Below are 120,027 nucleotides of genomic sequence, written 5' to 3'. Positions count from 1 at the left end.
ATATTGCTTGCGACTAGAGCCGTAAAATACGGTATAGTCCTTAAGCTTAGCATCCTTCTTTTAGACTAGTAGTAAGGAAGGCTGTTAGGCCCAAAGAGGCTACACGTAATTGGCAAGTAATTAGGCCGAGTAAAGCTAGGGTCTTAGTGCCTTAGGCAGGGCTTAGCACTTAGCAATAGGCTAACTGGCCTACCTTCCTCCCTCTCCTCCTAGTTCCTTATCGAATACTACTCGTACCTACTACTACCCTATCTACCTACTAATATACCCTTCTTATACAGTATTCGATCTACCCTTTAAGGGTAGTAGCTAGATAGTCCCTATTTTAAGCTTTTAGCGGTATAGCCCCGAAAACCGTTAATCTAACTATATTACGCCCGAAGAACGGGACCTATACGTACTATTCTATCGAAACAACCGTACTAATTATCAAGCAAGGCCTTCTATACGGCCTATTATACTAAGTCAATCGCACTAAGCCGATACCTACTAATTCCGCTATATCCGCATCTTAGGGGCCTATAATACATTATTAGTGTTACCCCTTACAATAGCCGGCTTATTACGAAGCAATAACAACCGCGGCGCCGCTAGTAGCGCTAGCAACGACAACGCTAGCGGTATAGTGCCTGCTAAAGTGCCTCCTGCTAAAGTGCCTACTAAAGTGCCTCCTACTAAGGTGCCTACTAAAGAGCCTACTAGAGGGCCTACTAGAGAACCTATAATCGAAGGGGATAACCTATCGTTGCCTATTAACGACATTCTTAGCAATATTATTAACCGTCGATATAGCTAACTAGCCTTTAGCCCCTAGCTAGTAGCGAGACTTTAAGAAGCTACCTAAAATAGGCTCGCTACTTTACGTTAGGAATAGCAGCTAAAGGATAACCTCCTCGAGCTTCGCCGCCTTTAGGAAGACCCTACTACTACTAAACTAACAGTAGGGCCTTCCTTACTATTAGTCTAAAAGAAGGATGCTAAACTTAAGGACTGTACCGTATTTAACGGCTCTAGTCGCAAGCAGTACAATAATTATATACGCGATTGTAAGCTTAACTAGCGGAATGTACCGAGGGCCCTTCTAGACGACTATTTACTAGTCGTCTATGCGATGCAGTATATTAATAGCGACCTAAAACGTACCTAGGATAACTATTTTAATTCCCTCGATAATTAGACCGCTATTTAGTAGCAAACCTACAAAACTATTATACTAGACACCCTTAGAAACCCTATACTAAGGCAACAATATACTTAGGACCTATATCTTCGAGCTAAACAAAAGACTAATTAATCGGCTCGCTTATTCGAGGCCTATTTAAAGACTCTCGAGGACGACCTTCCGGCTAAGACTAATTCTATATAGATCTCGGAAATACGCCTAAAACTTAGATAGGAACTTATCCTCGAATTGGACCGTCGCCGTATATTCGAACAAGCCAACCTAATACGCATTCAATTTATAGTCGAAGTAGAAACAGCCGAACGAGCTATCTAGCTCTAATAACGACTAGAATCGAGGATCCGACTAGCTAGTACTAACCGTAGCAACTGTAGCCGCGGAGGAAACTAAGGTTCCTACTATAACAACAATGCTAATAATAGGAACAGTAACGACCGTAGAAGAGGCCGTAGCCGGCGGCTATATAGAGGAGGCCGCGATAGGGGCCGTAGAAGGGGCTCGTATCCCTATAATACTAACCGCTCTACTAACAATAACAATAGCTACGGCAGTCTACTAACCGGATTAAAGTGCTTTAATTGTAATAGTACTAGCTATCTACTAGGCTAATGCGACAAACCTAAGGACTAGGCCCGAATTAATTATACTTCCGCTAAATACCGAAAGCACCTCTCGGCGGCTAATGCTACCCCTATAGGCTAACCTTCGAAAAAAGAGTAAGCGCCGCACTAACTGTTAGCCTTATACGGCGTAAGACTATCGACATTGTACTAGCTATTATACGTACCTGTCTTATATCTAGGCACGATACTAACTATAAGGCAAAGGTTATACTAGACCCCGGAAATTCAGTTAGCGCCCTTATTAACTATCGCTTAGCTAAGCAATTAGACCTCCGACAATTGCCTAGGACTAACATACTAGTCCTTGCTTGGTTTAATAACGCTCGGCACTTAACCTATAGGGCCTACTATGTTCTTATAGTTCTAAAAGACGACCTCGGAAATGAACGCCTACTAAAATTTACTACCTACGCGGTAGATATAGACAGCCTCCTATCCGATATTGTTATTAGCAACCCTGTTCTTAAGTACTATGCTATAGTTATAGACTTAGGCAGTTAACAATAGCGATTTAGAATCGCTAGGAAAGAGGACATTAAACACATTAATGTTAGCGAGTGCCCTAATAATATTAGGGTCCTATTTATTAGCAACCTAACCCTAGCTAATCCGACGGCCGACCTACTCGGTAGTAATAACGATAAACTAGTACCCCCTAATAGCATAGATTCTAAACAACTTAAGCGTATACTAGAACCTATTCGAGAGACCTATATTAATGTGTTTAAACACTACTTAGCATCGACATTGCCTATATTTAAAGAGACGGATTATAAGATTAATATTATAGAGGGCAAGGAGGTTCCTTTTAGCCCCCTCTATAACCTTAGTAAGCGAGAGCTTGCTATGTTGCGTAAGTACCTAGAGGAAAACCTAGCTAATAGTCGTATTCGGTATAGTAATAGTCCTACTAGTATACCTATCCTATTCGTACTAAAGAAGGATAGTAGCCTGCGCCTATATGTTAATTACTATAGACTTAATGCTGTTACTATTAAAGACCGCTATCTACTTCCGCTTATTAACGAGACCCTCGATCGCCTTTCTAGCGCTTACTACTATACTATATTAGATATTAAGGATGTATACTATCGCATCCGCATCCGTAAGGGTAATAAATAGAAAACAGCCTTCCGTACCCGCTATAGCTATTTCGAGTATTTAGTTATACTATTTGGGCTAGCGAACGCCCTTGTAATATTCTAGTCCTATATTAATCGGGCCCTATTAGGCCTATTAGACTACCTCTGTATAGTTTACCTAGATAATATCCTAGTCTATATCTATTTACCTAACATTGTAGAGCACTAGGCTATAGTACGCAAAGTCCTCGACCGCCTACGGGCCTATAGCCTATATTACAAGCCTTCTAAATGCACCTTTACTGCTAAAGAGGTATCCTTCCTTAGCTTCCTCGTATTAACCGAGGGTGTTAAGGCTGACCCTAACCGGATTAAAACAATTACTAAATAGCCTGTTCCTACGTCTATTAAGGAGCTTTAATTATTCCTAGGTTTTACTAACTTCTACCGTCGGTTTATTAAGAGTTATTCGAGGCATATAATGCTACTAACTAAGCTTACCAAAACCAAGGCCAATCTATCTAGAGAGTTTAGATAGACTAACAAGACATAAGCCGCTTTTAACGGTCTAAAGCAACGCTTTACTAAAGTCCCCTTATTGCACTATTTCGTACTAAGTAAGTAGATCCAAATTGAGACTAACGCTTTACAGTTCGCTATATCGGCTATTATATCCTAGCAATCAGATAATAACTATTACTAGCACCCGATTGCCTTCTTCTCGCGGAAGATAATTAATGCTAAGCGTCGCTACGAGACCTACGAGCAAGAGCTCCTAGCTATTATCGAGGCCTTTAAGTATTAGAGGCACTATCTCGATAGTGCATAGCATACTATTTAGGTCTATATAGACTATAACAACCTCCGTAGCATTACTAAGGTTACTAGGGTTATAGGTCGATAGGCTAGATAGGCCGTCTACCTCGCCGGGTTTGATTTTAATATATTATATCGGCTAGGCGTAAGCAACCCTACTAATAGCCTATCGAGACGACCTAATTACGATAGCGAGACCTAATATATTAATTCTTTGTTTCTAACCCTGTAGTATAAGATTGCTATAGCCCGTATTATTAATAAGCAAGCGTAGGATAAGCGGACTTCCGGACCCCGCGGCGGTAACAAATACTATAGCGGAGTTGTCGTTCTTCTAGTATACGTTAAAAGAAAGGACGTAGATCGCTCGAGCTATAATAACTCGATTAAGGACATTGCTATCTATAGTAATAGTCTATATAGCGATAGTACTATAGAAGAGGTTGCAGTAGTTCCGGCTACTAGTGCTATTAGATGTATATAATACGTACCTCGTTCGATAGCGAGGGTGCTATTAAATAACCTTACAAATAGGGATAGTTAATCGTTTATAGATAAGCTATTGCGTGCTTAGCAGAGGGACGCCTTTGCTATCGAGCGCATTAATAAGCTTATAAGTAGACGGGCGACTCGATCTAGTAAGAGTAACAACAATTAGTCGATCGACGATAAAGGTTACTTAAAGTTCAAGGGTAGATACTATATCCCCGCTAAACAATCGATTAGACAAGAGCTTTTAAAGAGGCACTATAATAGTAAACTCGCTAGTTACTATAGTATAGAGAGGTCGTACGAGTTACTATCGCGTATATACTACTAGCTAAATAGTAAGCGGTATATAAAGGAGTATATACAGACCTGTATAGTATACTAGCGAGTTAAAGCACTAAAGCACTTACTATTTGGCGAGTTGTCTTTACTTCCTATTCCTAGGAAGCTATTTGCTAAGCTTATAATAGACTTTATTATAGGCCTTCCGCCTACTAAGCGTAGGAGTAGCAAGGATGTATATAATGCTATCCTTGTTATAGTAGATCGATTTACTAAAGGCGCTCGATATATCCCGGCGCGCAAGGATTAGACTACTATTAATATAGTAGAGGCGCTATAGACCGATATCTTCTGCACCTATTAGGGAACTCCTAAGGGGATCGTGTCCGATCGTAGATCGATACTAATATCTCACTATTAGAGCGAGATTTGCTTGCAGCTAAGACTAAAGTATCGGCTATTAATAGCCTTCTATCTATAGACTAACGGTTAAACAGAGAGGTAGAATGCTACCCTATAGCAGTACCTACGTAGCTATATTAATAAGAACCCCGAGGATTAGGTTAACCTCCTATAGCCTATAGAATTCGTATACAATAACAGCGTATACTTATCTACTAAAGTTTCACTATATATAGCTATAATAGGCTAAAACGCTGCCCTACTATAAGATCCGTTTACCTCGCTCGAGGCCGAGCGTAAGGAAAGGGAAGCGCGTTAAGTACTAGAAACACTAGCGGCAATAGAACGTATCTAAAAGATACGAGAAATCTATACTAAGATAGCTAAGAAGCTAATAAGGGCTTAAGAGTACTAAAAGACCTACTACGATAAGCGCTATATACTAATAACCTTTAAACAAGGCGACATAGTTATGCTAAGCACTAAGAACCTCCGTATCCGCAAACACCTATTACCTAATAGCAAAACAAGGCCTAAGCTCGCACTAAGATATATTAGCCTATTCCGCATTCGAGAGGCTAAGGGCATATAGGCCTATTAGTTGTAGCTTCTACCTTATTATACTATCTATAACACCTTCTATATATCCCTCCTTAAGCCGTACTATCTACGCGAAGGGGATAAAGCACCTGCTAAATCCGAGGACATACTAGCTAATAGCGAAGAGCTATAGTCTATAGAACGTATCCTAAAGCATCGGACTAGACAAGGCAAGAAGGAGTACCTCCTAAAATAGCAAGGCTATTTACCTAAATAGGACTCGTAGGAGGCTAAAGATTCCTTTAAGGATATAGCTAAGTTGTTAGATAAGTATTAGACTAGTATAAAGAACAAGAAGAAGGCTAAGGGCCTATAATGTCGCCTAGGAATAATACTACCCCCGGGGTACTATTAGCTAACTAATTAGAGACAAGCAATTGTTAGCAACAAAGGACAATAAGACTATACTAGGCGCGCTACGACGCGTTAACCAATTGCCTACTCTTTTAAGGACTCTACCTCTTTACTAACGCGCCCTATAGGTCCCCCTTTTATTCCCTTATCCTATCGAGGCCTCGAGGCCTAGGCAATCGGTAAGGACGGCGCAGCCGGCGCGGCTATATTAGTAACAGTATTGCGGAGTGTATTGCTGTTTAAGAAAGGAAGGATACAGCTATATTAGTAACGGTGTTGCCGAGTTGTTATTAGTTAAAGAAGGAAATTAGAAGAAGGTAAAGTTAGCGCTAAGACGACTAGCACCGCTATTATTAATATTACCTACTATTGCCGCTATACTTGCGAAGACAACCTTACCTATACTGCGGCCTAAGGCCGGAGGCGCGCTATACTAACTAAGTTAAAAGAATAGCTGTATTAAAGGTTTAATTAAAACTTTAATTAAAACTTTAAGCCGCTTAAAAGATTAAGCGATTAATAGACTAACTAAGGGCAAAAACTATAGAGCTAAGCTAGCCGGGGTCGATCTTGCGGACAATAGGTTACTCCTCGATCTTTCTAACCCTTTAAGCGAGGCGAACCTTAACTACTATACTTATAATAGCCTTTACCTATAGAAACTAGACGAGCTGTGTTTTTTCTAAAAAGATAAGATAAGATTAACAATTAAAGGCTACCGAACCTAACTAATTAGGGCTAGTGAAACTACGAACAATAATAGCCCTTGTAATAATAAGAGCAAACCCTCGAAAGCGGACAACCCTCGGAAGCAGACATAGCTAGGTCTTTTAGAGTAGACGTAAAGAACTCGGAACGATATTACTTAGAACGGAGGCAGTACTATAATACCTCGTACGCCTACCTATTATAGCAGGGAAGGCGCGCTCGTATTATAATTAGTCGATAGTCCTTAATTCTCGTAGTTATATATTACTTTATTATATGCAAGGATAGCGCGGTTAGAGTTAGATATTGTATTAGAAGTGAGGTTTAATATAGTTATATAATTAGGTAGTTATACGTTCAATTTAGCGCGGACTAAGCGGCTTATTAGACTTGCTAAGTTAGTAGCAATAGAGGTCGAGATTAGAACATAGACAGGCTACGAGGGCGCGGCCTTTAGAAGGGAAGCGTATATTAGGGCTAAAGAGGCTACATGTAATTGGCATGTAATTAGGCCGAGTGAAGCTAGGGTCTTAGTGCCTTAGGCAGGGCTTAGTACTTAGTAATAGGCTAACTTACCTGCCTTCCTCCCTCTCCTCCTAGTTCCTTATCGAATACTACTCGTACCTACTACTACCCTATCTACCTACTAATATACCCTTCTTACAAAGGCCCTACTACTAGTTTAGTTATCGGGGCTTCCTAAAGGCGGCGAAGTTCGAGGAGGTCGTCCTTTAGCTATTGCTCTTAGCGTAGGGTAGTAAGCCTGTTTTAAGTAGCTTCTTAAAGTCTCCCTAATAGTTAAGAGCTAAAGGCTAGTTAGCTATATCGTCGATTAACAATGTTCTTAAGAATGTCGTTAATAGGCAATTCTAGATTATTACCTAGAATTATAGGTTCTTCTTTAGTAGGCCCTCTAGTAGGCTCTTTAGCAGGCACTTTAGCAGGAACTATACTACTAGCGTTGTTATTGCTAGTGCTACTAGCGGCGCCGCGGTTGTTGTTGCTTCGTAATAAGCCGGCTATTACAATAAGGGGTAATACCGATAATGTATTATAGGCCCCTAAGATACGGATATAGCGGAATTAGTAGATATTGGCTTAGTGCGATTAATTTAGTATAATAGGCCGTATAGAAGGCCTTACTTAATAATTAGTACGGTTGTTTTAATAGAATAGTACGTATAGGTCCCGTTCTTCGGGCGTAATATAGTTAAATCGATAGTTTTCGTAGCTATACCGCTAAAAGCTTGAAATAAGGACTATCTAGCTACTACCCTTAAAGGGTAGATCGAATACTGTATAAGAAGGGTTATATTAGCAGGTAGATAGGGTAGTAGTAGGTATAAGTAGTATTCGATAGAGAACTAGGAGGAGAAGGAGGAAGGTAGGCTAGTTAGCCTAACGCTAAGCGCTAAGCCCTACCTAAGGTACTAAGACCCTAGCTTTACTCGGCCTAATTACATACTAGTTACGTATAGCCTCTTTAGCCCTAACATTATTACTATTCCTATTGTTAGTATTATTGTTCTAGTAGGAACCTTAGTTTCCTCCGTAGATACTACGGTTACCGCGGTTAGTACTAGCTAGTCGGATCCTCGATTCTAGTCGCTATTAGAGCTAAATAGCCTGTTCGGCTGTTTCTACTTCGACTATAAATTAAATGCGCGTTAGATTAGCCTATTCGAACATACGGCGGCGGTCTAATTTAAGGACTAATTCCTATCGCAATTTAGGGCGTATTTCGGAAATCTAGATAGAGTCGGTCTTAGCTAGCAAATCGTCCTCGAGGGTCTTTAAATAGGCCTTAAATAAGCGAGCCGATTAATTAGTCTTTTGTTTAGCTCGAAGGTATTAGTCCTAAGCGTATTGTTGCCTTAGTATAGGGTTTCTAAGGGTGTCTAGTATAATAGTCTTATAGTCTTGCTACTAAATAGCGGTCTAATTAGTAAGGGAGTCGAAATAGTTATCCTAGGTGCGTTTTAGGTCTCTATTAATGTATTATATAGCATAGACGACTAACGAGTAATCGTCCGGAAGAGCCCTAGGTACGTTTCGCTAGTTAAGCTTATAGTTACTAATATAGTCGTTATATTGCTTTCGGCTAGAGCTATTAAATATAGTATAGTCCTTAAGTTTAGCATCCTTCTTTTAGACTAAAACGGATAGTAAGGAAGGCCCTACTATCGGCTTAGTATTAGTTGTTAGGGCCTCCTAAAGGCGGCAAAGCTCGAGGAGGTTATCTTTTAGCTACTACTCTTAATATAGGATAGTAAGCCTGTTTTAAGTAGCTTCTTAAAGTCTCCCTACTAGTTAGGGGCTAAAGGCTAGTTAGCTATATCGACGGTTAACAATGTTGTTAAGTATATCGTTAATAGGCAACTCTAGGTCGTTACCTAGAACTATAGGTTCTTCGGTAGGCCTAGTAGTAGGCTCTTTAGTAGGAGGCACTTTAGCAGGTACTTCGGTAGGCACTATGCTACTAGTGTTGTTATTGCTAGCGCTACTAGCGGCGCCGCGGTTATTATTGTTGTTGCTTCGTAATAAGCCGGCTATTATAATAAGGGGTAGGACTAATAATATATTATAACCCCTTATAGTACGGATATAGCGGAATTAGTAGGTATCGGTCTAATGTGCTTAACTTAGTGTAATAGGCCGTATAGAAGGCCTTACTTAATAATTAGTACGGTTGTTTTAGTAGAATAGTACGTATAGGTCCCGTTCTTCGAGCGTAATATAGTTAAATCGATAGTTTTCGTAGCTATACCGCTAAAAGCTTAAAATAAGGACTATCTAGCTGCTACCCTTAAAAGGTAGATCGAATACTATATAAGAAGGGTTATATTAGTAGGTAGATAGGGTAGTAGTAGGTATAGGTAGTATTCGATAAGGAGCTAGAAGGAGAGAGAGGAAGGTAGGCAAGTTAGCCTATTACGGTAGGTACGGAACGCTAGGCCTATATATACTTCCGTAGGACCGTAGATACTCTTACTAATACTATACCTTTATAGACCTACTAATCGTCCCTCGTATAACAATTAGTAGCTTCGCTTTAGTTAGATCTAGATCCGTTCGAATAGTACCCAAGTACTAGACGAACGGGCACCTTAAAAAGCAAAAAACCCTACCGCCGCCGCTTAACGCGACTGCGAGGTCCCGTACTAGCGGTATCGACCTACCTACCTAACTATAATAACTACCTACGCTCGATACCGATACGATTACGACAGTCCTCTAAATTCCGTATATTATCTTCCGTATATATATAGCTATATACCGACGGCGCCCTATAGCCCTCTAATTACTAGACTAGGCGGCCCGCCTTCCTTATCTAGGTTTGTTTACTCGATACTAGCACCTACCGAAGCGGGCACTAGTCGAGGCAAGAGCCTGCTAGTGTAAGTACCCTAATAGTTTCCCGACTCTTATCTAGTTCTTTAACTCTATACTTATCCGACACTTATAAGATTATCGAGCCTGCGCTTATTTTATACAAATATACTAGCTTCTATATGCCCTAATTTAGACGCCTACTCGTTAAACATCGCTTTTTGCTTTAAGGAATTCTTAGCTAACGCCGGTTACGCTAAGTTAGTATACTAGAAGCAGAGAGACCCGTTAAAAGCAGTCGTTACGACAATTACTACTTATTATTAGCCCCTAGAAGAATATATACCGCGAAAACTCTTAGACGCTAGAGGTAGTACTACCCTTAGTTTCCCCTAGGATTAGGTAGTTAACCGCTCTTTAGTTATAGTAGTAGCGAAGACGCTAATTATACTCTATAACGAACTTACTATTTTAGACTCGATAGAACCTAACGACTTAGCGGCTCCTACTCTAGAACTAGTACCGCCGTTACTAGATATAGTAGTGCCTATACGCACAAGTCCGGATACTAGCCTATAGCTACGTCGCCGTCGGACTATTTCCGCAGCTAGTATACGACGAGTTACGTATATACGTTATAGGCCCTTACCGATTGTATTTCCCCTAGGCCTACGAGAACTTAGTGCCTTAGAGCTATTAGTTCCGAGTAGTCCTAATTTGTCTTTACCGGTTTCTATCGACTCTAAGTAGTAGGGTCCTAAATAGTAAGGTCCGGAGTAACAGAGCCCTAAGCCCGAATAGTAAGAGCTTTTAGCCCCGAACAATCCGGAGTCCCTTTTATTAGGTACTAAGCTTTACTAATAAGGTACTTAGTAGCAAGAGCTTTAGTAGCAGAGACCTAAACTAGAATATTAACGTCCTAAGACGTAGTAGTAAGGACCCCGATAATAAGAGCCGTTAATCCTACCCGCTTCTACTAAAGATATAGCCGATATATCCTAAGAGATAGACCTAGAGTTCTAGTATACGGACTTAGTATACGTAGAGCCTAGCGTAGAGCGTAATCCGCCCCCTCGCTAGTAGCGCTATAATCCGAGCGAAGCCGGATGTTTCTAGGCCGTAGTTAGAGTGTTCGAGGAGCTTGCGACGAGGATACGGAAACGGAGGTCTAGAAACATTAGGCGAGCGGCGGATAACAGTCAGACTTGCCTTCCTGTATTTAAATTCAATAAGAAGGTGCCTTCCGCATTGTAGTATAGTGTATATAGTACGTGCACCGTCGGGGGTTTAATCTAAAGAACCGCTACTACAAACTCAACCTAGGCCTCTTATTAGTAGAAATTAAAAAGAAGTATTAGCCTTAGGCTCAAAACACGTGCCCTTTATATCACCTTCTAACAATAATAACAAAGGACATTGCGCGTTAACAATGGTACGACAGCGCCGCTTCCGTATACGCGTATAACAATAACTAGTCCGCAAACGAGTCCGCAATTGCGTATATACGATAAGACTAGTCGCGTACGATACAACGACCGAAGAACGCAGAAAGCGAAACTACCGCCTATAAGCAGCGTAAACGGTTAGGAACAGTTTTAAAGATCGAACAGCTATATACCGCTTATAGTTGCGATCGCTTATAACAAGCCCTTTTAGCCTAACTTGCGCAGAGGGTACTAATAGCCGATAGTAACAAGCCTATTTAGTACGAGTTGCGTAGAGGGTACTAATTGCGTATCTATATGTGTTAAAGGCAAGGCCTAACTGTTATCCGCCGCTCGCCTCCGGCTTCGCTCGGCTATCCTAACCTATACCGCGGGTCTACGGATACTTTATAGGTTAGTCGACGCTTTCCTAGGCAGAGAGGCTAGGCGTCTAGTCGCAGACCGCTAGCGTATACGCAATACTAGCGCGGGACTATCCTCCTAAAACTAGCGAAACGGTAAGCAGCTAGCTTACGACAATCCCTAGCCCTAACGTCTACGAGAGGGCGCGCTACGTAAAGTCCCGGTACGTAAGAACTAGAACGCCGCTAGCGCTAACGCGGCCGCTAAAGACGCTAACGGCGAAATCCTAAATGCCGCTAATCTAGCCGTCCTACGTAACGAGATACGCTAGCTATTTAGACAATATTGGCTAGTAACCGGCCCTATACCTATAGGCTAGTTTTGAGCCTATATAAGAGGCCTCCTTCTGCATTGTAGATAGAGCATCAACCTCGTATAGCACATTGTTTATATTACACTTCTACAATGCCTATATTGCAAGGCTCTAGTTATCAGCCTAAGCGACAGTCTCGCTATCCTATCTTGCTAAACATAGCTGCCCGTATTGCTATAGGTTATATTACCCTTAGTAGCCTGTACTATTGCTATAAGTAGTAGTAGTAGTGTTAGTTTCTGTCCTTTAATAACTATTAAATTAACAAGTTATATAGACCTAATAGCTTAGAGATAAGATCTAGGACGAGATCGACTAATTATACTAGAGTATCCCTTCGAGCTTAGTATAAGATAGGCTAGACACTAGAAGAGCTAAGCGCCTCGCGCGTATAGGTTTAAATAAATAGGTTCCTTATAAACAAGTTCTATTAGCCCTACTACCTAACCCGGTCGAAGCCTAGCCTTATTACTTACGCCGTAATATATAACGTAACGCCGAGGCTAGGTAGCTTATCTCTGTCCCTAAGCCTGCTAAGTTCTTTAAGGTTGGCGGTACTTATAAAAACTGTCCTTCTAAGGAGTCTGCTCGTCTCGGATAAGATGTAGTTAAGCTCGCAGCTAGCGAGGGTGCTAGTTACCTACGTATCAAGGTCTGTCTTATATCTAAGGATGAAACTAGCTACTCTACTGTTATCGAAGGCATGTATTAGCCCGAGGTCTTTGCGAACTAGGTTAAGAAGCTCAAGGCTCGTAGCCTAGTCCCGCTAAGCAAGATCGGTAAGCTTACTAACAAGCACCTTACCGACGACGACCTCGACTATATATTCGATAGTTAGCCTAATAGTAAGGGGCGTAAGGCGGAGTAGATCCTTAACCCTCTAAAGGAGTGCGAAGTCTCTATTTAGATGCTATACCTACTATATAGTAATCTAAAGACTAAGAGCAACCGTATATTAATTAACCTAGGCTACTCTCGCGTTATCGACGGCACTAAGATTAAGGGTTACGATAACTTAACCGTCGCCGAGGTTGCTAAGGCGTACCGCAATCTAACCGCCCTTCTAGGTTCGAATACCTTCGTACCGTTCCCCTTCCCTACTACTATCTTAGTCGAAGGCCTTAGTTGCATCTCCGACGCCCTAGTTAGTAGGATTCCTTAGTTAAGTTACGTTATTTAGAACGAAGTTGAACAGATCCTCTAGCTTAATAACGAGGGACTTAAGGAATATCTATACGATTAGGAGAATGCTACGAAGGAAAAGGCTACTAACCTCCTCGTTAATTAAGCTTTCTACGAGGGATAGTACTTCGGTGCTAATAGCTTTAACGTATACGGAGGAGATTTCGAGAACCGACTAGCAGATGAGGTTATTACTAGTAAGGATTACGGCGCGTTGAAGCAATAGTAGGTTAGTATAGTGTTGCTTAGGAAGTTGTTTTTGCATAATTATAGTATCTAGAATTAATGCTACCCCGGGGGTGTTATTGCGGAGTTCTGAAAATAGCCTTAGCTAAGAACGCTAAGGATGTATATATGTTTGTTTTAAGCGCGCAATGTAAAGCGTATCTAGTTAGATACGAAGAAAGGGAGGGATATTAGCTAGTAACCGGCCCTACACCTATAGGCTAGTTTCAAGCCTATATAAGAGGCCTCCTTCTATATTATAGATAGAGCATTAACCTCGTATAGCACATTGTTTATATCACACTTCTACAATGCCTATATTGTAGGGCTCTAGTCATTAGCCTAAGCGACAGTCTCGCTATCCTATCTTGCTAAACATAGCTGCCCGTATTGCTATAGGTTATATTACCCTCGGTAGCCTGTACTATTGCTACAAGTGGTAGTAGTAGTGTTAGTTTCCGTCCTTTAACAACTATTAAATTAACAAGTTATATAGACCTAATAGCTTAGAGATAAGATCTAGGACGAGATCGACTAATTATACTAGAGTATCCCTTCGAGCTTAGTATAAGATAGGCTAGACACTAGAAGAGCTAAGCGCCTCGCGCGTATAGGTTTAAATAAATAGGTTCCTTATAAACAAGTTCTATTAGCCCTACTACCTAACCCGGTCGAAGCCTAGCCTTATTACTTACGCCGTAATATATAACGTAACGCCGAGGCTAGGTAACGCCGCTATAGCTAAGGCGGTACTAGAGGGCCTCTAAGCCCGAGCCTAGGTAATTCTAGTACCTAGGGCAGGAACTTTAGCCTCCGAGGTTACCGCTTTAACCCGCACTATATCGATAACTTCTAGTTTAGCCGCTTACCCTATTTTAGCCCGTAGCGTTCCTAGCGTTTAAAGAGGTTCGATCCGACGGATATCGGATACTTCTACCCCGACGCCCTATATATAGACTTAGATAGCTAGGACATCTATACGTACGGTAATAAGGTTATATTTACCTTAGTACACCTATTCTTAGACGTAGCTTGCGATTATACGGCAGTTAATTACGCCCGCATAGTATATACCTAGCTTACGAAGTGCCTCTATAGGGCCGTATAGCAATAGTTTATTTACGAGCTTATAAGTAATAATCGTAATATAATCCGCGGAGGAGAAGGCATCGAGCGCTAGTATAAAGCCCTAAGGGACAAGTTTAGTAGATCTATTATCGAGGCCTAGGATAAGCTATACGCCGAATCTTATATAGTATAGGATATACGTAACCGTAAAGCACCCTAGTAGTTTATTATAAACTGTATCCGCTATGCCCGCGAGGTAGGACTCGAGACAGACCCTAATAGACCGTACGCTCTTCTCTACTAGGCATAGTTACGATTCGAACCCCGCCTATAAAACAAGCTCGATAAGCCTTTACTAAGTAATACGATTTATACTTTTACGCAAGCCGTAGAAGACAAGTATAAAGCATAGTGCCGTAGGTATATATAGTCCGATAGCTACGGTATAGTACGAGGCTGCAATAGGTATAACGGTAAGTTACAATACCGAAACGCTCGTAATAGCGACCGGTACGCCGATTCTTCGGGCGTATATCGCGATACCTTAGGTCGCGGTTACGCTAGTAGGTTCGACGATCGGTACGCTATAGTAGTACGCAGATATCGCGACAATTTAGGTCGCAGTTACGCCGGCGGCTACGGCAATAAGCGCCCTAGAGATAGTAGCTATACTAATTAAAACTAGTATTAGCGCCGAGATTAAGGAAACGATAGGCAAGCTCTAGCGAGTAAGGGACGCTAAAAAGAGTACGCTTCTAACCGTAATAGTCGAGTAGAGCTACGTAATAATAATTAGAGCTACGAAGTACGCGGTAGTAATCGGAATACTAATCGTAGACGACGATAAGATAGAGGTACGCGAAACGATATACGCGACGCCTAGGATTAGTAAGAACGCGGCCGCTAAGGCAATAAGGCCCCGCGCAACTATTACGCTAATAAGTAGGTACTAGAGCCTCTAGTCGAAGAGCCTATATCTACCCTATAGCCGCGTTTACACTTACGCCTACGATCTAGCTTACGCTACTCGGCGAGGCTAGTAAGCCTATACTCCGTACCGGCGTACTTTAACGACTAGGTAGACATCTACTATAGATTAGACGATATAGATAATAACGCCTCTTTATAGGACTCCGTCTTAGTATACTATAGCGAAGTTCCGCTACTATCGCCTTTTTCTTTATATATCGGTAAGTACCTTCTCCCGGCTATAGAACCCTTCGCTACGATACGGCCTTTAAAGTTCTTATACTTAAATTATAGCGCGAAATTCGATAGTAATAATCTCTTATAGGACTATAGGCGTACTAAGTACGCTATAGAGCTAACGCCTAAGAAGGATAGCGTAGAGGAGGACGCTAGGCTTATTAAGTCCGCTATATTGCTAAAGGTTAAGGGGGGCTACGCGTTTCGAGGCTATTATTATCTACGTATAGTCGTACGCCTATAGAAAGACAGTACGGAATACGCAGTTTGCCTAGACATAGGCGCTACTATATTACTTATCGATAAGGCCTTCCTACGCTAGACGCGCCTAGATATCGAACGTAAGCGTCTAGTAGCTCTACTAAAGGTTAAAGGCGTAGGATTAACGGACATTAGTAAGTACGTAGATCTCGATTTTTAGGTACTAGGAATCGTTAAGAGCTCTAAGGTTATCGCCTATATGCGTTACGAGGTATACGTCGTTAAGGAGCTTAGCGCTAAGTTCCTTATAGCGATAGACATTATCGGCCCGGAGGGTATTAAGATTAATATACTATACTATACGGCAACGATTAATTCCTATAAAAAAGCGAAGATTCCCCTACTAGTAGGCCGTAAAGATTAGGTTAAGTTCCGTACGGTTATATACTCTAGCGATAAGAACGTCGTTCTAGTACTATAGACGGTAACTTCGGTACCTATCTAGTTTAGAATAGACCTTCCTATAGATCGAGACGTAGCCTTCTACCCGTAAAACTAGGAACTTAAGAATAAGGCCCTAACTATCTACGCCGCCGTTATAGACGCCGTAGTAAATTTCGTATAGGTCCGTAACGATACGGATTAACTATAGACTCTACTACGATATACGAAGATAGGGTACGTACGCGAGTGCGACTACTACGGCTACTACTATATCGTACCCGAAGATTACGCCGCAGCCGGCCTTCTACTACTAGACCTACCGAACCCTATAAAGGAGACGTAGCTTTTTAATAGCGTAACGGCCTACGGTACCGAGGATTAGGTATAACTTATCGAGGCCGTAGTAAAGAAGCACGAAGAGCTATAGAAAGACAAGGGCACTACTATAGATATTCCTAAATCTAACTATCTAGAAGTTACGCTAAAACTAGGCTACGAGAACGACAAAGTCCCTATAGTAGCGTACCTACTCTACGCCCCTAATAAAGAAGTCGTAAACAAGACGTTCGACCCTCTATATATATAAGGAAAGATATCCTTTACGACTAAGCCTACTTAATTTAGGTTCCTAGTCTTCGTAGTCTAGAAAACGACGATAGTAGATAGCAAACTAGTCCGTAAAGGACGCGCGGTCGTAGATATTAGAGGCCTAAATAAGATTATAGTTAAGGATTCTTACCCGCTACTTAGATAGGAGGACATTATTAAGGTACTACGTAGCTCTACCTATATTACAATAGTAGACGCCGTAGCATTTTTCTACTAGTAGGCCGTAGCCGAGAAGGACTATAGCAAATTCGCAATTAATAGCTACCGCGGCTAAGAATAGATATACGTAGCTATTATAGGTTTCTCTAATAGCGTATAATACGTCTAGCGCTAGCTTAACAAGATCCTTAAGCGCTATAAGTCCTATTGTCGCGCTTATATCGACGATATCGTTATCTATTCCCGTACCTTCGAAAAGCACCTATAGTATCTAGACGCCGTTTTTAAGTGCTTAGTAGACAAGAATATAAGCATCGCACCGTATAAGTTATTCCTCGTATATCTATCTACGAAGCTTTTAGGTTAACGAGTATTAGGACTAGGATATACTACTTATAAGGAGAAGGTCTAGGCTATTCTAGACTTGAAATTCTCTACTACGCTAAAGGATATCGAATTTTACTTAGGGCTTACTAGATAGTAACGCTAGTATATTCTATACTACTCTACGATTACGATACTATTCGAGAACCGTAAGAAGGAGCTCTTACGCTTTAGCCTAGCTAATAAGGGGAACAAGCGAAAGCGCTATATAGCTAGGACCCTAGCCTTCGACGTAGATAAGGCACTAGAAACCGAGTATAAGGCCTTTAATATCCTAAGACAGATATACCGCGATATTAAGTTCTCCTATTACGCGGACCCTAATCGCCCTATATATATCGACCTAGATACCTACGTAGGAGGATTCGCGGTAGTAGTATATTACGTTAAGGGTAACCCGGAGCCGACTATCGAGAATAGCAAGGCCGTACGCTTCCCGGCGGATAAGGTATAGGTTATTATATACCTTAGTAAAGCCCTTACGGACGTAGAGAAGCGGTACCTAGCTACCGAGCTCGAGGTCGGCGGACTAGTCTAGACGGCACGCAAGGCACGGATAATCCTATAGGCCGTACGTAAGCTAGTATATATATTTTCCGACTATATAGCGGCCCTAGGTATTACTATAGTAGCGAGCCTAGCAACAAGTTAATAACTACGTCTATAGATAAGCTTAACCTCCGTCTAGTATAGGCTAGTTAGTACCTCTCTTAGTACCCTAAGCTTAAGGTATACTACCGCCTAGGACGCCTTTATAGGATACCGGACGCCCTAAGCAGGCTCGTAGCGGATCTTAACCGAGCGGCAGATTAAGTATATAATATACTAGATCCCCTAGTATACGACGATCCGGCCTCCGCGAATAATATAATCGACGTATACTATATATACCTATACGAAAGCGAGGGTGCGATTTGTTTTTACGCTACTATAATCGACGAGTACTCCGGCCGAACGTATACCTCTAACGAGCCTATAGTTTTCTACTCCGTACTCGTAGAACTCGCTACTAAATTTAAGGACGACTTAAAGGCGGGATATACTAAGGACCCCTATTAGTCCGTAATCCTAGCTTAGCTAAACGTAGTAGAAGAACGCCGCCTACGAGCCGCCGCTAAGAGGACCTTAGACGCTAACGATAACCCTAATTATAAGGAAGCGGACATTATAGGCGAGGCTAAGTCGAGCCTATTAGGACTTTGTTTTTTCTTACGCGACGACCTTATCTATTTTAAGGACGATACCGACGGTAGAGAGAGGCTATATATCCCCCGCTCCCTATATAAGGAAGTCTTCTAAATAGCCTATAATTACTATTACTACGTAGGGTATTACCGTACTTACGCTCGCCTATACGCTAGTTTCTATATACGCTAGCTTAGGCGCGAGGTCTCTAAGTATATCGCTTATTGCTCTAAATGTATCCTAAACTAGATACTACGCTATCCTCTATACGGCGAATTGTAGCTAATTAAATGCTAACCTATTCCGTAGTACGCTATTATAGCGGACTAGGTTTACGGCCTACTACCCGATAAGGATAGCTATAATAGGTTCCTTATAGAGACGTATAAGTACTCTAAGCGCGTTATACTACGTAAGTGCAAATTAACGTAGACAGCGTAGCAGTATAGTAGCGATTAGATCTAAGGCTATATCGAAATAGAGCGCAACCTTCCGGCTATTATAATCGGCGACTAGGACCCTATTTAGCTTAGTAACTTTATAAAAGCAGCCTTTAAAAAGTTAGGTACGAGGTTCTTCGTAACGACGGCGTACTATCCTTAGTCGGACGGCTAGTCTAAGCAAACTAATTAGACTGTAGAAATCGCACTACGATTCTTTACCTCTAATTATCTAGACGCTAATTAGACGGACGCACTTCCGTATATCTAGGCCGAGCTTAATAACGCTAGAAATGCCTCGACTAGAGAGGTACCTAATATTATAATTTAAGGATTTAAGACTAACTTAGACGCGCTAAACCCCCTTACCGAGCTCCCTACTAAGGACTACTTAGTATTAAGATAGGAGGTACGCGATTAGGCCGCGGATTCTCTCGCGTAGGTAGTAGCAATAATAAAGGACCGGTACGACCGCAAGCATCGCCCTATTTCCTTTAAGACTAGCTAGAAGGTACTACTTAAGTTATATAAGGGATACCGCCTACTAGAGAACCCTAATCGCAAGCTCTCTACGTAGCGTACTAGACCTTTTAAGGTAGTACGCCCGGTCGGCAACCTCGCGTATAAGCTCGATCTCCCTCTAGTAATACGTATCTACCCTATAATCTTAGTTTCGTAGTTAGAACCTTACCCCGAGGGCCGTAATCCGTACAATAGAGAGATACCTAAGCCTAGCCTAGTAGATAAAGTACCCTTCGACGACGACTACCTATACCTAAAGGCGCCCTATTATAAGATCGAGAAACTCCTCGGACGTAGAGTCTCTAGAGACAAGACGTAATATCTAGTTAAGTAGCGTAGCTACGGTTACGTATATAACGTTTAGTACGATATTAACGACCTCCGCGACTTAGCGGAACTCGTCTAGGAATATAACTGCCTCTACCTATAATAAGCGTTATAATAGCAAGCGTTACGTTAGTAGGCGGTACGTTAGCAAGCGCTATAATAATAGATACCGGTAGCGCCGTCCCTAGGCGCGCCGTAGTCGATAGTAGGAGAGCTATAGGCTCGGCCTTCTTAGAGGCCTAGCTTACGTAACTCCTAACGAATAAGCTTATAGAAGGTTAACTAAGTAGTGCTATACGTAATAATAGGCATCTTTACCGCAGCACGTTACGTTATAGTATTATTGTCTATAATTAAATTGTACCCTACTCTACCTTATTTTAAAATATACCCTACTTTACTCTATTTTAAAACGCATATAGTTTACTTTATTGTCCTCCCTCTATTGTCGCTCTAAAGCGCGCGGCGACGCGTCTTATTATTATTATTAACGTAGGACGCGTCCTATTATCGGACGGGCTATACTATATATATAAATAGCGTAGCGCAAGCGAGGTAAAGTTTGCGTTATAACAACGTAGAACGCCCTAGCAACGCCGGCAGTCTTTAGTTACTACGTATACGTAATATACTAAATTCTCTCCGCTCCGCTTAATACTATTTCTATTATCCTTACTAAGTATATACCGCCTCGACTACTAGCTTAGACGACAATATCTATTACTAAAATAGAGCGTAGCGAGCGCTACTATCCGCTAGCGGGCGAGCGCGGCCCTCCTATATAATAGTAATACGCCTATAAAGAAGACGAGCTCTTAGAACTAAGCTAGTAGTAGCTACCTTAGCGTCGCAAGGTTAGCGGCCTACTATTTACCTTAGTACTACTACAAATCGAGTACTACGAGGACTATACTAGCTCGCCTAAATATATCGCGTAGGCGAACCTTAACAAAATCCCTTATAATAAGGTCCCGGTAGAGTTATACCGCGAGCTCGACCGGCCGCTACTAGAAAACATTAGTAACTTCGTTAACGCTATAGTATAGGTACGAATCTATTGTACGCTAGTACCGTACCTACTATTGCGTAAAAGAACTATACGGGTAAACCCTATTACCTTCGAAGACTTCTTCCTAAAGCACTACGGCTCCGATAGGGTATATATTATACGAATTCGCTTAATCGACCTCTCCGAACTTAGCTACCTACCCCTACTACTACTCGACCCTAAAGCTAATCTAAAGGACTGCAATACCTTACGCTATATCGCTATCTTATTATAGTAGGGCGCTAGCATTAACGGCTACGAAATAGGTAATTACGCTAGCTAGGCTACGTTTTTTAGCCTACCGCAGTTCTATTAGTTTCTAGACGCTAAGCTAGATATCGCTTAGGACGGCTAGCGATACCGCGTTATCGTCCCTAATCCCTAGTACGCTAAATTGTTTTACGATCTAGTAGAGATCCCGAACTAAGTCCGTAACTATAATATTTACTACGCGATTCGGACGCTCGCTAAACTCGACCTTACTCTAACGTCTTATAAGGAGAACGGTATACCCTTCGTAGTACCCTATACCTAGACCGCCTTTTAACTTATAAGCGCCTTAGCTAGCTATAGCTTCGTAAAGAACGCCCTAGATAAGCTATACGAGATCCTTACTAGTATACTAGGCTAGGACGAGACCGAGCTAAACCTTATATCTATATATATATAGATTATATAGATTATAGTACGTATAGTAGATAGACTAGAAGACGAAACGCTAGAGTAGCGCGACGAGCGCCTTAGTTAGACTACTAATTGCTATAACTTGCTAGGCTAGTTCGAGAAGGAATAAAACGTTACCGTAGAGGCGATAGTCTAGTAGTAGACAGCCGCGATATACGTAAAGGTATAGGAGAAGATTATCGCACTTGAGCCCGTCGACCTGATTGCGTCTAATAGCACTAATTTACTAGACGCCTACTCTAAGCAATACGCCGCCTCTACGCGATTTTAGACGGAATACCGTTACTAGAAAGAGCGTACCGTAACTATAGTACTCGGTTCTACTAAGATTGTTAAGATAGTTAAGCCTAACACTCTATAGACAGATTACCACAATAATTAAGGATAGGTATAGGGCGATAAGGACCTTCCTTAGCGTCTCGGAGAAGCTACAAATTAATACTAACATACCTCGGACGCCGTATTAGTACGCGACGCTACCGCGCTTAACGCCGATACTAGCGCCGCAGAGTTAGCTACTAAGCGCCCTAAGGGAAAGGCGGCCCTATACTCTAAGGGAATACCTACGCGCCTATTAGCCCGGTATAAGAAGGACCTTAAGGACTCTAACGACGCGACGTATTAGGATACTATTATAGTAGAAGAGTAGGACCTAAGAAAGGTAATCGTAGGTAAAAAGTAGGACGTAGAAAAGATAGACATCGATAGCGAGAACGTAACGGAGAAAGAAGAGTAGGAACTAGGAAAAGTAATTATAGGTAAAAAGTAGGACGTAGAGAAGATAGATATTAATAGCGAGAACGTAACGGAGAAAGAGTAGTACGAAGAATAGAAAGAAAAGGCTATAGGAAAAGATATTACTATAGGTAACGCTAGAACTAAAGACGATAAGGGCCCCGCTCCTCTAGATAAGGAGAATAAGGACGAACTTTAGGGTAAGGCTATAGACGCTATCCTTATCTGCGCCGACGCCCCGATAACTATACGCTAGGTCGTAGACGCCGTTTAGTTAGCCTTCCCGAACCTCTACGCTACTAAGAGCGTAGAAGATACCGAGGAATTCCTTAACGCCGATAGTACCGACGTCGACTTAGATTCGGACTTAATCCGCTATTCGACTTTAATCTGCGAATAAGACGCTAACGGTATATACGTCTATAAGCTTAGTACCTCTAGCTATAAGGCTATACTCTTACGTAATACGGAGCCCGCCTTTAGTGCTATATACGGATATAATATTACCGTATACCTAGTAGAGAGCTCTACTACTAGGGGCTCCTCTCGAGATAAGGTAGCACCTCTATAGTAATACTATACTAAGTAATAGAAAGATAAGACGCAGCCGACTACGCTAGGCAAGGTAAAGCAGAACGGCTCTAACGAGTAGAATAGCTTAGATAGAGACAATAACGATAATAACCTACCTAAGCCTCGTCGTAAGCGCCTCCCCTTAGTATCCCTAGATATCGGCTAGGAGGTACGCGAGGCAGTTACGGCTTTAGGCGCGCGTTAGCGTACAGTAAGCTACGCCTTTATAGCGGTATTAGTAGCAATTATTAACGCCGCTCGTAAGGACGAGTTAGCCGTAGACCGTCTTATTTAGGTTAACGATACGGTACGCTAAACCTATACCGTCTTAAACCTAGTATAAGAACTTAACTTTACGAGACGTATATATAAGGACGATACTATATAGTAGCGATACGAGGACATCCTAGTAGAATATACCGAAGCTCCTATAGGCTCTAACCTACGCGGCTCGCTTATAGCAATGTTTTATCGCGTATAGACTATAAATAAGGGCAATATAGAAGAAGGTACTTCCCTACCTTTCCTCGGATAGAACGCTACGCCGTAGCTATTACGCGAGGTAACGCCCGACGTAGGACCTAGAGACGCTAGCCTATCTTACTAATAAGAGGACGACGAGATTCTAGAAGAGGTACCTATAGATATCGACGCTTAGGAAGAGGCCCTAACCCGAGTTATAAACATTAAAGTCCTAGTCCTATTATTAGCTACGACCGCTACGCTAACGAGCGCCTAAATCGCTACTCTAATAAGCGTACGTATGCCGATAGACAAGAAGGTTCGTCGAGGCGCTACTAATATAGTAAAGGACGGAAACCAATACTACTACTACTACCTATAGTAATAGTATAGGCTACCGAGGGTAACACGACCTATAGCAATATAGGCAGCTATGTTTAGCATAATAGGATAACAAGACGGTTGCTTAGGCTAATAACTAGAGCCCTGTAATATAGGCATTGTAGAAGTGTAATATAAACAATATACTATACGAGGTTAGTGCTCTATCTACAATATAGAAGGAGGCCTCTTATATAGGCTCAAAACTTAGCCTAGGTGTATAGGGCCGGTTACTAGCTAATATCCCTCCCTTTCTTCGTGTCTAACTAGACACGCTTTATATTGTGCGCTCAAAACAAACAGTTATATAGTAACCTTAGGCATCTTAGCTAAGGCTATTTTTAGAACTCCGTAATAACACCCCCGGGGTAGCATTGTTCCTAGATTCTATTAATATACAAAAACAACTTCCTAAGCATCCAATCTACTACGCTAACTTACTACTGCTTTAATGTACCGTAATCCTTACTAGCAATAACCTTATTAGCTAGTTAATTCTCCTAAACTCCTCCGTAGGTATTAAAGCTGTTAGCGCTAAAGTACTCTACCTCGAAGTAAGCTTTATTAACGAGGAGGTTAGCAGCCTTGTCCTATGTAGCCTTCTCCTACTCGCGTAGATAGTCCTTAAGCTCCTCCTTACTTAACTAGAGGACTTGTTTAACTTCGTTCTAAACAACGTGACTTAACTAAGGAATTCTGCCGACTAGGGTATTAGAAATGCAACTAAGGCCTTCGACTAAGATAGCGGCAGGGAAGGCGAACGGTACGAAGGTGTTAGAACCTAGAAGGGCGGTTAGATTGCGGTGCGCCTTAGCAACCTTAGCGACGGTTAAGTTGTCGTAGCCCTTAATCTTAGTGCCGTCGATAATACGAGAGTAGCCTAGGTCGATTAATATACGGTCGCTCTTAGGCTTTAGGTTACTATACGGAAGGTATAGTATCTAAATAGAGACTTCGCATTCCTTTAGAGGGTTAAGGATCTACTAAGCTGCCTCGCCTTCGTTAGGCTAACTATCGAATATATAGCCGAGGTCGTCGTTAGTAAGGTACTTGTTAGTAAGCTTACTAATCTTGTTTAGTAGAACTAGGCTACGGGCATTAAGCTTCTTAACCTAGTTCTCGAAGACCTCTAGTTCGTATATACCCTCGACGATAGTTAAATAGGCGGTCTTATCTTTAGATATAAGAGAAACCTTAATACGCAGATAGCTAGCACCCTTACTAGCTACGAGCTTAACTATATCTTATCCGAGACGAGAAGCCTCCTTAGTAGGGCAGTTCTTATAACCGCTATTACCTACCCTAAAGTACTTAGTAGGCTTAGGGACGGAGATAAGCTCGTATACGTAATTAGGTCGAAGGGCAACGGCTAAGAGCTACAAGGCGGGATGCTAACGGACGATTTAGTTACTTACTTTATAGGTTTAAAGGGTATTGCGGCCTTCCTACTTAGACTTAGGCAGTTTACGTATATACTAAAAGAACATGCGAAACTCCTCCTATATTAGGTCGACGATAAGAGGAAGGTGCGTACTACGAGGCGACTATATCTAACCGAAGACTCGAGGGAAGATAGCATTGCTAGTCTAACGAAAGCGGTCGAAGGAGGTGCCTTATCCGAGAATGCTAGTAATCAACTTATAGCGACGCTTAGTTAGTATAAGATCGCGAGTAATAGTGCTAGTAGGGTTGAATACGTAGAGTCCTAGGGAGGTCGGGGCGGTAGCAGGACGTCTAGGAAACTAGTTAGTATAACTAGTCTTAAGGGCAGTAAAGGCATCCTAATTAGCAACCTCGCGACTAATCTTTAATAGGCGACCGACGAGGACACTCGCCTTAGCACTAGTATAGAGACTATAGACCTTAGTAGCCTTCTTAATATAGTTAGCATATATAGTAAACCGCTCTTTACCTAGCTTGCTAAGGTCGTCGAGCTATTAATAGATAGACAGGGCGGTAGGAGCTTTACCTATATCGGCTTTAGGAACTATATCGATGTTAGTAATAAGGTGCGTAATAGAGTCGCCCTTATAAGAACTATAGATGTTCTTAGTTAATAGGATCGGCGAGAGGCCTCTATTTCTACGCTCGCTAAAGGAGCCTTCGGAGGAGACATTCTCTAGTAGTGCATCTAGTATATTAACATCCGAGTTACTATAGTTAGTACTATAGTTAGTACTATAGTCGGTACTAGAAGGAGCGCTATACTTCTTAGTAGCCTTGCGGAGGGCCTAGCGAGTATACAATACCTTCTTACGCGCTACTTCGGCCTTAGCGCGCTCGTCTTAAACTTCTTAAAGGACCTTACGGTTACGGGTCGAGCGACGATCTTTAGCCTACATTTCTATAGCGAGCGCAAGACTAGTAGCTATATCGGCCTCGGTTTCTAGGCGAAGAGCCTTACGTTTAAGGACATTAACAATAGGAGCCTCTTAACCTTTAACAATAAAGCCTATACTATTAATACGACAGCCCTTCTCTTTTAGTAGATCCTTAGTTGTCTATACGTTAAGATCGACCTAGACAATCGCATCGTAGTGCTTCTTCTAGTAGGCTATCGTAAAGTCGTTAAGCGTAAAGGACAAGTTAAGTAACTGCTTGCCTACCTTCTTACTAGCGGTAGATACGCGATAGATTATAGTACGGGAAAGATACTCGGCGCCTTAACGACGGACCTTGTACTTGTTAACGAACGAAGAGACCTGCTTAGTACGCTCTTACCTACTATAGGCGAAGTTAATAAGGCTCTTAGGAAGACTGCTTAGTCCTCCCTAGTATTCGAAGGCCTAGTTAAGGGTCTTAAAGCGTAAGCGAATCTAGGTACCGGCTATCTCGAGGCTATAGACGATAGGAAAGGCTTATTCGATATCTATATCGTTAAGAACCTCGCGCTTAAAGATACGCTTACCGATAGACTAACGCAAGTTGTTTATACTATACGCAACTAAGATAGTAGCCTTCTTAATGTTCCTATTAATAACGCGTAGTAGGGTACGAGCGTTCTAGATCTTCTCTTAAGGGTCTTTAAGGGCGGTAACGATCTAGAAGCAGTGCTCGAGGCTGGTTGTAGTAGCTAAGGCGCTATCGGATAGGGCTTCGATCGGAACTAGGGCAGCTAGGCTTAGGTTAATAGGGGTAGGTAGGTCGTTGCTACTGCTAGCGCCTAGCGGATTCGGGGCGCCGGAAGACATAGTCGACCGAAGTAGGTTGTAAACGAGTTTGCAAGTGTGTTCGTTGCTTAACAATAATAATTAAAGGGTTTAGATAGAAGGGGGGGGTAGTTAGGCGGTAGCGAGTTAGTTAGTAATCGAGTAGAAGAAGGAGCTTAGGAAGCTCGCTTTAAATATAGTACGAAGGTAACGTAGTCCGTATATTCCGCGCTAGTAAAGCAAACGGATAACGGCTATATATAAAAGTAAAGCTGTATACGAGACCTCTTTATTATTAGGGCAGGCTAAAGTTTAACAATCGATCTAGCTAATTGCTAGTAGCGACTACGCGCCTTTATTAACCTTTAGCTATCGTAGATTCTCGCGCACTCGAAATATAACTAGTTAGTTCGAGTCCTTAGTAGAAATCTATAGTAGTAAAGCTAGCGGGACTAATAACACCCCCGGGGTAGTATTAGCTTTTCTCTAGAGATGCTCGGTAACGAGGAGTAAGTCGCCTAGGCCTAGCGTAGCTAATTCGTTAGTACGTTAGCCTATAGCACTGCCGTTATAGATATAGCATCACCTTTCATATTAGCAAGCACGTAAAGGTAGTCTATACGTTTACCTTCTTTCCTCTTCTAAACACTAAGCTTAATAGCCTAAGGTCCCTATTCTTAGAGGCTATAGGCCTAGGTTGCTATATCTATCTAAGAGCTAGGAAGGGAGAGGGATCCTCCCTTTCTTAGTGTCCTACGTAACTAGTGCTAATTATAGTAGGAACATCCTCTAGTAGAGTACCTTGTTATCGTTGTTACTTAAGGGTAGTCGCTAGAGTCTAGGAATCTAGAGGGAAGTAGTCCTAGAAGGGTAAAGGGTTAGGTTCGGCTATTTTCCTAATGCTACCCCCGGGGTATTATTAGGAAAACACGCCTTGTATAGTTCTATCTAAGGAAACAAGAGCAAAGGAATAAAGTTATAGCAACATCTCGAAGGCTAAAGAGCAAAACAATAGACAAAGTAAAGCAAAAGAGGGCAACAACTATAAGCATTAATACCGTAGGAACAAGCAGTAAGGACTAAAGCTACAGGGCGGCACTGCATTAATAGCGCGGAGAAGGCAAGGAAAACAACGTAGTAGAGGTAGGGAAAGACAAGCAATTATTCAGTCTCGGGATCTAGCTATAATTCTAGGCGGTCTTCGTCGCTAGACTAGTCGAGTTCCTCCTTAGAGTTAGAGTTAGATAGCTAGAAGTCCGGTTTACTATCGGAACTAATATCGGAAATGCTCTACGCGTAATTAATACGTATATAACCCTCCCTTTGTTTATAAGTTATTCCTAATAGCTTACTAAGACGTATCTAGGGGTGCGTATAGTTGTTAGGTAGAATAGGATCTATAATCGCGGTAGGATCCTCCTCTCGATAGGCATCTAAGGTCGGTAGAGGGTCTATAGAGGCATTAACTTCCTCCTCGGTCGGGGGAGGGCGGGCAGGCTCTCTTAATTCGACGATCTTCTTTAGGTTAGCTCGGGGGTGCGAGTGCTTTAAGGTAGCACTATTAAGTTCCTAAAGTCGGTACGTAGAACTATCGTAAAGGACCCCCTATACTCTATAAGGCCCTTTCTATTTAAAGGCTAGCTTATAGGAGTAACTATACTCTAACTCGGACCGGTATAGGAGAACTATATCGCTAACCTTTAGAGGCTCCTAATTAATAGTATTATAGTTATTAAAATACTGCTTAGCCTCTTTACGAAGGCGCCGTTATTAAGCAAGTCCCTCCTAAGAAGTAGTAGTTATATCCTTAAGAGCCTTAGCGCGTAGGGTAAGGAGATCCGCTCTAGTACGAACAGACCCCTAATCGTAAACGCTATGCGTGCGATAGGACAACTTAATAGGAAGAACGGCGTCCCTCCTAATTATAAGCTCTACTAGCGTAAGTCTAGTCGTATCGATAATAGTAGTTCGATCTACCTAGAGAAGGGCTAGAACGCGGGTAGAGATAGGAACGGACCTATCCCCTCTATTAGTTATCTTAGACAGGGCATCAATTAAAGACCGATAGCTACGCTTAACAATAGCATTCGACTAGGGATAGTACGGGGAGATACGAACGTTCTTCGCCCTATACGAAACAAGTAGCGCTTAAACTTCTTTAGCTATATTGTTCGTAGCGTTATCTAAGATAATCTCGTAAGGTGTTCCCTAGCGGCAAAACAGATCCTTAAATAGGAAGGTAGCTATATTACGAGCATTAATAGCGCCGTAGCCCTTATAGAAATAATAGGCCTCCGGCTATCGAGAAAGACCTTCTCGAATAATATATAAGCTGTTATTGCGACTAAGATAGACCCTATCGCTATACTATCGCTCTCCGACTAATTAGGTAGTAGGAATACGCAGCTCTCCTAGCCGACGGTAGCTATTCCTAAAATTGCACTTAGGACAGCTCTTATAGTAGCGAGAGACATTAGCCTATACGCTATCCTACTAGTACCGCCGACGAAGGATATCGAAAGTGCCCTCCGCCGCCCGGTAGCCGAGCTTATCGTAAACGGAACGAAGGATCTCTTATCGGGCCGCTAGGTCGTTAATAATACGCTAGAGAGGTACATTAACTATCGCTTGTCGCTAAAGGATTCGATCTTTAACTAGGAATCGGCGAGAATAGCGAATAACCCGACGGTATTAACTCTTTAATAGGCTAGGCGCTTTCTTCGTATAGGTTAGGAAGTAGGCGATGTAATAGGAGTCGTCGGAGTAGACCCTATTAAGGACATTATCCCTCTCTAGTTTATCTACCTTATCTTTAGCCTAGTCGTTATCGTTAGTAGTAGGGCTCCCGTCGGGCTAGTTACTAGGTTAGTCGCTAGGTTAGTTATCGGTAGCAGGCCTAGTAATCGCTAGTATAGCATTAATATAGAAGGTAGCGAAGAAAGTGCGGTTAATTACTATATCGATATCCTCTTCTTCTATTATCTCGGCGATATCCTCTTCTATAGCGGGCCTTCTAGAAAGGCTATCCGGTCTAGTATACTTCTTACTAGGAACGTAGAAGACGTCGAAATTAAACAAATAGATCTAGGCAACCTACCGAGCTATCGCAGAGTTTAGTAGGTCGGAGGCTATACGGTTAAGCTAATAGACTAGCGTCTAAGCATCGATTTCTAAGCGAAAGAACATACTAAAGAGCTATAGTCGGAACTTCTTTAGAGCCTTATAGACTCTAAGGCATTCTCGCTTACTAGTATCGTATCGGGCCTCGATCGGTTTCTATAGTCCGGAGTCGTACCTAATAGGATAACGTAAGGATAGCTCCTTACGGTTATACTGCATTAGTATCTCGCTATAGCCTTCCCCGCTCGAGTCGATAGCAACAATTATCAAACCCGCACCCTCTAAGTAGTTAATAGATGTTAGTATAGGTACGCTAACGAGCGCCTTAGTTACCGTATCCTTAGCCGCTTAGTAAACGGAGGTCTATTCGAAATTAGCATTCTTCTTAAGCAAGGCGTATAAGGGCTTGTATACTAATACAAAGTTCTCGACCTAGATACGGAAGTAGGAGACTACTCTAAGCTAGGTTCGGACATCCTTCTAATAGGTAGGATTTAGCTAGGACACTATCTTTAGGACCCGTGCATTATTAGGATAGCGGCCGGTCTTATTAGTTATAAACCCGACAATGTTTATTCGTTTGTATAGGAGCTAAAGCTTCTCCTTATACACCGTTAGGTTAGCTCGCTCTAGGTCGCAGAGGACACTATCGAGGTTCTAAATGTGTTCGAGAAAGAACCTACGGATGCTAGGCTCTACTTCCTTATTATCGTACCTAGTTTTAGGGCCCTTAATGCCGATGTCGTCGAGGAAAGGCATCGCTATATAGGAGATATAAGCCGCGAGGACTTACTTTATAATGCGAACGAACTAGGCTACGGAGTTAGTTGCCCCTTAGGGAAGGGTTGTTTGTTTATATAGCCTAAGAGGTGTCTCGAAACTAGTAAGGTCGCGGCTATTAGGATAGAGAGGGATCTAGTCGTAGCCCGAGAAAACATTAACTAGTAAGGCTACAATACAGTTAGCAAAAGCTTCCGAGAACCTATTAGTCTCCGGAGGGAGGTTAGCATCTCTAATCGTAACTGCGTTAAACTTTTGTATAGCGTTAATTAGACGGTACTTCTTTAGTTCCCTAGGAGCTGTTTTCTTTTAAACTAGGAAGTATAGATTACGATACGAGGCATAGGAAGGCTTAAGTGTGCTAGCCTTTATACGCTATCGTATTATGTCCTTAACTATACCTCGTAGGCTTAGGTTCAACTTAAAACCTAGGTAGGCCTAAGGCTTATATTCGATCGTTCGGATCCTCTACGGAGGGGTAACCTCCGGATTTATCCTACCTAGGTAAGTGAAGTTATATACTAATACGGCCTCGCGATTATATAGAAGCTCGTATAGCAAATCTAGTTTACGATCCGAAAGCTCGATACTAGGTTTGATTTTCGCAAGCCTCTCCTCTATTAGCCTTAACCCCCTAGGGATAGTAGAAAACTTTTTAGTAATATACTTCTAATCGTACGGACTATCCCTAGGTAGTAGTGTCGCCTCCTAATTAAGGCACTTTTGTCGCTAGTTAGGATTTCCGCTAGGATTAGACCTATCGGTAATATATACGCTGCCTTTTACGGGCTTAATCTTGTTAGCTACCCTCTTATATAGGGTATATATACTAATCGATTGTCGAACCCGAGCTCGCTCTCTTTGTCGCTAGGCTTAGAGATTAGCGTAACAAAACAGCGCGTAAACTTCTTTAGAAGTTTCCTTAAGTCGATAGGTATATAGCTAGTAGTCCTAATTTATAACGCCGGCGAAAACGTTAGATTCGTAATAACACCCCCGGGGTAGCATTAGACTCGCGTTCTAATTAGTTAGTTCGGGTAGACCCGCCTCCGGTAGTAATGCCTCCGGCGACGACGTATAAGATAGCATTATTACCTTAACTTGTATAGCAGGTATAGGTAGTCGTTGTATTATGCTCGCTATCGCTTCGAGCACTCGTCTTCTTAGTATAGAACCTAGAAACTTGCCTTAACGTACGGATCGGCGCACTTCTAGAAATGACCTATTTAAGCTATACTAACTTATAGCGTAGATTGCCGGTCTTACAACCGCGCCGTAGCGTTTCCCGAAGACCGTCTAGAAGTAGTAAGGATATCCTCGTAGGACTTGTAGCTAGTATTACCGATATAACTAGTAAATACGACTCGGTTGCCCTTCTAGTTAGTAATAGTTCCCTCCTAGGAACTATCGTCGTAGTTACGCTAGATACCTCGAGTTATACGAGACTATAGTCGACCTAGAATAATTAGCGTGTTTAGGTCGGCGGCAATCTAGAAGGTAAAGGAAAAGCATATACCGAAGGCGTCTACTATAACATTGTAGCAAGCACCTACTAGCGCAACCTCCCTATTTACTCCCTATATACCGAGGGAAATGTTTCTGTTTATTAGTAGCATAAGTTGTTTAGTCTAACGCTTACTTATAATAAGTAACTCTGAACTATTATTAAGTATTGCTAGCATCTGTTAACTATAGCTCCCGATAGTAACTTAAATATAGATAGCGGGAACGACGGCGAAGGAACGGGTAACTGCGGAAAGGTCTATATTATTAGGGATAGAATAAAGTTCCTTAGGTCGAGGAGGTCCTACTCGACCGATTTGTTAGCTAGTAAACCGGACAGCCTTAATAGAGACTAAAACTAGAGTAGGGTCGGGATTATTACTATCCCCTCGGCCTATCTCCTTAACTCCCTCTTCGTTAGTATTATCGATAGTATCTTAGTTCTCGTAGGTTACCGATTCGCCTTCTACTAACTCTTAGGCATCTGAAAATTTAGGAAGGAACTATAGGGAAGAGACGTCGATATAGTCTTCTCGTCCTTGTTTCCTTCGGAGGGCAGCGAGGTCTTTTATAAAGGTAGTATCGTTAGGGATTCGGCTCTAGAACAGGTTAGTAGGCAAACTGTATGCTAATAGCTCTCCTATAGACATATTAGACTTAAGGTCCAGGAACTATAAAGCCTAGAAGAGAGCGTTTGCCTTTGTGTCTAAGGAGTTAGCTAGGCTAGTACTATACTTTTTTATATACCTATTAAAGCGAAAGCTCTTTAGGTCGGATAACTTCCGTTTGTAGGCAGGTAGGTTAGCTAGGCCTAGGGTACTACTAATGTCGGTAGTAACATCCTCTATATCGACCTCTAGAGTCTCTAGGACGACTAGGCCTTCTATAGGTAGGGTACTAGGGGCGGTGCTAGGTGCGGTGCTAGATCGGGCAGCGCGGTCTATAGCTATCTAGAGAGTCTTAGTTTTAGCGGTTAACTCTCGCTATTACTTAGCCTTATCGGCCGCCTTGTTCTTTAGTACCCTAGTAGAGGCTGCTGCACTAGGGCGAGTAGGGTTCTAAGGGCTCTTACCCTTGCTTTAGGACTAGGTCTAAGACCGTATAGCAGCGTAGACATCTATACCATTCTTAGTAACCGCGTAAACATTAGTAACTGCGTCCGGATCCTAAGAAACAAAGTTAACTTTAATAGGCTTAGTAGTTCCGTTACTGCTTCGCTCCTTAACCTGTTTTGCCCTAACCTTCTAAGTTTCTCGTTTAGCAATAGCGGCGAGGGTACTATTCCTAGTATCCTTAAACTCGATCCTACCGCTACACTTCTTTTCCAGAAGGGTCTTTAGCTAAGGCAGCTTCGGGGCTCTCCGATCCCATTCGAAATCAATCTTGTCGCCGGTGTCTATATAGCAGAATCGGCTATTTACTTGCATAACAAGCTTCCTCTTAAGAAGCTCTTTCTAGATAGGGTAGGACGATTAGACATGTTTAAACCCGCTACACATCTAGCACTTACCATCCAAGTTAGAACAGATCTTCTATATAGCGTAGACATCTACTAAAGGGGCTTTAGGGCAGTTAGGATCTAAAACCTAGTAGACTAGCGGTATATCGCCTAGTATAGTAGCATTAATAACCTCCCTAACTCGCCACAATGCTTTCGTATTCAGGTTTAGCTAAGCTAGGGATTTAGCTAAGTCCGTAACGTCTTAAGAGTGCTTAGTGGTGGTAGGAGTTACGGTCTTGGGACTACTTTGCGATTTAGGAAGGAACTTAGGTCCCTTGTTTCCTAAGGCTTCTTTCCTAACCTACGCTAGGTTATTCCGGTCTTCGCCGTAGGTAAACTTCCTCGTGTCGGCTGTACTGTTAATATCGGCCTTGATACATACTAGGACCTCTTTATATCTCCTAAAACTCTTAGGATCGGACTCGCTAAGCTTGCAGCGACGGAAGATACGCTAAGCTATAGGCTATAGCAACCCCTAGAGGAGCAGCCTCGTTCTCTAAGAGTTTTCGAGGTTACTCTATTTAATGCCGTCCGCTAACTCGACAAACTCGCGGACATACCCCTTTAGGTCGTTATCCTTAGTGCGCCTTACTAAGTAGAGGGACTCGAGCTACGTACGACTGCCTTTAATGCGACGGCTATCGCGCTCCCGATATTCCCTTATAAAGGCTACCTTAAAGGTCTCCTAGTTAGTATTAGACTTGTCGTCCTTTTCTAGGTAGCTAACTAGGGTTTTAAGGGTTCGGTAAAGCTTAGAGGAGGTAGTCCTCGTAAAGGACCGAATCTTGTACTAGTCGGACTCTCTATCGAGCTCGTAATTAACTAAGCCTTCCTTAAAGCGCTTAATATGTGCTGTAGCGTTCTACCCTTCGAATAAAGGGTTTGTAGTACTTCCTAGCTCTAGCGGGCGACGCTTGTTTTAACGGAGAAGTTTAGTTTACTTCTCTATTATCTTTATAATAACATTATAGAGCGCCTCTAGCGTAGAAGGCGTAGGAGGCTTACTTATATTAACTAGTCGCCGCCTGATTTCTTCGTTAATAGGATTAGGGGCGGTTTCGGATTTAGAGGATTCCGCTAATTCTTAATACTCGTTCTCGCTAGAGCTAGAACTTATTCGACTGTTATAAAATAGTTAAAATGAAATGCTATATTGAAATGAAATGCTATATAAAAGTGTTTTTAGTGTGTTTGGTTTGTTTGGTTTGTTGTAATATTACTACGCGAGAGAATAGTCTGTTAGGCTGTTTCTCCTAGTATTACCCCTAGGGTAGCATTAGGATTTAGCCTCCTAGGGGTCGCCTAACTACCTCTAGGAGCTTAGTTTAGTATTGTTAGACGAAAGCCGCTCGGAGGGAGAGACTACAATCTCTATTTATACCTAGATCCTAGAAACTAGCTCGTATCTCCTTTAGCTAGGCAGGGGGCGGTAGCCTTCTTTTTTTTTTTAGTAGAAGGCTAAGCACTATCTAAGCGAGGCTGCGAATCTAGGAACGCCCTACCCGATTAATAGGGGACTCCCCGGCTATCCGACCTGCAAGCCGTATTTGCTATTAATTAATAGTCTTAGTAAACCAAGCAAGGCCGATAGGTAATTAGTCTATCTCCTCCTTAGGCGGGGCTTATCTCGAGTAAGCGGTACTAAATAGGTCTTCGACCCGGAGCCGAGTCCTTAGAAGCTAGCTATAGCTATAGACTAGGCCCTAAGCTATAACAGTCCTAAGGGTTTGCAGCTTTTCGGGGTTAAAGCGATACCCTCGTTAAGAGGTTTCTCTACTTGTCGTAATAGCCCCTTAAGATACTTCGGTATCGTCCGTATCGTAGGCTCTTATCGTGCCCTCGCTTCGGTTATAGCTATTCGTGCCTAGAGACCACCTTTAACATACCCGAACCTATTAGATATAAAGAGATAGCCCTACCTTCGGCTCTAATAAAGGACGGAAACTAATACTACTACTACTACCTATAGTAATAGTATAGGCTACCGAGGGTAATACGACCTATAGCAATATAGGCAGCCATGTTTAGCATAATAGGATAACAAGACGGTTGCTTAGGCTAATAACTAGAGCCCTGCAATATAGGCATTATAGAAGTGTAATATAAACAATGTGCTATACGAGGTTAGTGCTCTATCTACAATGCAGAAGGAGGCCTCTTATATAGGCTTAAAACTCAGCCTAGGTATGTAGGGCCGGTTACTAGCCAATAATAGATAAGGACAATTACCTATAGCGCTCCGGAATATAGTACTCCGATATAGAGCAATAGCTTAAGTCTAGCTACTAGGCTAATACTATAGTGCTAATCTATAATATACTAGGCTTTATTACGATCGATTATATACTACCTATAGGTATACGACTCTTAGACCTTAAGCTTAGTAATATATTCTAAATAATCGACGACGCTACGATCTCGATAAAGGACCTTAGTACCTAGTATACCTACTTAGTAGAGGCGTACGGCTTCCCGCGTACTAAACGTAAGCCGATCGGCCCTCTATATCTATACTATACGGCAAATACGGACAGCAAGCACAAAATCGCCCTAATCTATAGCTAATATATCCTTATAGGTAGCGTAGTTTTCCGCCGCAAGGTAGTATACTAAGTCTAGGCTACCTCTGTCGATAATGCCCTAGATTAGGCGATAATCTCGTAGGTTCTACTAGATATCCTAGGCGAGATAGAGCCGCTAATAGCTATACGCGACTAGTAGAAGCGTTAGAAGAAATACTGCGAGGATCTAGTATACCTACTCTACGGCAAGTAGCTAAGAGCTATCTCGGCCGGATAGCTAACCTTTAAGGAGGACTAGGTAGAGTAGGCTATAGAAATTAATATCGTCGCGGTACCGGACTACGTCTTAGAGAATATAAAAGCAGCCCTTAATCGTAAGGCAGACGCCGGTACTATAGACGTAGCGCTCGACTACTTCCTTCGAATAGCGTACCTATAGTTACAAATAGGCTATATACTATACGAGGATCGAGACTAGACGCTAAGAACGGGCTATAAGAAGAGTGCGACGCTACGCCTAAACGACCTCCTATATAACTATAATAAGGAGGATAGCAATCCTATCTCCCTCTATCGAGGACTAGGACCGAAAGGTATCGCTAGACGATATAGAGCGCTTATACCCTAATAGCAAGCCGATCCGTATCTATATATTCTAGACGAGCTCGCTATAGTAGTAAAAGCTATAACCTACGCTAGTACCGTAGTAGTAGACGAGCCCGGCTAGCCTCTATAGAAGACTCGCGCTACACTAGCGTAGGCACTAGTACCGTAGCTACCGACGCTAGGCCTATCCCGACGTAAGTCTAAGTACGCGGCAGTACCTAAGGACAAGCTCGCCCTGCCTATAAAGCTACCTACTCTATAGGTGCTACTAACAACCAAGATAAAGGCGCCTATATCTCTATTACTAAAGATTCCTATATAGCTAATAGGCACGCGCTAAGCTAAGGCTAGCCTAGCTAAGACCGCGGGTACGCGTACGTCTAAGCGTAAGGCGGCCGATAGCGACTCGTTTATAAAGAAAAAGATACGCAAATTACAGAGCTTTACGGAGGGCAAGGCTACTAAGGCTAAGGCTACTAGCTCTAAGATAGAACTAGAATTAGTTAACTCCGACAAGTAAGACTAAACTAGTAGACGCCGATATAATACGAGCGCTAGATTTAGACTAAACAAGGGAGATAGAGATACCCTAATATATATAAAAAGGTATAAGCTATACGAGATACATTAGGCGAGGAAAACGGAATTCTAAGAGGAGTACGGGCACGGCTGTCTTAGTACGCTAGCTTTCGTTCTATCGGATAGGGGTACTATTACGGTAGGTACAGAACGCCGGGCCTATATATACTTCCGTAGGACCGTAGATACTCTTACTAATACTATACCTTTATAGACCTGCTAATCGTCCCTCGTATAACATAGCCTATTACTAAGCGCTAAGCCCTGCCTAAGGCATTAAGACCCTAGCTTTACTCGAGTCCGGTTATATACTAATTACGTATAACCTCTTTAGTCCTAATACCTAAACGGCGGAAAGATTACTAAAACTACTAATATATATAGCTAAGCTTGTAAGGAGTTACATAATAGCAATTATAGTAATTAAGAACATTAATCTTTTTTATTTTATATTACCTTAGTCTATTATATAATATAGAAGAAATTTTTACTTATAGTTTAGCTAGTACTAGTTATTTTATATTAACCTTTTATCTAAGCTTTATAGTAGTATTAGGTGCAATTGTAATAGCATTTAGTAAACATAGTTTGAAATTTTTATCTTTATTCGTAGTAAGAGGCTGTCTATTAGTTTTATTACTATTACTAGTATTAATTAAATTTATATTATATCTTGCAATAAATGTATTACTAGGTCTAAGATTAGTAGTAAATATACTTTTAGGTTACATGTTACTTAATATACTTAGCGGTTTTACGTAATATAATTACTTTAGGATTTATATTTTTATTTTTAGCTTTTTTTCCTCTTGTATTTATTATAGCCTTTTCTAGATTATAATTAGGTATCGCTTTTATAATTAAGTCTTTATAGTAATATTATTCCTATATTAAAGATGGATTATATCTATATTAAAGATAGGTTATATATACATTAAAGATAGGTTATATATATATTAAAGTTTATAAAAAAAATTATTATTGTTTTTATAATACCTTAGAATAAACGTTATATATCGTTTTATAAGGTAAAAAATAATAGCATTATATTAATAGTTTATTGCTAAGTAAATAAATAATAAATTAAACAAACTTACCGAGTAGTCATTCACCGACCAGTAGCCGGAACTTCCCATATCGGCACACTTGCCGCAACCTATCCTTCTTGAGTGGGGAAGCACTCGGGAGCTCCACACCCGCATACCGACTAGATCTATCTACTGACCATCAAAGATCTAGTCGAAGAGCTGCAACCAAAACATGCTGTCCATAAATTAGGCTCCTCATCATAGCATCTTCTGCACTTCGACCCTCTCCCACAATTCTAATAATGGCCGTTCTCGGACGCCTGGCCAACAAAGTAGCAATCATAACAGGCGCCGCCTCAGGCATTGGCCGAGCCACAGCATTCGCCTACCACAAAGAAGGCGCAAAAGTAATCTGTGCCGACATTCGAGAAACAACACGCTACACCGGCAGCAAAGAAGAAGAAAACGGCACAACACATGCCCGAATCCAAGACTTAGGCGGCGAAGCCTTCTTCCACCACGTCGACGTAACCAACCCAGAATCCGTCGAAACCCTCATCAAAACCGCAGCCTCCAAATACGGTCGTCTCGACATCATGGTCAATCACGCGGGTGTATCTCTCGAAGCGAAGAATTTCCGACCTGTATGGGACATCGAACAGGATGTATGGGAAGGGACTCAAGCGGTGAATTCGACGGGAGTATTTCTCGGGACGAAATTCGCGGTGAGGCAGATGTTGAGGCAGGAAGCGTTTGCGAGTGGTGATAGGGGTTGGGTGATTAACACTTCTTCGATCCTGGGGTTTGTGGGGGCGGAGCATACGGCGGCGTATTGTGCGTCGAAAGGAGCGGTTTTGAATTTTACGAGGGCGGCGGCGGTGGATTGTGCGCCATTTAGGATTCATGTTAATGGGATTGCTCCCGGGTATACGCAGAGTGCTATGACGGGGCCGCTGTGGGAGGATGAGGGGGCGAAGGCGAAGTTGCTGGGGAAGCATCCGTTCAGAGGACTTGGGCAGCCGGAGGATATTGCTAAGGCTTGTGTGTTCCTTGCGAGTGAAGATGCGCAGTGGGTGACTGGTCATACCTTGCCTGTGGAAGGGGGATACTTGGCTCAATAGTCACGTTGTTGCATGGTCGTTGAATTCTGTACAGATTAGCACGTATATACACAAAATCTAGGACTCACGAGTATCTTCGATCAAAGCTTCGGCTTTCCTGCAGTCTCTTTCTTGACTCTGTCTTTCAGCACCCGTCTCAATATCTTGCCACTTGCGCTCTTGGGAATTTCATCGATAAATCTGATCCCGCCACGCAGCCTTTTATGGTTCGCAACCTTGTCTGCCACCCACTGCACAATCTCATCTGCGTCCTTCTGAGCATCCGCATTTGGAACACCGGTCTCTGCATCGCCAGCATTTTTGCCTTTTTTGGCATGAACAATATACGCTCGAGGGACTTCGGTATGGTTCTCTTTGTCCTCGACACCGATGACTGCCACATCATTGACGAGTGGATGATCCATGAGTTTGCCCTCGAGCTCTGCTGGCGCAACTTGGAATCCCTTGTATTTGATCAGCTCTTTCACTCGATCTGTGATGTAAAAGTTGTGTTTCTCGTCCTGAAATTTCGAAGGTCAGCGTACGTCTCAGAAATCGTGGTGCTCTCAAGTTACTGCCTCTTACCTGAAATCCAACATCGCCTGTCTTGAACCATCTCATGCCATCGATCGTCTGCAAAGCCTCCTTTGAAGCTTCTTCGTTCTTCCAATAGCCTTGGAACACGTTTGGTCCGGCCATCCACAGTTCTCCCACCTTTCCAGGTCCGAGTTCTTGGCCGTCGGGATCGACGTATCGAGCATGCATATTTGGGAATATCTTGCCAACGCTCCCGACGGACGAGTACCACTCATCCCATGGCTGGGTATGCGTCATCGGACTGGTCTCGCTCAACCCATATGCTTGGTTGATCTTGATCTTGTACTTTTTGTGTACAGTGTCAACCAGCTCTCGAGTGAGCGGAGCTGCGCCAGAAGTGATCATCTTCAGCGAGCTGAGGTCGTAATTAGATACTGTCTCATCTCGAGCCAGACGGACGATGACCGGAGGTGCCACATAGATGAAAGTGATTTTATGCTTCTGAATCGTCTCGAGGAATAGCTGGAGATCGAATCCCGGCATTACCACAAGTTCGATGCCGCGATGCAGCGATTGATGAATCAGCCCCGTGAGTCCATAGATGTGGAAGAAGGGCAAGACCGCAAGTATTTTGTCCTGGCCAGATGAATACCATTTTCCCATCGCGCCATGGATCTGGCTCAGGTCAGACACTATATTCCTGTGGCTGAGCATTACACCCTTCGGAAGCCCTGTCGTTCCTGAGGAATAACAAAGGAAAGCAAGGTCTTTACTAGGGTCTTTTGCCTTTCTGCGTCGATACCGCAAAGCGCCAGATGTCTTACGGATGTTGGTCCAGTGCTTGAAGCGGTGAGTATCATCCTTTGCTTCACCTAGCAGCAAGATACGATCTGTAGGGATCCCAGCCTTCTCGGCGGCCTTTTGAGCTGCCGGAAGGAATGCCTTGGTGGTTACAATCGCCTTACTACCTGAGTTCTTCAACTGGAACGCCAGCTCGTCAGGAGAGTAGCCAGGATTTGCTGGAGAGACAATGCCACCAGCGAAGTAGAGGCCGAAAACTATAGGGCCGACATCGATGTCATTCGGAGCATAAATATTCAGCACATCTCCTCGTTGCCAGTCCCATAAGTTACAGAGTCCCTCGCCAAATGCTGTCGCCGCTGCTTTGACTTCGCCGAATGTGTATTTGCGATCCGAATTGCAGGATCGGAATATCACTACTCGTCGTCAGCAAGAGTTCGGAATGGGAATACGCTGTCTCAACCTTGGTCGTCCGAAAAGTCACGATCCTTTCGCTCAAAGATGAATGCCCACAGGTCGACATTTGGGATCTCTATGTCTGGGAAGGACGACTTTGTCGGCATTGCTGAAAGAGCCCTGGTGAGAGCGACTTGATATCCTCGCAGGTCCTCGGGGTCTCTCGTGAAGATACCAAAATGTCAGTGAGTGAATGAACCAGTCTTGATGACCTTATATCTGAACTATGATGCACTATACAGGATGGCACAATGCCCGAGAGATGTCCTTGAAGACTCCGTCGCCGCTAGAATATGATGCGATCTGGACCAGCCACTTCAGGCGTATTAGCCGAGGAGAGATGGATGGATCATGTGATTCCATTGGCTTTCACGATCACGACCAAATATATAGACTTTCTTGGCTCACAAACAGACCTCATTCTGAATACACACACCTTGACTTCACCTTCGTTGTGCCCAAAACACCTTCTTCTTGGGTCTAACAAAGATTTCAAAAGAAAATCATCTACAAGTCGTGCGTCAAGCAGCAGTCATCGGCCTTTGGAGCAGGCCAGCGACGGTGACTGGCGCTTGCAATTGCCGCCTGAACCAAAGCAGCTTTCTGCCGACCATAATGCATCGCTCTGCGTCGGCTCATCTTCGCGGAGTCCTCACGTATACTTGCAATTTCTTGATCCTGGAACAGCTCAGATTCGACAGTAGAAGATCTACAGACTCAAGCGTGCTGGCCGAGCGGTTTTGCCAGCGTTTCGGTCTTGTGATTTTAATGAGAACGACGTGTCCGGCGTAGGCAATGCTAAGCGCTCTTTTCGATGTAGAACAACCCACAGTTCTCCATCTTCGTCTCCAGCGTACACATGGATGCCATGTGGGACCCCCAGACCGAGCATCATCCACTCCGGAGATCGCATATATATCGGATGGCCCTGAGGAAATGGTGCTACTGGTTTGTGCGAGAGGTGCTGTTCATGCTCGGCGGCCCTTGCTGAAAGATGCCTCTGTCAGGACGACTCCTCAACTGGGCCATCACGGCCGTGGCGGGCTCTGGGTTCCTACTGTTCGGATACGACCAAGGGGTGATGTCTGGATTGCTCACAGGCACAGCATTCATAAAACAATTTCCCGAGATCGACACCACTGATACCGGCAACGGCAGCTCCTCTTTACAAGGCACTGTGGTCGCCATCTACGAGATTGGATGTTTCTTCGGCAGTATCTTCTGCCTCTTCGCAGGCGAACGACTGGGCCGCAGGAAATGTATATGGCTTGGCTGTATCGTCTTGAGCATAGGCGCGGCGCTGCAAGCCTCTGCGTATGGGATCCCGCAGATGATTGTGGGACGAATCGTGGCGGGGCTTGGGAACGGCATCAACACGAGCACTATACGTAGGTTTGCGAGATTGAGGTTCGAATGCTGGAGCTAACAATTCTTGAAGCTGTGTGGCATTCTGAACTTATGAAGGCCGAGAAGCGAGGGAAAGGACTTTCAATCGAGTTAGCCATCAACATCTTCGGAGTCATGACGGCATACTGGGTCGATTACGGGATGAGCTTTGTGGACAATGAAGCCCAGTTTCGATTCCCACTCGCCTTACAGATTCTATTTGCAGTCGTAACTTTCACTGGTCTGCTTTTCTTGCCAGAGTCGCCGAGGTGGCTCATCGCACACGACCGATTCGAAGAAGCTAGAGACGTGCTCTCTCGAATTCGAATCAAGTCCGATGCTGAAGACAGCGCAAGTGCTGATCTGGCGCAAATACACCATGCCATCGAGGAGGAACGAGCCGCTGCAGCCGGCAGCAACTTCCGAGCTCTGATCAAGGACGGCGGGCAGCGGTTTCGCTATCGCACACTGCTTGGTATTGGTGGACAGTTCATGCAGCAGCTGAGTGGCATCAATCTGATCACGTACTACGCTCCTGTGATCTTCCAGCAGTCTGTTGGCCTCTCACACTCCTTGTCACTGCTCCTGGCCGGGTTCAATGGAGTGGCCTACTTCTTCTCCTCCCTACCACCAATCTGGATTCTGGATCGACTTGGGCGCCGCAAGCTCATGCTATTCGCATGTGCAGGACAAGCATGCTGTAGAAGTAAGAGTATATAAGACGAGTATTAGGTTATATAGTAATATAATAGCCTCTATTCGTAATACTAGAATAATCCTAAAGTTTCTTCGCCATAGGACTTCTCGCAATTCCATGGCTATTACCTGCTGAGTACGCTCCTCTAGCGATCAGAACGAAAGCCGCGAGTCTTGCCAGCGCAAGTAACTGGATCTTCACTTTTCTGGTCGTGGAAATCACTCCGGTCAGCATCTCTTCGATCGGGTACAAGACCTATATCTACTTCGCCATTTTCAATGCTTTGTTTCTGCCGCTGATATATTTTTTCTATCCCGAGACCAGAAATTTGAGCCTTGAGCAGATTGATCGGCTCTTTACTGGACCCAAGGTTCTCATGCATATACGAGAAGCCGGCAGTGTAGACGAGGTCGTACTTGGGAAGGCTGCGATACAGCAGGAAGATGTGAAGGATGCTGCAGTTGACCGAGTCGATCGCGTTTGATGTGGTCTGCGCTGCTTTACTAAGTCGTGTTATATCTGGAGGCCTCAAACGTACACATGGCCAAGAGAAGTCCTGCAAATATATTCAAGCGACCAGCACTGTTGAGGTTGGGTACATGCCCAGAGCTGGCGGCCTGTTGGCAAAGACTCAAAGAGATAGCCTGGTCTATTCTTATAGCAAGATCAGACTCCTGCCTCTATGTCGGCAGTTGAATCATGTGAAGACGCCGAGACTTGATTATACGCAATCACCTTTGACGCGACACTTCATGACAAAGTTGTGGATACACGCCTTGTGGGTAGAACTAAGTGGCTCCAATCCGGCGAACGCCGACAACGATTGAACTCCACCTTGAAAGCAGTGTTCCGGAATCCGCAAACTCTTCAGCAACAAAAACCTGCAATGACTTGTCTGCCGCATTATCATCCTGGCTCCAATAATAACGCCTCTCCTTATATACTGGAAACACATCAAGCTTGGATTTTCCTCACTTGCACTAGGCACGGGCCGCCCCGGGACTCCAGTTTTATGGCTCAAGCAGGAAGTTGTGGAGATCGCAGCACGTGCTAGTTCGATGGCCCCAAACGCCGGGGCCATGTTCGCTTGGAGAACACTCGGTTTTTGTACCTGAGTCCGATCCAATGCTCCGGGCACTATGCCGTGTTCCTGCATTGAATCTTCACTTACCCAGAACTCCCACATGTTCGACCGGCGTTGTGCCGTTTTGGGAATCCACGAGGCTAATGGATAGGTGGGTCGAAATACTTCTCGGCCTTGAAGGAGGAAAGTGGTTTGTTTTTACAGGAGCACCCTGGTCATCTATGGAGATGAGAGTCAACGTTTCTTGTCTTTGGTCGTTTAGTTCTACTCCTCCTTCTCTTTTACAACTAAACAGACAGGATGGATGTAACATCGAGATAGCCTCACGAGGTTTAAAAAAGGCAGTCTCTCGAAACGATATCCTCTCGGGTCAAGAGGAGGCATCCTGTACCTTGCCTGGGCATCGATAGGCAGTCCGATCGAACCCCGAACTTCCGCCATTTCACATCGCTCCTCTCGACATGACAACTCTGGAAAGCAGAGCAACGCTCGGTGTAGCCATCACCTTCTTCATTCTATCATGGATATCTGTCGGATTGAGGGTCCTAGTGCGAGCCGGCATGCTGCGGAACTTTGGCGCAGATGACTGGACAATGTTAGCGACACAGCTCCTCTTCAGCGCATACCTCACCGCCCAGTTGATAGGGGTGGCATATGGAACAGGACAACACCTGGAAGACCTGATCCCATGGCGAGCCGAGAGGGCATTGAAGGCGTGGTATTTCTGCGAGATCTTCTACGTCTGCTCGACGTCCTTCCTCAAGGTATCCATCGGCCTGTTCTTGTTACGGGTTGCGACGAATAAAATTCATATCTGGATTGTGAGGATGATCATGATACTAGCGGCGGTGTTTGGCTTCGCTTTCTTATTCGTGGTCATCTTCCAGTGCTGGCCTATCAGTGATTGGTGGAGCCTGGATCCTACCCAGAAGCATTGTATCAAGCCGGATATCGTCATTGGCCTGACTTATGGTGTGTCTGGGTTGAATGTCATTGCGGACTGGACTCTAGGGATTCTTCCTGCCTTCATCGTCAAGGACCTACAAATGTCAGTCAGGCAGAAGCGACTCGTTGCGATCATTCTTTCCTTCGCGGCAGTGGGATCTACAGCTACGATTGTGAGACTGCCATATGTTGGCAGTTTGGCGCAAAGTTTCGATGGCTCCGAGGGAGATTTCCTTTGTAGGTCTCGAATGATACCAGTCTGGACCTGTGGACTTCTTTGCTGACCGTCCCTCACAGATACTACTGTCGGTGTCGCCATCTGGACCACAGTTGAGATAGGAGTCGGTATAACAGCAGGCTGCATGGCCACACTGCGGCCGCTGATCCGCATGGCTTTTGAAAGATTGGGCCTCAGCAGCAGCAGTGGAGTCCGCAAGTCTACCGGCTTCCGTGTACCCCAATACTCCAGAGGTCGTGCAACACCCCTCGACGAATTCGTGATTGTCTCGCCAAAGCATGGCAAGACAGTAACGACAATCACCGGCAATTTCGACGGAGAGGAGAGGGCGAGCAGCGACAGCCAAGAAGGATTGTCGAGGCCGCAAATACCAAGTAACATAACGAAGCACTTCGTCGTAGAGTATGATGATGCAAAGCCGGATCATGAGTATGAACAGGGCTTTACATCGCTGCCGAAGCGAAGCTGACAAGCGGCTTCTGTATGAATCAGAGTATATTGCCAGACAGCGCCTGGTTGCACATCCGGCTCTTCTGTCCTGTTCCTTTTTTTTATCTTCTACGTTCCTCGTCTCTTGCAGTATTTTGGGTGTTCCATGCTATGCCTCGGACTCTTCATCCGGTATTGTAGCCGTATCCTAATCCGGTCCCGTAATGGAGGACAGTCGCCCTGATATGCTACCGTAGCTTGTACTCGTTCGCCGGAACATCGATGGTAAGAATTGGCAACGGCAGTGGTGAATGAAGTGTGCTTCATTCGATGGTTGAAACCCTGAACCTGCCAAGGCTCCAATCTCCTCTCCTCTCCTTCGGGTTCCTTGGGCTTGCTCTACCATACACACTCAAGTATCATACCATAGCGAGTGAAAGCCGCACATCGTACATCATGTCACAGCAGGCGATGCCGTGCTTCAAGCTATGATCGAGGTTCAAGCTTCTGTCGCGGCTACCTGCTTTGACCTCGGTCACACTCGCTAATACGTTCAATTCACAATACTGCCACCCAGTCCACGAAGCTCTTATCGCGAATTGCCTGGTCGAGGAGAGATGATGAGGAGATGAAGATGCCTTGGCGATCTTGCAACACGACCCTTCGACCGTCCTTCCATTCGTCTTTTCATGTTTCTTTGGATGAGGAGGAAGCATAGTCTCGCAGGAACCGCGAGCTCAGAAATGGACTAAGAGTTGGAACCTCCGTATACAGCTGCGCTTGGGGTACAAGATGAGATATATGGGTCCGTATCCTTGCGCAAAGCCTGCAGCTGTCTCGCCAGCTGAAAGACGGAACAACTGGAAACTAGCTGATCATGGCTGGGAAGGTTGTCGGAGCAGCTGTGCATTCCGCACCGGTGTTTATGAACAACGAGAAAAGGAAGTGATCAGTCTCATAGCGTAGGCAAAAGAGGAAGATATCGTGCTTGTCCATATCTGGTAGGCCATTAAAACATGTTGACATGCAGTAGTACTTTATCGAATGCTACCCACCTCTCAAGCAGGTCGCGGCCCTAGCACAGGATGCCGAACAAAGCGTCGTAGTCTCGAGAGATCTTGCAGGAGTCCAATCCGCATGTCGACAACACAGCATCGCCATTGTGCTCGGGCTTTCTGAGCGAGTCGCTGACGGCCACACTCTGTTCAACTCACAGGTCTACATCTCTGCTAATGGTGCTATCATCGGTGTTCATCGCAAGCTGCAACCGACCTTCGTCGAGCGCGTTGTTTGGGCACAAGGCGGTGGCCTTGATGAAAAATCATGCCCTCGCTGTACAGGTGTTCGTCCTCTGCACAAGCAATTCAGTTGATGACACACGTCTGGAACTAACAACCTTGGTCCCCAAGACATGGTCAAGCAAGGCGGCGGTTCCACCGAGATCATCTATCCCTTCTACATTTAACTGGCTGGACCTCATACCGGAGCAGAAGAGAAGCTTGTGACGGCGGAGATTGATCTGAATCAATTGGGTATGGAGAAGGGATGAATCGATTCGTCTGGCCATTACAAGCGACTTGAAGTCGTCTAAGTTTCCATCAATGGCGACCCGTCCTGGGCAGACGACGTACGCAGTGCAAGTTGGCCCACTACTGTTAAACGCAATGAGGACTCATGAGTCCTAGCAATGATCGGACCGAGCGCCGGAATACCTCGGCTAAGGTGGCATTGTTCTTTCTTCAATCAAAGAGTGCTCATTGACAAGGCCTTTGTACTTCAGGTGTGTCTGTCTGTAGCGAATGTACGATGGCAAAGACCTCGAAGTCCCCCGAATTGAAGCGTAGCCTTTTCGACACCACGATAGAAGATCCGTTGCTTCGTGTTCAAAGCTACTTGAATGGCTATAGACAAGACAAAACATACAATGTGAGAGATCGCCCGTCAGTCTCGGCTCTGATGTGACATGAAATACTGATCTTCTATCGCAGGGACCGGATCGGCTAATTTTCCAGCACATCAAAGTCGTCTCTGCCAAGCGAAGTCAAGCAGACACAGAGGGCATGGAGGCGTACGTCGTCTTTGAGATGAAAGTCTTCCCAGAAATATGCAACGGGATGGGTAACATGCACGGAGGAGCTGTCGCCATGCTTGTCGACAACACAACGACTGCAGCAGCGTGCCCGGTAGCAGAGGATGGTTTCTGGGATTTCGGCGGCGTCTCAAGAACTTTGCAAGTGACATACCTACGACCTATGCCCATGGGAAGGACATTTGTGATTGAGAACATGGTCCGTAATGTTGGTAGAAGTCTTGGTAGGTAATTTGGACTGCTAGTCTGACGAGATACTTGAGCTGACCGTGTTGTAGCAGCAATACAATGCATCATCCGGGACAAAGAAAGTGGTAAGATCGTTGCGCTTGGAGAACACGGAAAGGCTGCTCTTGAACCGCAGGTGAAGAGGAAGAGATCAGGACTGCTATGAAGACACCTTCTGGTTCTGCGAGCCTGCGCGGCATGCCATTTGCTCATCGAATCGACAAAGGCGCCAAGACGAGTAGTAAGCTGAAAGAAATCGAAGCGGAGGCAAGCAGTATCTCGGCCGATAGACAACCCATCGTATGTCCACCTCCGTGTTGACAATGCTCACCTCGACGTCTACCTGGTTCTATTTCCTGGATACCACCGGCCGCAATGGAGACCAAAGGCCGTAGATTACCAAGCTTCAATCGTGTCGAAACGATAGTGGACAGACGCCGCGAACCTATTTAACCAGGTTGATCTGCTCTGCAATCCAAGAAACCAAATCCCCAAAAGTAAACAGCCTGCAGCATGTCTACCTATTTGATTACAGGCACATCACGAGGCATTGGCCTCGAGCTCGTCAAGCAATTGATCGACCTGCCGTCGACACAAGTCGCCAACGTCTTTGCAGTGACCAGGTCCGATCCAAGCGAAGGACTCCAACAGCTTATCGACAAATCCGAAGGTCGCATCGTCAACGTCGTGATCGACGACATCTCCAAGGAAGCAAGCGTTGCGAAAGGAGTAGCAGAGCTCCAGCGACATGGAGCTAACTCAATCGATGTATTAGTCAACAATGCAGGAATCATGCCCATCACACCTAGCATAAGGAATATGAGCGGCGACCATCTGCGAGATGTATTGAATGTCAATCTTGTCAGCGCTCACGTCATGACCCTAGCGTTTTTCCCACTGCTGCAGAAAGGCCGAGAGAAAAAGGTCATCAATATGTAAGTGCTGGAAATTCAATCACATACTGATGTTGCCGACTGAGCGTTTCCTGCAGATCGACGACGATGGGATCCATTTCTATGACCCGAGACTACTCGTTTGCTCCTACACATGCATATAAGATCGCCAAGGCCGGTATGAACATGCTGAATGCTCAGTGGGCGATCGAGTTTGAGAAGGAAGGCTCTACGTTCCTCGCAGTATCTCCCGGTGTCAGTGTCTTCTCTTGACGTAAAGTTATAATGTCTCGCTGATTTGATTGCAGTGGCTGCAAACCGACTTGGGCTCACAGAATGCGGATTTACCGGTAAGCACTGGCGTAGAGAGTGTCAAACAAATCATTCTCAACAGTACGCCCGCGCAAAATGGTAAATTCGTTATAATCAAGGTGCCTGGATGGGAGGATGCCGACGGACCCAATAAGTACCATAGCGGCGAAAGTCCATAGTAGTTGCTTCGCTTTTCTCGATCAAGACAGACGCACAGTGCACAGCACGTCAGGAAAGAGTGTTAGGCTACGCAGACTGACAGTTGGTAAAGCTCGTATAAGAATAATATTTGTGTCATCTCCAAGCCTCTTGGCAGTCCAAAACTTGCTTCAACGCTTCTACTTCCCCAGTTATACATATATATAACAAACTCTCCAGGATCATGCTGGACCAGGATGTTATTCTGAGGAGAGATGACTTCACACTGGTAGAACTACCACGTCCCAAATACAACTGCTCATGCTGATGACACCGGAGACTGTGCAGTGTGTAAATCAACATGAGAGCAATTTCACTGCTTCTAGTTGCGCAGGCCGCAATCAGTGCCGCAAAAACCCAAGCCTCAGACGCAACCGACGTGGGACTTCATGTGATCTGGTCATACCCTGGTCCCAACGTCCCCCAAGAATTGACAGATGCTGTCAAAGCCGGCAAAGTTGGGGGTGTGATATTCTACGACGAAAACATCAAAAACGCCCAAGACTTTCCTGGCCAAGTCAAAGCCCTCCAAGAAGCTTATCAGGAATCATCCGCATATCAAGGCTTCCCACTTCTCATGGTAACCGATCAAGAAGGAGGCACAGTCAATCGCTTTCCCGGAGGACCCGACTCAGCCAAAACCGTCGGACAGGCCAGCGATCCTGCTGCAGCGGGCACGAAAGCAGGCGCTACCGTCGCCAGGATATTCGCAGCAAACAACATCAATGGTGATCTGGCTCCTGTGCTAGATGTTAGCCGTAAGGCCGGAGACTTCACGGATCGAGAGCAGCGTTCATTCGGATCGAATCCCGGCCTCGTCGCAAAGGCAGCAGGACCTTGGATCGCAGCTCTTCAATCAGCGGGATATCCTGCGACAGCGAAGCATTTCCCTGGACTAGGGACAGCAGCCGCAGATGCGAATACCGACTTGAAGCCTGTCACTCTTACCGTCTCCGCGGAAGAGCTGCGAAGAGTCGATATGAAGCCGTACGAGACTGCGATTGCGAATAATGTCTCTATGGTCATGACTTCGTGGGCGATATATCCGGCACTGGATGACGAGAACCCGGCTGGATTGAGTCGAACTATCGTTCAGCAGGAATTGCGTCTAAGACTTCGATTCCAAGGCGTCACCATCACTGATGCATTAGAGGCGGGAAGTCTCAAAGCATTCGGAAACACTGGAGAGCTTGCAGTGAAAGCTACTCAAGCTGGTATGGACATCCTTTTAGCGAGCGTTCGTGATGTGAAGCAAGGAAACGAGACATACAGTGCTGTTCTCGACGCTTTGTCGAAAGGCGAAATTGATCGAGGAGATTTCAGAGAAGCTACCGAGAGAATTGTTCGAATGCGAAGCTCGCTGAAGAATTAACGCTAAACATTCAACGAAGCCTTCTCCGGCCTGTGTACATGTATATAAAATATTATTACATCAACGTCTGCTGGTCATCAGCAACCTCCTAAGGTTGTCTCTTCTCCTCCATCTGTGCATAACACCGCTCACGAAGTCATATCGTGGAACTTCGAAGTGCTCTCATCAAGTGGGAGGATGCTTCCGTCGACTGGTACAATTCTCTTGTTCAATGCCTCACGCTTCCACGCCCAGACTCTGGTCATGAGGGAGGGTTGCTTCTTCCACAGGCACTTTCCGGATGCTGTAGGGCAACCTGGGTCTCGCTTGACGTCGACAGGAAGACCGTTCGTGCCTTCGAGAAGCTCATCCAAGATCTCAGTCTCGTCCCTCTTAAGGATAGTCGGAAGTCCGTTCTCGCCTTCGAGAAGCTTATCCAAGATCTCAGTCTCGTCCCTCTTAAGACCGGCAGGAAGGCCGTTCTTATTTTCGAGAAGTTCCTCCACGATCTTAGTCTCGTCCCTCTTAAGACCAGCAGTAAGGCCGTTCTCGCCTTCGAGAAGCTCTGTTACGACTTCAGGGGTGACATCTCTCTTGAGGCCAGCAGGGAGACCATTCTTAGTCTCAAGAATCTCATTCACAACATCTGGTGTAATGTCTCTCTTGAGGCCAGCAGGAAGTCCGTCCGTTTCCCCCAGAAGTTCTGCCACGACATCGGGCGTGATGTCCCTCTTGAGGCCAGCAGGGAGGCCATTCTTCGCCTCGAGAAGCTCGGACACAACATCTGGTGTGAGCTCCCTCTTCAAACCAGCAGGAAGGCCGTCCGTTTCACCAAGAATTTCCGTCAGGACATCGGGCGTGACTTCCCGCTTCAAACCAGCAGGAAGACCAAGATCATTCTTCGTCTCTAGAAGCTCTGATACAGCCTCAGGTGTGAGCGCCCTCTTCAAACCAACAGGAATACCATCCGTTTCCCCTAGAATTTCCGTCAGGACATCGGGCGTAACTTCCCGCTTCAAACCAGCAGGAAGACCAAGACCATTCTTCGTCTCCAGAAGCTCGGACACAATCTCAGTTGTATCACGTTGACCGAGTGTCTTGGTTTGAGTAAGACTTTCCGGAATGCTCTCAAGCGCTTGGATCGATACCGGATCTTCGTAGATCGGTAGGGCAATAACAGTGGCTGACAATGCCAGAATGGTACTGGCGGAGAATCGCATGGTTGCGAAAGCGGATCGAAATTCAGACCCAAGAAACGAGTGGACGGTACAAGCCAAGAAGTCGACTTTGAATCTGGTTCATCGTTAACTTCGGTCCCGATAGAATTCACAACAGAAGGACAGTATTACCGTTTGATGAAAAGCGAAGATAGGGCTGAATAATGAATGAACGAACGGACGAGAAGAACAACTTCTACAAGCAGGAACGCAAAGGATGAAGGATTCCTACGACAGGAGACATCCTCTTATAAGCAGATCCCATCCTGCCCTGCTAGCCTTTCTGTCGCGTAAACATCGCGTGCATGTCATTAATTGCAGCTTCATCACCAAATGCTCCCAAAAGCATCGACCGTTGGAGAGTCAGAGTAGGCTTTTTATCAGATCTTATTCGAAACAAGCCGTAGGGTCGTGCAACGGTCAAGCCGCACTTGTATAATAAGCCCGAAGCTGTAAATGACATAAGCTTTGAGATGCGGTTTTGGGCGTGGTGTTGTGGATCAGTCAGCACTGCTAAGTGCCAAGAGCTAATTTCCCAGTGATATATGTGGTATCTAGCGTAGATAGAACTTGATCCCTTCTTCTCTATACAATTCTATAGTTAATTAATCAATGACTTGTTCTGCTTAGCTTAATTATAATAGGTTATAAGCCCGGCGCATACGCTTACCTATCCTAACTAATATAGACGAATTGTTATTACAGAGATACTAGTTTAAAGCTAATTCTACTAGCTGCAGATCAAGTAGTATCTCTAGAGTTAATAACCGAAATAGGGCTACCCTATACTTAGTATTAAATTAGATCCAACTAATAATTAGTACCTATAAGCTAAGCGAGCTAAGAAAGAGCTTAGTAGTATAGCTAATAACAAAGAATCCGTAAAAAGCATTAAGGAAAATCGTATCCTTACGAGGACGACCAACTTTTTATTATAGAGACAGATCCTTTAGAAAGAGCTACTAAAGGAGAAAGTGCATAGATATGTACTTTATAACTTGAAATAGGCAAAGCTATACTACAAACCTCTCCGAATTGACTACGATAACGATCCGGATTTTAATAAAGCCCTTAGAGAGTTTATAGAGAAGGATAGCATTGCTATAGGCATTCTAGTTAAGATAATCTTACTAGATCTAAGACCTAATTTTAGGAGCATAATTACGCAGAAGACTGCTAAGGACTACTACGAGACTATAGCAGCTATATACTAACCAATTATTATAGTAGATATCTATAATACCCTAAAGGATTTTAGAACAGTTACTCTTAAGCAAGTAATATCCGACAGTACCCTTAAGTACTATAAAGACTTCTAAGTATAGGTGCAGAAGTATAAAACAGCTACTAAGCAGTTTAAAAGAGTATACGGGGTTAAGCCTAAGGATATTAAAATCCTAGATATAATAATTAGGATGCTCTTTATCAATAGTCTTTAGCACTATAAATAGCTTAGAAGCTAGAGGCACAATAACAAACTAGAAGGGACTAGCTAGACTCTCGAAGCAATAATTACATCCCTTAGGAAGGAAAAGCCTCTAAGGTTATAGAACTAGCAATAAGGCAAAGCCTTTACAGTTGTCTCTAACATTAAGGTTAGGGATAATAATAAGCAGTGTTAGTACTGCAAGCACAAGCATACTAATGCAAAGTGCTAGAAACAACATCCTAATAGAAAGCTATCTAAGGATAAGGATAAGTTAAAGAAGAAGTCAAAAGATAAGGACAAGTCCAAATCAAAGGATAAGGATAAATCTAAGTCTAGGAACAAGGCTGCAGCTGCTAGAAAAGATGATAGTAGCGATAATAATAACGAGTATAAATCAGATTCTAACTCGGAAGGCTAGGCTTTAGGGGCATACGTTACACTAACCCTAGCCTAAGCATCCTTTAATTAAAGCCTAACTCCTATTGTATTAGCATCCCCTGCAAACTAGGACAAAGCAATCAAAATCTAGGACACTAGCACATTATACTACATGTTTAACAACAAGGACTAGTTCTATAACCTTAGATCCCTTAAATCACCTACTAAGTTTAGCCTTGCTTTAGGCAAGGGAAGCTATAGAATAATTGGGGATATTTACCTTAAATTCCTTTAGAAAGGCAAAACTATAAAGATAGTGCTTAGAGAAGTGTTGTATTTACCTAACTCTAATATAAATCTAATCTTAGCAGAGAGGATCTATAGTAAAACTAGATACTTCCTATATAGGCTAACTATAACTATCTAAAGAAAGGATGGCAAGGTTATTAGAGAGGCAAAGATTAATAATGTTGTAACAGTTCTAAAGCATGTTAGGATTGTTCCTCCTAAAAGCTAGCTAGCTATTATACTAGCAGTTGCCTAACCGAAGGCAGATACTATTAGAGTGCATTAGAGACTTAGCTATATTAGAAGTGAGATACTAAATGCAACTAAAGCCTACTAAGACTATCTTAGCATTAACTATATTAATACCACCGAATTGGGGCACTATAAAGCCTATAAGCTTGTAAGGTCTTAGAGGATAGTCTTAAGGATTGTAAGAAGGACTCTAGTTCAAGCTCTAGATGAAATCTGTATTAATGTTGTTAGACTAGTTATACCTCCAGACATCTATAGGAACCGCTACTTGTACCTACTAACTTATGCAAAGATAAGGCACAGATAGGATAACGAGACCCTAGACCTAAAAAATGGTCCCGCTCTTATTGAAAAGTAGATAAGCTTATAGGCCAATCAATTTGGCAAAAGACTAAAGATCTAGTTCTTAGACAATAGGGGCTAGTTTAACAACAAGCACCTTTAAAAGGCTACTGAAATTAAGGGGTATAGGTAGGATTTCTCAAGCCCCTATATACCTAAACAAAATAGCATTGCAGAGTTATTAAATAAGACTATCCTAGTAAAGGCTAGGGCTATGCTCATTAATGCAGGTTTACTATAAGAGCTATAGAGCTATACTATTAAGCACTCTATACACTTGACTAATAGGCTAGCTAACCTAATAACTAAGGAGGTTCCTCTAGTCTATCTTAAAAGGGATCTGAAGCAAGGGGGAACTCTAGTAGATCTATCTAGGGTTAGGAGATTTAGTTACAAGGCATATAAGCACATTAGCAAAGAAGAGAGGCTAAGAGGTGCAAAGTTCATATTAAGAGCTCTAATCTACTAGAGCATTGGATTCTAGAGTAACTCCTCGATAAACTACTTCCTCTAGCGGCCTTAGTTCAACTATAGTAAAGGACTATAGTAGTATAAAATCAAATTCTCCTATTATGTTACCTTTAATAAAGATTAGACCTACGGGGATAAAGGTAGAAAGGTGAATCTAGCCCCTCCCTATATTTAAGTTATTAAATACTCTTAGTTAGGAATTGACCCTAGTAGATCTAGAGTGGCTTTAGGATTCCTACCTAATGTTGAGCAAGCCTAGAGTAGCTAGTAGGTAGTTAGTAGACCTGTTCCTTCTAGAAGTAGTAAAGAGCCGTTTCAAGCACCTTCGGGGGAGCTAGTACCTTCGGGGGAGCCAATACCTTTAGGGGAAACACCTCTTTAGGGGGAGCAGATTCTGTTAGGTCTAGAGAATCTAGAAAGCCTAGTCGAAGAGACCCGGGAGCTATAGGCCCCTAATAACCAATACTAGCCTAAGAATGCTAAGGATAAGGATACGCCGATAATATACTAACTAAACCAGTTGGTAGGTTAGAAAAGGCCGAGAGCCGCCTTACTACTAGCAGCTTAGGAAGTTGCAATCAGGCTAGTCGTGTACTAGCTAAACTAGCTAGTAGGGCAGAAAAGGCTAAGAAGTGCCTTACTACTAGCAGCTCTAGGAGCTGCAACAAAGCTAAGGTACTTAGACCTTGCAGATACACCCCCTATAATATCCTCGAGGGGTAGGTAGATAAGGAGACCTAACTATAGCAATATAGCTAGGGTCCTAAATGCTGCTCTTAAGAGATTCCTAAAGAAGAAGGCTAAGAAGCTAGGGGAGGGTAAGCTATCTACACTTTATAAAGCACTAAATAGCATAGATGCTAAGCTTTAGAGGGAAGCTATTACTAAAGAACTTAGGTCCTTAGATAAAACAGGTACCCTTAAATAGATCTCTGCTAAAGAACTTCTAAAAAGCAGAAAACTAATATTAAGCAAATAGGTCTAGAAGATTAAGCGCTTACCTAATAGTTCTACTAAGAAGTTCAAGGCGAGATATATAGCTAAGGGGTTTACTTAGAGGAAAGGTATTGACTTTGAAGAAACCTTTACTCTAACCCTAAGAGCTATAATAAGCAGGTTCTACTTAGGACTTTCAGCCACTTTTAGCTAGGTTAAATGTCAAGTAGATATTAAGGCTACATTTCTAGAACTAGACATTAACAGACCCAACTATATAAACGCACCTAAGGGGTTACATTTGATTAGAAAAGACCTAGAGGAATTTCTATATATAATTGTATAGAAAGGCTTATATAGCATAAAGTAGTCAGCTGCTTTGTAGTACTACGATGCTAAAGCTACACTTAAGACCCTTAGTTTATATAAAACCAAGAGCGATGCCTGCCTCTTTATTAGAGAAGGGATTATAGTTATCCTTTATGTTAATGACTTTTAGATCTTTAGTAAGACTTAAGCTAGGATTGACAAGCTAATTGAAGGACTTAGGAAAACCTATACTATTAAGGTTGTCTAGACAAACCTCTTCCTAGGACTATATATTATTGAAGACAGTACAAGTCTTAGAATCTCCTAGAAGCACTACTCTCTAGAGAAGCTAAGAAAGCATAGTCTTAACTAATGCAAGGGTATAAAGTACCTACTTAAGAAACTCCTAACTGCTTTCGAGCTAGACTATAAGAAGGAGAACTATAAACTCTTTAATTAGATGATTAGGGAGCTATAGTATCTTTCTAACTAGACAAGACCTAATATTACTTATGCTGTTAACTACCTAGCTAGATTCCTACAAAACCCTAGACTAGAGTATATTGTAGTAGTAAGATATGTTTAGAAATATATTATAGGAACAGTTAACAAGTCCCTAGTGTTTAAGAAGAGCAAGTCTAGCAAGGTTGATATTGAGAGCTACCTTAAGGTCTACTTAGATTCTAACTTTGCTAGTAACCTAAAGACCTCGAGGTCTATATTAGGATTCCTACTCCTTATAGTAGGAGGACTAGTTCTCTAGAGATCCTAGCTTTAGAAAGAAGTTGTCTACTCTAGTACTAAAGCTGAGTATATAGCACTAACTAAAGCTATAAGGGAGCTAAAGTAGCTAAGGAACCTCTCTAAGGAAATTAGTAGCTTTACTAGGTTCAAGTTTGACTGTATTAAAATCAACTGCGACAACTAGTTAACTATCTACCTTATAAAGAATTATACTAACTCTAGCAGATTAAGGCATGTTTCTCTAAGGAACTATTACTATAGGGAATAGTATAATAAAGGGAGGATTGATGTTTAGTACATTCCTACTAATCTCTAAATAGCAGACTAGCTTACTAAGCCTAAGTCAAACAACCCTATCCTCTAGGATCTAGACTAGTAAAGGGCAAACTCTAAAGTCACTTATTTTATTCTTATTTGTTACTAGAACAGGAAGTTAAACTTAATACACTTATTTTCATTTTATTACTCTCTATAGACTAACTACTCTTCTAGTTATCTACCGGGGCATCTCGGTATCTAGAGCAATCTTTTAGCTCTTAGTATAATATCTTAAAGCAGAAACAAATATCGAAACTAGATTGGCCTAATCTATAAGGACTAGAATCTCCTTAATGCTACAAATCTCAAATTATATATTAGAAGTTTTGTCTAAAGGATCTCTAACCTTCTAAGAATACTCCTGTCTCTTTAAGGACTGCCTATTTCCTCGTTAGAATTACCCTTTTCTTTATCCTAACGATTAGATAGCCTACTCTAAGAAGAGTAACGATCGGACAGTCTACTCTAAGAGGAGCTAGACGGGGCTAGTATAGCCGATTTAGAAGAAAGCCGAGAGTTTAGATTGCGACTACGACTAGCTATCGTAGCAGCTACGTAGACTCCTGCCTGCTAAGCTAACGTATTCGCAATCGCCTAAGCGCCTTCCGGAGTATTCTAATTGATCCTAGAAGGAATCGGGATATGTAGGCGACGCTAATTACTGCCTGCTATACTGCCTAGGTTACGAGGCGGTAGCCTAATAGGACCTAGAAGACCTGCCTAGCGGTTAGTGCTCGAACGAGGGCGCGATATATAGCCTGCAACCTAGTTAGTTTTTCCTAATTAAGGTCTCAAGTTAAACCTAACTTACTCGACTTGTTACAATAACTATAATAGTTCGGGCTAGCATAATTGGTATAGGTACCCTTAAGGAACTTGCTCCTATTAACGGTTAGAGTAATACACTCCTTGTATACGCCCTTACCCTCCTAATAGGGCTTATACCTATCATTTCCCTAATGAATAGTGCGACTAGAAGCAGCATATACGAGTATAGCCGGAAGATAGTTAACGTTAGATCTAGAGGCTAGGTTGAACTTCTTATCCGCCCTACGCATTATAGCTACGATAGTTAGGTATAAGGGAGAGTTGCTGCCCTTTTACTTAAGGGTACGTACGAAGATAATAACGTCGGTATTGCGTAGCTATAGAGGCATTTCGTCAAACTTCGAGTTAGCTAGAGCGGTTAGGATCTTCTATAGGAGCGCGACGGTAATCTCAATCTCCTTTAAGACTGCTCTCTGTTAGTATAGGAAGGCGTATCTAATTAGTAAAAGCCTTACTGTTGTCAATTAGCTACTACTTATTATAGCGACTAGGTAACTTCTTGTTCGGATTATCTCCTCCGCTACTACTACCTATACTAGTAGCTAGGCTACCTAGACTAGACTAAGTTGCTATAGCTATAATAGTACCTCTAATTGGAATTAGGTTAAGTTAAGCTGTATTAGAAAGTGTTAGTTGTATATTAGTTAGTAGAAAGAAGAAGTTCAAGTTTAAACAGAAAGCGCACTTCTTAAATATAGACTACTAGGCTTAGGGTCTAAGCAGTAAGCGTACGGCAAGTACGACTTTACCTTTATTTTAATATATATAAAAGGACTAGACTAATTAGCGAGCTAGGAGAAGCAACCCTAGGTTACTTAGATCGTTATATGCAAGTTACTTATATCTAATAAGTTACAAGGTAGTTACACTTCAACTAACAACGCGTATAGCAGCTAAGTAAGGGAAATGGCCTTTTATTCTAACAGATTCTGCCTAAGGGGGAGTGTTGTAGATCAGTTAGCACTGCTAAGTGCTAAGAGCTAATTTCCTAGTAATATATATAGCATCTGGCGCAGATAGAACTTGATCCCTTCTTCTCTATACAATTCTATAGTCAATCAATCAATGACTTGTTCTGCTTAGCTCAATCACAACACGTGGAGATCATTCTTCTTCTGACTAGAACATTGAAGCTTGTTCTGTGCTTATAATATCGACCTAGAAGCTCAAAGACACAGTCGGTAGAAGTCGTGAGGGACCATGATGAGAGAGAATGCCTTCTCGTGCAGTAGCTTTATTAGGTAGAGAGCTGCGAGAAACCCAGATCCAAAATAATAGGAGATGTCTTGAATCCTTCCAGCCATCAAAGGATTCGATTCACGAACGATGAAGATCTTCGGATAACTATACTTCAAACTTCACCCTCTTTGCAGATCATCTATATTTCGGGCGGATCAATAATATCGGCACCGGCAGAAGAAGCCCTCGTCACAACACGAAACCACATCATCACATTTCACATAATGATCCTTCTTATCGGCACATCTCGGTGGGCGTATGCCACCGACATCATGATTGATCCATCCAGCCAAGCCAAGCATTCCTTCCATCTGCAGGAGAAGAAGGAGAGAGGAGAACGTCGACTTCTCAATTGAACTCACCATGAAGCAACGGGCCTCCAGAAGACGAGAAAAAAAGACGAGACAATGAAGTGGTCTCAAGCAAAGACGATTGATACCGACAACCTAGAACAAGAAAAAGAAGAATCAGACCAACTCCTCAATGGACCCAAGTGGTCGAAAGCCGAAACGATGAACATCATCAGCAAGCTAGAAAAAGAAGAACAAGAAAAAGAAAAAGAAGACGAAGAATCAGACCAACTCCTCCTCAACGGCCCCCCAAAACAAAACCAAACTCCCAAAATCAACAAACTCACCCTCACAATCTACACCCTCCTCCTCTCCATCATACTAACCCAAACCCTCCTCCTCCTCCATCTCCACACCACCCGCCCCCCCTCAAAAACCATCTTCGGCCTCCCCACCGCCCGAACCATCCCCCGCCCCTCCGGCCTCCAAAACAAATACTGGCCAACCTCCCCCTCAGGAAACCTCACCACCTCCAACCTCGCCTGGGAAAAGATAAACCCGGGCCACGGCGCGATCCTCGTCACCCCATCCTTCAAAACCACCCACCACCTCCCGGAAACAATCCGCCACCCGTACGTACCCGAAATGTACGCCTACGCCTTGGAAGCGTACCATATGATACACTGCATCCGGGTCTTACGGAAAGATTACCTCCTCCTGTACGAGAATAAAGTTCCTGCGAAACCGTTGGAGCATGCGATGCATTGTTTTGATGCGCTGAGGCAGAGTGTTATGTGTCAGGCGAGTGATGAGGTGCTTGGGATTACGGGACGGGGACATACGGGAGGGGTGAGTCAGATGAGGTGGTGTAGGGATTGGGATGCTTTGAGGGAGATGGCGACGGGGAGGTCGGCTTGTTATTGGGATGAGGAGTTGCCGGCTGAGAAAGAGGGGGAGAGGTGGAGGATGTGTGATGGGGGGGTGGATGGGTTGCCGGTGGGGGGGATTTTGGAGTGAATCGTAGAGAGAGAGGGTTGGATGGATGTAATGAATGGATGAGAGCCATGTGTAAGTGGAGATGTATATGCTTCGGTTCTGGAAATGAAATGTCTCTGCCGTTCGTTGTTCTTGGGATGATTTTTGGGGGCTCTAGATCTTCGCAAATGGCTTCTGGTTCCTCGAGAACCTCGCGCACCCAAGCAATATGGCACCGACTATGAGCATTGCACCGGCAAAGGCAGATAATGCAAGATAACCCTTCTCTACGAGCTCGCCTGCGATTGGGGTTCCAAAGAGCGCAGTCAGCGATACTGAAGCCATCGCAAGACCGACGGCAGCACCTCTAGTCTGTTCGTCGGCAACAATAGTAGCACACGCGAGCTGGAGACTCATAATCGCACCGGATGTAAAACCATAGGCGATGGACCATACAACCAGACCTGCGATGCTAGTAGCCTTGGTCCAGCAGAAGACGACAATGGCAGAAAAGAAGGCCGAGCAAGTCAAGATGTTGAAGTGGCCATACTTGTCCGCGAAAATCCCGGGCATGATTCGTCCGAATAAAGAAGCGCCGTTTAGGATGGATACGAGGTAGAAGGCCAGGTTTTCGGAGAGTCCTAGATGGGTGGCGTAAACGGAGACGTAGAATAAGGGCGCGAAGAAGCCGAAATATGCTGTGGCGAGGCCCAGACACATGAAGATAAAAGCTGGCTGTTTCATCTTGGAGTAGTCCTTCTTCTTTGACTTGGGCTTGTCTTCGATGTTGCGCTCCTTGTTTGCTTCAGCATCGTGATCGCCTTGGGTCTTCTTTGGCGTTCGGAGGCACAGTAGTGCTAGGGCCAGTAGTGGAATAAGAACGAAGCCTACGATCCGCATCGACCAGCCGAAGCCAATGCCATCATGATTGAGCAGCTGGTCAAGCGCGACTGGCCAGAGTATGCCACCCAATGAAGAGCCTCCAATCGAGACGCCCTGAGCCAGACCGCGATTCTGGATGAAGTACTGAGGTACTACGGTGGAGGTGGAGATGGCGATAAACGACATGCCGATGGGTAAGAGGACTCCTTGAGCTAGGAAGAATTGATAGTATTCTCTGCAAAGCGAAACCATGAAGATGGCAAACACCTCAACAATTGAACCACACAGGATGGGGATCGTGGGACCAAAGCGATCGGCTATCATTCCCGCAGGCGCAGCAGCTCCGAAGAGCATAAAAGTCGAGAAAGACCCAATCCATGAGATTTGAAAGTTTGAGTATGTCGGCAAGTAGTGTGCAGTGTAGTACTGCTGAAAGACACCATATGCGTTCAAGAAGCCGACAGTACAGAAGTATGCTAAAGCACTTCCAGCTAAGGCGAGAATAGAGCGCATGCTGTTACACGGGTCAGCACGGTATCTTCTTGAAGCGAGAACATGAAGCATCATCTTACTGCCATTCTGAGAGAGTCGGTCCAGATTCGTTGTCTCGTTGCTCTGCCTGCTTGCCCCGACTCGAGGCCTCTGAAGCTGCCGGTATAGAGACGTCATTCTCGGCCTTGTCGTTTATTGCGATGCTTGAGGCCTTGCTCATGGTGATTTGACGCTCTGCGATACAGAATTGGCATTGAGGATAGCAGGCTATGAAGTAGACTCTGCTGTGGCCGGACGCTCCATGGCCTCACCCACACGTCCGCGGACGGTCCGGAGGGTCCATGGAGGTTCCGATGCATCATGCAAAGCTCTCGCACGAGCGCTCAAGCTGGATCCAGTATGGTTTGGAAGCGAGCCCGTGTCAGAATGCACCTACCCGACTCGCATATCAAGGTCGCTAAGAAGCGCATCCCATTCCCGAGGATTTAACATGGGTCCACTGTCCATTAAATCCTGCCACATTCCATCGAATTCGAACTCGCCATTGATATCTTGCATGGCAGGCATGGATGAAGCGGGCTCATAACCACTTGTTCCATTTATAGGCTGACCTGGTCCGCCAGCGGTCTGCACGACTGACTCGTTGCTCGACAACTTCACATGATGCTTGCGGAGAATTGCCATTAGTGAGTCATAAAAGCGATTTCCCATCTGCGAAGTATGCCTTGAGTCTTCCATTACTTTCAAGGCGTACTTGACTTCTTCGATTTGGGCTTGATCGTCCTCACGATTGACGCAAAGATTCATGACCAGGACCGCTGTCGCATAGAAAATGTGTTGAAGGATGCCGCCCAAACGGAGAGCTCTGGCACCGTCAAAAGTCGGCTCATCCTCCATTACGCGCCTTCTTGCTTCGAAGACTGCTCGTGCTGCTTGTAGTCCCACCCTGTGGGAAAACTCGAAGCGTGGATTATGCTTTGCCCGGACCAGGAACGGGAGGTGCAACTTGCATCTTCTCGTGTTGATCATGAGATTGGCCATGACCGACTGCATAGAGATCTGTGGGGTGTACATGCTTCCATATTCGCGGTGAAGTTGATGCGTCGGAATGTCGAGGCGCAAGAACCGTGGGAGCTCATTGAGTTGTCGTTCGAATTTGGCATCGAGCGTGGCTACAATGGTGTAGTCTATCGTCTCGGGCTCCAAAACGTGAAAGGAGGACCATAGAGCATCTGCTACCTCACGACAAGTCATCCCAAGCTTGATCCGCTGATGGTAATATGACATGACCGTGGGTTCCTCAAGACCTCGAGAGAACTCTGCGCCTTTCGTGTTGAGATCGTCTGGATTCAAATTCCGAGGCAGCTTGACGCTCATATGGTTCGGGCTGATGCAGTACATGCCTTCTTGTGGGCCAGAAATGAAGGACATGAACCAGTCAGTGCAAGTTAAATGCCACCAGCATTTTCTTCGAACCTCGATGTCGATGAGATCTGCCTGCGTCGCTGTTGGTTGGGAGGTCCCTGGAGCGTCTGTCTTGTGCAAGCCCAGGTCTCGGGCCACTGTGATCGCGGTGGCAAGCATCAGTCTCACCCTTGGTGTTAAGCCTTCCATATGATAGTATATAAACATGAGGATAATGCAGCCCTGTACACCCTCGAGTGTGCTGGTGATCGTAGACAGTCGCATCTGCTCTGTAGCGTAGAGACTCTGCTTGGCCCAGACCTTGGAGGCTTTCAGAGCTGTTTGCTGGTCGCTGAATAATGACTGTCCAGATGATGATCCGACATTCCAGTAGAATCCAACACTCGCGCAAATGCCAAGAATCAAAGTGAGCGCTCCGGGATCAAGCTCATGTCCGGCTTTGATTTTTCTGTAAGTATGCTCGATGCATGATCGAGCGCTATCGATGTGCATAATATGTTGCATGGCATCAAGATGCTCGGCATAAGCGTCCAGGAAAGCCAAGGCGACATCATACGTTGGTACAATAATTGTCCTTCGGTGTGACGTGGAGTTCTCCGATGACAGTGCCTGATCAACAGACTGCGGGCTGACGATGACTCTCTCCGTAAATTCAGGCAACACGGTGTCAGCTCGGGCACCCATTGTCTCCAGCCATGCGGAGTCCTCATCTAACACTTCAGCTTCAGTCTGAGCTCTCGGAGGCGTGGTCTTGGAAGGGGCATGGTTCTGATCCATAGGCGAGGTGATCGAGGGAGTGCGCGGGTGCTGATATGGATGGCCATGTCCAAATACAGCTTGTTCCAGTCGGTGGAGACGTGCCTTCATTGATTGATTTTCTGCTCGAATGTCACTGTCGTCTACGATGATCGTCCTGCCTGCTGAAAGAGGTCGTTCGCCTTTGAACTCGCAAGCAACCCTGCGGCTCTGGCAGTTGGAACATGGTCTCTGGCGATCGCACTTCAGCTTCTTCTGCCGGCATAGCAAACATGACACCGGATCTTGTCGAGGGCGGCTCGGCCGGTCTTGTGTCCTTGTCGCAGGCATTGCCGCGGATGATTCAGTATATGCATTTCACCCAGAAACCAGTGTGCGAATGATGCTCCTGCATGCATCGGATATGTTGCTGAACCGCCTCAGTTGTGGTGTTGACAGATATGAGTATATCAACCTAAACAGGGTGTCGATCGCGCCGCCACGGCGGCTAGGTTTGCAAGGCCGCTTAACCACTTCTATGGTTGTTTCTATAGTTGTTTATAGGTTATATATGGACCGCTAAGAGGTCCAACTTCGAGCCAATTTAAAGCCTTATAATCGTATATTATAGGCCTATAAATAAGGAAGCTAAACTAGACCTTATCTAGAGGCTATATCTACCTCTTATTTATCGACCTATTCTATCTCTTCCTCGTAGTTATATATCGCGCTTATTTCGACCTTACTATCGCTAAATTCTACGCTCTTTATTATATATAAGCCTTTATACGCTAAATATCTATTGCCTAAGGATATAGAGTTATTGCTTAGTAAGCTAGAAGTTAAGCGGCCGGTACGTATATCTTATAAACTATAATAATCTCGTACTAAGCGTATTATTATTATTATAGTTTAAGAGCCCGTTTCTACTAAATCTATACGATCGAAGGCGCCTATTTTTCTATCCTACTAGTAGTAATAAGGGTATTCGAATAGAAGGCTTCGAATACGACAAATACCGCTATTTCGTATCGAACGTAAAGTGCTATAGGAATCGGTAGAACTACCTATCGAGTAATAGCTATAGGCGACTACTAGTATATCGACGACTTAGCTTCGAGTATCGTATCTATAAGCGCTATATAGACTATTAGCGCGCGGAAATAGCTCTAGAAGTCGTTATAACTACTAAGAGGCCTTAGCGGAAGCGTATAGTATATACGAAGCCTTATTTCGACTATTACGCTATACGCGAAGTTAACTATTATCGAGGTCTACGAGAAGTAACTAAAAGCCGATTTTAGCGAGTTTCTCGATAGCTATATACTACTACGTAGTCTACCTAATAGTTTAACGGTCGGAAGACCGGCTTACGTAATACCTTTGCCGCTAAAGAAGTACTATTCGTATAGTCTTAAGTTTGCCGATAGTCTAGTAGTTAATAACAGTATAAAGGCCGTATAGAAAGAGATACTCGATTTTCGAGCTAGTAAGTAGATTCTTAGTATCTTATATACCTTATATTAACCTATTTCTAGGCTTAACGTTAGTCGCTTAGTTAGTAGAAGAAATAAGACGACCTAAACAAAAGTAGGTATAGTACTGCGCTAGCGCCGTAGTAATTACTTAAGACCGCGTTAGTAACGCGAATCGAGAAGTCCTTTATCGATTAAGTAATAAGCAAAGAGATAGTACTAAAATAGGGGTTATAGCCTAACTTTAGTAGATATACGACTACTTAAGCGCTAAATTTAGTAGTAGACGAGGCCTCGTATAAATAAATTATAATTAAGTCTCGTAGACTTAATAGAAAGCTCTATAGAGGCCTTATTTAGGCTTCTAACTAGCAACTTCGAGCCCTTCGTAACTATAGGTCTTTGTTTCTATTAGACTCGACCTACTATACGAATAAGCTTAAATAGCCTCTATCGATATTCTACGTCTATAATAACTACCTTAAATAGCTTCTAGCGGTAGCTTACTTCCTTCTATAATACGAATAGATATACCTAATTAAGATAGTAATCTTAACTTTTCGAGAAATAGCTTAATCCGACTAGAATAAGAAGGTTGGCGAATACGATAGATATAGGAAGTACTTCTGCGTTAACGACGGCTATTCTAGTAAAGCTTAAAATTAAGACTATTTAAACTAGACTAAACAGTCTTCTTAGATACCGCTATAGTCGATTACTAACGACTTAGCAAGTAAGTAACTTAGTATAATTCAAGCCCTTATAGATTATAGTATTATTTAGCGACTCTACTAACGCTATCTTATTAGGATCCTTAAGAAGCACTTTAAGCGCTTTCTTACTACCTTTAAGGCTATAACTAACGCATTATTTATTATAAGAGACTAAGAAGAATGCTAGTAGTTTATTAAGACTATATAGAGCGACCTACTAAGCTATTGAAGGACGGAAACCAAAACCACTACTACTACTAGCAGTAATGGTATAGGCCACCGAGGGTAACATAACCTATAGCAATATAGGCAGCCATGTTTAGCATAATAGGATGATAAGACGGTTGCTTAGGTTGATGACTAGAGCCCTACAACATAGGCATTATAAAAGTATAATATAAACAATGTACTGTACGAGGTTAGTGCTCTCTCTATAATGTAGAAGGAGGCCTCTTATATAGGCTTAAAACTCAGCCTAGGTGTGTAGGGCCGGTTACTAGCTAATATCCCTCCCTTTCTTCGTATCTAACTAGACATGCTTCATATTGCGCGCTTAAAACAAACAGTTATACAGTAACCTTAGGCATCTTAGCTAAGGCTATCTTTCAGAGACTCCGCAATAATACCCCTAAGGTAGCATTGTTCCTAAATTCCATTAATATACAAAAACAACTTCCTAAGTATCTAATCTACTACGCTAACTTACTGCTGCTTCAATACACCGTAATCCTTACTAGTAATAACCTCATCTGCTAGTCGGCTCTCGAAATCTCCTCCGCATACGTTGAAGCTATTAGTACCGAAGTACTATCCCTCGTAGAAAGCTTAATTAACGAGGAGGTTAATAGCCTTTTCCGTCGCAGTATTCTCCCAATTGTATAGATATTCCTTAAGTCCCTCGTTATTAAGCTAGAGGATCTGTTTAACTTCGTTCTAAACAACGTAACTTAACTAAGGAATCCTACTAACTAGAGCGTCGGAGATATAGCCGAGGCCTTCGACTAAGATCGCCGTAGGGAAAGCGAATAGTACGAAGGAGTTAGAGGCCGGGAGGGCGGTTAGATTGCGGTACGCTTTAGCAACCTAGGAGACTGTTAAGTTCTCGTAACCCTTAACCTTAGTGCCGTTAATAACGCGAGAGTAGCCTAGGTTAATTAATATACGGTTGCTCTTAGTCTTCAGATTACTATATAGTAGGTATAGCATCTAAATAGAGACTTCGTATTCCTTTAGAGGGTTAAGGATCCACTCCGCTTTACGCCCCTTACTATTAGGCTAACTATCGAATATATAGTCGAGGTCGTCGTCGGTAAGGTACTTGTTAGTAAGCTTACCGATCTTGCTTAGTAGGACTAGGCTACAAGCCTTAAGCTTCTTAACCTAGTTCGTAAAGACCTCGGGCTAATATATGCCTTCGATAATAGTAGAGTAGCTAGTCTTATCCTTAGATATAAGGCAGACCTTAATACGTAGGTGACTAGCTCCCTCGCTAGCTGCGAGCTTAACTACATCTTATCCGAGACGAGTAGACTCCTTAGAAGGACAGTTTTTATAAGTACCGCTAACCTTGAAGAACTTAGTAGGCTTAGAGACAGAGATAAGCTCGTATACGTAATTAGGTCGAAGGGCGACAGCTAAGAGCTATAGGGCAGGGTGCTAGCGGACGATTTAGTTGCTTATACTATAAGTTTGAAGGGTATTGCGGCCTTCTTGCTTAGACTTAGGCATCGCACGTATATACTAAAGGTACATTTTAAACTCCTCCTATATTAGGTCGATAAGGAAAGGAAGATATACTCTACGAGGCTCTTACAACTAACTAAAGACCTAAGGGAAGATAGCATTGCTAGTCTAGCGAAAGCGGTCGAAGGAGGTGCCTTAGCTAAGGATACCGGTAACGAACTTACTCTAGCGATCCGTTAGCGTAAGGGCGCGAGTAATAGTACTAGTAGGGTTAAACGCGTAGAGTCCTAGAGATATCGGGGCGGCAATAGGGCGTCTAGGAAACTAGTTAGCATAGGCCTAATCAGCCTTAAGGGTAGCGAAGGCGTCTTAATTAGGAACCTCGCGACTAATCTTTAATAGGCGACCGACGAGGACACTCGCCTTAGCACTAGTATAGAGACTATAGACCTTAGCGGCCTTCTTAATATAGTTAGTACATATAGAGAACGGCTCTTCTCCTAGCTTGCTAAGGTCGTCGAGCTGTTAATAGATAAAAAGGGCGGTAGGAGCTTCGCCTATTGCGGCTTTAGGAACTATATCGATATCGGTAATAAGGTACGCGATAGAGTCGCCCTTGTAAGAACTATAAATGTTCTTAGTTAATAGGATCGGCGAGAGGCCTCTATTTCTACGCTCGCTAAAGGAGCCTTCGGAGGAGACATCCTCTAGTAGTATATCTAGCATATTAACATCCGAGTTACTATAGTTAGTATTATAGTTAGTACTATAGTCGGTACTAGAAGGAGTGCTATACTTCTTAGTAGCCTTACGGAGGGCCTAGCGAGCATACAATACCTTCTTACGCGCTACTTCGGCCTTAGCGCGCTCGTCTTAAACTTCTTAAGGGACCTTACGGTTACGGGTCGAGCGACGATCTTTAGCCTACATTTCTATAGCGAGCGTAAGACTAGTAGCCGTATCGGCCTCGGTTTCTAGGCGAAGAGCCTTACGTTTAAGGACATTAACGATAGGAGCCTCTTAACCCTTAACGATAAAGCCTATACTATTAATACAATAGCCCTTCTCTTTTAGTAGATCCTTAGTTATCTATACGTTGAGATCGACCTAGACAATCGTATCGTAGTACTTCTTCTAGTAGGCTGTCGTAAAGTCGTTAAGCGCAAAGGACAAGTTAAGTAGCTACTTGCCTACCTTCTTACTAGCGGTAGATACGCGATAGATTATAGTACGGGAAAGATGCTCGGCGCCTTAACGACGGACCTTATACTTATTAACGAACGAAGAGACCTACTTAGTACGCTCTTGTCTACCGTAGGCGAAGTTAATAAGGCTCTTAGGAAGACTGCTTAGTCCTCCCTAGTGTTCGAAGGCCTAGTCGAGGGTCTTAAAGCGCAAGCGAATCTAGGTACCGGCTATCTCGAGGCTATAGACGATAGGAAAGGCTTATTCGATATCTATATCGTTAAAAACCTCGCGCTTAAAGATACGCTTACCGATAGACTAACGCAAGTTATTTATACCGTACGCAACTAAGACAGTAGCCTTCTTAATGTTCCTATTAATAACGCGTAGTAGGGTGCGAGCGTTCTAGATCTTCTCTTAAGGGTCTTCGAGGGCGGTAACGATCTAGAAGCAGTACTCGAGGCTGGTTGTAGTAGCTAAGGCGCTATCGGATAGGGCTTCGATCGGAACTAGGGCGGCTAGGCTTAAGTTGATAGGGGCAGGTAGGTCGTTGCTACTACTAGCGCCTAGCGGATTCGGGGCGCCGGAAGATATAGTCGACCGAGGCGGTTTAGAAACGAGTTTACAAAGTATGTTCGTTGCTTAATAATAATGATTAAAGGATTTAGATAGAAGGGGGGTTTTAGGCGGTAGCGAGTTAGTTAGTAACTGAGTAGAAGAAGGAGCTTAGGAAGCTCGCTTTAAATATAGTACGAAGGTAACGTAGTCCGTATATTCCGCGCTAGTAAAGCAAACGGATAACGGCTGTATATAAAAGTAAAGCTATATACGAGACTTCTTTGTTATTAGGGTAGGCTGAAGTTTGACAATCGATCTAGCTAATTGCTAGTAGCGACTACGCGCCTTTATTAACCTTTAGCTATCGTAGATTCTCGCGCACTCGAAATGTAACTAGTTAGTTCGAGTCCTTAGTAGAAATCTATAGTAGTAAAGCTAGCGGGACTAATAACATTTCCGGGGTAGTATTAGCTTTTCTCTAGAGATGCTCGGTAGCGAGAAGCAAGTCGCCTAGGCCTAGCGTAGCTAATTCGTCGGTATATTAGCCTATAGTACTACCGTTGTAGATGTAGCATTACCTTTCACATTAGTAAGTACGTAAGGGTGGTCTATACGTTTACCTTCTTCCTTCTCCTAAATACTAAGCTTGATAGCCTAAGGTCCCTATTCTTAGAGGCTATAGGCCTAGGTTACTATATCTATCTAAGAGCTAGGAAAGGAGAGGGATAGGGAACCTCCCTTTCTTAGTGTCCTACGTAACTAGTACTAATTAGGGCAGGAACAGTCTCTAGCAGAGTATCTTGTTATCGTTATTACTTAAGGAAGGTTGCTAGAGTCTAGGAATCTAGAGGGAAGTAGTCCTAGAAGGGTAGAGGGGTTAGGTTCGGCTATCTTCCTAATGCTACCCCCGGGGTATTATTAGGAAAATACGCCTCGTATAGTTCTATCTAAGGAAAAACAAGAGCAAAGGAATGAAGTTATAGTAATATCTCGAAGGCAAAAGGGCAATACAATAGACAAAGTAAAAGCAAAAGAGGGCAGTAACTATAAGCATTAACATCCGTAAGAACAAGTAGTAAGGACTAAAGCTATAGGGCGGCACTACATTAATAGCGCGGAGAAGGTAAGGAAAATAACGCAGCAGAGGCAGGGAAAGACAAGTAATCATTCAGTCTCGGGATTTAGCTATAATTCTAGGTAGTCTTCGTCGCTAGACTAGTCGAGCTCCTCCTCGGAGTTAGAGTTAGATAGCTAGAAGTCTAGTTTACTATCGGAATCAATATCGGAAATACTCTACGCGCAATTAATACGTATATAACCCTCCCTTTATTTATAAGTTATTCCTAATAGCTTACTAAGATATATCTAGGGATACGTATAGTTGTCGGGCAGAATAGGATCTATAATCGCGGTAGGATCCTCCTCTCGATAGGCATCTAAGGTCGGCAGAGGGTCTATAGAGGCATTAACTTCCTCCTCGGTCGGGGGAGGACGGGCAGGCTCTCTTAACTCAACGACCTTCTTTAGGTTAGCCCGGGGGTAAGAGTGCTTCAAGGTAGTACTATTAAGTTCCTAAAGTCGATACGTAGAACTATCGTAAAGGACCTCCTACACTCTATAAGGCCCTTTCCATTTAAAGGCTAGCTTATAGGAGTAACTATATTCTAGCTCCGACCGGAATAGGAGAACTATATCGCCAACCTTTAGAGGTTCCTAATTAATAGCATTATAGTTATCGAAATACTGCTTAGCCTCTTTACGAAGGCGCCGTTATCGAGTAAGTCCCTCCTAAGAAGTAGTAGTTATATCCTTAAGAGCTTTAGCGCGTAGGGCAAGGAGATCCGCTCTAGTACGAATAGACCCCTAATCGTAAACGCTATGTATACGATAGGATAACTTAATAGGAAGAACGGCGTCCCTCCTAATTATGAGCTCTACTAGCGTGAGTCTAGTCGTATCGATAATAGTAGTTCGATCCGCTTAGAGAAGGGCCGGAACGCGGGTAGAGATAGGAACGGACCTATCCCCTCTATTAGTTATCTTAGATAGGGCATCAATTAAAGACCGATAGCTACGCTTAATAATAGCATTCGACTAGGGATAGTACGGGGAGATACGAACGTTCTTCGCCCTATACGAAATAAGCAGTACTTGAACTTCTTTAGCTATATTGTTCGTAGCGTTGTCTAAGATAATCTCGTAGGGTGTTCCCTAGCGGCAAAACAGATCTTTAAATAGGAAGGTAGCTATATTACGAGCATTAATAGCGCCGTAGCCCTTATAGAAATAATAGGCCTCCGGCTATCGAGAAAGATCTTCTCGAATAATATAGAGGCTATTGTTCCGGCTTAGATGAACCCTATTACCGTACCACCGCTTACTAACTAATTAGGCAGCGGGGATACGCAACTCGCCTAGCCGACGGTAGCTATTCCTAAAATTATACTTAGGATAGCTCTTATAGTAGCGAGAGACATTAGCCTATACGCTATCCTACTAGTACCGCCGACGAAGGATATCGAAGGTACCCTCCGCCGCTCGGTAGCCGAGCTTATCGTAAACGGAACGAAGGATCTCTCGTCGGGCTGCTAGGTCGTTAATAATACGCTAGAGAGGCGTATTAACTATCGCTTATCGCTAAAGGATTCGATCTTTAACTAGGAATCGTCGAGAATAGCGAATAACCCGACGGTATTAACTCTTTAATAGGCTAGGCGCTTTCTTCGTATAGGTTAGGAAGTAGGCGATATAATAGGAGTCGTCGGAGTAGACCCTATTAAGGATATCATCCCTCTCTAGTTTATCCGCCTTAGCTTTAGCCTAGTCGTTATCGTTAGTAGTAGGGTTCTCGTCGGGCTAGTTACTAGGTTAGTTACTAGGTTAGTCGTCGGTAGTAGGCCTAGCGATCGCTAGTATAGTATTAATATAGAAGGCAGCGAAGAAGGTACGGTTAATAACCGCGTCGACATCTTCTTCTTCTATTATTTCGGCAATATCCTCTTCTATAGCAAGCCTCCTAGAAAGGCTATCTAGTCTAGTATACTTCTTCCTAGGAACGTAGAAGACGTCGAAGTTAAACAAATAGATCTAGGCAACCTACCGAGCTATCGTAGAGTTAGGCAGGTCGGAGGCTATACGGTTAAGCTAATAGACTAGCGTCTAAGCATCGATTTCTAGACGGAAGAATATACTAAAGAGCTATAGCCGGAACTTCTTTAGAGCCTTATAGACTCTAAGGCATTCTCGCTTACTAGTATCGTATCGGGCCTCGATCGGTTTCTATAGCCCGGAGTCGTACCTAATAGGATAACGCAAGGATGGCTCCTTACGGTTATACTACATTAGTATCTCGCTATAGCCTTCCCCGCTCGAGTCGACAGCAACAATAATTAAACCCGCTCCCTCTAAGTAGTTAATAGACGTAAGTGCAGGTACGCTAACGAGTGCCTCGGTTACCTTATCCTTAGCCGCTTAGTAAATAGGAGTCTATTCGAACTTAGCATCCTTCTTAAGTAAGGCGTATAAGGGTTTGTATACTAATGTAAAGTTCTCGACCTAGATACGGAAGTAGGAGACTACTCTAAGCTAGGTTCGGATATCCTTCTAATAGGTAGGATCCGGCTAGGACACTATCTTCAGGACCCGCGCATTATTAGGATAGCGGCCGTTCTTATTAGTTACAAACCCGACAATGTTTATTCGTTTATATAGGAGCTGAAGCTTCTCCCTATATACCGTTAGGTTAGCTCGCTCTAGGTCGCAGAGGACACTATCGAGGTTCTAAATGTGTTCGAGAAAGAACCTGCGGATACTAGGCTCTACTTCTTTATTGTCGTACCTAGTTTTAGGGCCCTTAATGCCGATATCGTCGAGGAAAGGCATCGCTATATAGGAGATATAGGCCGCGAGGACTTAGTTTATAATGCGAACGAACTAGGCTACGGAGTTGGTTGCCCCTTAGGGAAGGGTAGTTTATCTATATAGCCTAAGAGGTGTCTCGAAACTAGTAAGGTCGCGGCTATCAGGATAGAGAGGGATCTAGTCGTAGCCCGAGAAAACATTAACTAGTAAGGCTACAATATAGTTAGCAAAAGCTTCCGAGAACCTATTAGTCTCCGGAGGAAGGTTAGTATCTCTAATCGTAACTGCGTTGAACTTTTATATAGCGTTAATTAGACGGTACTTCTTTAGTTCCCTAGGAGCTGTCTTCTTTTAGACTAGGAAGTATAGATTGCGATACGAGGCATAGGAAGGTTCTAAGGTACTAGCCTTTATACGCTGTCGTATTATGTCCTCAACTATACCTCGCAGGCTTAGGTTTAGCTTGAAACCTAGGTAGGCCTAAGGCTTATACTCGATCGTTCGGATCTTCTACGGAGGGGCAACCTCCGGATTTATTCTACCTAGGTGAGTAAAGTTATATACTAATACGGCCTCGCGATTGTATAGAAGCTCGTATAGCAAATCCAGTTTACGATCCGAAAGCTCGATGCTAGGTTTAATTTTCGCAAGCCTCTCCTCTATTAGCCTTAACCCCCTAGGGATAGTAGAAAACTTTTTTGTAATATACTTCTAATCGTACGGACTATCCCTAGGTAGTAGTGTCGCCTCCCAATTAAGGCACTTTTGTCGCTAGTTAGGATTCCCGCTAGGATTAGACCTATCGGTAATGTGTACGCTGCCCTTTATAGGCTTGATCTTGTTAGCTACCCTCTTATATAGGGTATATATACCAATCGATTGTCGAACCCGAGCTCGCTCTCTTTATCGCTAGGCTTAGAGATTGGCGTAACAAAATAGCGCGTAAACTTCTTTAGAAGTTTCCTTAAGTCGATAGGTATACAGCTAGTAGTCCTAATTTATAACGCCGGCGAAAACGTTAGATTCGTAATAATACCCCCGAGGTAGCATTAGACTCGCGCTCTAATTAGTTAGTTCGGGTAGACCCGCGTCCGGTAGTGATACTTGCGACAGCATTATTACCTTCACTCGTATATTAGGTAGTCGTTGTATTATACTCGCTGTCGCTTCGAGCATTCGTCTTCTTAGTACAGAACCTAGAAACTTACCTTAACGTACGGAGCGGCGCACTTCTAGAAATAACCTATTCAAGCTATACTAACTTATAGCGCAGATTGCCGGTCTTACAACCGCGCTGTAGCGTTTCCCGAAGACCGTCTAGAAGCAGCAAGGATATCCTCGTAGGATTTGCAGCTAGTATTTCCGATATAACTAGTAAACACGACTCGGTTGCCCTTCTAGTTAGCAATAGTTCCCTCCTAGGAGCTATCGTCGCAGTTGCGCTAGATACCTCGGGTTATGCGAGACTATAGTCGACCTAGAATAATTAGCGTGTTTAGGTCGGCGGCAATCTAGAAGGTAAAGGAAAAGCATATGCCGAAGGCATCTACTATAACATTATAGCAAGTACCTACTAGCGCAACCTCCCTATTTACTCCCTATATACCGAGGGAAATGTCTCTATTTATCGGCAGCCTAAGTTGTTTAGCCTAACGCTTACTTATAATAAGTAACTCCGAACCATTATTAAGCATTGCTAGCATCTATTAACTATAGCTCCCGATAGTGACTTAAATATAGATAGCGGGGACGACGGCGAAGGAACGGGTAACTACGGAAAGGTCTATATTATTAGGGATAGAGTAAAGTTCCTTAGGTCGAGGAGGTCCTACTCGACCGATTTGTTAGCTAGTAAATCGGACAGCTTTAATAGAAACTAAAACTAGAATAGGGTCGGGATTATTACTATCCCTTCGGCCTATCTCCTCAACTCCCTCTTCGTTAGTATTATCGATAGTCTCTTAGTCCTCGTAGGTTACCGATTCGCCTTCTACTAACTCTTAGGCACCTGAAAATTTAGGAAGGAACTATAGGGAAGAGACGTCGATATAGTCTTCTCGTCCCTATTTTCGTCGGAGGGCAGCGAGGTCTTTTATAAAGGTAGCATCGTTAGGGATTCGGCTCTAGAATAGGTTAGTAGGCAAACCGTATGCTAGCAGCTTACCTATAAACACGTTAGACTTAAGGTCTAGAAACTATAAAGCCTAGAAGAGAGCGTTTGCCTTTATATCTAAGGAGTTAGCTAGGCTAGTACTATACTTTTTTATGTACCTATTAAAGCGAAAGCTCTTTAGGTCGGATAACTTCCGTTTATAGGCAGGTAGGTTAGCTAGGCCTAGGGTACTACTAATGTCGGTAGTAACATCCTCTATATCGACCTCTAGAGTCTCTAGGACGACTAGGCTTTCTATAGGTAGGGTACTAGGGGCGGTACTAGGTGCGGTGCTAGATCGGGCAGCGCGGTCTATAGCTATCTAGAGAGTCTTAGTTTTAGCGGTTAACTCTCGCTATTACTTAGCCTTATCGGCCGCCTTGTTCTTTAGTACCCTAGTAGGGGCTGCCGCACTAGGGCGAGTAGGGTTCTAAGGGCTCTTGCCCTTACTTTAGGACTAGGTCTAAGACCGTATAGCAGCGTAGACATCTACACTATTCTTAGTAACCGCGTAAACATTAGTAACTGCGTCCGGATCCTAAGAAACAAAGTTGACTTTAATAGGCTTAGTGGTTCTGTTACTACTTCGCTCCTTAACCTGTTTTGCCCTAACCTTCTAAGTTTCTCGTTTAGCAATAGCGGCGAGGGTACTGTTCCTAGTGTCCTTAAACTCGATCTTGCCGCTATACTTCTTTTCTAGAAGGGTCTTTAGCTAAGGCAGCTTCGGGGCTCTCCGATCCTATTCGAAATCAATCTTATCGCCGGTGTCTATATAGTAGAATCGGCCATTTACTTGCATAATAAGCTTCCTTTTAAGAAGCTCTTTCTAGATAGGGTAGGAGGATTAGACATATTTAAACCCGCTACACATCTAGCACTTGCTATCTAAGTTAGAATAGATCTTCCGCATAGCGTAGACATCTACTAAAGGGGCTTTAGGGTAGTTAGGATCTGAAACCTAGTAGACTAGTAGTACATCGCCTAGTATAGTAGCATTAATAACCTCCCTAACTCGCTGCAATGCTTTCGCATTTAGGTTTAGCTAGGCTAGGGATTTAGCTAAGTCCGCGACATCCTAAGAGTGCTTAGTGATAGTAGGAGTTACGGTCTTAGGACTACTTTGCGATTTAGGAAGGAACTTAGGTCCCTTGTTTCCTAAGGCTTCTTTCCTAACCTGCGCTAGGTCATTCCGGTCTTCGCCGTAGATAAACTTCCTCGCATCGGCTATACTATTAATGTCGGCCTTGATATATACTAGGACCTCTTTGTATTTCCTAAAACTCTTAGGATCGGACTCGCTAAGCTTATAGCGACGGAAGATACGCTAAGCCATAGGCTACGGCAATCCCTAGAGGAGCAGCCTCGTTCTCTAAGAGTTTTCGAGGTCACTCTATTCGATGCCGTCCGCTAACTCGATAAACTCGCGGACATACCCTTTTAGGTCGTTATCCTCGGTACGCCTTACTAAGTAGAGGGTCTCGAGCTACGTACGACTGCCTTTAATGCGACGGCTATCGCGCTCCCGATACTCCCTTATAAAGGCTACCTTAAAGGTCTCCTAGTTAGCATTAGACTTGTCGTCCTTTTCTAGGTAGCTAACTAGGGTTTTGAGGGTTCGGTAAAGCTTAGAGGAGGTAGTCCTCGTAAAGGACCGAATCTTATACTAGTCGGATTCTCTGTCGAGCTCGTAATTAACTAAGCCTTCCTTAAAGCGCTTAATATGTGCTATAGCGTTCCACCCTTCGAACAAGGGGTTTATAGTGCTCCCTAGTTCTAGCGGGCGACGCTTACTTTAACGGAGAAGTTCAGTTTGCTTCTCTATTATCTTTATAATAATATTGTAGAGCGCCTCTAGCGTAGAGGGCGCAGGAGGCTTACTTATATTAACTAGTCGCCGCCTAATTTCTTCGTTAATAGGATTAGGGGCGTTTTCGGATTCCGAAGATTCTACTAATTCGTAATGCTCGTTTTCGCTAGCGCTAGAGCTCATTCGATTGTCGTAAAATGGTTAAAATAGCTAAAATGGAATGCTATATAAAGTTGAAATAGAATGCTATATAAATGTATTTTTAGTGTCTTTAGTTTGTTTAGTTTATTGTGATGTTGCTATGCGAGAGAGTAGTGTATTAGGCGGTTTCTCCTAGTATTACCCCCGGGGTAGCATTAGGATTTAGCCTCCTAGGGGTCGCCTAACTACCTCTAGGAGCTTAGTTTAGTAGATTTTAGACAAAAGCCGCTCGGAGGGAGAGACTGCAATCTCTATTTATACCTAGATCCTAGAAACTAGCTCGTATCTCCTTTAGCTAGGCGGGGGGGCGGTAGCCTTCTTTTTCTAGTAGAAGGCTAAGCACTGTCTAAGCGAGGCTGCGAATCTAGGAACGCCCTACCCGATTAATAGGGGACTCCCCGGCTATCCGACCTACAATCCGTATTTGCCATTAATTGATGGTCTTAGCAAACTAAGTAAGGCCGATAGGTAATTAGTCTATCTCCTCCTTAGGCGGGGCTTATCTCGAGCAAGCGGTACTAAATAGGTCTTCGACCCGGAGCCGAGTCCTTAGAAGCTAGCTATAGCTATAGACTAGGCCCTAAGCTGTAACAGTCCTAAGGGTTTGTAGCTTTTCGGGGTTAAAGCGATGCCCTCGTTAAGAGGTTTCTCTACTTGTCGTAATAGCCCCTTGAGATACTTCGGTATCGTCCGTATCGTAGGCTCTTATCGTGCCCTCGCTTCGGTTATAGCTATTCGTGCCTAGAGACTACCTTTAATATACCTGAACCTGTTAGATATAAAGAGATAGCCCTACCTTCGGCTCTAATAAAGGACGGAAACCAAAACTACTACCACTACTAGCAGTAATAGTATAGGCCACCGAGGGTAACATGACCTATAGCAATATAGGCAGCTATGTTTAGTATAATAGGATAACAAGACGGTTGCTTAGGTTGATGACTAGAGCCCTGCAACATAGGCATTATAGAAGTGTGACATAAACAATGTACTATACGAGGTTGGTGCTCTCTCTACAATACAGAAGGAGGCCTCTTATATAGGCTCAAAACTCAGCCTAGGTGTGTAGGGCCGGTTACTAGCCAATACTATAATATACTAAAGGCGGTCGAGAAATTAGACTGTTTAAAGAAAAAGTAGATAGCTTTAGAGAGCGATTAATAGGCGACTTGGATATAGCTTAGAGATCCCCTATTAAATAGCAGTTAGAATAACTAGTTTACTAGAGGGCTATTACGTATACTTAAAGCACCAAGATAAGCGTTAGATAGGCAAACAGAGCCTACGAGGTGCGTATTCGTCCCTTATTTATAGTGTTATCTAAATTTGTATAAAAGAAGCCCTCTTCTGTATTTTCTAGAATAGCTAGAATTCCTTAGAACGGCTTCTTTAACTATATTCTACTAATAATAACTAAGTATTTCTAAGCCTTAGAATATACCTATTCTAACTCGACGATTGTGTGTGCGAGCGTGTACGACGAAACGGTATTGTCGCTACCTGCGATTAGCTACTAGTATAGCAGAAATATAATACTCCGGCCTTTAAATACCTACTACTCTTAGTATAGAAGAAGATAGCTAATAAGCTTATATAGTATTATAGAGATATAGACAATAATAAGCCTACTTAGCGGATAGCTCTACCTACTATATACGACGATAGATATACTAAATGCTTCTACTACTTCTAGTATAGCTATTGCCTACCTTATAGGTATATCTAGCGCTTCTATATTGCTAGTACGAGTATTCTTACGCTACGACGTTATTAGTTATATAATAGCCGCTTTAAAGGTCTAAATAGTAATCTTATATACCTAGAGTAGTATAATACTAGGCTCGTTATCGATAACGATAACTAGTTAGTAGCGACCTACGTTAATATTAATAAGACTCTAGGAGTATTACGAAAGCGCCGAGTAAAGGAATACTTCTATTCTATATAAGAAGTAGTTATATAGGTCTTCTTCCGCTTCTACGATACGTAGGCTTCTAATCTAAACGACGCTTAGTAATACGAGGCCCTCCTATAGTAGGTAACTAACTACGCATTACTAAACTAGAAGTTAATAAACGATTATATAAACGACTAGTTTAAACGTAGCGCTAAAGAGGATAAATTAATACCTTATCGTATTTCTAAGTAGCGAGATATTAAAGACAGGCTATTACGGTAACTAGTCTTCTATACGACCGTATTACTAACCCTAACTCTATTAGTTACCTTAACTAAAACTAGTACTAACTTTCTAGATATATATAGGCCTCGTATTATTATCGAAGGCTATTCTTTACTAGTCTACGATCTACCTAATAAGAACGGCTTTATTACTTAGGTCGAAGATAGTAAGAAAAACGTACTATACAAGATTAGGGAGGACCTAATACCTATTTAATAGTCTCTTAGATACGGACCTTCTATAATTAACGCTAATTAGTTAATTGCTACTGTTTTTACTAGTAGACGCTAGTAAAAGTAATTAGTATAGTAACGACGAGGTATTACTATATTAGGGTATTAGTAGCCGTTACTATCGTCCTTACTAGACGATTTGCCCTTACTAAGTAAGCTATTTCTACTTCGTAATCTACTACTACTACCTTCTATAGTAGAGCTGCCTTCTATAGTAGAGCTACCTTTAATAGTACTATCTATAGCTCTATATTTATTATCTATATTATTACCTAGCCCTCCGTCGCAGCGCTGGGGTCGAAGATGGCGGATGCGAGGCCCGTCTTGCCGTCGTCTGACCTATGTCGATGCTATGGTAGACACTACATCAACATCGCCAGTCGCCTTCAAACCCCAAAGCGTATCCGGAATCGGCACAGGCGGGACAGCGTGAGCCTGCACCTTCTTGGCAGTCTCCAAGAAGCTCTGCCTGACAACATCCCACTCCACAGCCGTGTTCACCAGCTGGAAGTCCCGCTTCCGAAACTCTCCGCCAACAAGCACATGCTCAATATCACCGACATTGGCATGCAGCATCACCGCCGCAATCGCGTCCGACCAGCCGAGCATATTCGGAGAGTCGCCATTGAAGACCACGACATCCGCCTTGGCGCCGACCTTCAGCACCCCAATATCATCCCTCCACAACGAGCGACCGCCCTGGCGCGTGGCCATCAGGAATCCTTGCTCAGCAGTCATCGGCGTCGTCCGCGGAATCAATCCCGTGTCTCTCAGCAACTTCGAGAAATTCACATCTCGACTTCGTTGCAGCCACAGACGAGCTTGCGTCAACACATCGCCCGAGAACGTGAAATTCGTATCAACGCCCAGCGAAGCCTGGTCGGCGATGACATGCCCCGTCGTCTGTCCGTGGCCATAATGAAACTCCGACTCCGGCGTGATCGAAACATGAAAATTCCTCTTCCGCAACCACTCCCGCTCGTCCTCCGAAAGGTAGGGAGCATGCGACAAAATCACCGGAACCCCCAGCTCCACCACACCCCTCCGCTCCAAATCCAGCGGCGAACTCCCCTTCGAAGGCCACGGCCCCCCAAGATGATGAAGCGTGAACACCTCCACCTTCCGCTCCCTCACAGCCCTCCGATACTCCTCCTCCTCCTCCTCCTCCATCGTCGACCCGCCGCCCTCACCCGCATCAAACGCCAACCCAAACCTCACCAACCCCTCCCCCTCCATCTCCCCCCATTTCCTCCACTGCTCCCGCCTACCAAACAACCCATGTTCACTCACCTCATAACACCACCAAACCCTCGCCCCGCCATCAACAGCCCCCTCAAAACTTCTCCGCATCTGTCCCGCCCCAAAATTGCAATGCGCGTGATCCACAACCGTCGTCACCCCGGCATTCAGCCCTTCCAAATACCCCTCGACCGTACTGATGTACACCTCCTCGGGACCAAACGCTCGCACCGCCGTCTCGGAAGTTTGACTGACCCAATCGAAGTAGTGCAAAAGCGTGATGTCGGGTGCGACGCTTCGATACGCGGTCATCCACATGTGGACATGCGTGTTGACGAACCCGGGAGAGATAATTTTTCCGGTCACGTCGAGAATCTCCACTTCCTCGGGAACACTGAGGTTCTCGAACTTTTCCTCGATCTGTGCAATTCCATCTCCGACGATGAGGATCGAGGCTTTTCGAAGAACTCTCACTCTTTGCACTTGCTCGTCAAATGTGAGTAGGGTTCCGTTTTTAAGGATTAGGGGAGGAGACATTGTTTTTTTTTAATGCTTGAGGAGATGGACATGTTCTCAAGTATATATATACTTGACCTCAAATCCTTCCGCGGCCCTCGCCCTCGCGAATTCGGGAGCCCCCGGTTGATGAGAGAAAGGTGCCCGCAGCGAGAGAGCTGAAATTTGAATGTACGATATGAAACCTTTTGGCTTTTTCATCTTCACGGATCAACGAATTGTGTATGTGATCGGCAAAGAAACTTGCCCAAAAAAATGATGACGGAGAGGCGAAAGGCCGAAGGACGAGGAGCGAGGCCGAGCTGTAGTTAGCACAAACGTAAAGTCTCGAACTTGACGTCGAAAGAAAAAGAATACCGACACTTCTATTCTCTGGGAAGTGGATGGGAATGCTTCTCTTCCGAATACTCTACACGATGATACGCCATTCGCTATGCGATGCCTCTCAGCGCCTTTTACTTTGCGCGAGAAGAGAAAACAAGGAGAGAAAGGGTATATAACTCATGTTGTATGCAACCATCTCGAACGCCGTCTCAAATTTGTCTCGTGGAATGTCGAGTTGAGAAGCCACTCTATTCGCGAAAAAAAACCTCAGAGCTTGGCTTTTGCTCCGTTCCCATGAGCAGCAGTAGCACTTGCTTCCTTGTTGAGCTCTACTCTGCCATCACCTTGTCCTTCGCCGAAGAAGATGACTTGCACGGTCAGATCGTCGCGGTATCTTCTGCTGTATGGGCTTGGTAATGTGAGCAATGCGCTCAACATGTCTTGGTCCTTACCGCCTAGCGCGTTCCTGACAAGATGCGTAGCTGCGTTCTTGTCTTCGGTGACGAATCTCTGGTCTTGGCCAGACGGTACACCCCACTGCTGCTGTCTGATGGGAGCTCTCTGGCCCGAGCCATCGCCCTGGTCATGATGTTCGATCGGCAAAGATGAGGCTTTCTGGCTGCTGTTGAACCACGAGGTAAGCCATCCAGTGGAGCGGGCTTTGGAGTCGGAAGCCTGTGTCTCGAGCCACTGCCCTACGAGGCCGACAACTTCTTCGTTTGTGAGCATTTCCCACAAGCCATCTGTGGCCATGACCAAGAAGTCACCATTTGCGGGCTCAATTTGTGTTCGGGTCACAACTGGTTCAGCAGTGACGTAAGGTGGTGTTTTCAGGTACTTGCTGGCGTTTCGACCAAAGAAGTTCCTCTTCATCTTCTCCTGAGTCTCGGCACTCCATTTGTAGATGGCATCACCGAAGGCTCTGCTTGGCTCAAGGCCGCCAAGGATGCGTCCATTCATAGTGACATGTGGCTCGCCAGGATGTTCAGCTCGCAGACGTGCATCTTCCGAAGGCGTAGCGCCTGTTTGGTCGACGGAGAGCGCGGTGGCTGTCCATTTTCCACTGCTACCTCTTCGACCCAGGACTGCGCGACTGTCTCCAGTACACGCTACCCGAAGCTCCTTCGATCGAGAATCGTAGAACGAGAGTAAAGCGCAAGAGCCAGAGAGAGCTGGCGCAAGCATTTCTGCGGCCACCACTTTTGACTGTGCCTTGAGAACTTTTGCGACTGATTCGTGCACGATCTCGTGGTCAAGCTTTGTGAAGCCTGTCTTGATAGCGGCATCGACAGCATCGGCGGATGGCGTAGTAATTTTGGGGTCTTGTAATGCGGTCTTGTATGTGGAGTTCAGCTCCCGTGCCACGTATGATACGAGTGTTTGTCGCAGCTTTGCGGAGGTTGTCCAACCAGAATGACCGTCAAAGACTCCCCAGAACATCCAATCTGAGCTCATTTTACCATCGCCCGCTGCTGCTGTAGTGCTGGGTACTTCGACAATCTTCTCGATGTGATCGTCCTCGATCGGGTCGTTGCTGGGAATCTGCACGACATCGTACCGTACCACGCCCTCCCCTCTGCCAACGAGATAACTCTCCTCATTCGTCCTCAGCTTGGCAGAGGCCTGCTCCGGAGTGAGCATCTCTAGCACTTTCCGCCCAGAATAGTCCGTTTCTTTGCTGATAGGCTGGTCTGCGGGAATTTGCGCCGTGAACAGCTGACCCTGCTCAACAATAAGCGCCTTTCTGACAGACTCTGGTACGGCCTCTGGCACTGCGGGAAGAGTAGACGGATTATGAGTCGGCGATACGGGTGTGGTCGCGGTGGAGTAGCTTCGACCCTGGCCTCCGCTCAAAGCTTGTGAGACGGGCGACACATCTGGCGCAAACGCGGGTGAAGTCGACTGTGCAGTCCGCTGTTCATAGCCGTAGTATAGAGCTGCCGCGCCGACGCCCAGCGCCACAGGTATGGACACTCTCCTCGACAAGCGCATCGACGACTGTAGGGGCTGCGGAGTCCGAGAGGCTATCGTTCGCTGGAAGATGGCATTGTGAGGGCCGTTGATGCGTGGTTTCTTGAGCGCTTGACGAGGCAATGGGCGTCGAAATGTGCGCAGGTTCTGGATCACCGCGCGGCGCATGTCAGTGTCCTACCGCAGACACGGCGGGAGTGGCAAGTGAAAGTGCGAAGTGACTTTCGGTGTTTCTTTTGCGCATCATCCGCCTTCAGCAAGGAAGAGCCCGAAGAGCCTCCGCATGCGTGGCTGCTGGGTTCGGTTGACCGGCAGGCTGGAAGTGGTTAGCGCGGTTCTTGGCAAGCACAGCAATTCTGACAGCCGCGAACTTCTGAGGCTTGCGCTGTAGCGACGACGTCGACCAGAAAATCTCCACCACCCAACGATCGCTCCTCCCTCTCCCTCCTCCGCTGCACGATGTCGAGCAAGACCAAGAGCCCGAAGGCAGCCGGCAAGACCGGTGGCCGTTCCGCCATTGAGGATGTCGTCGCCCGCGAATACACCATCCACCTGCACAAGAGAGTACGTTCAGTTTGATGAAGTCCACGGATGGTGCGGTGTCTGGGATATGGCATCGCGCATCGGGCGGAAGACTGAAGCCAAGAGCATACATATTGACAATGGGATAAGGTCCACGGCGCTACCTTCAAGAAGCGTGCTCCACGTGCCATCAAGGAGATCCGTGACTTTGCGACCAAGGCTATGGTAGGCTCAATATCTTTCCCCGTTATGCTCTTCCATACTGACATTGCCACCAGGGTACCTCCGACGTCCGCCTCGACCCACAGTTGAATAAGAAGGTGTGGGAGTCTGGCATCAAGGGCGTCCCATTCCGCCTCCGTGTCCGCATCAGCCGTAAGCGTAACGACGAGGAGGGCGCCAAGGAGAAGCTCTACTCCTACGTCCAGGCCGTCAACGTCAAGAACCCCAAGGGTCTCCACACCACCGTTGTTGAGGACCAGCAATAGATGTGGTCAGCCTGATGGGTTAGGGAAAAAGTGACTCGATGATGCATCAACTAGCCAGGCGTCCGAGGCGTTAGAGAAAGCCGTGGATGGGCTATGAAGCGCTAAAGAAGCGTATGATTTAGAGCGTACTCAGATGAAAGTACGTCTTTACGCCAATTGAGCACACTTTTCTCATGCTGCATATCCGTCTCGTATCGTACACCTTGTGCGCTTAGTATATCGTCTTCCACTTGCAAAATTTTCAAAAGTGAAGAGGAAAATGTACATTACATGTCACATGCGGGTGCAACAAGAACGTGCATCTTTAAGGCCAACCCGGATGAACAATCGGCTCGAAACCACCGTCCAGACGTGGCATGAATGCTACTATTTGGTATACGGCGATTCGGATACTCGACTTGTTAATTACATGTAAGATACAGTACTCCAGTCTCGTGCGTGTCGCAAATCATTTCCAATTACGGAAGCGGCTGGCTATAAGGCTACACAGGCTAGGCACTGTGCTGCGGCTAATCCTTTGATTCCCTGAGTGTTGGAAGTATGAGATCGTGTGTAGCGCATTCAATGCCACTACACTACTTTCATTGCCATCCGATTGTAATCCAGTCCCAGCAGGATGCTTGTCACTGTGTTCAAAGTCTGTCGTTGATGACACGCTTTGTCTTTGCGACTCTGGACTTTGACTGAGAATTAGTAGACAGCTTCATGGCGACCGCATCACGATAAAAGTGGGCGAGGGCGGACGTGGCTTACCTAGGCCACGAAGCGCGATGGTCATCACTCTCGAAAGGCATGGCCGAGTGCAGGCGTGAAGGTGAAGGTTCCATAGGCAGATAGTGCTTGACTGCATTTGCACGCTCAGGTCTTTGTGTCGTTCTCCCATTTCTTAACGGCAAGTCTGCCTTCATTGACAGAGCGAAATACTACAAATCATCAGCCAGATATAGAGGCATCATCGAGAGTGCTTACATAGCCGCTCTGACTCGTCTAAGCCTCGCATGAAGGGATCGTCTTTGGTTGGGGCACGAGAATTCTGTGCATTATCCGCGATCTGGAGTGCACGCTTCTTGAAGGTCTGCAATTCGATCAGTCAGAGGTTCGAAGATTGAGGACATCGCCCTACATCAAGCAATGTCGCAATCAGATCCTCGTCCTCGAACAGCTCTAGCATACGCTCGGCCAGACCGAAGAAGTAGGTTGCGCGCTCCCGGATGTCAACCGATTTGGGCTCTGCAGAGAGAGCATGAAGGACGTGCTGGTTGAGAGCAGCGGGCATATCCAGCGATGCCAAGGCATCTGCTGATGGACCTGCTGGCCTCGACACGGCGAGCATTCGCGCCAACCAGACTGGCAACTCTAGCTTTGACCCGCTCTCGATGGCAGAGGCATTGTTGAGAGGCGCCAGCTGCGGCACTGTGAGCTCGAAGGTGCAGGGAGCCTTTTGCGAGTCTGTGAGGATTGCATCGATGTCGCAGTATGAAGCCATGGCATGGCGACGCGTGAACGACGCGTCGATACCGTCCTCTTGTTCGCCTCGAGCAACTCTGGAGGTGGCAAGGCCAGAGTTCAGTTCCACGTGAGAAGTGTATCGGAGTGATGCGGCACGGCAGAGCGGTCAGTGGTCAGTGGTCAGTGGTCAGCGGTGCGAGTCGTGGACGTGGACGTGTCCAGTATCAGCCTGGAGAGCTCCACGCCTTACTTACTGGGTTTCTCGGGTTACGTGAGAATGCCAAGAATAGCAGAGCCTTAGCAACTTCCCTTGTAATTTACTAGGTAGAATGCTCCTCTTCTGCTAGTAGAGACCTTAAATCGTATCCTTATACCGCTCTATACCGCTATAATAATTGTTATATAGCTAACGCCTTAGCTAGTAGGTATAGTTATTCTTTATAGCGCTAGCTACCTCCTAAAGTAGTATTTCGAGATACCGCGAGGCAAGAAGTTAACTGCCGAAGACGCGGTTTAGCGTACGACGCGATCGAGGAAGCAAGTTAATAAGGAGCTACTAGCTTATAAGAAGGCTATTATAAGGCGCGAGTCGCCTTAGAAAAGCGGTAGCTTAAGAGCAAAGACGAAGACTAAAGCGTAGGCGCTTCGAGAGTTTATAAAGCGCCCTACCTTTAAAGTTAATACCGAAGATTAGAGGCGCTATATAGAGTAATAGAAAGAGAATAAGGACGCTTCGACGGTAGTAGAAGGTAATAGATAAGTTAACGGTAGTAGAAAAGTTAATATTAGTAGATAAGTTAAAGAAGGTAAATTAACGCGAATAGGCGAGGCTTTACCTATAAAGCAGTTAGCGCTACGCCTATACTAGCGTAAGATTAATAGTATTTAGATAGATAAAGACGATATAGAAACTAAGTCTAGCGACGAGCGTAACGTCTTCTAATATAAGCAAACCTAGCGCCTCTTTATAGGTAAGACTCTTACCTTCTCGTTTAACGAGGATCGTACTAGCTAGTCTACTCGCTATAGCGATAATGCTTATCGCTAGGCTATCGATAAAGCTTAGAAGAAGGGGCTGTTTATAGGTAATCGCTTTGTTATTATTACTGCTAAGATAACGACGAAGAAGACTAAGTTTAGAGAGAATTTTAACTCGGCCGATACCTACGAGAAGGGCCTTAAGGCCGCCTTCGAGTACGCTAAGTGTTAGGGCTAAAGAGGCTATACGTAATTAGCATATAACTAGGCTAAGTGAAGCTAGGGTCTTAGTGCCTTAGGCAGGGCTTAGCGCTTAGCGTTAGGCTAACTCTCCTACCTTCCTCCCTCTCCTCCTAGATCTCTATCGAATACTATACTAATTCACTACTACCCTATCTACCTGCTAATATAACCCTTCTTATATAGTATTCGATCTACCCTTTAAGGGTAGTAGCTAGTAAAGGATAGAAACCAACACTACTACTACTAGTAGTAATAGTATAGGCTACCGAGGGTAATATAACCTATAGCAATATAGGCAGCTATGTTTAGCATAATAGGATAACAAGACGGTTGCTTAGGCTAATAACTAGAGCCCTGCAATATAGGCATTATAGAAGTGTAACATAAATAATATACTATACGAGGTTAGTGCTCTATCTATAATATAGAAGGAGGCCTCTTATATAGGCTTAAAACTTAGCCTAGGTATATAGGGCCGGTTACTAGCTAATATCCCTCCCTTTCTTCGTATCTAACTAGACACGCTTTACATATGCGCTTAAAACAAACAAATAGTTATATAGGGCACCTTAGGCATCTTAGCTAAGGCTATTTTTTAGAGACTCCGCAATAATATCCCCGGGGTAGCATTATTCCTAGATTCTATTAATATGTAAAAACAACTTCCTAAGTATTCAATCTACTACGCTAACTTACTGCTGCTTTAATGCACTGTAATCCTTACTAGCAATAACCTTATTAGCTAGTCGACTGTCCTAAACTCCTCCGTAGGTATTAAAGCTATTAGCACTAAAGTACTCTACCTCGAAGTAAGCCTAATTAACGAGGAGATTAGCAGCCTTGTCCTATATAGCCTTCTCCTACTCGCGTAGATAGTCCTTAAGCTCCTTCTTACTAAACTAGAGGATTTGTTTAACTTCGTTCTAAATAACGTAACTTAACTAAGGAATTCTGCCGACTAGGGTATCGGAAATGCAACTAAGGCCTTCGACTAAGATAGCGGTAGGGAAGGCGAACGGTACGAAGGTGTTAGAACCTAGAAGGGCGGTTAGATTGCGGTACGCCTTAGCAACCTTAGCGACGGTTAAGTTATTGTAGCCCTTAATCTTAGTACCGTCGATTATACGAGAGTAGCCTAGGTCGATTAATATACGGTCGCTCTCGGGCTTTAGGTTACTATACGGAAGGTATAGCATCTAAATAGAGACTTCGTATTCCTTTAGAGGGTTAAGGATCTACTAAGCTACCTCGCCTTCGTTAGGCTAACTATCGAATATATAGCCGAGGTCGTCGTTAGTAAGGTACTTATTAGTAAGCTTACTAATCTTGTTTAGTAGAACTAGGCTACAGGCATTAAGCTTCTTAACCTAGTTCTCGAAGACCTCTAGTTCGTATATGCCCTCGATAATAGTTAAATAGGCGGTCTTATCTTTAGATATAAAAGAAACCTTAATACGCAGATAGCTAGTACCCTTACTAGCTACGAGCTTAACTATATCTTGTCCGAGACGAGAAGTCTCCTTAGTAGGGCAGTTCTTATAACCGCTATTACCTACCTTAAAGTACTTAGTAGGCTTAGGGACGGAGATAAGCTTGTATACGTAATTAGGTCGAAGGGCAACGGCTAAGAGCTATAAGGCGGGATGCTAACGGACGATTTAGTTGCTTACTCTATAGGTTTAAAGGGCATTGCGGCCTTCCTACTTAGACTTAGGCAGTTTACGTATATACTAAAAGAATATACGAAACTCCTCCTATATTAGGTCGACGATAAGAGGAAGATACGCTCTACGAGGCGACTATATCTAACCGAAGACTCGAGGGAAGATAGCATTACTAGTCTAACGAAAACGGTCGAAGGAAGTGCCTTAGCCGAGAATGCTAGTAATTAACTTATACCGACGCTTAGTTAGCGTAAGATCGTAAGTAATAGTGCTAGTAGGGTTGAATACGTAGAGTCCTAGGGAGGTCGGGGCGGTAGTAGGACGTCTAGGAAACTAGTTAGTATAACTAGTCTTAAGGGTAGTAAAGGTATCCTAATTAGCAACTTCGCGACTAATCTTTAATAGGCGACTAACGAGGACACTCGCCTTAGCACTAGTATAGAGACTATAGACCTTAGCGGCCTTCTTAATATAGTTAGTATATATAGTAAACCGCTCTTTACCTAGCTTGCTAAGGTCGTCGAGCTATTAATAGATAGATAGGGCGGTAGGAGCTTTACCTATATCGGCTTTAGGAACTATATCGATATTAGTAATAAGGTACGCAATAGAGTCGCCCTTATAAGAACTATAGATGTTCTTAGTTAATAGGATCGGCGAGAGGCCTCTATCTCTACGCTCGCTAAAGGAGCCTTTAGAGGAGACATCTTCTAGTAGTGTATCTAGTATATTAATATCCGAGTTACTATAGTTAGTACTATAGTTAGTACTATAGTCGGTACTAGAAGGAGTGCTATACTTCTTAGTAGCCTTACGGAGGGCCTAGCGAGTATATAATACCTTCTTACGCGCTACTTCGGCCTTAGCGCGCTCGTCTTAAACTTCTTAAGGGACCTTACGGTTACGGGTCGAGCGACGATCTTTAGCCTACATTTCTATAGCGAGCGCAAGACTAGTAGCCGTATCGGCCTCGGTTTCTAGGCGAAGAGCCTTACGTTTAAGGACATTAACGATAGAAGCCTCTTAACCCTTAATAATAAAGCCTATACTATTAATACGATAGCCCTTCTCTTTTAGTAGATCCTTAGTTGTTTATACGTTAAGATCGACCTAGACAATCGCATCGTAGTACTTCTTCTAGTAGGCTATCGTAAAGTCGTTAAGCGCAAAGGACAAGTTAAGTAGCTGCTTGCCTACCTTCTTACTAGCGGTAGATACGCGATAGATTATAGTATAGGAAAGATACTTAGCGCCTTAACGACGGACCTTGTACTTATTAACGAACGAAGAGACCTGCTTAGTACGCTCTTATCTACTGTAGGCGAAGTTAATAAGGCTCTTAGGAAGACTGCTTAGTCCTCCCTAGTATTCGAAGGCCTAGTCGAGGGTCTTAAAGCGTAAGCGAATCTAGGTACTAGCTATCTCGAGGCTATAGACGATAGGAAAGGCTTGTTCGATATCTATATCGTTAAGAACCTCGCGCTTAAAGATACGCTTACCGATAGACTAACGCAAGTTGTTTATACCGTACGTAACTAAGATAGCAGCCTTCTTAATATTCCTATTAATAACGCGTAGCAGGGTGCGAGCGTTCTAGATCTTCTCTTAAGAGTCTTTAAGGGCAGTAACGATCTAGAAGCAGTGCTCGAGGCTAGTTATAGTAGCTAAGGCGCTGTCGGATAGGGCTTCGATCGGAACTAGGGCAGCTAGGCTTAGGTTAATAGAGGCAGGTAGGTCGTTGCTACTACTAGCGCCTAGCGGATTTAGGGCGCCGGAAGACATAGTCGACCGAAGCGGAAGTAGGTTATAAACTAGTTTATAAGTGTATTCGTTACTTAATAATAATAACTAAAGGGTTTAGATAGAAAGGGGGGGTAGTTAGGCAGTAGCGAGTTAGTTAGTAATCGAGTAGAAGAAGGAGCTTAGGAGGCTCGCTTTAAATATAGTACGAAGGTAACGTAGTCCGTATATTCCGCGCTAGTAAAGCAAACGGATAACGGCTGTATATAAAAGTAAAGCTATATGCGAGACTTCTTTGTTATTAGGGTAGGCTAAAGTTTAAGAATCGATCTAGCTAATTGCTAGTAGCGACTACGCGCCTTTATTAACCTTTAGCTATCGTAGATTCTCGCGTACTCGAAATGTAACTAGTTAGTTCGAGTCCTTAGCAGAAATCTATAGTAGTAAAGCTAGCGGGACTAATAACACCCCCGGGGTAGTATTAGCTTTTCTCTAGAGATACTCGGTAACGAGGAGTAAGTCGCCTAGGCCTAGCGCAGCTAATTCGTTAGTGCGTTAGCCTATAGTACTACCGTTGTAGATATAGTATTACCTTTTATATTAGTAAGTACGTAAAGGTAGTCTATGCGTTTACCTTCTTCCTTCTTCCTTTTTCTAAACGCTTAGCTTAATAGCCTAAGGTCCCTATTCTTAGAGGCTATCGGCCTAGGTTGCTATATCTATCTAAGAGCTAGGAAGGGAGAGGGTTAGGTTCGGCTATTTTCCTAATGCTACCCCCGGGGTATTATTAGGAAAACACGCCTCGTATAGTTCTATCTAAGGAAACAAGAGCAAAGGAATAAAGTTATAGTAACATCTCGAAGGCTAAAGAGCAAAACAATAGACAAAGTAAAAGTAAAAGAGGGCAATAACTATAAGCATTAACACCGTAGGAACAAGCAGTAAGGACTGAAGCTATAGGGCGGTACTATATTAATAGCGCGGAGAAGATAAGGAAAACAACGTAGTAGAGGTAGGGAAAGACAAGCAATTATTTAGTCTCGGGATCTAGCTATAATTCTAGGCGGTCTTCGTCGCTAGACTAGTCGAGCTCCTCCTCGGAGTTAGAGTTAGATAGCTAGAAGTCTAGTTCACTATCAGAATTAATATCGGAAATGCTCTACGCGTAATTAATACGTATATAACCCTCCCTTTCTTTATAAGTTACTCCTAATAGCTTACTAAGACGTATCTAGGGATGCGTATAGTTGTTAGGTAGAATAGGATCTATAATCGCGGTAGGATCCTCCTCTCGATAGGTATCTAAGATAGGTAGAGGGTCTATAGAGGTATTAACTTCCTCTTCGGTCGAGGGAGGGCGGGTAGGCTCTCTTAATTCGACAACCTTCTTTAGGTTAGCCCGGGGGTACGAGTGCTTTAAGGTTGCACTATTAAGTTCCTAAAGACGGTACGTAGAACTATCGTAAAGGACCTCCTATACTCTATAAGGTCCTTTCTATTTAAAGGCTAGCTTATAGGAGTAACTATATTCTAGCTCCGACCGGTATAGAAGAACTATATCGCTAACCTTTAGAGGCTCCTAATCAATAGTATTATAGTTATTAAAATACTGCTTAGCCTCTTTACGAAGGCGCCGTTGTCGAGCAAGACCCTCCTAAGAAGTCGTAGTTATATCCTTAAGAGCCTTAGCCCGTAGGGTAAGAAGATCTACCCTAGTGCGAATAGACCCCTAATCGTAAACGCTATGCGTGCGATAGGACAACTTAATAGGAAGAACGGCGTCCCTCCTAATTATAAGCTCTACTAGCGTAAGTCTAGTCGTATCGACAATAGTAGTTCGATCCGCCTAGAGAAGGGCTAGAACGTAGGTAGAGATAGGAACGGACCTGTCCCCTCTATTAGTTATCTTAGATAGGGCATCAATTAAAGACCGATAGCTACGCTTAATAATAGCATTCGACTAGGGATAGTACAGGGAGATGCGAACGTTTTTCGCCCTATACGAAACAAGTAGCGCTTAAACTTCTTTAGCTATATTGTTCGTAGCGTTATCTAAGATAATCTCGTAAGGTATTCCCTAGCGGCAAAACAGATCTTTAAATAGGAAGGTAGCTATATTACGAGCATTAATGGCACCGCAGCCCTTATAGAAATAATAGGCCTCCGGCTATTAAGAAAGACCTTCCCGAATAATATAGAGGCTATTATTCCGGCTTAGATAAACCCTATTACCGTACTATCGCTTACTAACTAATTAGGTAGCGGGGATACGCAGCTCGCCTAGCCGACGGTAGCTATTCCTAAAATTGCACTTAGGACAGCTTTTGTAGTAGCGAGAGATATTAGCCTATACGCCGTCCTACTAGTAGCGCCGACGAAGGATATCGAAGGTGCCCTCCGCCGCCCGGTAGCCGAGCTTATCGTAAACGGAACGAAGGATCTCTTATTAGGCTACTAGGTCGTTAATAATACGCTAGAGAGGTATATTAACTATCGCTTGTCGCTAAAGGATTCGATCTTTAACTAGGAATCGTCGAGAATAGCAAATAACCCGACGGTATTAACTCTTTAATAGGCTAGGCGCTTTCTTCGTATAGGTTAGGAAGTAGGCGATGTAATAGGAGTCGTCGGAGTAGACCCTATTAAGGATATTATCCCTCTCTAGTTTATCCGCCTTAGCTTTAGCCTAGTCGTTATCGTTAGTAGTAGGGTTCTCGTTAGGCTAGTTACTACGTTAGTCGCTAGGTTAGTCGCTAGGCTAGTCGTCGGTAGCAGGCCTAGTAATCGCTAGCATAGCATTAATATAGAAGGTAGCGAAGAAAGTACGGTTAATTACCGTATCGACATCCTCTTCTTCTATTATCTCGGCGATGTCCTCTTCTATAGCGGGCCTTCGGGAAAGGCTATCCGGTCTAGTGTGCTTCTTACTAGGAACGTAGAAGACGTCGAAATTAAACAAATAGATCTAGGCAACCTACCGAGCTATCGTAGAGTTTAGTAGGTCGGAGGCTATACGGTTAAGTTAATAGACTAGCGTCTAAGTATCGATTTCTAAGCGAAAGAATATACTAAAGAGCTATAGTCGGAACTTCTTTAGAGCCTTATAGACTCTAAGGCATTCTCGCTTACTAGCATCGTACCGGGCCTCGATCGGTTTCTATAGCCCTAAGTCGTACCGGATAGGGTATCGCAAAGATAGTTCTTTACGATTATACTATATTAGTATCTCGCTATAGCCTTCCCCGCTCGAGTTAATAGCAACAATTATTAAACCCGTACCCTCTAAGTAGTTAATAGATATTAGTATAGGTGCGCTAACGAGTGCCTTAGTTACCGTATCCTTAGCCGCTTAGTAAACGGAGGTCTACTCGAATTTAGTATCCTTCTTAAGCAAGGCATATAAGGGCTTATATACTAATACAAAGTTCTCGACCTAGATACGGAAGTAGGAGACTACTCTAAGCTAGGTTCGGACATCCTTCTAATAGGTAGGATCCGGCTAGGACACTATCTTTAGGACCCGTACATTATTAGGATAGCGGCCGTTCTTATTAGTTACAAACCCGATAATATTTATTCGTTTATATAGATAGATAGATAGATAGATATTTTATTCGCCTATTATAGTGCCTTTCGGCCTATGTAGGTCTGTTTCTATATATTGTTTTAGGTAGGAAACTAACTTAGTTAGTAAAAACCTCCCTCCTATCCTATTTACAAGTGTTGATTTTCCTTGTTTCCTTGTTCTCCTTCCTCTAGGGTATACTAGTGTTATAGTTGTTACCCTCTAACTACCTTGCCTACTGCCCTGCCTTTCTTTCCCCCTCTTCTTCCCTCCTTCTTATCTACTCCTTAGTTTCCCTTACTAATACGAATTGTTATATAAATCCCTATTTAATAATCTACTTTACTATCCTCTTTAGGTCTTCTTTGCTCTAGATTAGCTTGTCGTATTCCCTTTCTATTGCTTTTAGTCTCTAATTACTTCTGCCTTCTAACTATTAAGGGCAGACTAGCAGTATATGCTTAGGGTTCTAAGATTGGTAGCTATATTAGCAAGCCCTGCTTTTAATTCCTAGGACGTTTCTTCTAAATAGGTAAGATCTGAATCCAATGTGTTTAGATCTGATTTAGATAGCTAGGCTTGCCTCGGCCCTGTTTAGGTCTTTGTAGAGCTAGTAGTTGTGTTAACTAAATTTAATTAGTGCCTTAGGGGTTCCTAGTCTAACTTGTGTTTTGTTCTATTCCTGCTCTTATAGGTATCTAGCAATTGATTCTGCTAGGCTTTGTTTCTCTCCCTTTAGTTTGTCTTCCTTTAGCCTTATATTTGGTCCTTAAAGCTCTTTCTCTAGCATTTCTCTTATTAAGACTCTATATTGCTCTAGGTCTTTAACTTTCTAGGGAGTTATTTGTAGTCTGTCTCGCCTCCTAGTCCTAATGTACTAGGCTTTTATCTTATCTAGTGCCTTTTAGATAGTCTGTTAGGCTAGGTATTCTATTGTCTTTGCTATATATTAGTGTCTTAGTCCCTTGAAGTATTGTTTAACTAGTAGGATCCCTGATTCTATTTCTACTACCCTTGTTAGTATAGTTTTGTATGCTCCTAGGATTTTCTTTAGGCTTTAGGTTTAGGACCTACTAACTAGTTGTTCAATCCTCTTTAGTGTTTTCTCCTAGGCTGTCTATATCTGTGCTCTATATAGCATTGCTAGTTTAACAATTGCTTTGTATATAACTTTAGCTTTCTCGAATATAGCCCCCTATATAGAGGCTATAAGCCTATTAATGGATTATATATTAGTATCTGCCCTCTGCTTTGCCTTCTTTACTTATAGTCCCTAATTCAGTTTTGGATCTAGCTAGATCCCTAGTACCCTAAGCTCTGCTAATAGTTAGGTTTCAAAGCCTTAGATAGTGATTAATTGCTTTATGTTATAGGTTAATTTAGCCTTGCTAAAGTAGATAAGCTAGTACTTTTCTAGGGCGAATTTTGCTCTATGCCTCCTTGCCTATTTTTTATACTCCTCGTGCTTCTCTTCTAGGATCTTGTAGTTGGTTTCTATTGTCTTAGACTAGGCTAGGATATTCGTATTATCTATAAACCCTAATACTAATATGTTTTTTAATTCTAGGAGTAGGAGTAGGTCTGCTATAAAGATAAGGAAGAGGATTAGGGAGAGTATTAATCCTTAGGGGATTCCCTTTTTAGTTAGCATTAGGTCTAATTTGAATTTGCCTAGAATAAGCTGTATTAATCTTTCCTATAGGAAGGACTAGATGAATTGGACTATCTAGTTTAGTATAGCTTTCTGTTTAAGTATATATAGGAGCCTTTTATAGGAGATATTGTTAAAGGCTCCTAAGATATTAAGGGAGAGGAGGGTTGCTACCTAGTTTTAACTATAGTGCTAGATATACTTAATCTATTCTATAATTAGTTCTATAGCTGTTAGTATTAACCTCTTCTTTCTTCCTCCTATCTAGCCTTTAGGAAGGATGTTCCTTTCCTCGGTAAAGGTTGTTAGCCTTTTAGCGACAATTTTTTCTAGTACCTTGCCTATTGTATTAAGTAGGGCTATTAGTCTATAGGCCTTGAGCTATATATAGTCTTCCTTCTAGGGCTTCCTTAGCACTACTGTTAGGGACTTCCTAAATAGTCTTAGGTAGTGTCCTAGTGCTAGGCTTTATAAAAAGATATTAGCTAGTACTAGGGCTAGCCCCTTCCTATATACTTTTAGAAGTTTGTTATAGATCTTGTCTTCTCCTAGTGCCTTATTGCCTAGAATTTTCTTTAGGATCTTTTCAATGGTTTCGGGTTTAACCTAGGTGTCTCTTAGTGTGCCTAGTAGTAGAGTCTCTTGTTCTATCTCCCTTATGTCTAATAGGTCTACTTGTACTTTTCTATAGAAGAAGTATTGGCCTAGGGCTCTTGCTTTCCCTTCTATTATAGTCTATATTTGTCCTTGTTAGTCTATAATATCCGGGAATTGTAGTAGCATATCCTTATCCTATTTAGGTCTCCTTACCTATTTAGCTATCCTCTATATCTCTTCTAGTTTCTTTGTAATTATTCCTATTATAGATCTCTATTCTTGTATCTTGTCTTTCTTAATCTAGATCTTCTTTTCCTAGTAGGCTTTATTATAGTTGTCCTATACTTCCTAGGTATAGGTTTATGTCTACTGCCTCCTAGCCTTCCTTACTACTTTAACCTTCCTTATATATTTACTAGTCTAGTATAGTTGCTAGTATAGTAAATGTTTCTTTGCTAGGGTATACTTTCTAGCTACCTATTTTAGGATTCCTATTAGTTCTTCTACTGCTTTGTCAATATCCTCTAGCCTTAGTAGGTGCTTTGTTAAGAGTTCCTCTAGTTTTAGGTCCCTTTCTAGTTCCTCCCTAATCCTACCCTATTAGGCACCCTTCTAGTTAAGCTTCTCCTCTAGTTCCCTTTCCTAATTGGCTTAAACATTTAGTTCAATCTATACCGGGAAGTGGTCTAATAATTCTTCTAGTTCCTAGTTAATCCTATATCTTATAATCCTGTTCCTAATCTAATGTAATATAAAGTATAGGTCTAGTATGCTACTGCTTCCTCTTGCCTCCTAAGTAATTAGTCCCTTTAGGGTAATAATTTCCATTTCTTCCCTCTCTAATATATCAATTAGTCTTCCTACTAGGAAGTAGTAAGCTAGGGTAAAGTCTAAGCCCTAGAGGGGGTAGTAGAGGTTGAAATCCCTAAGTAGGATTTGGTAGGTGTTCCCCTAGATAACTCTAGGTAGTCTTTCTAGGGTTTTTAGTTAGGTACTGCTTCTTAAGTCTAGTAGTAGGTTGTATATATAGTAGACTTAGAGTATACCTTAGGATGTCTCTACTTAAACTAATATTAGGTCCCTATCCTCCTATAGTATAGCCTGCTAGGTTTCTGTATCTATCTCCTTGCTAATATAGATGTATGTCCTTAGGGCTCCCTAGTTATAAATAATTAGGTAGTATCTTAGGTCTTTAACTATTGCTAGTCTCTTTGTATATAGGTTGAGCTAGGGCTCTTAGATTGCAATAATGTAATGTTCTTTTAGGTTTAGTGCTTAAAGGAAGCTCCTCTATACCTTGTCTTTGCTCTTGTTAATATTGTACTATATAATGTTTAGTAATGTTATAATGTTTATTAGGTTTTATCTATATCATTTCCCTATAAGTTTTCCTTTAGTCTTCCCTTACTTTAGACTAACATTTAACTAAGCTTTATCTGCCCTGCTTCCTTTCCTATAATATTAAGGTATCTTAGTCTCCCTAGTTGCTAGTAATTCTCTTGTGCTAGTAAGGCCCTAAATGTGAACCTATTATCTTGTCTAGACCTCTTTTATAGCACTTAGCTAGGTTGCTTCTATACCTAGCTGCCCTAGCTTATTGTATATCTTTTTAGTATATTGATTCTAGCTTCCTTTGCTTTCCTCGCTGCCTGTATTCTTACTAGGCATTCCTTCGCCTAAGAGGGGTGTCTTTTAGTATAGTATATATATCTTGCTTCTCCCTTATATGCCTTACATTCTTTGACCTAGTAATCCCCTATATAATAGGAGCAGGTATTAGTTGTCTTTGTATACTTAGCTACTAAGTGTCTATAGTGTTGACATTTAAAGTACTATATTATCCTATAGTTGCTTCTATGTATCTCTGTTTCTAATCTCTTATAGTCCTAGAACAACCCCTAGTCTAGTACTATATTAGCTTGCTCTGCACTCCCTACCTAGATAATTAGGGAAGACTGCTTCTTAGTCTCTTCGATTTTCCTTTTAATCTATGCTACTTTTGTAATCTTTAGGCCTAGGTATATAGCTTAGTTTTGTCTCTATAGGCTCCTAATATCCTATTCTTCCTTAAAGCTTCTTATTATACTATAGGCTATGATTATAAATTGCTGTTAGGAGACCTTTACTGTTTTCCCTATCTTGGTTGTCTATTCTTTTTGTGTTTCTAGCTTCTTTTTGTCCTGCTCTTGTGCTATAAACAGCTTGATTACCCCTTTTCCTTCGTTCCTAGCCCTAATTACCTCTTTAACTGTAATTCTTTCTACAATCTCTTTCCCTATAAGTCCTTAGATTTCCTTTTGCTCTTATAGGTCCGTAATATAGACTCTAACTACTGTCCTCGGGGGTTTTAGCGCCTCCTAACTAGCTACTACTGCCTAGGTACGGTAGTTTAGGCTTGTTTCCTATTGTTTCTTCGTAATCTTTGCTACGACTATATTAGCTACCTTTGTAATTACGTAGCTTGCCTAGTTATAGATTGCTTTTAGTCCTCTAAGGAGTTCTAAGATTATTATCCTATATGCCCTCTTAGGGGTTCTTCTATCTTCCGCCTTTAGCACCTCCTCTACCCTAGTATATAGTGCTTTCTATTCGTCCTCCCTTCCTTCTTAACTGTCTTCCCTTCGTTTCTGATTGTTCGCTGCCATTTTTCCCTCTCCTACCTAGTCGTATATATATAAGTATTCGTTTATATAGGAGCTAAAGCTTCTCCCTATATACCGTTAGGTTAGCTCGCTCTAAGTCGCAGAGGACACTATCGAGGTTCTAAATATATTCGAGAAAGAACCTACGGATGCTAGGCTCTACTTCTTTATTATCGTACCTAGTTTTAGGGCCCTTAATGCCGATATCGTCGAGGAAAGGCATCGCTATATAGGAGATATAGGCCGCGAGGACTTAGTTTATAATACGAACGAACTAGGCTACGGAGTTAGTTACCCCTTAGGGAAGGGTAGTTTGTCTATATAGCCTAAGAGGTGTCTCGAAACTAGTAAGGTCCCGACTATTAGGGTAGAGAGGAATTTAGTCGTAGCCCGAGAAAACGTTAACTAGTAAAGCTACAATATAGTTAGTAAAGGCTTCCGAGAACCTATTAGTCTCCGGAGGAAGGTTAGTATCTCTAATCGTAACCGCATTAAACTTTTATATAGCGTTAATTAGGCGGTACTTCTTTAGTTCCCTAGGAGCTGTCTTCTTCTAAACTAGGAAGTATAGATTACGATACGAGGTATAGGAAGGTTCTAAGGTGCTAGCCTTTATACGCTGTCGTATTATGTCCTTAACTATACCTCGTAGGCTTAGGTTTAGCTTAAAACCTAGGTAGGCCTAAGGCTTATATTCGATCGTTCGGATCCTCTACGGAGAGGCAACCTCCGGATTTATCCTACCTAGGTAAGTAAAGTTATATACTAATATAGCCTCGCGATTGTATAGAAGCTCGTATAGCAAATCTAGTTTACGATCCGAAAGCTCGATGCTAGGTTTAATTTTCGCAAGCCTCTCCTCTATTAGCCTTAACCCCCTAGGGATAGTAGAGAACTTTTTAGTAATGTATTTCTAATCGTACGGACTATCCCTAGGTAGTAGTGTCGCCTCCGAATTAAGGCACTTTTGTCGCTAGTTAGGATTCCCGCTAGGATTAGACCTATCGGTAATATATACGCTACCCTTTACGGGCTTAATCTTGTTAGCTACCCTCTTATATAGGGTATATATACTAATCGATTATCGAACCCGAGCTCGCTCTCTTTATCGCTAGGCTTAGAGATTAGCGCAATAAAACAGCGCGTAAACTTCTTTAGAAGTTTCCTTAAGTCGATAGGTATATAGCTAGTAGTCCTAATTTATAACGCCGGCGAAAACGTTAGATTCGTAATAATACCCCCGGGGTAGCATTAGACTCGCGCTCTAATTAGTTAGTTCGGGTAGACCCGCGTCCGGTAGTAATACTTGCGATAGTATTATTACCTTAACTCGTACATTAGGTAGTCGTTATATTATACTCGCTATCGCTTCGAGCATTCGTCTTCTTAGTATAGAACCTAGAAACTTGCCTTAACGTACGGAGCGCCGCACTTCTAGAAATAACCTATTTAAGCTATACTAACTTATAGCGTAGATTGCCGGTCTTATAACCGCGCCGTAGCGTTTCCCGAAGACCGTCTAGAAGTAGTAAGGATATCCTCGTAGGACTTGTAGCTAGTGTTGCTAACATAACTAGTAAATACGACTCGGTTACCCTTCTAGTTAGCGATAGTTCCCTCCTAGGAGCTATCGTCGCAGTTGCGCTAGATACTACGAGTTATACGAGACTATAGTCGACCTAGAATAATTAGCGTGTTTAGGTCGGCGGCAATCTAGAAGGTAAAGGAAAAGCATATGCCGAAGGCGTCTACTATAACATTATAGTAGGTACCTACTAGCGCAACCTCCCTATTTACTCCCTATATACCGAGGGAAATGTCTCTATTTATTAGCAGCCTAAGTTGTTTAGCCTAACGCTTACTTATAATAAGTAACTCCGAACTATTATTAAGCATTACTAGCATCTGTTAACTATAGCTCCCGATAGTAACTTAAATATAGATAGCGGGAACGATAGCGAAGGAACGGGTAACTACGGAAAGGTCTATATTATTAGGGATAGAGTAAAGTTCTTTAGGTCGAGGAGGTCCTACTCGACCGATTTATTAGCTAGTAAATCGGACAACCTTAATAGAGACTGAAACTAGAGTAGGGTCGGGATTATTACTATCCCCTCGGCCTATCTCCTTAACTCCCTCTTCGTTAGTATTATCGATAGTCTCTTAGTTCTCGTAGGTTACCGATTCGCCTTCTACTAACTCTTAGGTACCTAAAAATTTAGGAAGGAACTATAGGGAAGAGACGTCGATATAGTCTTCTCGTCCCTGTTTCCTTCGGAGGGTAGCGAGGTCTTTTATAAAGATAGTATTGTTAGGGATTCGGCTCTAGAACAGGTTAGTAGGCAAACCGTATACTAGTAGCTCTCCTATAGATATATTAGACTTAAGGTCTAGGAACTATAAAGCCTAGAAGAGAGCGTTTGCCTTTGTGTCTAAGGAGTTAGCTAGGCTAGTACTATACTTTTTTATATACCTATTAAAGCGAAAGCTCTTTAGGTCGGATAACTTCCGTTTATAGGCAGGTAGGTTAGCTAGGCCTAGGGTACTACTAATGTCGGTAGTAATATCCTCTATATCGACCTCTAGAGTCTCTAGAACGACTAGGCTTTCTATAGATAGGGTACTAGGGGCGGTGCTAGGTGCGGTACTAGATCGGGCAGCGCGGTCTATAGCTATCTAGAGAGTCTTAGTTTTAGCGGTTAACTCTCGCTATTGCTTAGCCTTGTCGGCTGCCTTGTTCTTTAGTACCCTAGTAGGGGCTGCCGCACTAGGGCGAGTAGGGTTCTAAGGGCTCTTACCCTTGCTTTAGGACTAGGTCTAAGACCGTATAGCAGCGTAGACATCTATACTGTTCTTAGTAACCGCGTAAACATTAGTAACTACGTCCGGATCCTAAGAAACAAAGTTAACTTTAATAGGCTTAGTAGTTCCGTTACTGCTTCGCTCCTTAACCTGTTTTGCCCTAACCTTCTAAGTTTCTCGTTTAGCAATAGCGGCGAGGGTACTGTTCCTAGTATCCTTAAACTCGATCTTACCGCTATACTTCTTTTCTAGAAGGGTCTTTAGCTAAGGTAGCTTCGGGGCTCTCCGATCCTATTCGAAATTAATCTTGTCGCCGGTGTCTATATAGTAGAATCGGCTATTTACTTGTATAATAAGCTTCCTTTTAAGAAGCTCTTTCTAGATAGGGTAGGACGATTAGATATATTTAAACCCGCTATATATCTAGCACTTGCTATCTAAGTTAGAATAGATCTTCCGTATAGCGTAGACATCTACTAAAGGGGCTTTAGGGTAGTTAGGATCTGAAACCTAGTAGACTAGCGGTATATCGCCTAGTATAGTAGTATTAATAACCTCCCTAACTCGCTATAATGCTTTCGCATTTAGGTTTAGCTAGGCTAGGGATTTAGCTAAGTCCGCAACGTCTTAAGAGTGCTTAGTAATAGTAGGAGTTACGGTCTTAGGACTACTTTGCGATTTAGGAAGGAACTTAGGTCCCTTATTTCCTAAGGCTTCTTTCCTAACCTACGCTAGGTTATTCCGGTCTTCGCCGTAGATAAACTTCCTCGTATCGGCTATGCTATTAATATCGGCCTTAATATATACTAGGACCTCTTTGTATTTCCTGAAACTCTTAGAATCGGACTCGCTAAGCTTATAGCGACGGAAGATACGCTAAGCTATAGGCTACGGCAATCCCTAGAGGAGCAGCCTCGTTCTCTAAGAGTTTTCGAAGTTACTCTATTCGATACCGTCCGCTAACTCGACAAACTCGCGGATATACCCCTTTAGGTCGTTATCCTTAGTGCGCCTTACTAAGCAGAGGGACTCGAGCTATATACGACTGCCTTTAATGCGACGGCTATCGCGCTCCCGATATTCCCTTATAAAGGCTATCTTAAAGGTCTCCTAGTTAGTATTAGACTTGTCGTCCTTTTCTAGGTAGCTAACTAGGGTTTTAAGGGTTCGGTAAAGCTTAGAGGAGGTAGTCCTCGTAAAGGACCGAATCTTGTACTAGTCGGATTCTCTGTCGAGCTCGTAATTAACTAAGCCTTCCTTAAAGCGCTTAATATGTACTGTAGCGTTCTACCCTTCGAATAAGGGGTTCGTAGTGCTCCCTAGTTCTAGCGGGCGACGCTTGTTTTAACGGAGAAGTTTAGTTTGCTTCTCTATTATCTTTATAATAACATTATAGAGCGCCTCTAGCGTAGAAGGCGTAGGAGGCTTACTTATATTAACTAGTCGCCGCCTGATTTCTTCGTTAATAGGATTAGGGGCGGTTTCGGATTTAAAGGATTCCGCTAATTCTTAATACTCGTTTTCGCTAGAGCTAGAGCTTATTCGATTGTTAGTAAAATTGTTGAAATAAAATGCTATATAAAGTCGTAATGAAATGCTATATAAACGTGTTTTTAGTGTCTTTAGTTTGTTTGGTTTGTTGTAATATTGCTGCGCGAGAGAATAGTATATTAGGCTGTTTCTCCTAGTATTACCCCCGGGGTAGCATTAGGATTTAGCCTCCTAGGGGTCGCCTAACTACCTCTAGGAGCTGAGTTTAGTATTAGACGAAAGCCGCTCGGAGGGAGAGACTGCAATCTCTATTTACACCTAGATCCTAGAAACTAGCTCGTATCTCCTTTAGCTAGGCGGGGGGCGGTAGTCTTCTTTTTCTAGTAGAAGGCTAAGCACTATCTAAGCGAGGCTGCGAATCTAGGATCGCCCTATCCGATTAATAGGGGACTTCCCGGCTATCCGACCTGTAAGCCGTATTTGCTATTAATTAATAGTCTTAGTAAACTAAGCAAGGCCGATAGGTAATTAGTCTATCTCCTCCTTAGGCGGGGCTTATCTCGAGTAAGCGGTACTAAATAGGTCTTCGACCTAGAGCCGAGTCCTTAGAAGCTAGCTATAGCTATAGACTAGGCCCTAAGCTATAACAGTCCTAAGGGTTTGTAGCTTTTCGGGGTTAAAGCGATGCCCTCGTTAAGAGGTTTCTCTACTTATCGTAATAGCCCCTTAAGATACTTCGGTATCGTCCGTATCGTAGGCTCTTATCGTACCCTCGCTTCGGTTATAGCTATTCGTGCCTAGAGACCACCTTTAACATACCCGAACCTGTTAGATATAAAGAGATAGCCCTACCTTCGGCTCTAATAAAGGATAGAAACTAACACTACTACTACTAGCAGTAATAGTATAGGCTACCGAGGGTAATATAACCTATAGCAATATAGGCAGCTATGTTTAGTATAATAGGATAACAAGACGGTTGCTTAGGCTAATAACTAGAGCCCTACAATATAGGCATTGTAGAAGTGTAATATAAACAATGTACTATACGAGGTTAGTACTCTATCTATAATATAGAAGGAGGCCTCTTATATAGGCTTAAAACTCAGCCTAGGTGTATAGGGCCGGTTACTAGCTAATACTAGATAGTCCTTATTTCAAGCTTTTAGCGGTATAGCTACGAACAAGACTAATCTAACTATATTACGCCCGAAGAACGGGACCTATACGTACTATTCTATCGAAACAACCGTACTAATTATTAAGCAAGGCCTTCTATACGGCCTATTATACTAAGTCAAACATACTAGACCGATATCTACTAATTCCGCTATATCCGTATCTTAGGGGCTAACAATATATTATTAGTACTACCCCTTATTATAATAGCCGGCTTATTACGAAACAACAATCGCGGCGCCGCTAGCAGCGCTAGTAACGACAATGCTAGTAGCATAGTGCCTGCTAAAGTGCCTACTAAAGTGCCTACTAGAGCACCTACTAAAGTGCCTCCTACTAAAGAGCCTACTACTAGGCCTGCCGAAGAACCTATAATTCTAGGTAACGACCTAGAGTTGCCTATTAACGACATTCTTAACAATATTATTAATCGACGATATAGCTAACTAGCCTTTAGCCCTTAACTATTAGGGAGACTTTAAGAAGCTACTTAAAATAGGCTTACTACCCTACGTTAAGAACAATAGCTAAAGGATAATCTCCTCGAGCTCCGTCGCCTTTAGGAAGCCCCGACAACTAAACTAATAGCGGGACCTTCTTTACTACCTATCTAAAAGAAGGACGCTAACCTTAAGGACTATACCGTATTTAACGGATCTAGTCGAAAGCAGTACAACGACTACATTCGTAACTATAAACTCAACTAGCGCAACGCACTAAGAGCGCTACTAGACGACTATTCCTTAGTCGTATACGCTATACAGTACATTAATAGCGACCTAAAGCGTATATAGGATAACTATTTCGACTCCCTCGACGACTAGACCGCTATTTAGTAGCAGACCTACAAAACTATTATACTAGATACCCTTAGAAACCCTATACTAAGGCAACAATATGCTTAGGACCTATATCTTCGAGCTAAACAGAAGACTAATTAATCGGCTCGCTTATTTAAAGCCTATTTAAAGACCCTCGAGGATAACCTTCCGCCTAAGACTAATTCTATATAGATCTCGGAAATACGCCTAAAACTTAGATAGGAACTTATCCTCGAATTAGACCGTCGCCGTATATTCGAACAAGCTAACCTAATATGTATTTAATTTATAGTCGAAGTAGAAACAGCCGAACGAGCTGTCTAGCTCTAATAACGACTAGAATCGAGGATCCGGCTAGCTAGTACTAACCGCGGCAATCGTAGTAGCCGCGGAGGAAATTAAGGTTCCTACTATAATAACAATACTAACAATAGGAATAGTAACAATAACCGTAGAAGAGGCCGTAGCCGCCGGCTATATAGAGGAGGCCGCGATAGGGGCCGTAGAAGGGGCTCGTATCCCTATAATGCTAACCGCTCGACTAATAATAGTAGCAATAATAGCTACGGTAACAATCTCCCGACCGGATTGAAGTGCTTTAATTGTAACAGCACTAGCTATCTACTAGGCTAATGCGACAAACCTAAGGACTAGGCCCGAATTAACCGTGCTTCCGCTAAGTATAGGAAACACCTTTTAGCCGCTAATACTACCCTAGTTAGCTCTTTTAATTAGTCGAAAAAAGAGTAAGCGCCGCACTAACTATTAGCCTTATACGGCGTAAGACTATCGACATTGTGCTAGCTATAATACGCTCCTACCTTATATAGGATACGAAGGGCACTATCTATTAAACTAAGGTTATACTAGATCTAGGAAATTCAGTTAGTGCCCTTATTAGCTATCGCCTAGCTAAGCAATTAGACCTTCGACAACTGCCGAAGACTAACCTACTAACCCTTGCTTAGTTTAATAACGCTCGGCACTTAACCTATAGAGCCTACTATATTCCTATAGCTCTAAAGGACGACCTCGGAAATAAACGCCTACTAGACTTTACTGCCTACGTAGTAGATATAGACAACCTGTATAGGGGAGCTACTATTATTATTAGCAACCCTATTCTTAAGTACTACGCTATAGCTATAGACCTAGGCCTCTAGAAGTAGCGATTTAGAATCGCTAGGAAAGAGGACATTAAATACATTAATGTTAGCGAGTGTCCTAATAATATTAGGGTCCTATTTATTAGCAACCTAACACTAGCCTCCGCCTTAGCTAATCCGACTGCCGACCTGCTTAGTAATAACTATAAGCCTGTGCCCCCTAATAGTATAGACCCTAATTAGCTTGCTCGTATACTAGAGCCTATTCGAGAGACCTATATTAATATATTCAAACATTACCTAGTATCGATATTGCCTATATTTAAGGAGACGGATTATAAGATTAATATTATAGAGGCTAAGGAGGTTCCTTTTAGCCCTCTCTACAACCTTAGTAAGCGAGAGCTTACTATATTGCGTAAGTACCTAGAGGAAAACCTAGCTAATAGTCGAATTCGGTATAGTAATAGCCCTACTAGTGCACCTATCCTGTTCGTACTAAAGAAGGATAGTAGCCTACGCCTATATATCGACTATCGCGGGCTTAATGCTATTACTATTAAAGACCGCTGTCTACTCCCCCTTATTAATAAGACCCTCGATCGCCTTTCTAGGGCTTACTGCTACACTATACTAGACATTAAGGATACGTACTATCGTATCCGTATTCGTAAGGGTAACGAATAGAAAACAGCCTTCCGTACTCGCTATAGCTATTTCGAATACTTAGTTATACTATTTGGCCTAGCTAATGCCCCTACAATATTCTAGTCCTATATTAATCGAGCCCTATTAGGCCTATTAGATTACCTCTGTATAGTTTACCTAGATAACATCCTAGTTTATATATACTTACCTAATATTGCGGAGTACTAGACTATAGTCTATAAGGTCCTCGACCGCCTACGAGCCTATAGACTATATTATAAGCCTTCTAAATGCACCTTTGCTACTAAGGAGGTAGCCTTCCTCGGTTTCATCGTATTAACTAATAGTGTTAAGGCTAATCCGGATCGGATTAAAACAATTACTAAATAGCCTGTTCCTACGTCTATTAAGGAGCTTTAATCGTTCCTCGGCTTCGCTAATTTCTACCGCCGTTTTATTAAGGGCTATTCGAGGCATATAATACTATTAACTAAGCTTACTAAGACTAAGGCAAACCCTTCTAGAGAGTTTAGGTAGACTAACAAAACACAAGCCGCTTTTAACGGTCTAAAGAAACGATTTACTAAAGTCCCCTTATTGCACTATGTTAGGACTAAAGAGGTTATACGTGATTGGTATGTAACCGGGCTCGAGTAAAGCTAGGGTCTCGATGCCTTAGGCAGGACTTAGCGCTTAGCGTTAGGCTAACTAGCCTGCCTTCCTCCCTCTCTTCTAAGATCTCTATCGAATACTATACTAATTTACTACTACCCTATCTACCTACTAACATAACCCTTCTTATACAGTATTCGATCTACCCTTTAAGGGTAGTAGCTAGATAGTCCTTATTTCAAGCTTTTAGCGGTATAGCTACGAACAAGACTAATCTAACTATATTGCGCCCTAAGAACGGGACCTACACGTACTATTCCATCGAAACAACCGTACCAATTATTAAGCAAGGCCTTCTATACGGCCTATTATACTAAGTCAATCGCACTAGACTAATACCTACTAATTCCGCTACATCCGCATCTTAGGGGCTAATAATATATTATTAGTATTACCCCCTATTACAATAGCCGGCTTATTACGAAACAATAACCGTGCTGCCGCTAGCAGCGCTAGCAACGACAATGCTAGTAGTATAGTGCCTACTAAAGTGCCTACTAGAGCACCTGCTAAAGTGCCTCCTACCGAAGAGCCTGCTATAGGACCTGCTAAAGAAGAACCTGCAATTCTAGGTAATAATCTAGAATTGCCTGTTAACGACATTCTTAACAACATTGTTAATCGACGATATAGCTAGCTAGCCTTTGGCCCTTAACTAGTAGCGAGACTTTAAGAAGCCACTTAGAACAGGCTTACTGCCCTACGTTAAGAGCAATAGCTAAAGGATAATCTCCTCGAGATTCGCCGCCTATAGGAAGCCCTAACAACCACTGCTAGACTAGAACTAGTAGCAGTACCTTCCATTTAAAAGAAGGATGCTAAGCTCAAAGACTATACCGTATTTAATAGCTCTAGCCGTAAGCAGTACAATAATTATATACGTGATTGTAAATTGAACTAGCGGAATACACTAAGGGCCCTGCCAGACGACTATTCGCTAGTCGTCTATGCTATATAATATATTAATAGAGACCTAAAACGCACCTAGGATAACCATTTCGACTCCCTTACTAATTAGACCGCTGTTTAGTAGCAAGACTATAAGACTATCATACTAGACACCCTTAGAAACCCTATACTAAGGCAACAACACGCTTAGGACTAATACCTTCGAGCTAAACAAAAGACTAATCAATCGGCTCGCTCATTTAAGGCCTATTTAAAGACCCTTAAGGACGATTTGCTAGCTAAGACCGACTCTATCTAGATTTCCGAAATACGCCCTAAATTGCGATAGGAATTAGTCCTTAAATTGGACCGCCGTCGTGTGTTTAAACAGGCTAACCTAACACGCATTCAATTTATAGTCGAAGTAGAAACAGCCGAACGGGCTATTTAGCTCTAATAACGACTAGAATCGAGGATCCGACTAGCTAGTACTAACCGTAGCAACCGTAGCCGCGGAGGAAACCAAGGTTCCTACTATAATAACAATACTAACAATAGGAACAGTAACAATAACCGTAGAAGAGGCCGTAGCCGCCGGCTATATAGAGGAGGCCGCGATAGGGGCCGTAGAAGGGGCTCGTATCCCTACAATACTAACCGCTCGGCTAATAACAGCAACAATAGCTACAGCAGTCTACTAACCGGATTGAAGTGCTTCAACTATAATAGCACTAGCTATCTACTAGGCTAATGCGATAAACCTAAGGACTAGGCCCGAATTGACCGTACTTCCGCTAAGTATAGGAAACACCTTTTAGTAGCTAACGCTACCCCTATAGGCTAACCTTCGAAAAAAGAGTAAGCGCCGCACTAACTGTTAGCCTTATGCGGCGTAAGACTATCGACATTGTACTAGCTATAACACGCTCCTACCTTATATAGGATACGAAGGGTACTACCTATTAAACTAAGGTTATGCTAGATCTAGGAAATTCAGTTAGTGCCCTTATTAGCTATCGCCTAGCTAAGCAATTAGACCTTCGACAACTGCCGAAGACTAACCTACTAACCCTTGCTTAGTTTAATAACGCTCGGCACTTAACCTATAGGGCCTACTATATTCCTATAGCTCTAAAGGACGACCTCGGAAATGAACGCCTACTAGACTTTACTACCTACGTAGTGGATATAGACAACCTGTATAGGGGAGCTACTATTGTTATTAGCAACCCTGTTCTTAAGTACTACGCTATAGCTATAGACTTAGGTATTTAGAAGTAGCGATTTAGAATCGCTCGGAAAGAGGACATTAAATACATTAATGTCAGCGAGTGCCCTAACGATATCAGGGTCCTATTTATTAGCAACCTAACACCGGCCTCCGCCTTAGCTAATCCGATAGCTAATCTTCTCGGTAGAGATAACGATAAGCCTGTGCCCCCTAATAGTATAGACCCTAATTAGCTTGCTCGCATACCGGAGCCTATTCGAGAAACCTACATTAATGTATTTAAACACTACTTAGCATCGATATTGCCTATATTTAAAGAGACGGATTATAAGATTGATATTATAGAGGGTAAGGAGGTTCCTTTTAGACCCCTCTACAACCTTAGTAAACGAGAGCTTGCTATATTACGTAAGTACCTAGAGGAAAACCTAGCTAATAGTCGCATTCGGTATAGTAACAGCCCTACTAGCGCCCCTATCCTGTTCGTACTAAAGAAGGATAGTAGCCTACGCCTATGTATTAATTATCGTAGGCTTAACGCTGTTACTATTAAAGACCGCTATCTACTTCCTCTTATTAATAAGACCCTCGATCGCCTTTCTAGTGCTTACTACTATACTATATTAGATATTAAGGATGCATACTATCGCATCCGTATTCGTAAGGGTAACGAATAGAAAATAGCCTTCTATACTCGCTATAGCTATTTCGAGTACTTAGTTATGCTATTCGGCTTAGCTAACGCCCCTATAACATTCTAGTCCTATATCAATCGGGCCCTTTCGGGCCTATTAGACTATCTCTGTATAGTTTACCTAGATAACATCCTAGTTTACACACACTTACCTAACATTGCGGAGCACTAGGCTATAGTCCGCAAGGTGCTCGATCGCCTACGAGCCTATAGACTGTATTGTAAGCCTTCCAAATGCACCTTTGCTACTAAGGAGGTAGCCTTCCTTAGTTTTATCGTATTAACTAATAGTATTAAGGCTAATCCTAATCGGATCAAAACAATTACTAAATAGCCTATTCCTACGTCTATTAAGGAGCTTTAATCGTTCCTCGGCTTCGCTAATTTCTACCGCCGGTTTATTAAGGGCTATTTACGGCATGTAATGCCCCTAACTAAGCTTACTAAAACTAAGGCCAACCTAACTAGAGAGTTTAAATAGACTAACAGAGCATAAGCCGCTTTTAACGGCCTAAAGCAACGCTTTACTAATGTCCCCTTATTGCACTATTTCGTGCTAAGCAAGCAGATCCGAATTAAGACTAACGCTTTACAGTTCGCTGTATCGGCTATTATGTTATAGCAATTAGATAATGACTATTACTAGCACCCGATTGCCTTCTTTTTACGAAAGATAATCGATATAGAGCGTCGATATAAGACCTACGAGTAAGAGCTCCTAGCCATTATCGAGGCCTTTAAGCACTAGCGCTACTATCTCGATAGTGCATAGCACACCATTTAGGTCTACACGGACTATAACAACCTCCGTAGAATCACGAAGGTTACTAGGGTCATAGGTCGATAGGCTAGATAGGCCGTCTACCTCGCTAGGTTTGATTTTGATATATTATATCGGCTAGGCGTAAGTAACCCTACCGATAGCCTATCGAGGCGACCTAATTACGACAGCGGGACTTAGTAATCCATTAATTTATTGTTTCCAACCCTGCAGTATAAGATTGCTATAGCCCGTATTGTTAATAAGCAAACGTAGGATAAGCGGACCTCCGGACCCCGCGGCGGTAACAAATACTAAAGCGGAGTTGTCGTTCTTCTAGTGCACGTTAAAAGAAAGGACGTAGATCGCTCGAGCTATAATAACTCGATTGAGGACATTGCTATTTATAGTAATAGTCTATATAGCGACAGTACTATAGAAGAGGTTGCAGTAGTTCCGGCTGCTAGTGCTATTAGATATATACAATGCGTACCTCGTTTAATAGCGAGGGTGCTATTAAATGACCTTACAAATAGGGATAGTCAATCGTTTATAGATAAGCTATTGCGTGCTTAGTAGAGGGACGCCTTTGCTATCGAGCGTATTAATAGGCTTATAAGTAGACGGGCGACTCGATCTAGCAAGAGTAACAGTTAGTCGATCGACGATAAGGGTTACTTAAAGTTCAAGGGCAGATACTATGTCCCCGCTAAACAATCGATTAGACAAGAGCTTTTAAAGAGGCACTATAACGGTGAGCTCGCTAGTTACTATAGTATAGAGAGGTCGCACGAGTTACTATCGCGTATATACTACTAGCTAAATAGTAAGCGGCATATAAAGGAGTATATATAGACCTGTACAGTATGCTAGCGAGTTAAAGCACTAAAGCACTTACTATTTAGCGAGTTGTCTTTACTCCCTGTTCTAAAGAAGCCTTTTATAGAGCTTATAATAGACTTTATTACAGGTCTCCCCCCTACTAAGCGAAGAGGAAGCAAAGACATCTTTAACGCTATCCTAGTCGTCGTAGACCGATTTACTAAGGGCGCTCGTTACATCCCTACTAGGAAGGATTAGACAGCTATTAACTTAGCTAAGTTACTATAGAATAACATCTTCTATAGCTATTAGGGAACCCCTAAAGGGATAGTCTCCGATAGAGGCTCGACATTTATATCTTACTATTAGAGTAAGATATGCCTATAGCTGAGACTTAAGCATCGCCTGTCTATAGCGTTCTATCTACAAATAGATAGCTAGACCGAGAGGCAAAATGCTACGCTGTAGCAGTACCTACGTAGCTATATTAACGAGAACCCTAACGACTAGGTCAACCTCCTACAACTAGCCGAATTCGTATACAATAACAGTGTCTACTTATCTACTAAGGTTTCACCTTATTTCGCTATAATAGGCTAGAACGCTGCTATGCTACAAGACCCCCTATCGCTCGAGGCCGAGCGTAAGGAAAGGGAAGCGGGTCAACCTAAGACACTAGCGGCTATTAAGAGGGTTTAAAAGATGCGAGAAATTCACGCTAAGATAGCTAACAAACTAGCAAAGGCCTAGGCCTATTAGAAGGCCTACTATAACAAACACTACCTTCTAATAACCTTCAAGCAAGGCGACCTAGTTATGCTTAGCACGAAGAACCTCCTATTACGGATCTAATTAGTTAGAGTCCTTATATAATCTTAGAGCGACGCTAAGACTAGTAGGCTAAGCTGTCGCTCTATCTTACTAGGAGCGATAGGAGCGGTCGAGAGCGACAGCGTCGCTTACGTCGCTTACGACTATAGATAAGATGTCTCCTTTGTATTTAGGAACGCCGGAATGCCCTTATAGCTCGAGGCGTTCAACTTATATTACCTACTTACTAATTGGAATTACCTTTATACTAATTATTCTGTCTCTGCCTCCCGCTTGTATTAGCCTCTCTAAAGAAGCCTCGGCTTACACGTAATAAGAAGTTACTTAACGATCTGTCGCGAGTAACCGTAACACTTTGAACGCCCTTAGGATAAGTGCCTTATTATAAGTCGGAAGGGGAACTCCCGCCCCTAGCGAGATAGGCAGTACTCGACGTACTACCTCTAGTACTAGCAATATACTAGGAACCTATACCGGAAACGATTCTCTTAAGATCGGAAAGCTAGACTTTTATTACGGCGACCGAGACAAGTTCGATACCTAGGTTAGCTAGATAGATATATATTTTATATTTAACTAGGTTTAAGATAACTTAAAGCTAGTCTTCGCAACGACGTTTATACGAGGTAGGGCTTAGTATTAGGTTAAACCATTTCTTAGGACCTATCTAGATAGCAACGGGACCGACAATTCGGATAGAATCTTCGCAAGCTACGAAAATCTTAAGCGTACGATAAAGAAGGTCTTTAGATCTTCTAACGAAGTTGCTACCGCAGTTAGGGTTATCTAACATTTAACTTAGAAGGGGTTATATACCGATTACGCCGCTAAATTTTAGGAATACGCCTAACTTACGGATTGGGACGACGAAGCTCTTATAATAATATATCGGCGAGGTCTTAAGGATAACGTTAAAGACGAGCTTATACGCGACGGTAGAAAAATAGATAATATAGGAACATTAGTTAAGGTTACGATCGATCTCGACGATAGGCTCTACGAACGAGCTTTAGAACGACGTTACGATTCTAAGACTTCTAGAAAAGCTAGTTATACTCCTAGATACGATAATAGACGAAACTATAGTACCTACGATAAACTAAAAGGGAACAACTACTACGGTACGCAACTAATAGAGCTAGACGCTATTTAGAAGGGTCGAGCAATTAAAGGAAGAAAAGGTAAGAGTTCGCCTAAGAAAGTAGGAAGATTAACTTACTATACGTATAGTAAGGAAGGCTATATAGCACGGAACTGCCGCGGTAAGAATATAGTGCGACGCGAATAGTTTAATATAATATAACGAAAGGACTCGGGTAGAGAAGGCTACCGAATAGTAGTAGAGCTATACTCTATTAATAACGCGCCGAGGACCTACGCAGAGGTCGTAAAGAAAGAGCTACGACAAATCTATATAATAGTACGACGATAAGAACCCGTATATAGAACCCTTTACTAGAGATTCTATTACGACGACTAATACTAAATTCATTATTCTGCTAAAGTAGAAGCAGGATTTTTCCCTTAGATTAGGCGACTCGTACGAGAAGATACGAAATCCTAGTTAGAAGAAGAAACGATTGATAAATCTTACTTAGATACCGACGATAAAGAAAACCGAGATCCGGAAGCTTTATTCCCTCCCGGGGAGGAGTTAGGAGCTATCCTAGAAGTACCGGAGTCCCCTTAGTAAGAGGAGGAACAGTAAGAAGATTTAGAAGGAAGTCTAGATACCGAGGAAGAAACTACGAATAAAGAAAGTAAAGACGAATTCGGGATTAACGACGATACGATCCTTATATTTATAATAGATGTACCTATAGCAGCGCGAACAATCGCCTTATATCTAGTACGCAAATACGAGGAAATGTTTCTAAAGGTTAACGGATAACGGAGGGTCGATCCTATCTAATTTGATTATTTCTAGATAAGCTTACGGGCAAAATTCTAGAATTACCCCCGGATACCTATAGACTATACGTACTATAACTTCATTACGGAGCGAGTACCGATAGGAAGTATAATTACGCCCTACGGATACGTCCTACCCGACGAAAGGACGATTATTACTTAAGATATACGTTAGACGGTCTAGCGATTAAATTAGTAATACCGAAAGGCTATAGTAGCGTAGGGACAAGATATATATAACGATACCCTCGAGGAAAAATTATATACCGAAGAAGCACGAACGGCAGGACTACGGATCCGTAACTAGTTAGAATAACGTTAGGCTACTAATTAGTCGGGAAACGGACTAACTCTCTAGATTAGAGCGTTCTAAGAGAGTTCCTTAATACCGAAAGCGCTTAAGCATTAATAGCAGTCTTCCGTATAAAAGTTATCGTTAACGGGCACCCGACGAGTATATTAATAGATTCCGGAGCGAGCGGGAACTTTACCTCCGAATTATTCGTTAAAAGCCGAGGGATCGTAACCCGAAGTAGAAGAGAAGGAGCGTATAAACTTATAGCAGTAGATAGGTTACCGCTACCTAGTATAGAACGAGAAACGATACCGTTACTACTAGCTATCTAACAGTACTACGAGGAGATTGTCTTAGATATTACTAATATAGCTAGTTATAACATTGTATTAGGTATACCTTAGTTAAGAAAGTATAATCCGGTCGTAGACTAGAGAAAAGGAGTACTTATATTTAAGGAATGCGACTATATAATCGGCATTCAACCTATATAGCGGCAGCGTTTATAGGTAGATGAGATTGACAAACGTAGGGCGATTCGTAAGACGTTTACGTCGATAGGAATTACGGAGAACCGTATTCAACCCGGATCGATACTACCGTTAGGTTAGGAGGGTTATAACAATAATTACGGGAAGGATAGAAGTTATACACTATCGAAGAATGAAACTAGAATCTCGGACCTAGACATTCCTAAAGAGTATAGTAAGTAGAAGCGACTCTTTAAAGAGGAGAGAGGCAAGGCAGCCTTACCTAAATACTAACTATAGGATTATAAAATACACTTACAGCCTAGGAAAGAGCCTCTATAGGGACCCTTATACGCAATGTCTAAGAAAGAGCTCAAAACCCTAGATAAGTAGCTAAAAGAGAAATTAGAAAAAGGCTAGATACGGAAGTCGATATCCTTAGCAGCCTTACTAGTAATGTTCGTTCCGAAAGCCGGATTAGACGAAGGACGGCTAGTAGTCGATTTTAGACGACTTAACGATATTATAATTAAGAATCGGTACCTACTACCGAACATCGAAGAAATACAAGACCGATTAACTAGATTAGACTAGTATACGAAGATTGACCTACGCGATACGTTTTATACAATACGTATAGCAGCTAGATACGAATAGATAACAGCATTCCGAACAAGATATAGGCTTTACGAATTCTTAGTTATACCTATAGGACTTACAAATGCCCTAGCGTTATATTAAGACCTTGTAAACGAAGTCCTCCGAGACCTTCTAGATATATACGTTATCGCATATATAGACGATATCTTAGTCTATACTAAAGGAGCTCTCGCGGACTATATACGAATAGTATAGGACGTCTTTAAACGATTTACTCAAGTAGGATTTAAGACTACACCTAAGAAATGCGAATTCTATAAGAAGGAAGTCAAATTCCTAGGATTTATTATTAGCACTATAGGAATTAGGATCGATCTAGAAAAAACCAAGTCAATATAGGAATAGCTAACGCCTATATACGTTAAAGACGTACAATTATTCCTAGGATTAGCTAACTATAATAGGAAATTCATCGAGGGCTATTCTAAGATAGCGGTACCCCTTACGGAGCTTATAAAGAAAGACAAGAAATAGAACTAGAGTACGAAGGAAGACGAAGCGTTTAGGTAGCTAAAGAAGTAATACGTTTCTGCGCTAACGCTACGATTATTCGATAGGAGTAAGGCGGTCTAGATAGAAACAGACGCGTCGGATAGGGCTATAGGAGTATACCTTATATAGGAGTATAACGGGAAACGATACCCGGTAGCCTATTACTCGAGAAAGATATTACCCGCGGAATAGAACTACGATATCTATAATAAGGAGCTACTTGCAATAGTTGCATTACTATAATACTAGCGAGTATACGCGGAAGGAGCACTAAGTCTTACGATTCTTTCTGATTATAAGAATCTAACTTACTTCACTACGACTAAAGTACTAACCCGAAGACAGGCCCGCTAGTCGGAGCTACTAGGGCAGTATAAGTTCGAAATCCGCTATACCCTAGGACGCGAGAACGGACGAGCCGACGTACTAAGCCGCCGTAGCGACTATATAGAGGGTTACGAACTAGTATAGTAGCAGATATTAAAAGCAAACCAAGACGGAAGCCTTAGTACTAATATAAAAGAATTCAACTGTTAGAATACTCGGGAATATACGAGTCTAGTTGGATTTATAAGTAAGAGAAGGAGAAGGAAGTTGCGAGGTTATTTACTTACGGCTTAGTAATAGCTTGTGATTCTTGGCGCTAGGGTATATAAGTAGCTAGTAAGTCCTTTGTTCGAATAGCAAGCAATTCTATCGGTTACCGCTTATCTACAACAGTTATAAGCCCGGAACGCAAGTGAAGAAACAAGAAAGTTCGAGAAATTACCCGATCAGGCAACCCGCTTACGCAAGGTTAAACCTTATCCGACGTCACTCCGTAAATCGAAGAAAGCGACCAACTTCGAACAACAATAAGATAACGGTTATTGCTCCGCTATAGACGCCGGTCCATAGGCGAAAAGAACCGATTAATACGAATCAAACGATCTAAAAATATCAACGATACGACCGTTACGAGTCGAGAAATCTAACGATAAAGATGTCTACTACCGAGACGACTATCGGCGCGGTAAAGGGAATTCCGCAACTTACTACCGAGAATTATACTATCTGGATCGATCTAATTCAAGACTATCTATCCGGACAAGGCCTTTGGAGGTATAGGTACGGTATACCGGAATCTATAAGCCAAGATACGGCTAAAGCAAGAGAGGCTAAAGAAGAAGACGCAAAAGCGGTTGCGTTTATTAAGTCTACGGCCGGGGATAAGCGTATACACCTCCTAGGACTACGTACGACTAAGGAGGTAATCGATAAGATAAAGGAAGTAAGCGAGGTATCGACAAAGGAACGGGTTTCGACGCTACTCTCCCGTTTCTATTCCTTTAAAGCACTTAAGGATATCGATACTACGGCTTCAGCTCTTACGCAAATCCAATCCGAGATTAAGGCCGCGGATAAAGACGAAGTTCCCTCGGAGGCCTCTAAGAAGGCAGTCCTTATTTCGTCCTTAGGAGAAGAGTATTCGTCTACCGTATTCGCCTTAAAGGCGGCCGGTTTATCTACTCTTTCCTACGAGGAACTAGTTCAGCGACTACGGGACGTTGAATATACTATTACTACTTCTAAAGGCGACGAAGTAGTAGCCCGATATACTAAGGAAGCAGCGAAAGATAAGGCCGGTAACGGAAAGAAGGGCAATACGACTAATACGCCTAACAAGGGG

The 120,027-nt window shown here is 43.3% G+C and overlaps 17 protein-coding genes across 17 annotated transcripts; 9 read left to right on the top strand and 8 right to left on the bottom strand.

Moving 5' to 3' along the window:
• Positions 1-21,889: 21,889 nt before the first annotated feature.
• Positions 21,890-38,914, bottom strand: MYCFIDRAFT_174032 (uncharacterized protein; the record flags this gene model as incomplete). Its single annotated transcript, XM_007927456.1, has 4 exons — positions 21,890-21,912; positions 30,781-30,790; positions 38,737-38,841; positions 38,879-38,914. 4 exons carry the CDS (start codon positions 38,912-38,914, stop codon positions 21,890-21,892), a joined length of 174 nt encoding a protein of 57 aa, XP_007925647.1.
• A 40-nt stretch (positions 38,915-38,954) lies between these two features.
• On the top strand, positions 38,955-39,773 carry MYCFIDRAFT_46591 (uncharacterized protein; the record flags this gene model as incomplete). Its single annotated transcript, XM_007926073.1, has 1 exon — positions 38,955-39,773. The coding sequence occupies one exon, from the start codon at positions 38,955-38,957 to the stop codon at positions 39,771-39,773; it is 819 nt and encodes a 272-aa protein (XP_007924264.1).
• Positions 39,774-39,853: 80 nt separating this feature from the next.
• On the bottom strand, positions 39,854-41,653 carry MYCFIDRAFT_46595 (uncharacterized protein; the record flags this gene model as incomplete). Its single annotated transcript, XM_007926074.1, has 4 exons — positions 39,854-40,017; positions 40,051-40,273; positions 40,338-41,509; positions 41,554-41,653. 4 exons carry the CDS (start codon positions 41,651-41,653, stop codon positions 39,854-39,856), a joined length of 1,659 nt encoding a protein of 552 aa, XP_007924265.1.
• An 887-nt stretch (positions 41,654-42,540) lies between these two features.
• On the top strand, positions 42,541-44,113 carry MYCFIDRAFT_196019 (uncharacterized protein; the record flags this gene model as incomplete). Its single annotated transcript, XM_007927455.1, has 3 exons — positions 42,541-42,934; positions 42,985-43,638; positions 43,731-44,113. 3 exons carry the CDS (start codon positions 42,541-42,543, stop codon positions 44,111-44,113), a joined length of 1,431 nt encoding a protein of 476 aa, XP_007925646.1.
• Positions 44,114-45,273: 1,160 nt separating this feature from the next.
• MYCFIDRAFT_119694 (uncharacterized protein) lies at positions 45,274-46,080 on the top strand (the record flags this gene model as incomplete). The annotated part of the gene is made up of 2 exons (XM_007927454.1): positions 45,274-45,895; positions 45,956-46,080. Coding segments are annotated over 2 exons (747 nt in total), but the record flags the coding sequence as incomplete, so codon positions are not given.
• Positions 46,081-47,358: 1,278 nt separating this feature from the next.
• MYCFIDRAFT_135382 (uncharacterized protein) lies at positions 47,359-47,697 on the top strand (the record flags this gene model as incomplete). Its single annotated transcript, XM_007927453.1, has 1 exon — positions 47,359-47,697. A coding segment is annotated over one exon (339 nt), but the record flags the coding sequence as incomplete, so codon positions are not given.
• A 631-nt stretch (positions 47,698-48,328) lies between these two features.
• Positions 48,329-48,808, top strand: MYCFIDRAFT_135582 (uncharacterized protein; the record flags this gene model as incomplete). The annotated part of the gene is made up of 2 exons (XM_007927452.1): positions 48,329-48,638; positions 48,693-48,808. Coding segments are annotated over 2 exons (426 nt in total), but the record flags the coding sequence as incomplete, so codon positions are not given.
• Positions 48,809-49,155: 347 nt separating this feature from the next.
• Positions 49,156-50,026, top strand: MYCFIDRAFT_46603 (uncharacterized protein; the record flags this gene model as incomplete). Its single annotated transcript, XM_007926076.1, has 3 exons — positions 49,156-49,577; positions 49,634-49,790; positions 49,844-50,026. The coding sequence occupies 3 exons, from the start codon at positions 49,156-49,158 to the stop codon at positions 50,024-50,026; spliced, it is 762 nt and encodes a 253-aa protein (XP_007924267.1).
• A 320-nt stretch (positions 50,027-50,346) lies between these two features.
• On the top strand, positions 50,347-51,417 carry MYCFIDRAFT_46723 (glycoside hydrolase family 3 protein; the record flags this gene model as incomplete). The annotated part of the gene is made up of 1 exon (XM_007926085.1): positions 50,347-51,417. The coding sequence occupies one exon, from the start codon at positions 50,347-50,349 to the stop codon at positions 51,415-51,417; it is 1,071 nt and encodes a 356-aa protein (XP_007924276.1).
• Positions 51,418-51,545: 128 nt separating this feature from the next.
• Positions 51,546-52,616, bottom strand: MYCFIDRAFT_85286 (uncharacterized protein; the record flags this gene model as incomplete). The annotated part of the gene is made up of 1 exon (XM_007927451.1): positions 51,546-52,616. One exon carries the CDS (start codon positions 52,614-52,616, stop codon positions 51,546-51,548), a length of 1,071 nt encoding a protein of 356 aa, XP_007925642.1.
• Positions 52,617-60,554: 7,938 nt separating this feature from the next.
• On the top strand, positions 60,555-61,454 carry MYCFIDRAFT_85287 (uncharacterized protein; the record flags this gene model as incomplete). The annotated part of the gene is made up of 1 exon (XM_007927450.1): positions 60,555-61,454. One exon carries the CDS (start codon positions 60,555-60,557, stop codon positions 61,452-61,454), a length of 900 nt encoding a protein of 299 aa, XP_007925641.1.
• A 132-nt stretch (positions 61,455-61,586) lies between these two features.
• MYCFIDRAFT_46639 (uncharacterized protein) lies at positions 61,587-62,807 on the bottom strand (the record flags this gene model as incomplete). The annotated part of the gene is made up of 1 exon (XM_007926079.1): positions 61,587-62,807. The coding sequence occupies one exon, from the start codon at positions 62,805-62,807 to the stop codon at positions 61,587-61,589; it is 1,221 nt and encodes a 406-aa protein (XP_007924270.1).
• Positions 62,808-63,130: 323 nt separating this feature from the next.
• Positions 63,131-65,297, bottom strand: MYCFIDRAFT_153260 (uncharacterized protein; the record flags this gene model as incomplete). The annotated part of the gene is made up of 1 exon (XM_007927449.1): positions 63,131-65,297. The coding sequence occupies one exon, from the start codon at positions 65,295-65,297 to the stop codon at positions 63,219-63,221; it is 2,079 nt and encodes a 692-aa protein (XP_007925640.1). The 3' UTR covers positions 63,131-63,218.
• Positions 65,298-81,335: 16,038 nt separating this feature from the next.
• Positions 81,336-82,772, bottom strand: MYCFIDRAFT_134001 (uncharacterized protein; the record flags this gene model as incomplete). The annotated part of the gene is made up of 1 exon (XM_007927448.1): positions 81,336-82,772. The coding sequence occupies one exon, from the start codon at positions 82,770-82,772 to the stop codon at positions 81,336-81,338; it is 1,437 nt and encodes a 478-aa protein (XP_007925639.1).
• A 319-nt stretch (positions 82,773-83,091) lies between these two features.
• On the bottom strand, positions 83,092-85,243 carry MYCFIDRAFT_54369 (uncharacterized protein). The gene has a single exon (XM_007926111.1). The coding sequence runs from the start codon at positions 85,212-85,214 to the stop codon at positions 83,343-83,345; it is 1,872 nt and encodes a 623-aa protein (XP_007924302.1). The 5' UTR covers positions 85,215-85,243; the 3' UTR covers positions 83,092-83,342.
• A 198-nt stretch (positions 85,244-85,441) lies between these two features.
• Positions 85,442-86,229, top strand: MYCFIDRAFT_72681 (uncharacterized protein). Its single transcript, XM_007926153.1, has 3 exons — positions 85,442-85,610; positions 85,719-85,793; positions 85,847-86,229. The coding sequence occupies exons 1-3, from the start codon at positions 85,506-85,508 to the stop codon at positions 86,054-86,056; spliced, it is 390 nt and encodes a 129-aa protein (XP_007924344.1). The 5' UTR covers positions 85,442-85,505; the 3' UTR covers positions 86,057-86,229.
• A 199-nt stretch (positions 86,230-86,428) lies between these two features.
• On the bottom strand, positions 86,429-87,671 carry MYCFIDRAFT_211067 (uncharacterized protein). Its single transcript, XM_007927447.1, is given in 5 exon segments — positions 86,429-86,733; positions 86,810-86,979; positions 87,026-87,131; positions 87,180-87,565; positions 87,579-87,671. The coding sequence occupies 3 exon segments, from the start codon at positions 87,540-87,542 to the stop codon at positions 86,915-86,917; spliced, it is 534 nt and encodes a 177-aa protein (XP_007925638.1). The 5' UTR covers positions 87,543-87,565; positions 87,579-87,671; the 3' UTR covers positions 86,429-86,733; positions 86,810-86,914.
• Between the last annotated feature and the right edge of the window lie 32,356 nt (positions 87,672-120,027).

Source organism: Pseudocercospora fijiensis (genome assembly GCF_000340215.1).
Source record: "Pseudocercospora fijiensis CIRAD86 unplaced genomic scaffold MYCFIscaffold_3, whole genome shotgun sequence".
Lineage (NCBI taxonomy): Eukaryota > Fungi > Ascomycota > Dothideomycetes > Mycosphaerellales > Mycosphaerellaceae > Pseudocercospora > Pseudocercospora fijiensis.
The sequence above is the reverse complement of the archived record's forward strand: the minus strand, read 5'-3'. Positions and strand labels throughout refer to the sequence as shown.

Excerpts from the sequence above, each read along its gene's own strand:
- MYCFIDRAFT_72681 (XM_007926153.1), top strand. The coding sequence starts at position 85,506 with ATGTCGAGCAAGACCAAGAGCCCGAAGGCAGCCGGCAAGACCGGTGGC. Across the intron at positions 85,611-85,718 it reads CCATCCACCTGCACAAGAGA|GTCCACGGCGCTACCTTCAA; the intron begins GTACGTTCAGTT and ends CAATGGGATAAG. Across the intron at positions 85,794-85,846 it reads ACTTTGCGACCAAGGCTATG|GGTACCTCCGACGTCCGCCT; the intron begins GTAGGCTCAATA and ends CATTGCCACCAG.
- MYCFIDRAFT_211067 (XM_007927447.1), bottom strand. The coding sequence starts at position 87,542 with ATGGCTTCATACTGCGACATCGATGCAATCCTCACAGACTCGCAAAAG. Across the intron at positions 87,132-87,179 it reads TGATTGCGACATTGCTTGAT|ACCTTCAAGAAGCGTGCACT; the intron begins GTAGGGCGATGT and ends ATCGAATTGCAG. Across the intron at positions 86,980-87,025 it reads AGACGAGTCAGAGCGGCTAT|TATTTCGCTCTGTCAATGAA; the intron begins GTAAGCACTCTC and ends GATGATTTGTAG.
- MYCFIDRAFT_54369 (XM_007926111.1), bottom strand. The coding sequence starts at position 85,214 with ATGCGCCGCGCGGTGATCCAGAACCTGCGCACATTTCGACGCCCATTG.